This window comes from Vipera ursinii (genome assembly GCF_947247035.1).
Source record: "Vipera ursinii genome assembly, chromosome: 12".
In the NCBI taxonomy this organism is placed as follows: Eukaryota; Metazoa; Chordata; class Lepidosauria; order Squamata; family Viperidae; genus Vipera; species Vipera ursinii.
Genome location: NC_139525.1, coordinates 102,248 through 232,442, shown reverse-complemented (window position 1 = coordinate 232,442; position 130,195 = coordinate 102,248). Strand labels below are relative to the sequence as shown.

Below are 130,195 nucleotides of genomic sequence, written 5' to 3'. Positions count from 1 at the left end.
CTCTGGCCCTGATGACCTCTTGCCCACAGAAGCAGAAGGTGGGCAGCCCCGGAGCTTGTCTGGTCTAGAAAAGGACGGCAGCTCTTCCTTCATTGGGGGCCAAACTGTGGTGCCCACGAATCAGTTCAGCCTCGAAACAAAGGCTCACGTGAACTGCGCACAGCCTGTTTCATCAAATAACATTTTCCGAAGAAAAGCAAGAAGCGAACTTGTGAGCAAACGCCACCGACATTCGCGGCCAGGGCGAAGGAGCCGCTGGGCGGCAGACGCCCCGGGAAAAGCAGCCGCGGAGAGGAAGACCCGCTTCCTAAGCGGCTCCTTCGCCTCGGGAAACTCTGCTGGCGCTGCTGCGGGGCAGCGTCAGAGTGAGTCGGACCCCGCCGCGCGCGGGCTTTGCCTGCGGGTACATCGGAGCTTCGGCGGGGAGGAAGAGACCTGACCCGTCCCAGCCTCAGGAAGGAAACGCCTGCGCCGCACGTGCAGCATCCCAGCCGGCCCTCCAAGAAGCCAGGCCCCGGCCGAGACGCCCCCCCCTCCACTCACCCGAGGAAAGCGCCCTGGAGGAGCAGGAGCGGCACTCGCGTCCCGTGAGCCCGAGGCATCGTCGAGAGGCCAAAGGGGCTGAGGCCGGAGCGGGTGGACTGCGAGGTTCGCGGGGCAGCGCTCCAGTCCGGGGAGGCGTGCGGGCGTGTCCCGCTGCTGCTGTTCTTCCGGGCAGGGTTGGGCGGCGGCGGCGGCAACAGTGCCGAACCGAGGCGTCCGGACTTCGGCCAAGCCGGCCTTGCCGGAGCCCGAGATGCTTGGCTCACTTCTCCCCGCCTCCAGCGGGGAGGGCGCTGCCCACCCACGCGAAGGACAGCCCCGACGGTCTGCGTTTGGTCTCGCAGCCTCCCTTCGGGAGACGACGTCTCGTTTCTTGCGGGCGCTCGGCCTCGACGGCAGGCGAAGGGCAGGGGCAGAGCACCCCTTTCTGCCCGGCCCGAAGGGGACAAGGGCAAGGCTTGCTGAAGCCACTCGCAGTTTGGGCGTCCGCCTCCTTTCCGTCCTCCGGCGCGGACGCCCGGAAGACAAGGACACTAGCTGGCGGGACACCAACGAGGCTGTTGCGAAGCTCTTCGTTCACCTGCCCTCCCCCGACTCCCGGAGACAGCCGGCCTGAGGAAGGGGCTGAAGCGTCCCTCGCGGAGCGGATAGAACTTCCCGGGTTGGGAGTCTCTTCTTCCCTTTCCAGAGGCTCTCCACACATGTCCTTTGACCTGGTGGTGGACGGACCCTCTGAGCAGTGGCTCCCTTTTCACTGCCAAAACTGATTCCAGAACTTCCTTCACTGCATCACTTTCTGATGTGTCCTGTGTTCCACATTGGTTCCTTCAGGTTGTATACTGCTCAGCTTAGAGTTAACAAGCTGCAGTTAAAACAAAGAGTGTTATAACATATAAAGCTGGAAGGCTCTGCCTTGTCACTCACTCCTGGGGGTAAAATTTTCAGACCTCTCTGCTTCCAGATTCTTTCAAAATATAATAACATGGCATATTCTAGATATCTGGAGGGAGCCGATTTTCAGTCTGTTTCGTTTGGGATGGCTTGGCCATTGGCATGGATGGGCCAGTGCTTTGGCGGATTAAAACAATTGTGCCGGGAACATTGGCTAATTCTGCATGCCGTAATGTGGATTGTGATGCAGCTAATGTGTGAAGGTGTAACAGCCTTTCTAAACTGTGGAGGAGGAAGAGAGCCAGGCTCATCCTTGGAGAGGATCCCCCTAAGAAGATAAGTGCAAGGCAACTTTTTGAGGGAACTTGGAGTCTTCAGGATAACAGCCCCATCCCTGCTTAAGGTCTGCAGAAATGCCTTTACCAAAAGCAAAGGAAGGACAAAAGTCCCCATCCTGCTCAGTGGGCAGAAGGTGACTGGGCCATTGGGGAGTGGTTAGGACTGGATAGGGTTAGGGTTAGGTAAAAGGCACAACTGTCTGCTTGGAATTCAAAATCCTCCCCCCCCCAAAAAAAAAAACCTCTCTGGACCCCCCTTCTATTCTTTCAGTTCTCCAGGGAGGGAAGAAGTAAGAAGAGAAAATCACTCCCAAACCACAGGGGACTCTGAAGAGACGGGAGCATTTGCAGCAGCAGTTCAGGTGAATTCCAAAAAAGATTGCAGTGCTGTTTGTTCCCATTGCAAGGCTAAAATTAGCAGACGACAGCAGGACAATCGTTTGTCACTTGGGAGGTGGACCAGCAACTCCAGCTCAAGGTGACAATGCCAGTGGGCCACATGCAGCTCTGTGCCCCTCTCTGCCCTTCCAGTTCTGCAGTTTAGTAGACGAAATGCTTAATGCCGGGAAAAGGGGAATGGGACAACTGTCCAGTGGCACCTGCTGTGCCCTGCCCTGGCACCTCGGCTGGCTCTGCATCGCCTGGCCCGTCTGAGGAACAGCAACACCAGCAGCTCTGCTGTAACTGCACCTGGAGCGGAGGTGCATGAAAAGGCACCTCCGCTCCACCCACACTGGAGCCCTGGGGAGGTATGGGGCACTCCTGCCAACCTGTACACTCTCACACCCTTTGAGGGCTCCAGGTGGACTCCAGCATCCTTTGGGAAGTGGAAGTTCCTGGAAGTGGGCTGCTGGCGGAAACACCACTTGCCTTGGGACTAGCATTTTTATTTCACTGGAAATGGAAGTTATCACACTGAAGAAAATTGGGTTAAAAATGCTCAGAAATTGGATTTCTAAGAAAGGCTTTATCATGGATTACGGCCATCTAGACACGATTACCATGATTGGTCTTGGGCTGGTCAAATAACTCTTAAGCAGCCATTTTGTATGAATATGTTCACCTCTCAGGCCCAACCTGCTTTGCTGACTTGGATCCCTGGGTCCCTGGGGTTTGTCTGACTGCAGAGGTTCCTCTAGAAAAGGCAAAGGGGTTCCCTGGTGCTTAATTATTGCCCCCCTAGCCCTAGCAAGAGGAAGCAGGGGGAGGCAGAGATGCTTTGTCCAGCTGGGAACGCTTCCACCATTTCCTTCCTGTTAGCCAATGCCGTGGAGAAAAGCTCTTTCATTCTGAGGGATGGGGCACAATCCCAGAGCAGAAGAGGCCGCACTATGGGTGCCACCTGAGCAGAAAATGGGCCATCCAGTTTACCTCAGGGCAATGCTGCCGCTCCAGCTGCCCCCCCCCAATTCCTTCAGTGCCAGCGAAAGACACCAAAGGCCCTGAGTAACCACCCAGGCCAGTTCATACCCAATGCTGAGGACTGCCCGTAGCTGTCAGCAGAGTCAGGACCAGCGGCAGGAGCCTGCAGGGGTGGGAGAATGAGCCTCCGTTTGACCCAGGAAGGCAGCTCCAAAGCTTTTGCCTCCTCCTGGTGGGCAATCCTGCCACAGCGGAAATCTCTTCCTGCACCGCCCCTTTCCATTCAAATGGGGAAGTGGGAATATGGTCGCCAGCAGGCCCGTGGCTGCACTGAAGACCCCCTCCCCAGAGGAGGCAGAGGGGGGTCACGTTTCTTCTCAGAGCAAGCCCCCTTTGGGCACCTGCCGGACGGTGAAGGTAAGTATGGACATTATCCCACGACTCTCTGACCACTGCCAGCTGCTCCATTTGCCTCTTTGCCCAGCTTGCTGGCACCACATTGGTCTTCAGTTTGCAAGCACGACCCAGGCAGCCTGTGCAGGGCTCTGCTGATGAGGAGGAACCCGGAGTATGAAAAATCTGCTCTTTCTCCCACTGCGGAAGGTCATTCCTTGGTGGGAATAACACACCAGCATTGCATCAGAAGAGCAGTGCCTCTTGCCTCGCCTGCTCCTTGGAGCTCAACACAATCCAATGGCGCTCTGGCCACGTGAGGTCTTAAAAGCTCCGTGCCTATGGAGATTCTCAGCCATCCAAATCATGGTTGCTGCAAAGGAGCTTTTTCAACAGGCAACTGGATTTTGTTTTTCCTTGAAGATGATTCTCTTCTCAGAACTGAAGAAGCTTCTTGGATGAGAAGTGAAATGTCTTCAAGGCAAAATAAAGAAAGTCCAGTTGCCTCTTGAAAAAACACCCTTAGGTCTTAAAATCCCAGTTTGGAGAGGTGATCGTAGCCAACGTCAGGACACTTTTGCTCTGTCTTCCATTTCGGAGCTAAAAATGCTCAGGTGGCTTCAGTGGGAATTGCCTGCAGGCTCCAATGAGCCATAAACAATCAAGTGGGGCCTGAGCCAGGTGGGAAGAGGCTGCAGTCAAAGACATCAAGCAGCCGATGCTTCTGCCTGTCTGGAACTTGGCCAGAACTTCTCTGAATCTTCCATTCCACCCCACAGCTTCTCCTTGGTGCCCTATAGAGTTGGGACGGACCTGTGGTGTTTTTGCTGAAGCAAGGAAATTAAGCTGGTCGAGAAAGAGGGCCTGACGTCTGTCTTTCCACATGACCAGGAGTCTAGAGACTTTCCCGAGCAGCTCTGTTGGGCCTCAGCTCTTCCTTCCTTCCTTCCTTCCTTCCTTCCTTCCTTCCTTCCTTCCTTCCTTCCTTCCTTCCTTCCTTCCTTCCTCCCTCCCTCCCTCCCTCCCTCCCTCTAACAGTGATTGGCCCCAATCAAGTGGAGCCCTGCTCTGTAGAGAGTGCAGGCAAGCCCATTAGTGCTCATCTCCAGTCCAGGCAGATGTGACCTGCCTTCTTGCATCTTCTGCCTTGGGATTTTCTCGCTTGGATATGAGACCAAGTAAGGCAGAGTAGCAGCAAAGCCGCGAGAGAGAAAGCTTGGGAACTGGAGGAGGCAGCAAACCAAGTGGGAGCAGCCAAAGGGATGCTTGGGAAGGCCTACCTGCACCACTGCCAGTCTCCCTTGGCAACAACCTCTGGCCAAGAGGGCGTTGTCTAGAGGAGAAAGGGGGGCCTTTGACCACAAAGAGCAACCCTCTCCTGTTCAGCTGACTGCCAGAGGATTCTGCTGCAGCTTCACTTTCTCAGGCTAAACTTTCCAAGCTTCATAGTCCCAAAGGAGAACAGCTGGGCGATCATCACTAGAGGAGTCTTTCTGTTTTGCCGCCCTTGGGATTCAAGGAACTCCGTGTCCACCGTTCTGGCTGAATCCCCTGGCTGGCTGCTGACCAGCTGGGCTCCCTCCAGGGCTGGCTTCTGCCCGAGGTCGCAAAGCCTTGATGGCAGAGGCACCAACCTGCAGGGCCAGGGAGCTCCCCTCCTGGCTTGAGCTGACGACAAGGCGTGGGCAAGCTCCCTTCAGACCTCCAGGGGGGGGATAGAGGGCCGGGACCAGAGATCTCCCTGTGTCAGGGCTGCCAAGGCGGCAAAGAGGTTCTCTCAGCATTCAGATGGGAGACCTTTTCACCTGGCCCAAGACCTGACTGGAGAACTAGGATCTCCTTGATGCCAGATTGTCTCTCAGGCAATATGGCTTTTCCCCGAAAGGATCTTTCCATGCCAGGGTTTTGGTTTTGAATCCTGTGTTTGCTGAAAACCACATGGCTACCGGGGCAAGGGAAATGGAACACATGCAGCTCTGCTGCCTGCATACATAACATGCTAATAGTTGTTAATCACTGCTTCCTTGCCCGGTTCGTACAAGAAACCGAGCTACAAATTATGCAACCTTATTTTAGTTTCAGATGTTGTGTGAATCCAGCCACTGTAACTGGGTCACCAAATTGATTAGTTACAATCAATTATGACTGATTATAAGCAAAGAACTGGACAGAATGGAGGAAGGTCTGCAGTTCCAGGGAACTGTGGCACCCTCTCATCTTGGGTGGATGGAAGGAGGGAGTCTGCTCTTCTCTATTTTAAGTTTCACGTCAGCAGAGAAGTTGCCTTTCAAGGCTTCTTGGCAGTGGGAGTCTGAAGGCCTCCTAATTGCCATGGCAATTCGTAAGCCCCAAGGATGGAGGAACCAATGGCTGCTCTTGAAACAAGACCATCTTTCTCATTCCCCTTTCCCATTTTATCCCTGCCAAACGTGTGTAGTGGTGTACCAGACCCCTGGAAGATGCAAGTGCAAAGGTGTGTGTGTGTGTGTGTGTGTGTGTGTGTAATTTTTGTGCCATCTGGAGTCAAGAGGGAAAGGAGGGCATCTTAACAACCCATCCTTCCCCCAGGCCCTTTCTCCATTCCACTTTTCACCACCCTCAGCTTATTAGATAGATGGCTGTGACAGATGGTTTCAATTATAAGACAACCAAGTCCCCATCCAGACAGGAGCATGGGGAGTGGAGCCCTGCTCAAGGTGTAAATGTGCTGCTCCCTCAAGCAGCCTCCTCCTTCCACTGGCCTACAAGCTGCCCCCATTTTCTGTCGCTGAGGAAGAAACCAGAGCGGCTTTTAGTACCCCTGGCATCCTGGTAGCAGCTGCCTGGATTTTAGGCAAGAATTTTTCTTAGCTGTAGCTGTAGAGGCTACCTGGCCTCTTTTGCCAAGCGGCACTCCTCCTCCTTAAGCAACGGCCACTGCGAGGGTGAGTCTGGCTCCTGGGATCAGCAATGCAAGGGAGCCGGGAGCCTCACGACCACCTGCCAGAGACAGCCGTAAGCTGGCTGGGCCCTTGTGGGACTCAGAGAGGCTTTGCAGCCCCTGGGGAAATGGGCAGCTGGTCTCCCTCTATCCTTCTGGACTCGGGAAGAGCGCCTCTCATTGTGGGGAAAGTAGTGCTTCCTGGTGGCGTTTCGCTCTGTGGCTTTGGTTAGAGGGCTCTGCTCTGCTCTCAGCATCCTGCCCTCCTGCTCGCATGCAAGGTCTCCACTTCCTGTGAGGATATCTTCTCATCAGCTGTTTCTGCAACGTGTCTAGAATTAATTGGTGCCTCATAAGCAGCTCCCTTCTCCCCTTAGGATTTGGTCTTCCTCCAAGGATGGAACAGAAGAGAGAGAGAAGTCAGCACACAGAGCCACAGAGCTGAGGTACACTCAGTGCAGGGGGAGCACCTTGCCTCCTTTGTCTCTTGCTCTCCAGGGTGAGCACAGAGCGGGGTCCCTTCCGCTCCAGGGGAGGGGAGGTCGCCTGCCTACTGAATCAGAGTGCCCTGGGAAGGTCAGCGTGGACCGTCCCTAGTTCGGGGCCCAGCAACATTGGGGGGAGGGCCCCGATGAGAGGGGGCAGGTACAGCTGGAGCTCTCTTGGCTCGGCACTCCCTGCCCGCCTAAGAAGCAAGGGAGTCAAGGAAGGACACCAGCCTGTGGATCCCCACCCCCCAGCCTTGGGGCAGAGTGAGGCAGGGGCTGCTTGCTTCTCCCTCCCTCACCACAACCCACATGGAGACAGCTAGACTGCAGAAGAAAGCTTCTCATCAAAGACCCTTCAGACCTTCTACCCACCGGACTGGACCTCACAACCTAGGAGTCCCTGGAGCAGCAGCAACGGCAGTGCCCTATAAACAGCAGCTCGTTCTGCTCGACGGCTGCTGCTGCCCCCTGCCGGTCCCAGATCGGAAATCCGACCTCTACGAAGTGCTTGCGCCCGAGACAGATCGCCGAGAGGCGGGGTCCAGGGTCAACGGGAGAAGATGGGGATAGCGGGGTGAACGGGTTTTCCTGCGGGAGCAACCAGAGGCCCCCGGAGAGCAAGCGAACGCGCTGGGCTCGAAACTTTTGGGAGCAAGGACGGAAGGCAGGGAAGGGGAGGCAAGCAGGGCCGCGGCATCGTGCCCCCCCCCCGCTCCATTTGGAGCAAGCATTGAAACCGGAGACGCTGTTAATCCGGGAGAAGAAAAAATGCGGACAGAAGGCAGCTAAAGTCCAGCTGCCGCCTAACGGTCGTCCGGATAAGCACAGCCCGGATCTATAATCTACTTCTCCCACAGTCCGCTTTGGCGTGGACGGCTGTTGTGACCCCTGAACGTGCCTTTGCCGGCTCGAATTCTTGACAGCTCCCGGTCTCAGCCAGGCGGGGCCTTCCCATAGAACCGCCTTCCCCGGCCCCCGAAAGACCAGGGTTAGTCGCGGGAAATGCGCCACCGGGAGTTCCTGGCAGTCTGGACGGATCGAAGGCACCCAGGGAGCCTTTGGAAGAGACTTTTGGACCGACGAGGAGCAGGCAGATCGTCGTCCGCCCCCTGCCTCCGAGGCGACGACGACATCCGCTCCAGCTCCAGCACAGAGGGCTACCTGCATTTCCTTGGGATCCCCCCCCGCCCCCCCCTTCCCACCTGGCAGCTGGCACGGAGGTGTTCAGGGCCTTGCCCAGGCCAGGAAGGTCTTCCTGTGGCAGGAAGAGCCTTTCTGAGCCCTGACTTCCCGGGCTCCTCCAGACAGCTGTGTTGCTGAATGCACAGCAGTCCTGCCTAAGACCCTGGGCAGCTTTTCCATTAATGCTCGGTTCATTATTAGCTGATGTCTTAGCACAAACTGCTGGCATTTCAAAGGAGATTTTTTAAAAAAAAAACCTTTAAAATTAAGTCAGAAGAGTTAAAATTACTGGCTTATACTGTGTCCCCCCTCTGCATGAACAAGCTTGTGCCAGTGAAATGCCTTTGCTCGCTTCCCAGGATGAAGAGGGGGTTCCTGGCCCCGGTCACCCAGCTGGCTTCATTCCAGCTCTACATCAGTGCCTTAACTCAGGGGTCCCCAACCCCCGGGCCGTGGACCAGTACCGGGCCGAGGCATGCCAGCAACCGGTCTGCACAAGCAAGCAAAGCCCCATCCGTGGGATGCAGGCAGCACACAAAAACACGCACCCTCCGGTTAGCAGAAAAACCTCTCTGCACGGAACTGGTGCCTGGTGCCCAAAAGGTTGGGGACCTCTGCCTTAACTGCTTCCAAAGTAACCTCCCTTTTGCACTTTCCCTCATTTATTTTGCTCCCTTCACTTTGCTAGATTTGCTTGGTGCAAGTTAACTGCAAACAGAAGACAGAGTTGAATCTATAAATGCCACAGGAGCTGGGGACTCCCCCTAAATAGCGCAAACTCCAGCCTGTTGGGCCTTTGCCTGCTATGAAAGAGGCCCATTGCACAGTACAAATCACTTCAGATCTTGGTGGTCTCTGCAGAGAAGACTGGAAATATGGAGAGATGTTGCTAGAAAAAGATTAGCCATAGAAAGATCAAAGTGAAGCACAGTTGTCAGAATTTACAATCCTCCCCCCAAACGTTTGTGGAGAGCACCAGAAGAGCCCAAAGCTGGATATGGCTGCCCTTTCTGTTCCTACAGTGGTCAAAGGCATATTGCAAAGGGTGGCCCACAAGGCTGTTGGGAGCACATGAAGAGCAAACTGTGGCTTGTGCTGTGCTAAGAAATGCACATACTCACTGTCCAAAGGAGGGTTAAGAGAGAGGGGAGAGTCTAAGGGGTGGAGCAGATGAGGCGGGGGAGGCTGGCTCTTTAAGGGGGCTGGCTGCCAACCCAAGAGCCTTTTTCTTTGCTGGTGAACAGGACAGGAGAGTCACCAGAGGAAAGGAAGGAGAGAAGGCAACGGGGTACCACCGAAGGGTTCTTCTAGCTGAGCAGAGGTGGGAAAGGACCAAAGGTATCTTGACTTCATCCTGAAACCATGGGTAAGTTGGCAGATCGAAGGAAGCCTCTAATCCTTCTCACCTTGACTCATGCTCCGCTGGGGAGAACCTGTAATTAGGAAGCTGGGCTATTATCACCATATTGCCGTCCAACCCAGTGCTGGGTTGTAGGGATTTAATGCCCTTTGTTTTGGATACTAGGGATTTTAAATTTACTTAAACTTTAAAACTGCTGTTTTCGCGCCCAAAATGTCCCAAAGAAAGACTGGCAGTGACTGGCAAACCACTTAGGAAATTTCTCCTGAATCTCTGTCCAGGTTCAGCATTCGCTCCTGTGTGGTTCTCTGAGTTTGAGCCTGATCCCCTTTCAGGAAGGAGTTCTTTGTCACTGAGCAGGTGCCAAAATCTCCTTGGGGGTCCAGGAGCACCGCAGGAAAGGTTGGGGTCAGAGTGAGTTGCTCTCAGAGAGAAGGGAGGCTGGGTTCCAAGGTGAAGCTGCAGAATGGGGGGGGGGGGCAGGAAAGAGGCAGGGAACAGGGTTCTGGGTGGGGGAAGGGAGGCCAGAGAAGACATCCATGTGTGATGTGTGTCGATCCTGCCAAGCATTCACTGGCTAAGCTTTGTGGATCTTTTCATTTTAAGAGTTCATAGAAGGAGGTTGCCATGCTCTGCTAGACAAGAGTTCTTTCTGCAGGGACACCTGACTAATCTCAGGCATCATCATTGTTATCTTCATCATCACCTTCTTCCTCCTCCTGCCGGAATGTGCATCCCGGTGAACCCCTGCCTGGCCCTTATTCTCCGCCTCTCTCCTGCAGTCTGGCCAAATTAGTCCACATCCTCTGGCAAAGTCTCTGAGCTCCTTGGCCAGAGCAGACGCCACACGATGCCCCCCACTGGAGAGGCAGGTGGCAGGTCAAGCATCTTCCAGGCCTTTTAGGACACCTGGGAGAAGGCACTCTCAGCAACTCTCTGCTTCCGCTGTTCCCGTGGTTAGTGAGTGCAGCTTCTTAGTCCCCGACACACACACCCAGTTCCCAAGGTGCAAGGGATGCTTAGCTCTTCTCCTGCCCTTGCCAGGCTGCCTGTTGTGCTGCAAGGTGTAAAACAAAAAATCAGTACAATATTAAATCATGAATATATGGCTGTAAAAATAAAATGGACACATAAAATGACATTTTTCTGGTTTGGAACAAGCGCAGCTCCTGGGGAATTCCAAGCGGAGGGGAGGGGCCCCCATGCACAGCCACCGCCCAGAAGACAAGGAGTGATCCTTATGCTTGCCAGGCTCCTGCAGGTGGTTTACCTGCTCCTGGCATTTCATACCGTTCTTCCCCCCCCACACACACACACACCTATTTCCCCCCTGCACAGAATGTCTCCTCCTTCCTCCCCCAGTGCTTTCCCCATCAGTCCCAAAATAAAAACAAACCAAACAAGCGCTGGAAGGAGAAGAAATAAGAAGCAAAGATTACAGGTGCTCTCTGTAGGTCCAGGAATACCTTACAATTTTAGGTAATCTTCTACATCAGCAGAACACGAGGGGCGCATTGGACCCATTCTGCAATCTAGGATCATGGCCACTCACAGCAGTGCCTCCTCTCAATGGGGATTTAGCACGGAGCAGACAGTTGACTGAATAAAGTTCCTTCCAAATTGGAGAGAGGGCCTAAGGTGACCAGAGGAGGACAGGAGAGGCCATTCTACCACTCTGCTCCCCAGCGGAAGCCAAGGTCAGGATGGGCAAAGCACCAGTTCTCTGCTTGCTGAAAAATGCCTCCTTTCCTTCAACACTTAGGAGAAAGCTCTCATTCCTCCCCACCCCAAACTGCTCTTGGCCTCTGTCAAAATAGCTTTGGAAAAGCAGCTCCAAGCCCCCTCCCCAATCTCTGTCCCTATGGCACCCACACCTCTTCTTCCTCCTGCTGGTACCAGCCAGAGCTCCTCCGAACTCAATACAGCCCTATGTCGGGGTGGGGGGCACCATTGAGCTCAAGCCTTGGGGAGGGTCAACCTGGTTGTCTTCTTGTGTCCATTGTTCTGCCCTCAGCACAAGGCTGGGGATTGTGTTCACACAAGGGCCTCTTTCTGTCATCTTCTCCACCAACCTCCCCCCACACACACACCAAGAGCCATTATGTAAGCTTAGTGGGCCACCCCTGAGGCTGGTGGAAGGCAAGAGATGGGCCAAGAGACCACGCCTGGGGCCAGAGAGGCACCTCTTGTCTGCCATGCTGCAGCTGTGGCTCCCTCTAGGCCACCAACCTATCCAAAGTCCGGAAGAGAGCATGGGTCTCCCAGTTTGTGTCCTAACTAAAAGCAGGAAATTTATTTAATTTTATTTATTATTTATTTATTTATTAAAATATGTATATGTACATTTACAATGTATAAAATGTGAGGAATACAGGAATGATGAGAATAGAAAGACAGTGCTGGCAAAAAGGAAATGGGTCCCTGAAAGCCGGCCAGTCCTTCTCCCTCAGCCAAACCCACCTCACAGGGTTGTTGTTGTGGGGAATAGGAAGAGAAGGAAGGTATGTTAGATAGGTTCACTGTCTTGAGTAATTTGTAAAAAATAATGAAACAGGATATCAATCAATCAGTCCTTCGCCTTTACCTACATATTTTATTAATCCCAGTTTTTTGCTTGGATATTCAGTTTAGCCAGCAAGAGCAAAACAACAAAACTCCCAAAGAATCTGTAGCCCAGTGTGCTAGCCCCCAGAGTGGCCGAGCAGAAGCCCCCAGGCAGGCCAGGTGATCCAAAGCATGGGCTGCTGCGCCCCAAAGGGGACACCATCCACTCACAATCCCCCATGTGGGTGCAGGCCACCCATCTTTGCACATGGCTCCCCTGCTCATGGCTCAAGGCCCCAAAGCGAGTGCCCCAGTCAAGCCCTCAGCAGTCCCGCTGGGCTGATTCCCCTCGCCATCTTCTGCCTTGCCTTCAGGCCAGGTGGGGCCCCTCCTGGCCCCCTTGGGACCCTTCTGGAGGAAGCTTTGCCTAAAGACAGCCCCATCTCACACGTGAAGGTCACCTCTGTTGCCGGGGTTGCGGAGGTGTGGTGCTCAGAGGAGGGAGAGGCGGAGGACTTTTCCATGGGTGCTCAGGCTTCCTGCCTTAGAACTCAAGAGGCCAAGACACCCTTCCCGAAAGACAGCAGGAGAGGACTCAGCCGGACAACCCTGAACAAAGCAACCCAGGTCTCCGGCCAGGGGCTGCTTGTCCACTGGGCAGAGATGGGGCCCTGCTCTCCTGGCACTGGTGGGACAGGTGGGGAGAAGAGGCAGAAGGACAAGGACACAGCCTTCTCGGGCAGCAGGATGGTAATCATGAGCCTTTTTGGCCGCACCACGCCTGTCAGATGCTGGTCCCAGGTGGGAAACCTGCTGGGTTGAGGACTCGGGCACTTGTTCTACACCCCACTTGGGGAGAACGGGGGAAGGCTGGTCCCAAAGAAGGGCAAAGAAAAGAGGGCCCCATTGTTCTCTGCTGACCCCCCTTTCCTCCCCAGCCAGGGCAGAGAGGAGAGTGCAGAGCCTATCCAAGCCTGGAGGGGAGAACAAATCCCCCTTGTCCTCCTCTGTGCCACCCAGAGATCAGTACAGCTTGCGAGACTGACCCTTGGCCCAGCAGCTTCTGATGGGCCCATTCTTCAGGGCTGAGAAAAACACCCAGGGACAAAGAGGGAGTGGAGGAGGAGGAGGAGGAGGAGGAGGAGGAAGAAGAATGGGGAAAGAATGGGGGGGGGGTAGATGCTGAGAGCTGGCCAAGCGGGGGAGGGCTCCTCTCTCTTGGTCTCATGGTGGAAACCCAGCAACCGAATTGCCATTGGGAGCTAATATTGGGGGGGCCTTCTGCACTGCATAGAGGATTCTCAGGTTTACTGTTGTATTTTTTGTAATATAGATAATATTAGTGAAGTGCCTGAGCCAAAACCCCAGAGCCAAACCCATCCACCACCTTCCGGTCCTCTGGATCCAGCTGCACAGGCGAGGTCTCCAGGTAGCTGCCCTTCTCTCACTCTGCCCTTCTGAACCTCACGCCCTCCAGTCCAAAGCAACGTGCTCCTCCTTGGCTCTTTGGCCCCCACAAATACCAGCCTGGCCAGGAATTCTGTCCTGCTTCTCTAGGACAGGTTTTCTGCTTCCAGATGGAGCCTGGAGTTCCGAGCGAGCTCTCAGCTGGCCTCAGCAGGCAGACAAGAGCAACTCTTCGGAAGTCGAGGGCCAGTTTTTGGCCCAGGGCAGAGACCAAAACTCTTGGCCTTTGCCTGTGTCCATCACCAGTGGTCAGGCACTTCTCCCTGCCAATGAAAATGCTGGAGGGAGGGCCGAGCACGATCCATTTAAGAGGAAATGCAGAGTTCCGTGTCCTCAGGTAAATCCCAGGAGCCCTTCCAAGGTGTGGGCCAATCAGTCCAGTGCCCCAGGAATCGAGCCACGTCTTGGGTTCATGCCTATGTGACATCTCCGCTATGGTAGAAAGGCCAAGAGGGCACCATCTGAATAATGGGCCCACAGGGCGGCCTGGAGCCACTAGAAGAGGCAGCCGACAAACAGATGGAAAGTTAAATGAAACAGACACGTCAAGGTTTCGAGATTCTGACCAATCTAAAATTTAACCTCTTTGCCAGACAGGGAAAAAGTCAGTACTTGATTTAAATCTTGCTAAATGTCAGCCAACCTGCTAACTGTTCTTCACAACCAGAGGTGTTGCCCTTCCCTCCCCCCCCAAAAAAAACAATACACAACGGTGACATTGTTCGCAGAGCAAATTCTGCTTGGGGGAGTCCTCCTATTTCAGCAAGTGTTGCTTTTAAGATCAGCAGAGGTAGGAAGAAAACTAAAACATGTGCCTGAAACCAGATGAAACTAGAAGAAACATATCTGAAAGTGGATGCTCCCAAATAATCAGCAGTCCTATGCCCAAATGCCTGTCCCGGAAGAGGAGGGTGCCCCCCGCCAAAATGGTGCCAGTAGAGGTGCCCCCCAGGCCTCTGGCCCTAAGGCCTGTGGCTCTTTTCAAGAGAGGCTCCCTGCCTCTTCCTTGACCTCCCACCTGCAGGAAAAAATGGTGAGGCCAGTCACTGACCAGGAAGCAAATATGTGAAGGGGATGATGTGGCTTTTAGTGTGTGTGGCCATGGCTAAATTTCTGAGGTTAGTATCCCTTGATTGACGTTATAGCTGGCTTTTTTGAAAAAAACATTGTCAGCCTCTTTGAATGCCCCTTGGGAGAAAAGCAGGATGCAAAACTAAAAACTGGGCACTTTTTGTAAAACTGGGCAGTTTCTCTGTTAGTACATTCTGCTCTGTCTGCCCTTCCCCCCCCCCCAGTGCTTGATGTTCATATTGATCCAGGATCAGTTGCCCCACAGATTTGGATGCAGTCTCAGCTTCTTGACTTGATGCAACCTCTAAAAGTTCTCTCTTCTCTGCACAGGGCACAGCATTTCTCTAGCTGCCGCTACTACTGCAGCTGCTAGGACTAACAGGCACTCTGTCTCTCCCTCCCCTCTCTGCCCAGGTTTGTTAGAGTGCTGCGCCAGGTGCCTGGTGGGAGCCCCCTTTGCCTCCCTGGTAGCTACAGGGCTGTGTTTCTTGGGAGTAGCCCTGTTTTGCGGCTGTGGCCATGAAGCGCTCACAGGCACTGAGCACCTGATTGAGACCTACTTTTCCAAAAACTACCAGGACTACGAGTATCTGGTGGACGTGTAAGTACTCCCCTCTAGGGCTGCATTCTCTGGGCAGGGCAGGGGGTTAGCACAGCCGGTGCCCCCCCTCAGGCAGCCTCTGCCAGAGCAGAGACCCAGACGTTCTTCCAAGAGGGAAGTCAGGTGCCTGGGCCACCCTGGGCTGGGGGTTGGGGTTGGGTGTGATTTTCAAAAAAAGAATGATCTAAAATAGTATTTAAAATTCAAAATTTTGTTAAGCTCATTCAACTGAAAATATAATTGTACTCCACACACACAAAGTTGAAAAGTAACTTAAAGATGAATATTATACACTAATTTTTAATAAATTTTAACTCCTATTCATTAAACTTCATTCTTTCAAGAATCTTACAAATTTTAACAAATCTACTGTACAATAGTAGATAGCTGCAGTCTAGCTCTCCACAGGGAGCTTCCCCCCCTCCTTTAAGCACCCCTTTGCAGAGGCCCCTTCACGTCACCAGGGAGCGCGATCGGGAGACAGAGCCCCGTGCCCAGGGGAGATGGCCGCCGGCCGGGTGGCTGCAGATGCTGAGAGCGTCACTTGCACTTCTTGCGCCCAGCATCTTAGCTGCAGCCAATGGCGTAGCGTGGGTTGTCAGCACCCGGGGCAAGGCAAGTAATTTGCGCCCTCTAACCCGTGGATTTTAGCACTCAAGTCTGCACTGTCCCTCCCCCAGATAGTCCCTCGCTCTCTCTCCGCACCGCACCGCACGCCTGGCACCCCCCCTCCACAGTGGGTGGCGACCTGGCGGCTCGGATCGGATTCGCACAGCCAGCACTGCAGTGAGAGAGAGTGAGTGAGCCAGGCAGGGGCAGAGAGCTGCGAGTGTGAGCGCGCCCCCCCAGATGTTGCGCCCGGTGCGGCCGGCCCCCCATGCACCCCCCACGCTACGCCACTGGCTGCAGCTGCACAGAAGGGTTTACTCAGCCACCTCACCCAGCACCCATCTCCTCAAAAGCTGCTAGGAGTGTAGACAGGCCCGGGAATGAGGTCGGCCTGAGTGTCAGTCTAGCTTATCTGGCATGGCTGGGGCTGCCCATGGGCAATTGTGGCCAACCAAAGGAGGGAATGGCCTTTGCTCACTGATCCTGGACTGGTAAGGGTGGAGTGGGCATCAAAGCCACTGCTGGAGGTCTCCAGGGCAGCCAGGGTCCAACTGGCAAGGCAGAGCTCTATAGGGCAGCAGCCAGCCTTGCCGTGTATATATGTCTCTCTCTGTGTGTGTGTCTGTCTGTCTGTCTCTCTCTCTCTCTGTGTGTGTGTGTGTGTCTATGAAGCAGGCAGAGTCCCATGACTCAAAGCCAAGCTCTGCCAGGGATCTCCTGTCTGCAAAACAAGGCTCTCCCCGGCTTCAGGGCATGCCTTTGAGCAAAACTAGGCTGCTGCTTGGACCAAGTGCTCTGCAAAGCCTGGCTCCTGGGGAGGCCTACGGCAGGGCCCCTACCCTTCTCCCCCCTCTTGAACTTGGCCTTCCTTCGTAGGATCCACGATTTCCAATATGCCATTTACGGAATTGCTGGTTTCTTCTTCCTCTTCGGAGCCCTCCTCCTGGCCGAAGGCTTTTACACCACCGGCGCTGTCAGGCAGATCTTTGGCGACTACAAGACCACCATCTGTGGCAAGGGCCTCAGCGCTACGGTAACAGGGGGCCACAAGGGGAGGGGTTCCAGAGGACACCGTCAAGCTCACTCTTGGGAGCTGGTGTGTCACTGTTTGGGCAAATGGCTAGGACATCCTGACAAGGTGATTTATCCACAGTTTGCATCTTCTGGGGCAGGTTGGCTGGTCTGGGTATGGGCAGACAGCATGAGACTGCAACCCTGGTCAGCCCGGTGGCTGGTCCTGAGAGGGCTCCAGGCACAGGCGGAGCAGCTGCACTGAATAGACAGTGGCATCTCAGAGAGAAAACCGCACAGGATGGCAGCTCCCCCACCCCCACCCCTCCTTGCTGCCCCTCCTCATGCCTCCCCAGCCGTCCCATTGACTTCAGCCTCTGCCCACGCTAACTGGCTCGCTCATCTCACGGGCATCCCTGCAGGGGTCCCTTCCCTCCCCCCCCCATGCTCCCCTTTTTGCAAGGAATACCTGGAGGATTGAGCCACAGCTGCCTGGTGGGCATGGGGTCCTCACCATTAAGTGCTCCAGCTGGGGTACTTCAGTCATGCCAGCCATGTTGCAGAAGATGGGAGGGCAAAGATACCAAGCATTGATTGAGCGATGGGGAAGCCTCAAACGGGCACTTCTGGGCGATATTTGACCTACCAGCTGAAGTGCCTGTGGCATGGGGCAACTCTGCCATCAGAAGCCCTGGCCTTCCTCGAGGGGCCCCAAGCAAACCTCTTTCCAGGGGGAGGGACAAAGAACAGCCGCACAGGTGCAGGGACCTAGAGGGACTGGGGGCGGGGCGCTGCTGTGGACGTGTGGAGGGGCATTTGCCAAATGAATGAGGGAGCCAGGTTGGATATGAAGCACAGCCATAGGTGTTGCCTAGGAATGCCCATTTGCACTGGGAGACCCCCAGCAGCTTCCCCGGCTCAGACAAGGACAGAGCAAACCAAGTGCTGTTTTCTTTCAAGATCACTTCTTCACCTCTTGAGCAGATGTTCACTCTCAGGCACACACAATACGCCTTCTTGCACTCACCTAAATGTCACACACGTTTCACCTCCCCTCACAGACCCGCTCACCCCTCCAGCCTGGAAGCACACATAGGACAGCATGGGAAGGCTGGTTCCCTGGATGTTATCAGCAGGTTCCCGAGACACCCGTGCATACTGAGTGTGCCTTTCTTTGAGCATCTGCCCCAGCCGGAAAGGGGGGTTGGCACCCGGGGAGGGGGGCTCTCTGCACAATCAAGCACGAGCTCAGACACTTGCGCCTGTGGTCTCAAACCATCAGTAGTGTGTTCAAACAGTTTGGCCAGGGTGGGGGTTGCAGTTTGCAAGACAGAGACCTACCTTCTTCCTTTCAAAAAGTGTCTGAAGGGTGAAAGTTTGTGAACTGCAGCTGTGTTCAGTATAAAGCAGCCACTGGAGGGCAAAGTGGCAGGGATGAGGGAAGGGACCTGCTAGCGTTCCGTTTTTAAAAGTGCACAACTAAGGGGCCGTCTCTGCACTTAAAATGCACAGCTTTCTAAATTGCATGAGGTTAGCTCATAAATCAGATTATATGTGAGACCCAGTCACAACTCTGCTCCATGTTTTCAACTGCTATGGCACAGCAGACCTTCAGCCTTTTGAGAGAAGACTGCAGAGCATCGTAGCCACCAATTGTGCTGAGAGGCCCTGGGTGGGAGAGGAGAATAAGAGCTTTGAGCAGGGGGGCTGCAATCTCTGGCAGTCCCATTGGTGCCAGAGGGGTCTCTCCTTCCCTTTCCGGCAGAAAGAGGTGGGGAAGTCGTCTCAGACTGCAGATCTCCAGTCTCATGCTCATGGCCAAAGGTTAAGCTGACCAGCGATGACCCTGCCTGTTCTGACTGTTTCAGTTTGTGGGCATCACTTACGTCTTGGCCGTCCTTTGGCTTCTGGTCCTGGCCTGCTCTGCTGTCCCTGTCTATGTCTACTTCAGCACCTGGACCACCTGCAACTCCATTGCCAACCCCACCAAGACCTCAGCAAGTATTGGCAACCTGTGTGCTGATGCCAGAATGTATGGTGAGTAACAAAGGCAACTTTCTTCCTAAAAACAGGAGACTTCTAAACAAGATCAAACCATCTAGAGGCTGCACAGGCCTGGGTGCTTCTCTGGCTTTGGAGAGCAGATGGCCACTGATCCAAGTCTGCCCTGGGGAACCAGAAGTCCCTCCCTGCCAGAGGCATATAGGAAGGTTGCTCGGGCTGGGGGCCCTTCCTGAGGAATGGGGAGAAAGTTGCCTTTAGGGAATGGAATGGTTATTTCCACATCCAGTGGTTTGCTTAACTATGGCTTACAGAAACAGCTGCAACTGGCAAGTTTCATAGAACTCACTAAGCCAAAATCAAAGTACTGAATGTTTTAGTGGGTTGTTAAACCAGGATATGGTTAGGCCTGGCTGCTCTCTGCCCTCTCCCCTGGTTCTCAAGGCAGACAGAGGAGCTTGTTAGGGAGAAGCAGTCCAGGGGGCCCTGGCCAGGGTTTCAGGCCAGGGGCTTCCCGTGTCTGTCTAGTCCTCTGGCCTCCTGGGTGTGGGCTGCTCTGTGCTCAGGACCTCTCGTGCTCCACCCAGGTGTGCTGCCCTGGAACGCATCTCCGGGAAGAGTCTGTGGCCAAAGTCTCCTCTCCATCTGCAAGACTGCTGAGGTGAGTGTCTTCTGCTTTGCAAAGGAGTGGAGGATGGATTTTCCCAGCAAACCAAAAGAACCAGAGAGAAGGTTCCTTAAGGAAGAAAAAGGGTTTTTATTAATTAATTATTAATCAAATTTAGGCACTGTCCATCTCATTGTCTCTGGGTGGTGTAGAAGTTAAAAAAACCCCAATAAAGTCCACATAAAAATCTGTAGAAAAATAAACCAAGTTTAAAAGACCCTCAAGCCCCCCATCACTCAGGATTGGGCCTCATTCTTGGATTCCCTGCCAGTTGTCAAAGCCAGGTCTTCGCACTCTTCCAGAAAGCCAGCAGAGGGGGGGGGTCAACCTCACCTCTGGGGTCAAAAGTTCCCATTCTAGAGCAGGGAAGGAAGAAGAGAAATTTAGTGCATCAGCTGACGGCTGAAAGGGAGTAGAGGCCACATACTGATGTGATTCTGACAGAAAAGTGCAATCAGATGACTGCCCATCATTGTTTCTATCAGAGAATTCCTCACTGACCATTCTCACATTACAAAGATCCACTGGGACCTTCACATTTGCCATCCTCAAATCCTTCTTTGATAAGTTAATAATCAAAATCAAGTTATTACTAACTTGTAATTCATTAATTGGCAATTTGCTCTTTGTGGATAATCTATTGTGTTCAAGACAATCATCAGCAGATTGCTAAAAAAAAACCTGAGTTGAGTCACCAAACACAATTTTGTAGCTCAGTCAGCTACTGCCTTTTAGTAGAAACCATCAGTGTGAAAACAATCCATATTCCCTGAGGATGGACTCCAGCATGAGTCCAAAAGCTCGGAAGATTAAACCTCTGGTTCCTCTGACCAATCCAGATTGGTTCTTGTAACAATTCGTATTATTTATATGGATGGACAAAATGGATGTAAGATACCTTCTGGGCATTATTTTGGAGGTGACACTCATTTTTATACGTGAATGAGAAAAGACCCACCTGCAACTGTGAATATTCAACGTGATGGAAAAGATAATCCATTTGCCATCTCTAAGGCCAGCCTTGCTAGATCAGCGGAAGCCCCTTTGGTGCAGCAGTTGGTTGACCACCTTGAGAAAGGTGCTGCCTTCTTTGCCCACAAGCCCAACCTGTGCTTCCATGGACGACCCTGGCCAGACCTTCGACCTCTGGGTTCAGTCCTCCAAGGGCCTGGAAATCTCCTTGATCCCCCATCCTCCAGGGATCTGGAGCTTAGAGCTCTCTGTGTTATTTGCTTGCAGTTCCAGATGACCTTTCATCTCTTTATTGCCGCATTCGCGGGGGCTGCCGTTACTCTTGTGGCCCTGGTAAGTCCAGCCAAGGGTCCCCTCGATCTTTTCCCTTTGACCCCAGGGTTAGGGTTACGGAGTGTCGCTGTTATTGCTTTCAATCCAAACATTCAAAACAGCAACATTTTCAAATGACAGCAACGTTGAAAGGAGCTTCACAGTGGCAGCTGGGGCTGTTGCTGTCTCTTCTGCCAGGGAAGCGTGTGGGTCGGGGCTGGAGACCTCTAGGCAGGTGCAGAGGAAGCCCGAAGCACGAGGGCCACGAGGGGAGCTTGGGAGTGGGGGGGGGTTCCTTCCACAGGGCCTTTTAACCTCACCTCCTTCTTCCCACTTTCTGCCCTCCAGCTCACATTCATCATTGCTGCCACCTACAACTTTGCAGTCCTCAAACTGATGGGAAGAGGCACAAAGTTTTAAGCGTGAGCGAAAGAAGAGAGCCATTACCTTCACCAGATGCTCTTCCTCCTCTAACTACCAGGCTTTAACCCAACCAGGCAGTCACGCTGCACCGGGCCTCCTCCTCCTTCAATGCCACCTGACTGCCCTCCCCCCTTGTGCCAATGAAGCAGGCTGTATCCCAAGCATGGAGGAGAGTCACACTTCTTCGTGCTCTTATCTCCCTGTAGCTCTCTGGGCTCCCCTGGGGCCACCCAACCGGGGGCTCTCTGCCTCGTACCGGGAGAAATAGAGAGCTGTCTGCTCCAAAAGAAGAACGTGGTCTGGTCAGCCGGCTGAGCTGTCCGGAGAGAGAAGGAAGCAGGGGAGCCAGCAAAGGCTAGTTCACCAGCTTTCTCCTGAGGTGGCACCAGAGGCGGCGGAGAACAAAAGGTGCCTTAGGCCAACCGCCCGTCTCCCGGGCAAGAGGGCTTAGAGCCAGGATCTTCCCAGGAGGGAAAGAGAGCCCTGAGCCTCTGCCTTGTTGACAGGTGCCCTTGCCCAGAGCCCCAGCCTCCCTGAGAGCCCTGAGGAACCTGGGGAAGGGGTCCTTCTGTCCATCCTTTGAGGAGCAGGTAAAGCCAGGCTGGTTGGCTCCAGCCTCCTTGGGCCACACCAGCTGGGCAGAAGTCAGCCTTATCTTAGGAGCACCCATAACCAGAAGCTTGAGTGTCTAATGCTAGGAGCTCCTTCGTTAAGAGGAGGGCATTGTAACCCCCAGCTGGGTGCTTTCCCTTTTGCCACTTGCTGTGGAACCCGAAGTCTCTGACCATCACATTGGTGCTCTTCTCTCCCAGTGACTGCTGCTTCTTTCATAAGTGTGCTTCGTTAGGGATCATTTGCAGAATATAACCTATATTCATTTCCTTGTAATTACTCTTTCCAATTTCTGGCAAGCCGTAAACCATCCCAGTTATGTGGAGCCTCCTGTCTTGGTTACTTGGTCCAAATAGAGAGGTAAAAGAGAAACGCACTGAACATTTTGGACATGATTTCCATAAAACAAAACTGCTTTGGTTTTCTGTGGGAAAGGAGCGTCCCTGAACTTCACACAATTACATCAAGCGGAAAGAAGGGATAGACTGAAAGTGTCACCAATGCTCTCCCGGCACCTCCGGGTTGGAAGAGGGGCTTCTGGTCCACAGAAGCAAAGCCCTGGCCGGGGCCTCCCTGGGCAACCAGGCTCAGCTAGCCAGGGCTGGGCCCCAGCCTTGGGGGTCTGTGTCAGCAAGTGGGGAGAGAGGGCCAGGCAGGGGCCAGTTCCCTGGATGGCTAACAATCAGGGCAGCCCTGCTGAGTAGGCTCGGCCCAGGCCTGGGTGCACACGTGAACAGAGCCCACCTGGAAAGCGGAAGCAAACGCCAGGGGCAAATGAAGTTGTCTATACCTGACATTTCACATTGATTGAAATGCATATAACTGGGACTTGTGCCCTCCAAAATCCCTCAGTATAAACACTGGGGAACCAGCTAATAAGTTAAGTGTGTTTCTTTCTCCTTTTGAAATTCATTTTTTAACAAAGCATGACAAACTGTTTTTCGAGACTTACCTTGCAAGATGTATTTTGTAATATTCAAGGGAATAAACGTTTTGACTGTTCTGAAGAACCTTCTGCTCTCTTCCTGTCTGACTGCTTTCCCACCTTGCCTCACCAGATTCTCCTCGGCTCTTTTCCCTCTGTCAGGGAGGTGGGGGCAGGACTGCTTGGCAGGGCCCAGGCCTCTGAGCGGTGCTGGCAGCCTGGCCCTCCTTGCCGGGGTTCTCAGAACGCCATCCAGGCAGTTCAGGCTGAGGGTGTTTGTAATCCCCCATGGCTCTGAGAGCAAGGATCATGTTTTGATGCCTGGATTCTTCTTCCCAGACTGATAAAAAAGCACCACGAGGAGAGTTCTGTGCTGCAGAAACTGAAGTCAGCATTACAAGGTTCAGGACTCTTAAAATGGAGTGGGGGGAAGAGATATTGGATGTAATGCAATTTCTGGCTATTGAGCCAATCCTGGAGTTGAAACGCATGGCTTAAATGCTCAGCAACTGTAATGGAGGGTATGGGGCAACCTCTACCTACCCATCCATCCATATACACATAAGCAAAAATAAATAAATGCACTGGCTATGGTGCACATTTCTGTGAGCTAGACTTTGCTTCTTCACCAAACACAAGCATAATGTATGTTCCAGATGCTTAAAATAGGAAAACCAAGATGAAATCTCCTGTGATAAAATGTATGTGGGGGTGTGATTGTCTCTTCAAAAGCAGCAGGGTGAGGCTCCACTGGATGTTGCCTCATTGATCCTCTTGGGACTGCAGGCTTTCTGAGAAGAATTGTCTCCCTTGTTTCTCGCATTGTGGCCAGATGGCTGTTCCACACTCCCACCCACTCTTTCGAGAATGCCGGGCACCGCACAGAGCGGGTTGCCCTAGCCCTTCCCTTCTTCTGTACTCTGAAAGCCTGGTGGGTGTTCAGATTGGCTCAGAACTAGGAATGACCCAGAAACAAAGCTCCTTCTTCTGCTGCCCCACAGAGCGCTTCTCAAATATATGGGGAAGGGGAGGCCCTATCCCTATGCCCAGTGAAGTTATGGAAAATGAAAGTTACCTCTGTAACTGCAATTCCTGGTTTGCTTTGTAACTTTGAGCAGAGAGAAAAAGTCTCAATCAGCAAAGTCCACCAGGGGAGGGGGGCTTCCTTTCACCTGCCAGGGGAGCCACCCACAAGAGACACGGGTGGGCTTTCAGATCATAAATTGAAGCCCACACTAAGAGAGAGCCTCAAAAATCAAACAGGTATTCTGGCCCTTTTACAGATTAACCTGTTTTGCAGCATTTGTCAGATATAGGAAGTGGCTATACCAGCAGTAGGCAACCTTGGCTTTTATGACTCGTGGACTTCAATGAGTCATGCTGGCTCAGGAATTCTGGGAGTTGAAGTCCACCAGTCATAAAAGAGCCAAGGTTGCCTACCCCGGGTTATACTGATACAGGACTTAAATTGGGATGAGAGTGCAGAAAAAAGGGTGTTTGTATAGGTGCAGATTACAAGTGCCTTATCAATCAACAAACACAGTACATTTAAAACACATTGTATTTGTGGAGACCTTCTGAAATGGCCTGAAACCTTTGAACGTTGGCGAGTTCTCTGAGAATGAATTTATCTATTGATCTGGTTGGTTGGTTGGATGGATCGTTTGGTCTTCTGAAGGCCTGGTTTAACATCATCAGTTGAGCCACTCTGTAAAGCAGGTCAGAATTCCACCCCCTCCTTTAGTCAGTTTTGATGTTTCCACGAGACTCTGTAAGGAGGAGGGAGACCTGTAACTGCTAACAAATTCTGAGGGATTTGTTATGTGCTCTGAACATAACATCCCCACTGTTTTTTTAGTGGGCAAAACAGCATGAAAACTGGTGTCCTGTGGATATAATCACCTTCTTCTGCCCAAAATACATTTATCTGTTGCCTTCTTACACTGCTGACTCATGACTATTAGATTGTAGCAACCCCAGATCATCAGGGGGGAAACTGGAGGAGAAACTGTTGGGCCAGCAAGCACAAAATGTGAACAATAGCAGCTTTCCTGCCTGTTAAGGAGACAGGTGATCAGGGTGCTTTGTGATGCCATACAAGCAGGCGATCTAGCATAAGTTTTAGAAATCAGAGCCCACTTTTTCAGAACAGCAGGCAGGATGGGTTACACCAGAGGGCAAGGCGTGAGATGGTTGGGGCAAAGTAGGCTTTCGGATGAGATAATGAACTTGCCATTTTTAAGATGGTTTCTGAAATCCATCTTTATTAGCGTACTGGTTTGGTTTAGCTGTAACAGACTGACATGACGCTCTCTGGAGACAGCTTTGAAAAAAACATGCTTGTAACACTAAGAGTAAATTTTCCTTTGAAATGAATGAAAAAGTTACTGCATCTGGAACTGCATCTTAATCTATTAATCTTGTCACAAAAGATGCACAGAACACACGGGAGGCGTGGTTACACACAACTCTGTTCATGTGCTTGGCAGTTTTCCTTTCTTCATTCATAGTCACCAGAAAAGCTCTCTCTGTCACGTCACCTCTTAGAACACCCCGACAGATGCAGCTGAGCTTCTCTTATCATGGCTTTGGGCACAAAATTAGTTCAAGGGTTCTGCCACATCCCAACTGCCCCACTCCTGAAGCCACCTCTGCTGGACCCCAAAGACAGTGGGGGAATGGCCAGTGTGGCTCGTAGGAGAAGGTGGGTTGCCCGCAATTGTGAACATGGCAAGCTGAGCTCCGTGGGCCTATCGCAAGGTGCTCTCATGGGCTCAGTTCTTTGGCCAAAAGGCCCCAGAAGAAGCTTGCCTTTCTCCTATACCATTTTTCTAGGCGTCGGGAGGTCCTTGTTTCCAGAACAGCCCGAGGGGGACAGAGCTCTTCCAGCATTTGTTCAGCACAGAACCTGTATTTCTAAGTAACACGGCCTCCTTTGCTAAAGAGGCCAGGCATCTGCAACCTCAGAAAGCTAAGAATGGCATTGATCTTTGCTCTGCTCAGCGATTCAACATGGCCACATAAGTGGGCCACGCTTTGGATTCACTGAGCTTAAGTATACACACCTACATATAAACTAGCCAAGTTAACAGTCTCTGTCCCCAGATTCAGCTCAGAGCCATCTGCTTCCTCCAATGTCAAAGTGAGGTTTATCCCACACTTCCGGGTGAGGCACCTGCAGCAATCTCAAGGGGAATCATCAGGAGCAAAGGCAGAAGAGGTGGAAGAGATAGCATGGTGGTCTCCTGTTGCTTGGCACTAACAGTAGCCATAGAGATGGGCTGATTCTGCTCAGCTCCCCCCCCCATCAGCACAACGCACCTCGGCCACAAAGCTCCACATGACTCAGCCTGCTTGCCTCCAGGGACTGTGCAAAAGCTCCAGCAATTCTTGCTTTCCCTGGCCCTGCTCAGAGGTGAGGGATACAGGACAAAGGATCCTGGCCCTATGTCTCTACAATTCACAGGGCAGGCTGAGGAGAGAGAGGACAGGAAGTGCCCTCCGCAAGGGTCCAAGCTGATGCTGCATGATCATAAGGCTGCTACACTAGGGCAGTTTGACCAATAAGGGGCTCAGTGGGCTAAACAGAAAACCCAAGAACCCTGGGTCCCCATTGGGTTGTTGTCTAGCTCAGGAACTCCCCTTCCTCCCTCTGTAAACAGCAGCCAGTTCTAGTCTGGCACCTCTCAGCAGCACGAAGAGCTGGGCTTGGCACTGGGATGCAGACTGACCGTCTGGCCCAACACAGAGTGCTCCAGCTGCTCTTCCAAGGCCAACACCTGCCTCACTGCTTCCTCAAAAGCCACTGCCACATTTGTATCAACCTTGGCACTTGTCTCTAGGTAAGGGTAGTTGCCATGTGCCAGGCACCATGCCCGGGCCTCCTCTGCTGCCACCTGCCTCTCAGCTTTGTCCACCTTGTTGCCCAGCACCACAAAGGGGAAGTGCTCCGGATCTTTCACATTGGCGTAGCAGGCAAACTCTTTCTGCCAATGGCCCAGATTCTCGAAGCTCTGGCGGTCATCAACGCTGAAGGTCAAGAGGCAACAATCTGCACCACGGTAGAAGGGCGTCCGCAGGCTTTTGAAGCGCTCCTGTCCCGCCGTGTCCCAAATCTGCAGAGTCACAAGGCGTCCGTCCACTTCCAGGTCCTGGTTGAGGAACTCCACCCCAATAGTGTGGAAGGCCTGGGAGTCAAATTTGTGAGTGACATAGCGGTTCATGAGGGAGCTCTTGCCAACGCCCCCGTCTCCCAGGAGGAGGACTTTCAGCAGCAGAGACTTCCCGCTCATGGTGGTTCTGGCAGCAGCAAGCTTTGAAATGAGCAGAGCACAGGGTTAGCAGGCAGGTGCTAGGCCCGGCTCCCTGGTAGGTGGCAAGCAGGACATCTCCTGGCTCAGAGACCCACCTTTCTGGGGAACTTCCTACTTGGGAGCTGGGCCGGAAGAAGAGAAGGCAATGCTCCTGGCTGGCAGGGGCCCCAGTGCCAACTCCCAGGAGCCAAAGCCCCGCTGGCCTTAGGCCTTCCCCAGGCACGGCTGGCTGAGAAAGGGCTTCCGCCGGTCCCCGGATTTGATCTGGAAGCCAGGGAGAGCCACACTCGGGAGGACAGTCCCGCTGGACCTGGCGGGTGCCTGCAAACGGCCGGAGGCACCGCAATCCGCGTACCGATGTTAGCTACAAGCCAGGAGGCCCGCGCCCCAGAACCGCTGCGCCCTGGCCTTTCCGCCCCAGCCGCCTCGACGCCCCCCATCGGTTCCGCCCAGCTGTTGCCGCGGGCGCGTCCGGGCCTCGCGTCGGGCCCGGGGCGGGAGGGGAGCCGGAGGAGGTGGGCTGCACTGTGGCCGAGGGGCCGGAGGGGAGGGGGCGGCCAGCGCCAGCCGCCGCATCCTCCGCTCCACCCCAGGCAGCTCTGCCCGGCGGCAGCGGCCGACGACCAGCCCGGACCCGCCCGCGGGAAGCTGCAGGAACTCCGCCCCCGCCCGACCTCTTCCTCACCAGGAGGTCCCGGCTCGTCCCGGAGCCCCTGCCCCGAGCCCGCCGCTCCGTCTCCTCCGCCCGCCCGCCGAGCCAGCCCGCGACTGCGCGGCCGTCTACCGAACGCGGCATCCCCGTGCGCATGCGCGGGCGGCACGCGGCTCCCCGGCGCGCTCAGGCGAGCCTCTGGAAGGGCCGCGCCCGTCTCTCCTTCGCGCGGAAGCGCCTGGGCGACGTTGCCGGCGGGCGGAGTGCCAGAAGGGCCGCCCGCGACCCTGCCCGGCCGGCGGAATGGGGTGGGGCAGGGGGGAGGGTGCGAGGCCAAGTGCCACGGAACCATGGCCTCCTTCCAAGGCCCCGGGCGTGGCAGCTGCCTGCCTTGAGCGGGGCCCGGAGCCAGAACGAGGCTGACGGAGGCAAGTGGGTGCTTCGGCTGGGCCTGGACCGGGGCTAGGCAACCTCGGCTCTTTTATGACTCGTGGAATTCTGGGAGTTGAAGTCCACGAATCATAAAAGAGCCGAGGTTGCCTACCCTTGGCCTGGACCAACGTGTTGCGCGAACACCGAGCCGGGCCCAGCGCTTCGGAGGGCGGCTCCTTTATTCCAACGCAGCAGCCCCGCTGCTTCCAGCCGCGCTCAGCTCTGCAGGGAAGGAAGTTCAGGCCGGCGGCTGTGAGTGGCCCGGTGCATTAACGAAAGCGGTGTATGTAGCCTGCCATCTCACAGTTACGATTCGGAGCACGCAGCAAAGCCGTTCCCTCCCAGTCGGTCTTCGAGGGGGAAGAGGCGGGGTTGGTTCTGCTCTGGGGCGGCCGCCTGTGGCGTTCCGAAAAACGCTTGGCTGGCGGCACAAAAAAAAGGCAGGTGACGTCTCCTGCTTGTCGAGCTAGCCCGGGCCTGTCGGATCTGTGCTGCGTGCAGGGAGTGGCCTCCCACTCCTGACCTTCCACTGGGGAGCCAACCAGGAGGGAGGGAGGGAGGCCTTGCCCGCATCAGCCACATTTTTGTTAGCTGAAGCACACACCTGGAAAGCAAACAGCTACTGGCAGGGGAGGGCCTGTTGTTGCTGCCATGCAAAGGGGCACTTGGAAGCATTGAGATAGTGTAGCGTGAGGAATGGGGTCAGCAGGCTGCTGCATCTCACTAATGGCCACAGCAGACCCCGACAGCCTTGCAGAGCAGTTCAGCATGGTTCCTAAATGTACATGCTTTCTGAACATACGCTGATCATGGAGCTAAATTAACTAGATGGACTGGGTTCCTCCCACGTGCCACCACCCCCCAGCCCATCCTTAGAGTGATTAAATGAGTAAAATGCAGACCAGCTCCATGCTTTCTGGCAATGGCCATTCCCAAACCCCTTTTACCCCTTGTGATCTTTCCTAAGGAGCTGAGATCCCACTGAGAATCATTCTAATCTCCGCAGAATCAGCACAAGTGAATCAGTGCAGTGGAGTGCAGGAGGAAATGGGCTGTTTGTACCCAGGATGTGGAAATGGGGCTTTACTGAAGAGGCACCCAAAGTGCCCAAGTTCCTGAGATGCAGCAGTGAATCATTAAGGAGCAGGAAATCCAGTAACTTTTCTTCCCCAAGGTTTCAACCACAACTCTGGCTCCGGGAGTTGCCTGCAAGATTGCCCATGTCTATATGGAGGTTGAGGCTCCTCTGTGCCTTGTCAGGTTGAAGGCTTCTGGGAGGAGGCTTTGTGGTTTCCGAAGCAGAACATCTATATTCAGTCAGTTTTGTTCCATGTAGCATCAACCTTGTGAATCCTCAAGCTTCCTCTTTCTGCTATGTATTCAAAATGGACAGTGATTAATGTATACTAGTATGTATATATGTATGGATCTAGGTATATACATATGTATGTTTGTAGTGTGTATATGTATGGCTAAGGGTAGATATATACTTTCAAGGGCAGGCAACAGAATTTCATTTTTAATGTGTGCCAGTGTGCCAACAGTAAAAAATGATAATAAAGGTTATCTTATTTCTTCTGAAAGGACGGAGGGGGCCAGTTCTGGCCTTTTCAAGGCGGAGGGGAATGGCTCCATCTCCCTACTTGCCCCCCTGAGGCTGGGAGGGGGCCACGGAGGAGTGTAGCTGACAAGATTTTCTCTTGCTCAGAACTGCCCACCCTCTTTTCCCTTGCACTAAGTCAGGACACACATCTGAGTAGAACAGGGATTTTGGTTTGGGCATGCCCATCTGCATCCCCACCCTGTTGAGGGCAAGTCCCAGGGTGCGGTTCAACTGCTGCGCAGAGCGCTGGGTGATGCCTGGCTTCTCCTTGAACAAACCAGACCCAACACAATAGCCCTGACCACAGAGCCCTTCTCTCCCCCCCTCCCTGCAAGGATCTGCAGGGGTTGGCTCGGCTCTGCTCCGCTTAGGTAAAGCTGTGCACCTTTCTCAAGAGGCTGCAGGGCTACTGTCCACCTTTCCAGCAGATGCTCTTGTCCTAGGTGAAGCTTTCAGTGCAAGTTCCTGTAGTTTGCCTTCCCTCAAGCTGAGAAAGGCACACCCAAAACGGCCTTTCTTGCTAAAGCGCCGAGGGGAAGTTGCAGGTTTTGCTCCCTTCCTCTTCAAGCTTTTGACATCTCTGCAAATCCCTCCCTTTAGCAAGTGTGGTTAGCTCAGAAGTGGTGACTCCAAAATTTACCGCTGTATTGGAACTCAATTATTACTGTTTCCTCCTGGTTGTTAGTTATCTTTCATCACTGTAAATTGCCATCTGAATATCTTCTAAGGAAACAATTGAGGCCTCTTCAGAAGACCACAGCTCTTAAATTTAATAAATCTAAATTTAATTTAAATTTAAATTTAATAAATTTAATAAAATCAAATCAAATCAAGCTGAGTGTTTGTTGATTCTTTCCTCCTGGCTACAAAGGTGCCCACCTTCAAATATATTGGACCCCTGCTCTGGGCCCTTTACCAGCCAGAATATGAAAGGCCACCCCTGGAGGCCTTCAGGGTCACTGTCTTGCACATGGCAGACTACAAGCTAGTAGCTCTCTTTCCATTTCTAAAACCTCTCATCTCTGGCTGTCTCTTTAACCTAGCACTCCCTATTCAGGATTGGCTTAGACTCACATTTTACCTTCTCAAAGCCCTGAGCCTGGACCAGTGGCTACTTGCAGGGGGTTTCGCAGAACTGCAGTGCGATTGCCTTGGCCCGATCTCTCAGATGATCCTCTGACTTCCCCAAAAGAAATGTCTCTGCCAGGAAGAGGCAGAGATTCCAGACCCCGACTCTTACACCTTTCTGCCCCCATCAGACAGAACACCGGTTCCCCCCCCTTTCAAAAGCGCCACTCTTTCTCAACTCACAGCACAGGCCTGGGCCAAATGCCCTCAAAGTTTGGGGGCTCTGGGGAGGAATCATGAGAGACAGTCATGAGGTAATTCATTTTTAAAATTTTAATAGATTTTCCTTTCCATTTTTAGGAAATCAAAGCTGCAAAAACAATCACATTTTTACTAAATAGGATTTAACTGATGAAATCCCCCCCAAAAGAAAATTGTGTTGGGCAAACCCCAGAAATTTCCTGTAGATTTTTTCTTCTGTGATGGAAGCAGAGTGCGTGGCCAAGCCCAGAAAGGCAAGAGGGCGGGGAGGCAAAAAGGCCCAAAGAGGCAGCAGCCAGAGATGGGTTGCTGCAGCATTTCTTGAGATGTACATATATATATATATATGTATGTATGTATGTATGTATGTATGTTTTAAAAAAAGCTGAGAAAGAACATCAGAGCTTCATGCTGCTGGTCTATGATGACTTGGAAGACTCTTTTTCCTGTTCAATGGCTGAGGAAAGAAAAAGCACCTTGAGCATTAATAGTCACCTGCGGCCATCTCCCAGACCCCCTGCCCTTGGTCCCTAGGGGTTGAGGGGGAAAGCGAAGGCATTTTCTGGGTAGTATAAACTTATTGGCAAGGTCTGCTGGACCACCAACTGCACCCTAGTTCTGTTGTCTCCCAACTCCCACACTGGCCCAGTTCTGGAAGTGGGGCCCTTAAACTCTGGTTCTCCAGCTCCTTCCTGGGTAGAGCTCCATAAGTCCAGGTCTTGATGCTCAAGGAAGGAACCCAGTGGAGACCTATCCTTGCTTGGATTCCAAACTCACACCTCGGCCACCCAGATGCTTTGCCAAAGTCAGAACTACAGGGAAGGAAGCCCATCTCAGCAGGAGGATCCCATAACAAGCAGGAAAGAGTCCCTGCAAAGGCAGAGACCCTCTAAGGGCCACTCATCTGCCAGCTGCTCCTGGACTTCCAGAGACTGACTGGCCGATGCCCAGTTCCCACTGTAGTGGAGTTGGGCAGGGCTCAACTCTAGGCGGAGAAAGCACAGCCTGAGGCTACAGCTTTCCCAAGTTGCTGGTCCCCAAAAGTTAGGCTCCCCAAGTCTCCTTCCTGCCCTCTTTGCCCCATGCGAGTTTGCTCGAATGTTGCAGCTGCTGGAAGGCCCCGCCCCAAATACTTACTCTCCTTGGAAGGAAGCGTGTTCTTCTCTTCCGTATTCGTTTTCTTCAGCTTTTTCTTATCAAACTTCTCGACCTCCGAAAGATCCGGTTTGTCGCACATCTTGGCCAAACAGGAAGCTAAGCCTATACCTTCAGAACTGCAAAAAGCCACATGGTTCCTCGCGGGGCTTCCCGGAACAAGGGGCCGGCAGCCGCAGCCCCAAGCCAGGCCGAGAAGAGCCGCAGGCACGGGGGAGGAGCGGGGCCAGAGGGGGAAAGCAGGCCCAGGGGGCGCCGCCCCCGCCCCAGGCCAGGCTCCGGGAGAACCTTCAGCACAGGCACGCCCCTCTCGCCTTTGTCCGCCAGCCCGCCTCGCTCCCCGGCCTCTCCCAGCGCCTCTGCCGAGCCACTCGCGCGGGAAGCGCCGCTCGGCTTCACGCGGCCCACCCAGCAGTCCCTGGAGAGGCGCACACCCCCCCCCCCCATGAAGGGAAAGGGGAAAAGCGCCTCTCCGCCGCGGCTCCGGGTCCGCGGGCGTGCAGAGGGCGCCGCTCCCTAGCCCGCGAGTTACCTGCAAAGCTACCGCCGCCTCCGAGTTCTGCGCGCTCTGAGCCAGCGTGTCAGGGTGGTCCTTTATATCTGGCGGCCGGACCGCAGGGTACGTCGGGAAGTGTAGTTTCTTCTTCCTAAACGGGGAGGGCGCTGCACCGTGGAAGCCGACTCGCCCCTGGGGGCCCCGAGGCAGGCCGGAGGGCGCGCCCGGCGTGCGTTGAGAGTTGCACGGTCAGCCTTGCCGCTTCCTTCGCCTGGCGGTCCGTGGCGCGCTGCGTGACCCCCGGGTGCGCCGAGGGCCCCCGCCCTGCCTTTTCTCCAGGCCTCCCCGGGTTACTAGCAGGGCGCGGCGGGAGGCTACCGCGCCGCTGCCTCCGGGCCCCGCGTCCGCCCGGGGCGTCGCCCTCGCAAGGATCCAGCGGCCGGCATTCCAGGGAGCTGTTAATCGAGCTCCCGCAGGCTGCTCGCTGCGGATGATGGGAGCTGTAATTCAGGGGCCTTTCACAGTCGCCGATTCCGAGCGCGCACGCACTGGCGGCGGCGGGGGGGGGGAAGCGCCTCCCCGGATCCTCGGCGGGAGACCGGTTGGTTGCGCAGTTCTGATCCTATGGCGGAGAGCAGGCCTGGGGGGGCAGGGGGTACTGTAGGAAGAAGTGGCGGTTGCTGAAGGCTGCAACGTTGGGTGAAGGTGAAAGCGCTGCTCTTTGAGCCGACCCTTCGTTTATCCATATTTTGGATGTCGACGGCCGCAGCTGCCAGCCTCCCTCGGCCCGCCAGAAACCGGAAGGGAGAGTAGCAACCATCGCGCCGCCGCCCTGCACGCGACTGTTGTGCAAGCCCCGCCTCATCGCGGGTGGGCGGGCCGGCGAGTTCCGTTCCCCGAGCCGCAGAGGCAGGACCGAGCCTGCGGGCTTGGCACGTGCTCGGGTGCCTTTTTTTGTTTTTTAATAAGCGTAGTACAGTTCATGCTGGATATTTGAACCTACATTTATATATTTAAAACTAACCCAAAGTAATAAGATATTGCGGTAAGACAGTGCATAGCTATTCTATGATATTATGCTTGGAGGTTGCAAAAAATTTGCTAGTGAATTGTGGGGAGGCGTGTAGTTGTACTCACTTATTTTCTACGCCAATAAAAAATAAGTGTACACTTGTGTGTCTATATAAAAAAAGAAGTCTAAGAAAGTTTGGAGACCTTATAAAATAAAAGCATAGATGATGAAATATACATGCCAAAATTATCCAACATGTCCTTCTTGTGGGCTTTCAATCAGCAGACAGCGATTATAGTGGGAAACAAACAGGCCAGGAATAACCAGCTTATTCATAACAGCTACTTATTAAAGTATCAAAATTAATGTAAGCCGCTAAAATTCAGCTCAGGTGAAGATAGTTTATAAAAATAATATTAACTAAAAAATGAAACATGCCAATGCCCTTTCTCCAAAGGATCCAAGACAAGTTGGCTGATATATTTGATTACATGGTTCCAATAATTTAGCCCAAGCTTAATTCACAAATCAGCATTAGGTTACAAATAATGTACCCCAGTGTATTTATTGGGAATTAATTCTGCTGTGATGTCCGGCTTGTAACTTAAGGGTCCAACATGCAAGACCAGAAATCATTATTTCTCCTCCCCCTTCCCTGGGCCCTGCAGGAAAGTAAAAGATATTCTTTGCTGGCCCACTGTGTAATCCAGTTGGGGGCAAAGCAGAGCTTTCTGGAGCTCCAATGGAATCAAGTTAGTCCAGATGTGCCTGCAACCTTCAGATCTCTACAAAGTGTCCAAGTGAACCAAATCCCCCAACTCTTGAGTTTGCTCTGCACTTCTCTCTTTCCAGCCTGATACTGTTCAATTCTCCTGCACGCATGTGGGGCAATTCTCCTTTCCTTCTTGTTGCCATTGTCTCCATTTACACCATGTCTACATACACTGAAAGCCCTAGCCCCGCTTCGGAATCAGTCCTTAGCTTGTGACCTTGGACAAGAACTGGTAGATGGCAGTTGTGAATCCCCAGGTAAGGCTTGAGCGGAGAATGAGAAGAGAGCCGCCCCTGTACAGCAGCCGAGCTTTCCTTCCCCGGGCCTGCCAGACCTCAGCCATCGTGGCCAAGAGGCTGAGGGTTTCCTGCCTTCCCATTTGGGACTGCATATTGGCAATGAGAATGCCAAGGGGGTAGAGCAGCAGGCACACCAAAGTGCCACTAATGCTGCCCGACAGAAAGGCTGGGATTCCAACAGGCAAGCTCTGTGTGGAGAAGCTGCTACGGAGAGGCTCCTCCAAGGCAAAATAGAGGGAGCTCCCCAGCCCATTGCGGACCAGGATGAGCCCGAGGCCTCGGTAGAAGCCCAGGCTGAAGCTCTCCCCGAGGGGGCAGGAACAGAAGGTGGTCAGGATGTGACGTGTGGTGGGGAACCTCTGGACCTTCCTCCCATCCTGGAGCACATTCTGAACCCTCTCGAAGGGACAGAAAACCAAGGCTTCCAAGAAGCCAGAAAACAGCCCAGCTGTGGCTCTGCGGGACCAGGACCCGAATGGCTGATCTGAGAGGAAGCTGTAGAAGCTGTTGTAGGTGCCAAACATCAATGTTCCTTGCAGCGTCTTGACCATGAGTGGTGGAAAGACACCACGATAGATTTGGCAGAAACCTTCGTGGCACAGCTGATGCACTGCTTCAGTGATGGAGGAGGCATGCAGTTGCTGGCGGAAGATGGTCTTGTAAATGGGGAAGGTTGCCAGGGTGGAGAGACTGCTGGAGGCAGCGCCCACAAAGTAACTCCCGCAGCCCCTTTGCCTCTGACCCCTCTCTGTCTCTTCTTCCATCAATGCAGTGTCTGACTTGCTTCTTGGTCGTGAGGTCTCTGTGGGAATAGAGGAAGTGCACAGCCCTGGGTTCTGAATGGGTGAGTTGCTTTAAAGGGCAAGCGGGGAAAAGATTTAATCCTTCCTTCTGATTTTAATTTTAATTAAATTAATATTTAATCTTTAAATAAAAAGGAATCTGTCTCCTTATGACTGAAGTTGGGGCCACAGACATTTTGTCTGTGGACGCTTGACTTCTTAGATGTTCTCTACACACACATACGCTCTCCCTCTTTGCAACCTTTGCTAAGGCAACCTATTATTCACAAAGGGTGGCTTCTACTTCTTCAGTCTCTTTACACTCCAATAATTAGATGTTTCTCCTGGAGCCATCTTTCTGAAGCCATTCCAAGGTTTTCTACTAGCCCCTTTACGATATAAATCCAATTGGTTATATATCCCTGCTCACCAACCTCCTGTTTAAGCAGGAGTGATTCCGCCCTTTGTTAAGCAAAAGATAATATAGTTGTGTTCATTTCAGAAGCAGGAATGAGAAGCATGTGGACCCTTTTTGTTCAAAAAGAAAATAAAACAGCTTTACTAATTGCTCAACAGTCATAAAAATCATAAATGTCAAACTAACTGGATTCCAAGTGAGCAGGTGCACGCTCACAGCTTGGAGTGCTGTTCACATCTCCTGATCTTAGGGTAGAGATCTTTGCTACCAGACTAGTGTTGCACAGCATGATTTTTTTTCATTAAAGGTTGCCAATTTTGTGCCTGCAGCCTGTGGGGTTTTCACAATACACTGCTCTTACCAATTCCACTACTTTTGAAATTCCTCAAACTAAGTTTACTAGAGCAGTTCTTGCAGTCTCAAAATATATTAAGAATGTTGTCTTATGTTTGGGGATGAATTAGGATTCTGTGGATGCTAGAATCTAGTCCCTCCTGATCCATTTTTGACTAAAATTAGTTTTTTTCTCCATAGGTCTAGCCTCTGCGTTCCTTAGGGATCACTTCAAATCAACATGGTTTAATAAAGCAATTGAGAAAATCCATTCCTTGGAGAACTGCTGCTCCCCAGAAGGGCTCTCAGGCAACCAATGGAAGCCAATCTAAGCCCAGCCTCTCGTCCTACCTTTTGGGGAGTCTTCTGAAAGGATTGGCACCAGCCTGCAATTCCAGAGGGCGGAGCACAGGGCAACCCTAAAAATATCTGCATCTCTGTTGCTGTAATGAATCATTCAAATTGAGCTGCTCCCCGTCCCAGCAGTTCTCCTGGGCAGCAGGAGGGCGGGCTGGAGCTCTTGCACAAGGGCCTCTCCCTCTCCCATTGGGATTTGGTGGCGGGAGTGGGGGTGGGGAGAGAGATCCTCTGCAGTTCCCAATCTGATCTGGCCCATTTTTCAACTCCACCCTTCCTTGGCCAGCTTCTCCCCCATCCCTGGCCCAAAGGCTCCCACACTGCCAGTGCTAGGTTCTCAAGAGCCCCTAGCCTTGAGAGTGCCAAGACCACTCGTCCAGACCTGAGGCAAATTTTAACCCACTCCTTCTAAACATTAAACGCCCCAGGGGACTCTGCTCCACCCCCACCCAGAGCAGCCCAAGGCACTTTACCTTCTTCCGCACGTGTGTCTGTTCCTTTGCACAGAGATGCAGACCTGGCCGGCAACGCATCCTCTCTCTCTCTCTCTCTGCTGAAAGCTCCACCCCTGGAGCTTCCGGTGGGGCTTCCTACAGCCCTTTCTTAGCATCATGGAAGACTCACGTGGTGAACACAGCAGCCCCATCTCCAACTTCCCAAGGAGATGCCAGAGAACAGTGGAAAAGGCAATACTCTGAACGCCTGGGCCTGGAGGGCCACCAGGGCTGGAGGGGTAACCGAGCTTTTTAGAGGGGGCAGTAAGGAGCGCACCCCTTTACTGTGTTGACATTTCCTCACAGTTCTGCCTTGGTCAGTTGCAAGGGCTGATCTCACAACTCTAGTCAATGTGTTCTGCCTTGACAGCAATACTTCCTTCTTTTCAGCAAGAGGAGGGGGCTTTCTCTGGGGCAGGAATAGTTCCTTTGCCTGACTGTCAAGAGAATTGAACTTCATTCCAGTTGTATTTGCAAGTTCAGGGGAGCCTCCTTGAAATAAACTCTTTTGGGCAAACACCTGGAGCAAAGGAGGTACCTGTGGAGCAGTGAGAGGCATCTCCTGCTCAAAGAGCTGGTTCATCCCTTGAGGAAAAAATTGACCTGACACAGCAACAGCCCACCTGCTTCTGCCAGATATCCTCTGTGATCCGTTTGGGGACCCCTGAACACACCAAGAACCTTCTTTTAGGATAGTACAAGTCAGCAAGGCCCCCTAACTAGGCCAGCTTTTCTATACCTACACCCCTAGAACGCTTCTGATATATTCTCGCACCCCTTACAAGTTTGAAATAACGGCAACAAATTATGCATATACACTATAATTTTGAAATTTCTAAACCCACGTTTTTGCACCCCCTGGAATATCATCACACCCCCAGGGGATGAACCCCTGCTCTAGGTGGACCTAAATTCCTGCTCTCCAGTGCAAGAAGTGCTGAACTACCTTGGGGCAAAGGAGTGTGGCAGGCATTCAATTAGAGCACCCCAATCAACTGCCTCACCCCTCAAACTGGCAAAATCAGCACCATAAAGAGCAGGATGCTAGCCTCCCAAAGGTACACTGGCCTTACTGCTACAGGGGAGCAGAGCACCAGGCTTCCATGGGATGTTACGTTTGGGTTCCTGGATTATGCGCTTTCCAGATTGTGTGAAGGGTGAGGGCACCCAGCCCCAACTCTGCACATAAGAGACCCACATTTAGCCCTGTCCATTGTTTAGCAAGCTTCTCCAGCCATGTCACCCACTGTTTTTTGGCTACTTGCCCCTGCTAGGAGGCTGCAGAGAGAGAACGTAAGATGGAGGAGAAATACCCCCCTCCCCCGAGAGATGCCCTTCCATAAGCAGCCTTCCCTTGTGCACTGGCAGTCAGTCAATCAGAATAGAGCTGAAAGGGACCTTGGAGGTCTTCTAGTTCAACCCCCTGCTCAAGTAGACCTATCCCATATATATGTCCTTTGTGTGGCACAGCTACTCACTTGGAGGGATTCACGGCAAGTTGCTCCATATATGCTTCAGCAAAAAGATATGTGGGCAAACCATGGGGGCTATTACAACGAGTTGCCACCCCCTTGGCACCCTGAAAAGAGATCTCCATGGACTGAATTTGGAGGTTTTCAGTTAATAATAGCTGCTAATTCAATAGCTTGTATTGCATCAAAGAAGGCAGCGCAATGTGTTCGACTCCAACAGTCACAGACACTCATATAGTCCCTCACCCATATCAAGACCTATTCCTCCCCACTCTCCTTTATTGTTTTTAGTGGGGGAAAGGGCTGCGGCCCAAAGAATCTTGCCGGAATATGGTGTGTGTGGGAACAGCATCCAGAAAGCTCTTGATTTTTAAGGAAGAGTTTAATTCCTCCTGCTCTGAAGTTCTGAGTAACACAACCATCACATTGGTATCCTAGGGATGCAGCTGAAGCGAAGCAGAGGCAGCAGGAAGGGCCCAAATAAGAAGCAAAAGACAGACAGACAGACAGACAGACACACACACACACACACACACACGTAGATAAGATACACATATACACGCCAGAGCAACAGGCATACAATCCACAGAACTGCTGCCCAAAACCCAGCTGAAGGGCTGTGAGACCAGAGGCAGCATGCTTAGGCTACAAAGATCTCTGCTTTTCTGGGAGCCGTGTTTCTCCTCTCCTCAAACACTCTGAAAACCTTTGGGATGGGGATCATGGTCTGCTGCTTTTGCCTCTCAAAGGAACGCAGGCCCCATTGCTCTGAAATGATCTCCACTGCTGTCAGGTAGAAAAGCAGGTGCCAAAAAACATCCCTGAAAGCAACTGGGCAGAATGCCTCAGGATCACAAGCTGCATAAATCCTCTGGGAAGCCTTTAAAACGGGTGTCGAACTGCCAGCCTGCGGGTCAGACGCGTCATGAGGAAACCGCGCCCACCCCATTGCCGGCAATGGGGAAAAAGCTCTGAGATGTCACGTGATGTCACATGACGTCACGAGTTTGACATGTCTGCTTTAAAAGGAAGAGGTGGGGGACACTCCAACCCGCCCCTTAGGAAATGAACGACATAAAAGGGGTGGGGAGGAAGAGGCAGGTAAGTTCCAGTCAAGGCACACCCCAAATGTGGGCATTTTTTGGCACAGAAAGGCCTCTCTCTCCATACTCTTGAACCAAGTGACCATTTTAACTAAAATGCAATCCTAACCTTTTGCACAACTAGCTGCCAGCCCTCACAAGGACACACGATGGATGACCTGAAACGCTGGTTCTATTCTCCTCCAAGTGAAAACAGGTCAATAAGTTCACAAGAAACGTAATTTGCATAAAAGCACCCCAGTCAATGGACAGGCTGAGAATATGAACTATGATCTCTCCCCCCTCCCCCTCCAAACACTGAGAAGTAGAAAGGAAGAGTGTGGCAATCAAACAAGCAACATCTACTGAAGTTAAAACAAATTTTGGTTTTTCAAAAAGCCACCCAAGCAGCAGCATCTAGAGTTATAAAGGGACGTGACTGAAGAGGTAAGAGACAGATTCCCCGTTGTGAGTCCGCCTGATGGCTTCAGCCAGGATCATGGAGATATCAATCACCTGCAGAGAAAGAGAAAGCAACGAGTCAAGCCATCTGGAGCCTGCAAGCTGTCCAGACTCTCCTTTTCTTCGGCAGCCGCACCTGGATTTTAGGGCAGTGTTTCATTTTGTCCTCCTGGGGGATTGTGTTTGTGACTACAACTGCTTCAAAGCAGGCATGGTTGATTCGGGAAATGGCTGGCCCAGAAAAGATCCCATGAGTCAGGATGGCATAAACTTTGGTAGCACCAGCTGAAAGCAGCCTATGTGGAAAACAGACAGAAGGCAGCGTTTACTGGGTGAGCCGGCTGCTCATCTGTGAACAAAGCAAGCATTCTAATCTGCCATTAGTAAACAACAAACCTTCCCTACAGTCTTATTGTCTACAAAGTTAGCCTGTTATTGCTTTCAGCATATCTAATTTCATTCAAAGAAGCAGAGGTAGGAGGATGAATCAGCCAGGACAGAACTAGCCACCCACCCTCTTGACCCCAGATGGCTGCCTACATTCTGTTAGGATACTCACTTGTCTGCTGCGTGGCAGATGGTGCCACATGTGTCTGCCATGTCATCCACAAGGATGGCCACCCGGTCCTTCACATCTCCCACCAGCACCATGCGGTCTACCTCGCTGGCCTTCTTCCTCTCTTTATGAATAAGGGCAAAGTCCACATTCAGCCGATCAGCAATGGAAGTCACTCTGTGGAGAGACAGGTCCATACCAGCAATTTCCAGAAAGGGTGGTAATCCTGCCCCTTCTTATGCCTTCCGACTGCAGGGCAGCAACTCCCTGAATTCTTATCAGCACCGCCACCTCAAATCCATCCAAAAAGAGCAGGCTGGGCAAGGCTACCATGAACTCTGCCAGCAGCACATGCTGACATCACCAACATGCAAATACAGCACAATGGCCTGTCCTGCAATTCTCACAACAGAGCTCTTTTTTATATTTAGGAATGCCTAGACGTGCTTTTTTCTGTGCCAGGCACAACATTAGATGATCAGAAGAGCCCATTTGCTCCAATTCCAAGGTTTGAAGAAGCAGCAGAGCCAACAGCTGGCCAAAATAAAATTCATTTTTTGAAAGGGTTTCCCAGTCAAAGCATTTTATGAATGCAAACAGTCTCCTGCAGCTGCCTTTTTGGTCAGCTGGGATGTCCTCTGCTGACTGAGGTTCTAGCACTACAAAAAGTCAAGAGCCAGGAAAAACATCACACTGAAAGCCAACAAAAATACAGGTGTGTTTTGAATTTGGAGAATGAATGGGGACTTTGGCCACATCTCTTCAAGGTGGTCACTAATCAAGACCTCATCACAGCCATGATTTGAGACTGAAAACATTCAGCAAAACAGGCCCTCACCCCAATTGCTCTGGGTGTCTCACCTCTTGGCTCCCCCAGCATCGGGAGAGACAATGGTGCAGTTCTTCCACTCAACAATGTTCTCCTTGATCCACTTTAGGACGGCTGGCTCAGCATACAGGTTGTCCACGGGGATGTCGAAGAAGCCCTTGGGAAAGGGAGCAGCTCCTTAGCCCAAAGATCCCAGAGCACCCTTTTGGCTAAGCTTTGGGGCCATTGCCCGGAAGGCAGGAGAGAAGGCCCCCTTCTACATCCGGCTAGAGGCGTTAGCCCCCCAATCTGCCACAGCAGCCCAAGAGACCCCACGGAGCTTCCTCTCCAGGCAGCGAGGCATGCCAAGTTGCCAGCTGCCCGCCGAGGGGCACCCGCCCCACCGCAGCCCCAAACCTGGATCTGGGAGGCGTGCAGGTCCATGGTGATGATGTGGTCCGCGCCGGCAACCGACAGCATGTTGGCCACCAGCTTGGCGGAGATCGGGGCCCGGCTCTGCAAGAGAGGCAGCGGCGGGTCGGGTCAGGGGGAGCCGGCCAGGGCTAGGCAGGAGGAGGGCGCGGGGCGCGGGGCACCTTGTCCTTCTTGTCCTGGCGCGCGTAGGGGAAGCAGGGGATGACGGCCGTGACGCGGCTGGCCGAGGCGATCTTGCAGGCGTTGATCATGATCAGCAGCTCCATCAGGTTGTCGTTGATCTCCCCGCAGCCGCTCTGCACGATGTAGACGTCCTCACCGCGGACGCTCTCGCCGATCTCCACGCTGAGGGGGGCGTGGCATGAGGGCGTGGCGTGGCGCTCCTTCCCTCCCCCTTCTCCCCGCCCCCGCCCGCCCGCCCCCACGCATGCGCCGCTCCTCACGCGCACCAGGTCTCCTGGTTGGAGAACTTCTTGGTGACGACCTTGCCCAGCTCGAGGCCCAGCCGGTCGGCAATCTTCTGCGAGAGGTCCTGGTGCGAGCTGCCGCTGAAGATCTTGATGTTAGGCATCCTGGCCAGCAGCGGCGGCGGCGGGCAGCGCGACGCGGCGGAGGACGAGGCGCGCTCCGCGGGCCCGCCGCCTTCCTGCGGCACCAGCAGCAGCTCCGCCGCCTCCCTGCGGCGCTCCCGCCCGCCGCTCTCGGGATCCAGCAGCAGCAGCAGCGCCGAACGGCCTCCGCCTTCCGGGCGCCGGCTCCGCTTAGAGGGACGGTGCGACGCACGAGCGGGCTTCGAACGCGCAGGCGCCGACGGAAGAGCCGCGCGCGCTAGCCCGCCATCTTGGTGCCACGCCCCCTTTGTCACCTCACCGCTTCTCGCCTGGCAACGCGCACGCGCAGGGCAGGACCTGTCCAAAGGAAATTTCCCACGCGACAGGGGCGGAGGGATTAGGTTTACTCTTCCGCGTTTGCAGAACAGCAGCTGCTCGTTCCGTGTACAATACAGACGGCTGTAAAAAGGGGTGCCGCTCAAGCCCCGGGTGCGCCTGGGGAGACGGGCCTCGGGGGCGGGAGTCCCAAGGGCCGCCTTGGCCCTGCAGCAGCGATGTCGCTTGGGGGAGCGGAGTCCGGCCGAGTCGCTGCGCTCGGCCACCTTTGGAAGCGGCAGGCGGATCCCGCTCTCCCGAGCGACGAGAGGCTCCCGGGCCTCCGAGTCTCTTCCGGGGCCCCGGGCGGCGCTCGGCTGCGGTGACGGCGACAGTTCCCGACGCGCAGACGCGGCCGTTCCTGGCAGACGGAAGGCTCCGCTACTCGGTTCTGCCGGAGGGAGAAACAGCCTCCCGTTCAAATGCCGAGAGGGCTCTGGGGAGAATCTGCTCCTTCTGGCGGCGGGAGACAAGCCCTGCAGGATCTGGGGTCTCCCTTGGACGGAGCCTTTCACTGTTTCGGCCCTTGAGGCGAGGCGGTCTGACCCTCGGCAGGCCAGGAGAGGAGATGGGACGGGACTCACGTGGCAAACGCCGCCTGTCCATCCGCGGCAGGCAGCGCTGAGATCCCTAGCCGCGGCCTGGCTCTCCCGGCGGCTGGTAGCCCTATAACATCCAGGCACTTGGTCTAGGCTGGGCAGGCGCAGGGCTCCGGTGACAGACACTGATTTACTTGTTCATCAGTGTCTTCAAGGAACGTGTAAGAGTGTTCACAACAGAGGCCGCTGATTGGTGGCTCAGCTGCTCAGCTTCCTGCTCCCCTCGGTGGCAGGTTCGGGCAGTGGACTCCTCAGCAGCTCTCAGTAAGAACGTGTAGTTCCTCACAATCTCTTCAACTTTGGCCAAGAGCGCCTGGCGCTGAGACTCTGAGCGCACCACGTTCACCAGCCGCACAAAGGTCTCAATCAAGCTGCCCAGGACTTGGAAGCTGCTACTCACTGCCGACAGCATGCGGGTCGGGCTCTTGTTGACTGCAGCAACTCTGCGGCAGGACGCCCGGAAGTCCTTAAACTGAAGGGCTAACTCTTGCTTGTACTCAGTCAACTGAGGGAGATACGGCTTGCCTTCCTGGGCCTTGGGGCTCACGATGCACTGCCGCAGAATGGTCAAGAGTTCACTAGTGTCTAGCTGCACAGCTTGGAACCCATTGGGCCAGGCGTAGGTACGGCCCTTCAGGGCATGGATCTTGGCCAGGTTGCCCTCAAAGGAAGAGGTCCGTAGGTCTATCTCCTGCGTTTGGTTATCTGGAGTGCTGCAGGCGGTGGCATCCAGAACTTGGAGGGTTCTGCTGACAACTGGGATTGCCTGGTGGCTGATCTTCCCTTCTGGGAGAATCGGCATGGGAATGGCGTAAGAGAGCTCATCCTTTTCACTCCCATCATCAGCTATGTCGCACTTCCTGTAGTAGAAGCAGTACCGGAACGAGCAGCATCTCTCCCCATCTCCGTCCTCCTCTGGCAATTTGTGGGGGCTCGGATAGATGTCCTCCTGAAAAGGAAGCACAGCACCACCTTTCTGGCTCTTCTCAGTCACTTGAACACAAGAGGGGTCTGATGCTGTGGGGTGGGGGTCCTGCAATTTGCCTTTCAAGGCAGGGACTTGGGCCACGGCCTCCCTTTGCTTGCTCAGGTAATGGCTCAGATAGCCTGGAGAACTTGGAGACGTTTGCTCCATCTTTTCAACTTCGCTAACGCTGTAGCGCCGCATCAACTTCTTGTAGTGGGGTGCTCCTATGCACTCCCCAGGAGAGGCACACGTGGTCAGGCAGGACAGATCGTTTTCAGGGTCAGACCGGCAATCCCTAGATTCCAGACTGGTGGACCTGATCCGGCTGCCCTTGGGAGGGACTCTAGTGGAGGACTCTCTTGGCCCTTCTGCCTGCTGCAGCTCTCTGCCCCTGCTCTGCCTATCTAGGTCTGTTGACTGCCCAGGCAGGGGCCTGGTGCCACGGCTGAGCCGCTTGCAATCACAACTCCGCCTCTGTTCCCTGGACATCCCTGGCACAGTCTGCACAGGGCTGGTCCGGACCTGGCAGGTGCACTGCCCCGTAGCCGAGGGATCCAGACAGTCCGGAGACACGGGGTCTCTCCTGGGCTTTGGCTTCAGCAGCTCTTCTAGGAATTCAAGTTCGTATTGTCTCACTTTTTGCAGCTGAGCCTGCCGCTCATCGGTCTCTCTCTTGAGTCGCGTTGGGAAAGTGGCAGAAATAAGATTCTTGAACCGGAATGATGCTTTGGGCACTTTAGGTTTAGCTGGGAGATCTGAGTCTGGTGCTATAACAGCCAGTGCCTTTTCAGGCCTTTTTAAAAGCATAGAAGCAGAGGGCAGGCTTTCAGTCCAAGTACCTGCGGGGACCTTCCCCTTCAGAGTCTCCCCTCTGGGGCTACTGAAGGTCTGTGGGCTCCTACAAGGTGGGGGCCTCAGGGCACTGCGGCTGTTGGCACCCATTTCATGCTGTCCTTTTTCCTCCTGGCTAATGAGTGTCTCCCTCTGGCCAGGTGGCCTGGCACCCTCTTCCTGGCACAGGAGTTCCTCTGCCCCCAGCTGCCCTGCCCCCTCTGGCCTTCCCTTTGTCTGGCAACTCTGGGGTGTCTGCTTCTCCTCTTCTGCTGGTGGCAGGGGAGGGGGAACCACCTCCACAGGACTGCCCAGGGGTGCTGGGTTCTGCTGGCAGGCCTCACTGCTTGGCTGCTTCTGAGAACAAGGAAGGCTGGAGGGAAGCTGACCCATAAAGCAGGGCTGGGCAACAGACAGCTGCCTGGGGTCAGGATCCCAGGGCAGAGCGCTGCCTTCGGTTGGCAAGGGCACTGCTGTTGCTGCTGCTTCAGAAAGGGAGGCTTTGTGGCCGACTAGCTGCAGACTTGATGCGACGAGGACAGGAGCTGCTCTCTGGTCCTGCAGCCCACTCTCTGGGTGGCTGTTTCCCAGGCCAGGGACAGCCGTAGTGTGTGGGGCCGCAGCTGTACCACAGGGGAAGGAACCTTTGGGCTCAGGTACTGCCCCTTTGGCATTGGGCTCACTGAGTTGCTGAGAGGGTGAGGGCTGGGCACAGCCTTTCTCCTGTTCTTGCTTGCTTGTAGTGCAGGTAGCACTGGGGGTCTGGTCTGGATCTTGATGCTGAGGTGGCCCTTTGGCACCACCAGCCTGCATGCGGAAAGGAAGATCCTTGTGCACCAGAAGGCCTTCCTTGCTGAGGTGCTGAGTCAGGAAGAAGGCAGCGTTCTGGCGTTGCTGCACGGCTGTGGGGACATCGTGGATCTCAGAGGAGTTGGTTTCGTGGCTGGAGTCCATGGATGACTCTGGGGTGATGGCAGCCAGAACGATGAGGCCTGGAGGAGGAGAAGGCACGCTCTTTAGAATCGGGCAAAGGTGGGGAAAGTGCCTCTCCTGCCGGAGGCTCAAGCCCACCCTCAGCTACTGGTTGACTTTGGCCAGGGAGGGGAAAAGGAAGGGGAGAGTGCTGCAGATTTAAATGAATCCGTCGCTCTGCGTGTGTGTGTGTGTCACTGCTTCAAAGGCAAAGCTTTTCCTGTGCTGAGGGGGAAATGGGGGGGCTCTGCAAACAAGCGGTAGATGAGACAAGCCACGTATGCTGGCTATTGCTGGACCTCCTGTCTTTTTGGAGGCCCAAGTTCTGGCATAGGCTCAGGAGGAATTTTACAGGATTGTCTGGGCTGCTAGCCCAGCTGCCTCTAGATCAGGGGTGTCAAACTGCCGGCCTGCGGGCCGGATGCGTCACAAGGAAATCACGCCCACCCCATTGCCGGCAACGGGGAAAAAGCTCCGATAGGTTGCGCGACATCACATGACATTGCGAGTTTGACATGTCTGCTCTAGATGATGCACCTGAGCTGGTGGGGGTGGTATGGTGGTCTTAATAGCCCAAAGAGCCCTTTGCTGTGCTGGGTCCTAGCCTCTTCTCTGAGGATGGACTGCAGACAAGCTGCAGCCTCTTCTGTTTCTGAAATGGGGTTGGAGAGGCGTTCGGTCAGCCCAGTCTGGCTCCACTTGGAGCTCTTGGGAAGGCCAGCCACAGACTGCACCTCTGACTTGGGAGGGAGGGGGTCCTTCCAACCTCCCTTTCCACATACGGCTATGATGCTGCCACTGCCCCTCTCTTTGGACTAAGCTTGCAGGCTCTGGGAGGTGCTGCTGTTTTGCTGGGGGTGTTCTGATAGGAGCCACCTGGAAAGGGGGGGTACCTGCTGTCTGCTGTGGCTGAGGGTGTGGACCATCTTCTGAGGCTGCCAGAGCTTCCAAGGCCTGCAGAGTGGAGACCAGAGCGTCGTCCAGGTCCTGGGCACGATCTCGAACCGTCCGCATCGGCAGGCTGTCTATGAGTGTCACGGGAATCTCCTCGTACAGGAGGCCACAGAGCTGGCGTCCCGGCTCCTGCCCTTTTGCTATTGCAGCTGCCGCTGCGGCCACCCGACGTTTAGAGTCGTCCTCGTCAGAGCTGTTGTCTTGGAAGCCGGGAGGCGGTGCGGCGATGGCGGGGAGGAGGGATGTGGTTTCATCCTCCTCTTCATCACTCCCTGGAGGGGGGAGGGAGGTCAGGTCCACCACGTTGTCCTGCGTGGAGCCGGGATTGCCGCCTCGGTGAGGGGCCGGCTGCTGGCGCTTGACTTTGGCCTTGCAGGAATCACAGTAGAGCTGTGGGGGGGGCTGGCTGTCCTGCCGGCCGTCCAGGGTGTATGCCCTGGCTCTGTTGGCCCAGCGCTCTTGGTGTGGGCCGTGGGGCTCACAGTCCTGGGCGGCCCCATTGCAGTCTCGCCCGGAGCTCTCTGAGGTGGGATCTGATTTGGTCCGGGGCCGGGACTCCTCGAAGAGGATCAGGTTTTCATTGACGTCAGTCCTGATCCTGCGCTCCTTCTTGTGCTCCCGCAGGTGCAGGTAGCAAAAGCCGAGGAGCTCCGAGTCCAGGGGGTCTGTAGGGCTGCCCGCTCCGGGGCTGGGGAGAGAGCCTCCCAGGAGCCTGCTCTCCTTCTTAGCCAGGGGTCCTGCTGGTGCCGGAGGCTGATGACCGAGGAACGGGCTGCTGTCTGGAGCATAACACACAGTGGCTGTTAAAACATGTGGCTCCCCAGGAGGCGAATGGTGGACAGGCAGCCAAAGAATCCGGTGCCTGCCCACTTGGCTGGAGGACGAGCGGGGGACCCTGTGAGGTCGGCTGGGTCCCAGCAGCAGAAGAAATTGGGCAAGACGCTCTTGCCCCCCTCCCTACTTCCCACACTTTCAGCATAATTGCGGAATGAGCTCTGCTGTCAAATGGCTTCCCGTTTGAAAATCTCCCAAGCTGTGGTGGCCGATGTCCGGCCACTGTTCTCCCAAACTGATGGGGTTATGCGGCCAGAGGCAGGTTTCCTTCCTCTGCATTGCCCAGGCTCTCTCTCGACTGACCACCAAGAGACACAGAAAAGGATCCCTCGCTTGAGCAACAGCTGAGCTCAAGGCACGGGGCTAAACAGGCCAAGAGGGTGTGCTTCTTGCAGGGAAGGCCGTTGTCCTGGCAAGCCTACTCCTTCCCTTTGAGAGTTCCAGGCAAAGGCCCTTCTGGACTCCCTCAGGAGAGCCACAAGCGGAAGTGCAGAGTGACTGCTGGGGAACGGTCATGGCTCCCATGCAAGGCAGGGCTGTCTCCTGGCTCCTCTCCTGCCCTCGTCCTCCCAATGACTCTGTGCACCTCCCCCCCCCTCAGCCCCTGACTGAACAGCTGCAGGAGGAGGAGGAAAGAGTGTGTGTGCGCGCGTGCGTGCTGCTGCTGCTGCTACCACCTGCAGGCCTGTTGAGCAGAAAAGCTCTGCCCAACACACGGGTGCCTCCACACCAGCCTGGTAAGGGAATCCCCATGCTTGAGAGGTTCCACGTGGGATGCTACAGAGCCGCCTAGGGGAAAGGCCCATCCTTGGAACCCCCAAGTCGAGGGATATCATGAGAACCTGACCGAGGGGCACAAATCTCAAGAGGATGAAACGCACCTGCCTTGGTCAGTGGAAGCGGTGGTGGCTGACTGGTGGGTCGGGAAAGGAGCGTTCGCTTGGCGTCCACCAGAAGGCGGCAGTAGCCAGCAATGAGGCAGGTGAAGTTGGTGGCCTCCGGCCATTCCATTAGCAGCACCAGAGGCTGGGAAGGGAGGAGAAGCCAATGGGTCAGAAGCCTGTCTGGCTATGGCACAACCTTCTCAAGAGGGAAAGTTGATGTGCCTGGCCAGGAAAGGTCCATGAGCGCCCTGCTTGGGAGACCCGCCCTAGCTCACCTTCCAATTCCACCAGGATGGTAGCCAGTGGCAGCAGTTGGACCTACCTTAGCATCCAGGATGCTTGTTTCCACCCGGGCCACACCCTGGTTCTCCCTGAAGAGCTGGATCTTGCTGACTTTGCTGAACTCGGACAGCACGGTGGTGAGGTTTGTCTTCAGATCAATGACATGGCTAATGCCATGGCGAGGCCCCACCAGGAGGGTCGTGGCTGACTGTTTCTCATCCTGTGTGGGACGAGATGCCAGTCAGAGGCTGAAGGGCAGAGGCAGGCCTTAGGATCTGGCTGGGGACCTGTCACTGCTGTCTCCCCTCCCTCGCACGCCAGCGTTACTATACCAGTCCCACAGTGCTGAACAGGACGCCTGCAAAGGTTGGCAGCTCGTTCAGGATGCGCAGGTAGTGGAGCTTCGCTTGGGTGGTGGTGATCTGGAGAGAGACATTGCGTCCTCCGTGAGGATGCCAGGGGGCCAAGATCCCCATAAGAATTATTGTGCCGTGGCAACAATGCAGGGCAAGGGTGGATTTTCTGGAAATTGAACCTTCCTTGGCTTGACTACTGCAGTGGGTTCTGCCTGGGTTTTACTGTGGCAGCCAAGCTACAAACTGATGCAAACTAGTGCCGCAGTGAGACCGGCACTGGATCCCAGCTGTTTTCTGAGCACAAGATCAAATGCTGGCATTGACCCTTAGGCATTTAAACGGCTTGTGGTCAGAGCGCCTGAGGGACCATTCACTTGGTTGGGCAGGACACGCCCTCCCAAAGGCCAGCCTGCTTCTAGTGCAGAGGGGATGGCTTCTTTTTTTTTTATTGAAAAGTTTTATCATACATTTTATTTTTAACAATCCCCCCTACCCCTCCCTCCTTTCCCCTCCCCCCCGACTTCCCAGAGCTAAGTACAAGGTATAAAAAAAAAAAGAATCATAAACAACCATATGCTAACAACCGTAAATTCTAAAATCTATCACTCTCTAGCTCATATAGGATAACTACAAACACTATTAATATAAAATATATAAAATAAGAAAAAAGAAAAAGAGAAAAGAAGGGAAGACTTATTCAAATACTACATAAAACTTTTTAGTCCCATGTTTGTTCTGGATATACTCAATCCATTTGTCCCATATTTATTCTGGATATACTCAAACCATTCCTCTTAACAGTTTAATAGCCTCCTTAAACTTCACATCCTCTGGATTCAAAATCAAAGCCTTTTCTTTTTCCTTTATTTCATTCTCCAATTCTTTCCTCCTAGCTTCCACAGGGGATGGCTTCTTTTGCAGCACTGTGGGCCCATACTGGATTGTGGCCTCCCCTGTACTGGGTTTACAGCTGCTGATATGGAAAAGCATCTTTGTGGGGGCCTGGTCGGTCATCGGCCTGCCTTCTGTCAGCTTTAGCCCACTTGTGTGAAAGTTGTACCAGAAGCCAGGAAAGAATTTTCCCAGAAGAGCTGGTTTTGGACTTTCTAAGAAGTTTGCATCACGGCCCCTTCTCTGAATGGAGAGAAAGGTGTTAAGTAACAATCTCACGGGGAAGGCACCAAGCTAAAGACCAGGAAACGGTGCGTTCTAGTCCCCACCCCCACCCTTAGGCATGAAAGGGGGCTGGACGGGCCAGTTTCCCAATCAATGTCCCAGGGCTACTCTGGGGAAAATAGGAGGAGGAAAGGGTATCAGGTGTGCTAGCCACTTTGAGTTATCTGTAAAAATAATAAAGGCAGGGTAAAAATAAAACTGTTTTTTCTGCATTGGCTATTTTACACTTTATGCAGAATTGCCTATTAATCTTCCTATGCCATTTACCTCTATTTACAGAGGAAAGTCCAAGGGAAAGACTTTGTAAAAAAAGAAAGGCATTGTACAATGTTTCTCTAGGTAGATTATGCACATCTAATGGCATGTCTGAACACACCACCCACCTAATAATCAGGAATAAAAGCTCCCGTATCCTGCAACAGAGACTAATTTGTTTCCAGATCCAGCGTACCTTTCAGCAAGAAACTTTGGTTTTGATTTGATTACTATATGTTTAAGTTGCCCCTCCATCAGCCTGCACAGAGCAGCACAACTGTGGATGGAGGTCTCTCCAGGTGCCCTCTTCTGAGGGCGTGAGCCTTATTTCAAAGCATGCCAACTTGGCCAGGGATTTGGGGGGAGGAAGCAGCACCCCTTTGGAAGGGCTCTGTTTCAACTCAAGTAGGCTTTTCACTCACAGTCTGTTGGAGGAAACAACACTTGAGCCCGCTCTGGGCCGGAGGGGCCACACTCCCCCCCTCTCAGACAGCCATCGGAGTCCCGCAGGCCATCCGCCCTCCCTGCACTCTCGCCTTGCCTTGGTGCCCCAGGGCGGCTGGTTCTGATGGGCCTTCAGCTGCTGAGACAGGGCCTTCCGAAGGCTCTTGTCTTTGATGCCTTGCAAGAGCGAAGGGGGCAGAAACGGCTCCAAGCCCCATTCCTTCCTAGCAGGCAGGAGAGAGGGCTGGTGAGAAAGGCCAGGCGGATTTCCCTCTTTCCCCCTGCCCTCTAGAGGTCCCTGGGCTGATGGGGCAGAGGACCAGTCTCTCCGGCTTGCCTGCGGCATCTCCTGCCTTGGGGAGAGGGAGGCAGGAAGGGCAAATGGTCAACAAAGGGCCAGGGGAGGACTGTAGGGTCAGATCCTGTGTCCAGAGGAGGCTGAAGGCCTTGCCAGAAGGCTGGCTTAGTGTGGGTGTGAGACTCTGGACCCCCAGAAGGGGCGAGTGCATTGGGGGGGGGGGGAAAGCCGCTGTGGCTTTTGCTGCCGAACTTACTCCACATTTTTGAGAGAGACTTTCTGGCTTGGCCGTGTGGCTGAAACCGTGATGTAAATGTGCAGGGCAGTCAGGCCGAGCAACATTTCCGGCTTGGGCTCCATTCCAAATCGCTCCCTGATCACATCGTTGCGGCTCTGGGGAAAGAAAGTGAGCTGCTCAGAACAGCTGCTTCCCTGCATCCCCCCCCTCCAAGAAGGCCCGGCCCAGGTCTTTACAGCCCCTCTGGACGTGCTCTGGTGCAGCCCTGCTATGCTCCAGGGGCAGCTGGGAAGTGGCTGCAGAGCAGTCTGGAGCCAAGACAGAAAGAGGCCAGCCTCTGCTGCGAAGCAAGGGGGAACCTTGCACTGCTGGGAGGCTGGGAGGCCCTGCGCCTGGGGCTCTCCTCCCCCCCTTCACCTGGATGTACAGGTACTCAAAGGCTGCCGGGTCCCTTTGCAGCAGCTCCACAGGGTCTTTGGGAAAGAAGCTGATCCGGAAGAGGCATCGCATTCCTTGGTAGTGCGTCCTCTGTACCACCTGTGGAGAAGCAGACGGGAGGCAAATGTGGGCCCTATGTGGTAGACCTGGATGGGAATTGGCTCGCCTTTTCTAAGCAGAGCAGAGGGCCCAGGATGGTGTGTTCTCCTTCCCTAAAGGCTGCGCCAGCTTCAAGGCCCCTTCAGTGATCTGGTTCCTTCCCAGCCCAGACACTTGGCAAGGTCACCTGATAGAATCTTCTCAGGGCTAGAAGTCTTCCAGAGCAGGAAACCTCAGACAAACAGCTTTCAATTGCAATCTTTGCTTGAAAGCCTCCATGATGAAGTTTCCGTGACTCCAGAAGACTAGCTGTCCTTAATAGCTCTCGCAGCCAGGAAATTGCTCCATATTTCAAGGCTGAATCTCTCTCTCTGGAAAGCCCCCCTCCTTTTTCCTGGGACAGCTTTTTAAAGTTTTGGCAGCTGCTGTCATGTGTGCTTTTGGCCTTCTCTTAGGCTAAACGTACCCAGTTCTTTGTAGCATCTGGTCTTACTAGCTTTGTTTCTCTTCTCTGTTCTCCTTCCAATTCCTCAGCACCCGTCTTATATTTTGCGGCACAAAACGACACTGTATTCCAGATATGGTTTGACCAGTGGTGGCATCATCTCAGCATCCCGCCTCTGCTGACGTATCACATCACAGCACTGGCTTGCACTTAACAACATGGAGCTGTGAGCTGCTCTTCTGAGGTGTGAGCGTCCCCCCCCCCCTTTGTGTTATCTGCAGCTCCTCTCTACCCCCTTCCTCCAAGCCACACCAGGAGCAGAGCAGGCAAGCAGTCCTTCCAGTGGGAGCCGTGAGGAGGCCAAATTCCTGCAGCAGAGAGAATGGAGCGTCCACAGGGCTGGGGTTAGGCACAGGCGCTTACGTGGGCCAGGGGCTGTTTGTCCTGCAGAAGAAGGAACTTGTGGCTCTGTTCGGGGCTGGAGTATTCCAGGACCAGGGAGAAATGCTCGATCTGCCTGAGGGACAGCCGATCCTGGAGGGTCATCATCACATCCTGGCCAGAGAGGAAGAGAGAAAAGCTAATTGGCGGCGGCGGGGGGGGGGGGGACTTCAATGCTTAGAGATGTTCTCCCTCTCCCAGGAAGCCCCAGTGTAGTGTGGCTCCCCAGGGACAGGGGTCCAGCAGCTTAGCAGTTCTTAGAATTAAAGGAATGAGGCCAGGACCCAGGCAGGAGGAAACCACAGCTGGGAGGGGGGGAATTTCATCTCAGCTGGATCGTTCATAGGGAAAGGCTGTACCTCTATTGTGACTCTCCCCACATCAGGACTAGCCTAGCGGGTTTCCTGGCTCCTCTGGCACTCCCTTACCTTGACGGTGGTTCGGCCGTCAAAGGTGAAAGACTTTATCTGCCCGTTCTCAAGGAAAACCTTCAGCACGTTTGGAATCAGGAGAAGCGCTTCCTTCTTCAGCATGTCCTTGGGGAACAGGAGGGAGGGAGCCCGTCCACCCACGGAGCAGGGCAGGGCAGAGAGAAGGGGGAGGGGGAAGAGGAGAGCGCATCAGCCACACGTGGGTTTTAAGAATCAACCACTGGGGGGAATGGACTCTGCGGTAGGAGATCGTGGGGGACTGGTCAAATGTGCACCCCTGCCACCCCTGATCTCCAGGGCTGCTCTCCGCTGGGCTGGCAGGCCAGGTGGAGGCTGGAGGCCCCCAATGGGTAGAGGCTCGAAGCAGGAACATGCATGGTCTCGGTCTCTGTTGGGAGTTGCTGTGGGGCGTGTGTGGAGGTGTCAGCTGCCTCCTGACTGGCCAGAAAAGGTTGTAACCATAACCCTTGCCTGCTTTTCACACAGACTGGAATGTAAACTGAAATGGTTGCCTCCAGATCCTGGTGAACTTTGACAGATGTCCCCAGAAACAACCTGGCCCCCTTTTCTTCCATATCAAATTGAGATACATGGACCCTCTCAACTGTTTCAAAGGCCTTTTCCACCCCACATCCGTTTCTGGGAATCGGCACACAATGCAGGTTCTCTCCACTGGCCTCAGCTGTGCTTCCTAGATCAGTTGGAAAGGCGGCCCCCGCAGAGCTCTTCCCCTTGCCGAGTTGGAGGTTGGAGGAGATGAATTGAGCGACACGGAATCCCCTGGGGGGCACTCACGGGATCAGTCTCGCCAATGGTGACGTGTTCTGAAAAGCGAACTTTCACTGGATTGGACCTCAGTTTTGCCTTTTTAGCTGCACTGATAAAGGCTGATTTGGGGGACTGTAAAGAGAAGACACATCAGATGAGTTCCGCCCAACCCGACCAGGCCTGCAAACCAAGAAAGCTTCCTTGGGCTGGACACTCCCCCCACCAGCCCGGGTTCTGATGGCCCAAAGGCTTTGCCTCTGCTGCTTGAGGCCACCACCTCCCCTGGAGAGCCAAGGGTGGATCTGGCCACGCTGCTCCCCAAAGGACGACAGCGGGGGGCCTGCGTGGCTCTCTTCCTCTGAGCTGCAGCCGACAGAAGAAGGAAGGTGCTGGTTGCCCAGAGCCTTCTCAAAGCGGCCTCCATCGCTACAGGCATGAACAACTGTTCAGCGGTACTGCCACCTGGGCTCTGGGAGGGAGCAAGGCTGCTTCCCTGCTGCTCTGCTGGTGGTCTGGAAAACAAATGCCAGCAGTTGTATTCTCCCCCCCCTTCTCCCAAGAAGACAGGAGAAAACCCAGGCTCAGAAGGTCCTAGGGATGCTGCAATGGGTGGTTATGTGGCTCTCTATTACCTACAGTTTACCAACGGAGGAAAAAAAGAGTGCTGTCTCTAGGCCACAGAGCAGCAGCTTCACCTTCTGCCTGGCATTCGTGAAAGTGTGAAGCCAAGGCCTAGCCCTTCCAGGGGCACAACCGTCATAGTAGCCAAGATTGGCTGCTGCTGCTGCCAATCTTTGAAAAGAGGCAAATTTCACTTTGATGCCCTGGCCATTTTTTGGCTGGGGGCAACACATTCAGACAGCCAGAGCCATCCAGCCTTCCTTCCAGCCCTGTGTCGTGTTTGCACAACAAGGCAAGGGGGGCTGAATGGGATAAAAAAGGCTGCCGTCCAGCCCATTGTAGGGACCAGCCATTTCTTCGCATGTGATTTGAACAAGATTCACTGGCGTAAACATGGTGCCCTTCCCATCCCAAAGTTTGGCTCCCACCTGATGAGTCTGTAGCACAGTAAGGACCAGGGACTCCTTGGCGCCTCTGCAACGAGAAGGGAGAAGCAGCTGCTTTCAGGAGAATTCTGCGGAGCATCGCAGCAAGAGACGGAGTCGGCCTTTCCCTGCCCCCAGTGGAGTCATTCCCTGGGTCGGCCTTTCCCTTTTGCAAGCCAGGTTTTTATTTTACTCCCACCCCAATCATGGATTCACTTATAATGCCTTGGCCTTCAATCACAGAGGGTGGGAGCAGATTGCAGTTCTCCCTGCCCCAGAGATTATGCAGAACATCTCAGCAGTCAGCTGTGGGAAGAGCTCTGGGTGGGCTTAAGGCAGCACCTTTGGGAGCAGCCCAGGCTTTCCAAAGCTGGCCTTGCAGCCCTGGTGGGTCCCTGAATCTTCCTCCCTTTCCATTCTGGCATCCCGCTCTTACCTGACAAGTTCTATAACTCTCTCTCTGGGGGCGTCACTTACATCTTCGTGGTTTATGGCCAAAATTTGGTCACCTGCCAACAGCTTATCCTCAGACGGCCCTCCTGCCAAAGAAAGGGTAGTGAGCCACTGGTGGTGGTGGGGAATGGGGACATAGCAGCCCCCATGTGGCTTTTGATGTCTCCATCATGTGCTGCTGCCCCTCAGGCACCACCTGGCTGTGCTCCCTCGCAGCTGGAACCTCTGGCATTGGGAACCATCGGGGGAGGGAGGGGGCTTGACCCAAGCACTCTGCAGTTCAAAGTAGCTGTTTTGACCTTGAAACAATGTCACTCGAGAATGATCAGAATTGCCTCTTCTGAAATTTTGTACATTCCCACTTTGTCCTGTTGCCCCTTATGGCTTTGGGGAAGGGGGAGGGGGTCCTGATGTAGCTGTCCCCCAGTAAACAGAGCCCCCTCTGCCCAACTTCTCATACTTGCGACCTTCACTGGCCCCGCTCCTTGGGGCATTTCCCACCGCACCTGAGGTCACTGAGCGAACTACCACCGGTCTCTCACTTCCGGCCACAAAGCCGAATCCATAGACGGGGTGACGCTGGACTTTCACCTGTCGGAGGACCTCTGCAGGCAACTGGTCACATTCCATATCATCCCAGCAGCGCTCTGCCTGCGTCACATGCCTGAGCATGCGGAGACACAAAACGACAGAGATGAGGGTGGGGGCTGCTTGCGCCCTCTTCTTTGGATAAGCCTGTGCTCTTCTTCACAGCCTGGGGGATCACCCAGGCTTGTAGGGGGCACCACTGCACCAGTGGAGGGGTCAACCCCAGAGTTGACATTGCCTCTCTCCCAGACTGAACCGTCTCTCTCCGAGGCAAAGGCTTGCTCTGTCTCCTGGCACTTTGGCACGCCAGAGGACTAAGCTCTGCAGAGGAGCCCTGAGAGCGCAGGGAGGAAAGGCACTCCCAGATGAGGGCTTCCCTCCTACACCGAAGCAAGGTTGCTCTCCTGTAGTGGATTTACACAAGCAGCTCCAACAGAAAACGCAAGGGAGGAAGAATCCAAGCAGGATTCACCCTTCAAGACACTCAGGCAGTGGAACAGGTCCTGCCCTCCTCTCACACCTAATTTCTTGGGGTGCCAATACTCAGTACATCCAACGCTCTAGAGCATCTTATACCAAGAAGACATTTCTGTTGCCTGACATGACTGCTCAGGAGACAGAGGTAGTCCTGGCTCCTTGGTCTTTAGGAAGGACAGACTGAGGTGTTTTTTCTCCTCTGCAGCAATTGCCACCACCAGTGAAAGACTGAGATCCCAAAGTGCTCTCTCCTTCCTTCCTTCCTTCCTTCCCCTTCCTTCATGAGGGAAGTCAGGGGACTCTTGCAAACTTAGGGCTTTGGGATGCTTGTGGCCACCAGCTAGACAGCTGTTCTGAGCAAGCAGGCTGGCTTGCTTGCCTTGCCTCTCTCAGCCCGGTTCTGACCTCTAGCATGGAAGGATTCCTTGCTTTTCCCCCTAATCTTCACTTTAAGGAGGATCTCATTCACTCTGCTCTTCCTTTTTAAACATACCAGCAGCATTTGGGCAAAGGAGCTGCTGCTGCTTCCCAGAGATCTTTGGATGAGCCCAAACTCCCCCCGCCCCAACCTGCAAGCACACAGGAGTGAAAGGTGTGTCCTTCCTTTGGTCCTTCCTGAGTACGATGAAAGAAGAATAACATACATTACACTGATTAAGATATTGTGAACAGTTTGCATAATTAGTATATATTAGCCGGCATCGACTTCCCTCCGCCCTGTGCGTTCCCACAGAGAGGGCCTCCTCAGGGTGCCACCGGTCAGAGAATGTCGACTGGTGGCCCCCAGGGGGAGATCCTTCTTTGTGGGCGCCCCGGAGCTATGGAATCAGCTACCGGTTGAGCTCCGGACGGCGCCCGACCTTCGCTCCTTTCGCCGCGAGCTAAAAACATACAGTACTTTTTTGAACAAGCTGGCCTGGCCTGATGAAGGGATTGGGGGGGGTTGTTATGGTTATTTTATTGGGTTTTAAGATGTATTTTAGTATGTGGGCATTTATTTAATCTTGTTTTAACTTTTATAATCTGTATTTTTATTCTTGCCCTGTTCACCGCCCTGAGTCCTTCGGGAGAAGGGCGGTATAGAAATAGTATTAAATAAATAAATAAATAAATATATCATTAGAGTTCTGTGCAAATCAAATGTTCCTATAGCCAGGAACAAAGCTGGATGGAGACAGTAGCAAGTCGTGATTTTTCCTGGATCTCTCAGATCTCTGCTACAGAAAAATCAAGGTAAAACATTCCTTAAAACGATCCTTGCAGTGGGTGCCAGCCCTGCTGTCAGTTTGGGGACAAATCACAAGGAATCTTCCTGGGATGTTACACTTCAGACACATCGCTAAGAGACAGCAGGACGTGGCCACCAAATGCCAGGCCAAGGAGAATGAAGCGAAGCGACTTCTTGCTAAGGCTACCTGTTGGCAGCTCAGTCCCTGGGGGAAGGCGCTAGGTCGGAATGCTTCCAGGACTGTTTTCTGCCCCAGCCGGAGGAAGGCTGCACTGAAGCTTCCCGGGACCAGCACAGGCAGTCCCTGCAAGAAGCAGAGCAAAATGTCCCACTCCAGATAAATAGGGTTTAAGTGTCACCACAGCTGGCACAGATGTGCTCTGGGTATGCATGCCTGTGGGAGATGGGTTTGTAGCCCTGTTCAGAGATTGTCATTTCCCTCAGTAGTCCTTGAGAGGTGCTGAAGAGGAATTATTTTCACCCGGTGACTTCTGGCTTCTTGGATTCTCTTTGACAGCCCAAGCCAGGTGAAATTCTTGTTGTGAAACGCTGCCCTTATTCAGATCTAACGGCCCTTCCTGACCATACGCCCTGTTGCCAACAGGAGGCGCAGGAAGGGAGAAAGTGAGCCACGTGGACTGGGCACCAGAACTCCACTGAAACCCTTTTCTGATTTGATGGACACCACAGACTGCTCCAGTCAGTTGCCTGAGCTAAATATAGGACCACTCGGAGGCTCCAACTGGTACAGAATGCAGCCGTGAGAGTTGTGTTGGGAGTCTCCCGATACTGCCATGTTACACCCCTGCTCTGCAAGCTGCACTGGCTCCCAGTTGTCTTCCGGGTGAGATTCAAGGTGCTGGTAATGACCTACAAAGCCCTTCATGGCATGGGTCCGGAATACCTCAGGCAGCACCTGCGGCCGGCATCAACTTCCCTCCGCCCAGTGCGCTCCCACAGAGAGGGCCTCCTCAGGGTGCCACCGGTCAAAGAATGTCGACTGGTGGCCCCCAGGGAGAGGGCGTTCTCTGTGGGCGCACCGGATTTATGGAACCATCTTCCGGTTGAGCTACGGATGGCGCCCGACCTTCGCTCCTTCCGGCGCGATCTAAAGACCTACCTGTTCGAACAAGCCGGCCTGGCCTGATGGGTGATGGGTTTGGATTTTATTGTTTTTTATGCATTTTAACTTATTGTTATAGTTTTTGGGCATCTTGTTTAATCTCTTTTAACTTTTGTATTCTTGTTTTTAACATGTATTGCCCTGTTCACCGCCCTGAGTCCTTCAGGAGAAGGGCGGTATACAAATAAAATTATTATTATTATTATTATTATTATTATTTACCCAACCCAGAAGGTCGGGAGCCTAATTTTAATCTCCCTTCAGAAGTTTGTCTCCGGATCAACCAATTTCACGGAACTGGTCCTCAGGTGGGCTGTTTCCTAGGAGGGAAACCTCATGGAAAAAAGCATTGCTGGAAGACCAGCCAAAAATACATCAGAAGGCATTATCCGGAAAGGAAAAGGGAAATCCCCCACAGGGCCAGCTGGAGATGCCTGTTAGAGGCACTCTGAGTTTTCCACTGCCTTGCTTGGACTAAGCAGACCTACAAGATGCTGTGGACCCTCCTTATTCAGTGGCAGAACAAGGTTATAGAGCGGAAGATAAAAACCAGGAATTAAGAGCATGGAGCTTCTGTTTGGCTCAAGAACAGGCCCACCAAGTGACAGTCTCAACTGTTCCAGGCAAAGAAGCACATTTCCTCCCTGCCTTTCCTGTAAGACTTTCACACAAAAAATCCATTCAGATCTGCATGCCCGGTCTCTGGCTTTGTTTTCTCCCTGGTGCCTAGTTTTTGCTGCCTAGCTTTTGGTTGGATACAGTGATTCTGCTCCTCCTCATAAAGCTGGGAGGGGTGAGACTGCTTCAGAGGGTCCACCTTGAGGCGGGCACAACCAAGCCCTCCATTCATAGCAGGAGACCCCAAAGCAAGTGCTTGCTAGGAATGCCCCACTTCTCCTCCCCCACAAGGAAGCTGCCTGAGACTGGAGCCCCCCAGCAGCCTCCTCTGCTCACAAGGTACTCACTGTCGGCATCCAGCAGCCAAGAGCAGGGACAGCTTGCTCCGGCCTGCTCAGTGCTCACTGCCGCTGCTGCTGCTGCTGCTTCCTCCACCTGGCGCTGGTGATGGTGGCGCCTGTGGAAAGAGCGAGGGAGGCTCTGAGCTCTCAAGCCTTCGAAATCCAGCCCCATCTGTGATCGGAATCTTAAAAAGCCGCCTGGCTCAGCCTCAGAGTTTGGCGGGGGCCAAAGAGCGAGCAAGGAAGAAACTCTGGCAAGTGCCAAGCAGCTGCTTGCTGGCCGGTTCACAGGTCCTTTCATAGCAGAACTGCACCAGGGAAGTGGCTTCCTTCCCTCTCCCCAGGCCCCACTCTAGAAAACCCCAGGATCTACTGTGGAAGGACCGAGACTTGAAGAGCTTAGAAGAGAAGCAGACTAAAATGGAGGAAATTCAGCTCCCAAGGAGAGAGATCAAACAGCCAAGCAAAGAGGGCAAGAAAACTGATATATGCCCTGTGGCTTGGCGAGTTTGGCATCAGAGGGTGAGAGGCAGTTTGTTTAAAGAGGCCCTGCACTTTGGAGGACAAGGATGCTGGGCATAAAAGACTTAGAGGCAGGCAGATGAGTAGGACTGCTGCTTTCTCAGCAATACCTTGTGCAGGCCACCCAACATGTTGAATAAAATAGGCTTTCTTAAAGTTAATCTTGGATTAATGACTCTCTATAGTTTTATGGTTGTTATTTCTCTGATGCACATAGTAAAATTGCTTTAGGGCTGATATTTTTCCTATTGGATAGACCAGGAGGGAGAGCAACAGCTCCAGGGAGTCCTTCCCCCGTGGAAGACTCAGAAGTAGCCTTTGACAGGAGCCGTCGAGAGGAGTTGGGCTTGGATTGTAGATTGTGAGGACAGGAGATATTCCTGGTCACTGGAATGATAATTTTAATAAACAGAGTGCGTGATTCCTGTCAGGGCTCTCTTGGCAGAGGGTGCCGAGATGCTTAACTTTTGAGAAAGAAAACCCGTCAGACTAAAGCCTGTTTGGCTTGCTTGGGGAAAGTGTCGACAGCTAAAACACATTTTTCCTGTGCTTTCCGAATTGCCTGATTTGAACTGACCTCAGCAGGAGGTGCGGCGAGGTTCAGTCTGTGGTGGAGAGGAGCGAGGGGAGAGCACCTTTCAACAGGGGCCGGGCAGCAAATTAAGCCTGTCCCAAGTCCATCCCAGGGGACCTGATATGTCTTTGCCTGCAGCTTCCAAATCCCCGGTCCCCATACAGAATCACCTTACAGGGGATTTAAAAATGTAATAAAAATAAATATAGATGCTAGGACTTGGGGAAAGGGTAGTTCTGGTTAAGTGGGCCAAGGTGGTACGGCAGATGAAGCTTCCTAAATTCAGTCAAATAGGACTTAGCCAAGGCAGTGGGAGTGGGGGTGAGGTGGGTTTATCCAAATTAAAACATATTGTGTACTATCCAGTCCCTCTCCAGAAAACAGCCCAGATTTGCAAGCCAGGCTCTTTCTCTGCAATCTGTTTCGGGGTCATTGCTCTGCTCTTTTGGGGAGAGCACCTTTCCGGGCTGAGGGGTGTTGCCTGCATTTTAGAAGTCTACTTTCCATACGCAGAGAAGGAGCAAATCCCAAAGTCCTGTTTTTAGTTAACCCAAGAGGCACATTGCCCACAAACATCAGAAGCCACTGGCCATTTTTCCCACTGGGCCAAAGAATAGCTGGCTGGGGGGGGGGGGTGGCACCACCATGATTTTTTCTCTCCCCACTTTGAGGGTTTCAAATAGATATTTCTCCTCCTGAGATGCAGAGAGAAATGACACAGGCAAAGGTTCCATGGCCTTCACTGTTTCCAGCTATTTTCTCTGAGACTTGAACAGGCTTTGATTACTTCCTCCACGTGTGGAAAATATTATTCTGGCTCTCATCGACATACAGAATTCCTCGTGGTGCCTCTAGCCTCAGTGAATAGTCACAGCAAAGGATCTGCTTTCATATTTAGTGGAATCCCTCATCTCTCTTCCCCTCCACCACACGCACAATGCCTCTGTCTCTGTGCCTGCTTTGCTTTCCAGCCCCTTGGCCACACGCACGTGGCCCTTCTTCCTGTTGCTGCTGCTCCTTCTGAGCAACCTCGCTCTGCTATTTCATAGCCCCTTCTCAGCAACAGCACCAGAAAAAGGAGACTGGGAATCACCTGGGAATATCAGCCCCCAGACGGGCATCCCAAGCCCAAGGCAGCGTCAACCCTGGCTGGCCAGAGGAGAGGCTACCCCCCAAAAGCAGACCTTCCTCTGGCAAAGGCAACCAGGGAAGATCGTGTGGAGAGGGCGGCCACATCTCCCTTTGCTCCTTGCTTGCTCACCCGCCTTCCTCCATCATGATCCACAAGCTGATGTGTCACAGTCTTTAGGAAGGACAGGCTGTGGAGGATGTGGAGCAACAAGTTCCCAGGTTGGGATGGATGGCAACAACTGAAGTTACCAAGAGCTAAGCAGAATTGGCAGGCAGCTACTCTGTTTCTACTAGGGATGACTGTGCGGGAAGGGGCCCTCAGCCACAATTTTTCCTTTAAAATTCCCTTCTGGCTTAAGGCAACATGGGAATCCAAGCAAGTGTCGCTTAATATAGCAAAGCACGACTTAACATGAAGCCAGATTCAGTGAAGATACAGGTGAAACTTGAAAAATTAGAATATCGTGCAAAAGTTCATTTATTTCAGTAATGCAGCTTAAAAGGGGAAACTAATATATGAGATAGACTCATTACATGCAAAGCAAGATAGTTCAAGCCGTGATTTGTCATAATTGTGATGATTATGGTGTACAGCTCATGAAAACCCCAAATCCACAATCTCAGTAAATTAGAATATTGCGAAAAGGTGCAATATTCTAGGCTCAAAGTGTCCCACTCTAATCAGCTAATTAAGCCATAACACCTGCAAAGGGTTCCTGAGCCTTTAAATGGTCTCTCAGTCTGGTTCAGTAGGAATCACAATCATGGGGAAGACTGCTGACCTGACAGTTGTGCAGAAAACCATCATTGACAACCTCCATAAGGAGGGAAAGCCTCAAAAGGTAATTGCAAAAGACGCTGGATGTTCCCAAAGTTCTGTATCAAAGCACATTAATAGAAAGTTATGTGGAAGGGAAAAGTGTGGAAGAAAAAGGTGAAGAAGCAGCAGGGATGACTGCAGCCTGGAGAGGATTGTCAGGAAAAGGCCATTCAAAAGTGTTGGGGACTTTCACAAGGAGTGGACTGAGGCTGGAGTCAGTGCATCAAGAGCCACCACACACAGACGGATCCTGGACATGGGCTTCAAATGTCGTATTCCTTTTGTCAAGCCGCTCCTGAACAACAAACAATGTCAGAAGCGTCTTACCTGGGCTAAAGAAAACCAGACCTGGTCTGTTGCTCAGTGGTCCAAAGTCCTCTTTTCTGATGAGAGCAACTTTTGCATCTCATTTGGGACCCAGAGTCTGGAGGAAGAATGGAGAGGCACACACTGCAAGATGCTTGAAGTCCAGTGTGAAGTTTCCACAGTCTGTGTTGATTTGGGGAGCCATGTCATCTGCTGGTGTTGGTCCACTGTGCTTCATTAAGTCCAGGGTCAATGCAGCCGTCTACCAGGAGATTTTGGAGCACTTCATGCTTCCTTCCACAGACGACCTTTATGGGGATGCTGACTTCATTTTCCAGCAGGACTTGACACCTGCCCACACTGCCAAAAGCACCAAAACCTGGTTCAATGACCGTGGGATTACTGTGCTTGATTGGCCAGCAAACTCGCCTGACCTGAACCCCATAGAGAATCTATGGGGCATTGCCAAGAGAAAGATGAGAGACATGAGACCGAACAATGCAGAAGAGCTGAAGGCCGCTATTGAAGCATCCTGGTCTTCCATAATACCTCAGCAGTGCCACAGGCTGATAGCTTCCATGCCACGCCTCATTGAGGCAGTAATTGCTGCAAAAGGGGCCCAAACCAAGTACTGAGTACATATGCATGCTCATACTTTTCAGAGGTCTGATATTGTTCTACGTACACTCCTTGTTTTATTGATTGCATGTAATATTCTAATTTTCTGAGATTGTGGATTTGGGGTTTTCATGAGCTGTACACCATAATCATCACAATTATGACAAATCACGGCTTGAACTATCTTGCTTTGCATATAATGAGTCTATCTCATATATTAGTTTCCCCTTTTAAGTTGCGTTACTGAAATAAATGAACTTTTGCACAATATTCTAATTTTTCGAGTTTCACCTGTATGTATATGTTACAATTCTCATAATACAGAATAAAACTAAATGCAGATTCAAAGAAATGGTGAGAGACAACACAAATTATTCCTTTTATAAACATATAACAATTTCAAGTTATTATAGCTTTTAAATCAATTAAAAGGTGTATTTATAATGCTGGCATTTTATGATCCTCTATGCTTAATTTGCCTCAAAGACTGTGATCGTCTTTATAACTACATCAGGGTGGGGAGATGGGTTTGATGCCCTTTTCTTGGGATGAAGAGAAGCAACATTTCATTTTACAAGGCTGTCAACCTTGGGGTTTGATTTACATGCCCAAGCCTTCCTGGGGTTCCGCAGGGGATTCTGCCTAAGGAACACATGAAGAATTGTAGAATCTTCTGCATCCCTTGTGTGGGTTCTAAAAAAAAGGGAATTGTCTGTGAGAGACTTGATCTTTTTTTGCTGGAAAATAGGGATTCTCCTCTACTGCTGCAGTGTTGTTGCAGATCTGGGCTAGATACTGCCAACCCTCTAGCTCCCTGTAAAAGACTGCAGGTGCCCAAATTCTGTGCCAGAGAAACTAGAGGATGGGCAGGAGGGTCAGGGGGGTTAGCAAAATCCCTGTCTCTACAGCAGAAAAATCTGGGGAGACAGCTCAGAGCAAGGGGAGACTCATAAGCCTCTTGTGAGGCTACCAAACTATTTATTAATGCAGAGGCAGCTGCATTTACAGTCAAATGCTTGGACTGAATACTGTAAGAAGCTGACTCCTTGTATCAGCCTTGGCATGATGGTGTCACATGCCCTATGGCCCTGATTCCCACTTGGTTGTTCAGCACAGACAGTTTTCTGTAGGCAGTTGCTATTTGGAACAGAAAGGCAGAAGAGCTCCCATAAGTTGACACTAGCCAGGTTGTTGACTGCTTGGAGTTCCACAGGGTAACTTCACTTACTGAAGCTTGTCCTCCCCCTCTTCTGGATCTGGCAGTTGACTGGCAGCATGAGGGAAGGAGTTGCCTGCCTATTTTTGGCAAGCAACCTGTATCAGAGGTAATGGCAGGAGAGTACCAGTCAATTCCTTCACAGCCTGAAATAGCTGGGAAGACTCTGGCCAGTGATGCTTCATGCTGTCTTCCAGAAAATTGTGGCTGATGCACAAAGCCTTTTGCAGGGGATGCAGATTCCTACACTGGAGCTCGCCTTATTGCCAGCATGTGGATTCTTGCCTTATCTACAGAGCTGGAGCAGTTCTTCCACTTCTTTCTAGCCACTGTTCCATTTCCTGTTTTTATTTATTCCACTTATTCTATGTGCATTTAAAAAAATGCTTTAGTTCACTAGCTAACAAGGTTGCCTGGAAACAGACTATTCAGTGTGACAAATTCTTGACTGTTAGCAAAATTCAGTTGCTTGAAAATCAGTTATCAATCCAGAACAATTAGAAAATTCTGGCAAAATATTTACTCTGTCGTTCTGGAGATTTTCATCCTATGGATAAAGAAATGCATCCCTATCTATAGCTTTCAATGCTATTGACACCTAAATGTAATTTTCTATCCTTAACCCTCAGGCATTTTTCTTTTATTTATTCTCCCATGCAAGGCAGTCAAGTCTCTTCCTTCTGCCCTTTCCTTAAAAGCAGCCAGTGCTCCAAGACAAGCACAGATTCTTCCACTTCTTTGTTCTCCAGATTCAATCACTGGCGAAGACCAATTTTATCTGCACAATACTGAATGAATGAAAGAATGAATGAATATATGCACTCAGGTCTACATTTAGAGCCATAGTTTCTACCAGTAAATACACAGTGTGAAAGAGAACATACATCTTTCATTGGAGGGAGTCTCCGACAAGAATGCTGAGTAAAGAATAAATGCTATGGGGATGGTGAAGGGCAATTTGGGTTATTTTTCACAAATATCACCAGGATTTCCTCTTACAATTGATACAGAGATAGTCTAGTTCCTTCTAGAAGAGCCAAATTGGGACAGTCATCATGATAAATGGAGGGTGGTTTTGATGATGGGTAGTTTGCTTTACTGTAATGCACAAATCTTAATAAACCATCTTTACCACAGATGGTTTTGACAAAGATTAAATGATTTCTGGTTTGTCATAAGTGTTTCTGCAGTCTGGGGACCTGAGGCCCCTTTTCCTCCTCCTACAGCAGGGCCAATAGAACTGTGAGAAGACTCTCCAAGTACTATCATGCCTATCTTTTCATTTAATTGGCCTCTGCTGTGTGCCCTGCAGTTTCATTTTAACACATATTTTAAAGGTTTAAACAGGGAGTCATGAAGACCCTGGTAGAAGTGTTCTTTGAAGTGTTTCATGAGTCAGAACCATGACATGAACATCCCATTAGATAGTGAGGAGCAGAAACAATAAAAAGGGAGTAGGAATTATACTGCATTTCCAAAGTACCCAGATCTGTTAAGCAGCCAAAGTAAATGAGGTTGGCAAACCTGATGAATGAATATAAATTATTTGAATAAAAATGACTGGAAAGAGGAATACATACGATATTGTTAAAAGTGTGGGTGGTATTTTCTCAAAGAAAATCACAGACTTTTCCAAGAGGTATGAAATAGTGGGATGAGGCATTTTACTTTCTAGAGCTCTGTTGGCAGAACAACCTGGGGCCTGTCTTTTCACATATTTCTTGCTGGGGTGGGTAGCCCTCTGTCCTTCCTGGAGGGGCTTTGAGGGAACACCTGAAGCCAGATCAGAGGTCTAGAGGGGGGTCCTCCCAATTCAAGGAAACTAGGAAGCAGCAGGAACAGGAAAGCAGGGAAGAGGCCACGTTCCTGATTTTAAGGGAAACTGAACTCAGCAATCAAGTAACATGGCTTGGATTCCAAGAGAGACAATTTTAATAAAATCAGGGTAATTATGACATGATGCCATACGATAAAAAATAGCTTAAGATGGGCAATAAAATTACAAATAGTTCCCATGAGGCAAAGAAGAGGCAAATTTGACTACACAAAAAGTTTGGTGAAGCTCTGAAGAAAAGGAAGACAAAATGAGGAGCTCGAAAGAGGCCTGCAAAGAAGAGCCCAGAGGGACAGACTGGATGTTCAGAGGAAGCATCAGCAAGGATAAAACCCCAAAGGAGAAAGCGCTCTCTCTCCCTCTCTCTCTCTCATCTCTCTCTCTAATCTCTCTCTCTCTCTCAAAAAAAAGAGTAAAGCAGTAAACCATAGAGCTGCTTCATGGAGATGGAGAAATGATAACAAGGAACAAAGGAAAGAGAGAAGTTATATTTTGACTATTTCCTTAAATAAGAATATGTTTCACCAGGTAATCACGAAAAGCAGAAAGGGATAAGGTTGTGGATTGAGCCTTCAATAGACCTGGTGAAGAAGCAGATCTTTGCTTTGTGTGCAGATGTTCCACACCAAATAGGTCACACTCTAAATCCTGAAGGAACTTACTGACGGTTGGCTGAATCTTTCTGAAAAATCCCAGAAAATCAGTGAAGAATCAAATAACTAGTATCAAATGTTGATTCTCTCTTCAGAAAGAAGGAAGAAGAAAAATTGGGGAACTATGGACCAGTCAGTCTGACCTTGGTACCCTGGAACATTTCTTAGGAAATCATAAGGCAACCAAGCGTTGAACATCTGAACATGCTGGGGTGATTACCAGATGTCTACAAAGGTTTGCCATGAAGAATCTTCAGGTACCTGGTTTGCCAACAGTTCATGGGGAAAAGATCTTGGAACAGTAGGAAATTATTTGCTGAATTCCCTCTAGGGGCGGGAATAAATTTGACTGACCAGGACCAGGACTAACTACTGTTTCCTGATAATAGACCACCTGCCTCCCAAAGAGGTGTGGTGCAGAAGGACCTGTCTTTCCTTCCCAAGGGCAGAATTCAAGCTCCAAGTTATGCTCTAAAATCCTAGAGAAGGGCCGTAAGCTAAGCCAGGCTTCTGCAGTGCAGCAGCCTGTAGGCAGATTTCTCCACATCAGCCATTCTGGCTAGAAATGGGCCATGTCTGGCAAGCACTCTCCACTGCCATCACTTTCCTCACCATTTATTTCCCATTGCACAAGCCATCCTGTGTAGTCCTAAGAAGATAGTGAGCATCTCTCAGAAGAAGCCCACAAGTGTGGAATGATGCTGGGCAATGACCCAAACCACATCCTTGTGATGTCAATACCATCCCCCCCTTATTTGCACAGTTGACACAATCTCTCCCCATCCTATTTTCATGTTGCCCCCCTTCTCATTGTTGCATTCTGCCTAGTAGACATCCTGTAAGGGAAATCCAGACATCCTGGCCTTCTGTATCTTCCTCTCTGGCACTGAGGGCGGCCTCCACATCACTCTAATTTCTGAATTCCACCTGCAAGTCCTTTCTCACTGATTAGCAGGACTGCAGTCCAAGGGCATTCTACTGAGCCCCCCCCCCCCCCCCCCCGGAGAAGAGAGAAGAGAGTTTCCAGCAAAGGCCGTTCCCTGTGGCCTCCTTGCCAAGCCAGTAGCCAGTAGCCTCTCAACAAAGGCCCAGCTTGTGGGCTGGGCTCAGGACTAATCAGAGAAACCAGCAGGAGGAGGAGGAGGAGGAGGAGGAGGAGGAGGAGGAGGAGGAGGAGGAGGAGGAGGAGGAGGAGATCGTGGTGCCCCAAGGCTCTCTTCTGCCTTCACCTCTTTCTGCTACTGTCTGAATTCTTAGCTGCCTCCCAAATGGAGCTTTTTATCATGATCCAAAGACTCAAGCTTAGATGTTGCTTGGTCTTCTATCTTTCTAGCCACTGCAGAGGGTTATTAGCTTCTTCAGAGCCTAACCAGTGGAACAGCTTGCCTTCAGAAATCGTGGGCGCTCCATCACTAGAGATTTTTAAAAGAGACTAGACAGTTGCTTGTCTGAGATGGTATAAGTTCTCCTGCTTGAGCAGGGGGCTGGCTGGACTAGAAGACCTCCAAGATCTCTTCCAGCTCTATTTTATTCTATTTATTTGCCTCGGCCAAGGACACTGCCCTCTCACAGCCTTCTGCCTGCCAGGGAAAAGGGGCCTGTGAGGAGCTAGGTAGGAGATGGCTGGGCTTCGCTGCCTTGCTCTTCTCTGGAAGAAGGGAGTGTCCAGCTGCAAAAGCCAATCCTGGGAAAAAGAGCCTGAATGGTAAACTGGTGTGAGGCAAACAGAAACATGGGCTTTCCAATGCCTCCCCCCACCACAATGTTATGCTACGGATGATAGGTGTGGGAGTTCAGTATTGAGAAGGACTACTTTTGTGTGTGTGTATGTACGTATGTACGTATGTATGTAGAGCTACAACTATGTCAGAATTTGGAATATATATCCAAAATAGCCTAATTTAAATACCAAACTAGGGATTTTAGCCATCTTTTGACAGCCAAAAAATACCTTTATTAGTTATGCGATCATACATTTTTGCAGTTGTTCTTAACATACCAAAAGGCCATTAAGTTCATTGGGAGGGGTGCAAAGGAGGAAGCCATTGATCAACAGGGTTAAATGGGTTAAAATATGATTTCATTCTGTTGCTTCAAACCCCCTTTTTCATGCATGGGCCGGCACGCGCTTGTCTCTCCCCTCCCCTCCCCCTCCCTCCCAGCAGTGCCCACTAAAAAGCACTAAAGAGATCCCTCTTCCGTGGCCTACATCTCCGGGAAAAGATCGCTACTCCCCACCAGTTTCCAGATCACAGAGAGGAAGGGGGGACTCAGGCCTCTCCCGGGCCAGCCCTCGATCTCCAAGAGACGCAAGGACACAAGGGCAAGACTTTCGCTTGCCTGCGGGATGGCCGCTCCTTTCTCAGGGCGAGGAGAGACCCGGGGGTCCGCAAAGGACGCGTCTGACTTCCCCGGACCTCTCCAAAGCCCCGGGTTAACGGGGAGAGGACCCGCGACTTTGCTTAAGAAGCGAAGGAAGAACGCGGCGCCGGAGGGCAGGCTGGGCCGGCGAGCGGAGGGGAGACCCACCTGCTACACTGGGCTGGAAGAAAAGAAGGCCCGCGGTAAATCTCACTGCTGCCCGCCTTCCCGGCAGCCCGCTTCTGCTGCCGCTCGATGCGCTCGCTTGAACGCTGTTTCAAGGAGAAAAGCCCTGTTTCTCTTTCGGTCGGAAGGGCTCTGGAGACCGCGGCGCTCTGGCCGGGAGAGAGAGGGGCCAGGCCCGCTCGGAGAGCAGGCGGGGCCCCAGCAGCTCCGATCAGCCGGCATCCCCGTGTCCCCAGAGAGACCGATCCCCGGCGCACCAGCGTGTTCTTGCCCGGCCCGGGTTAGCGCGAGGGCTGCCCGGGATCCGAGGCCCCCGTAAGGTGCAGCGGCCTGCCGGGGCGAGGCGTCCATCATGCGCTTCATTCCTCCGCAAAATCTTCTCGCCGCCTGCGCTTCACGGAACGGCGCGGCCACGGAGAGCTGTGCGGAGAGCTCGCGGCGGCCTGCGGGAGGGCTTCCCGGGGACTGACCGCAGTCGGAGGGGCAGGGCCGCCCGCAAAGGGGGCGTGGTGCGGCGGCGGCTCCCTCGAGCCCAAGCATCGCACCGCGACGCCCGCCCTCTCCCCCGAAGGCCCCAAGCAGCCCTCCTCCGCGAGGACTGGCAGAGGTACGGAGAGAGAGAGAGGGAACCTCGGGGCCTACCTGGCACTCGCTCCCGCCGCTGCGGCTCTACTGGGACGGCGGAGAGGTTGCGACAGGGCGTTGGATGCCCGCCTTTGGCCGCTCCATGCTCGGCCTTCGCTCGCGGCGGCGGCGCTTCGGACAGGACGGCGATGGCGGGGGGGGGGGCGAGGCTTCCCGGAACGCCAGCGGGCCTAGGCGGCCAGGGCGGCGGGTGGACGGACACGCGCGGGGAGGGAGGGGAGCGCGCGGGAGACGGCGGCGTCAAGAGCCCCCCCCGGCTCTTCCTCGAGGCGCTTCGCACCAGCCGAATCCCCTGCCCCGAATGCCACCGCCGCCTCCGCTTCCCGTCTTGCTCGGGACGCTCGCTCTTCGCTGCCCAGTTCCGGTGGGGCAGAATTTAAAATCTGCCCCCGGGGAGAGCGCCGAAGGGGAACGGGAGCGGCAAGATCCCTTCCAGGAGGCCCTGGCGATAAAGAGGGCCCTTCGCCTCTACTTCGCCTGTCAGGTGGCAGCGAGCTAACGTCACCGGCAGAAAAGCCATCCAACCTCTGGCCCTGTGGATGGCGCCTCTGCTGTGCAGGGGCTTTGCGGCGCAGCGGTGGCGGCAGCAGCAGGAGCCCTGCCTGAAGGGTTGTTTTCCTCCCCCCCCCCCCCCCAGAAAAGGGTTTTGGCGCGACATTCTAAAAAAGCGGCATTGTAGATTTTAAGTTCAGCCTTGATGGGAAAATGCGCATCTCCCGTGCTCCCCGGCCCCTCTTCCTGGGTTTCAGATTGAGGCTTTGGGCTTCGTGATCAAGAGTGGGGCTGAGGGGAAGCCACCCTTAATTTCAATAGCCAAGTTGGGGGGGAGGGGAAGAGAGAGGGAGGGAGGGTGCTGGTTGGGGAACATGCCCCAAGTATGTGGGTGGTCGCTGCTGAGGGGTGCCCGTTTCCAGGTTCTGGAGCAGACACAGACCTCCTCTTCAATCAGTCCAACCAGTGTCCCAAGAGAAAACTGGGTAAGAAAAATTTTCCTTGGAAAAATGGGTGCTTGGACCTGGAGCTGAGCAAATATTTGCTGAAGGATTAGTCCTCTGCCTTAGTTTCCTGTTGTCACCATCTCTGAGAAGCTCCTTTTGGTCCAGGATGTAACACACAGAATAGGATTTAGGTGCTGGATGGATTTGGGAGCCTAATCCTGCTATAGTGCAAAGGCATGTCCTTCTCTCTCCATCTCATTCAGCAGGGCCAATCCAAGTTCTCACTGTCCTGACAATGCTTCTTGGTGCTGTGCTGAATAACTTTTCTTATTGAAAAGTTTTAAAAAATACAATTTTCCTTTAAGAAACCCCCCTTCCCCCTCCCTCCTCCCCTCCCTCCCTCCCCCCTATCTCCCCCCCTCCCCCTCTCCCTCCTCCCTCCCCTGCCTCCCCCCCTCTACTTCCCCTCCTCCCCCCCTCCCCCCCCTCCGACTTCCCAGAGCAAAATACAAGGTATATATCTAAAAAGCAATCATAAACAATCATATACTAACAATTATAAACTCTAAAATCCATCACTCTCTAGCTTATATAAAGTAAACCAATCCTTAACAATACTAAATATATATAAAAAACTAAAATAAAAGAAAACTAGCATCATTCCCATCTATGTTCTTCCACATTTCCCTATTACCTAAACATATTCTCATTTACACATCACAAACACCTATCCCTATTAACCTCTCTAGCCAAAATAGACTATAATAGATAGTTCTTACACAAATTAACCCGCATTAACCCACAAAACTTTCTTCCTCTTCCTCTGTAATAAATTGTCCATTAATTCCAAATTAAAGATTCTGTTACCATACATATCATCCCAAAACTTTTAAAAACACAACTACCACTTGTCTATAAGTATATTGTGGAAGTTCCATAGATTTCTGCTGGTCTTATTTTTTTGTCTTTTTTGAGCGTTTTAAGGCAGCACGCGTCACCCTCTGTTCTCTAATATCATCCAAAAGAGTTGCAGCTTGAACTCCTCCTGTACCCTTCTCGTCTATCAGTCCATCTTCATCCTCTTGATGTTCTCCTTCTCCAGATCCCTCTGCAGCTTCCAGAAGTGTTGATGGGGTTACATTTAAAACATTGTTGTAAAAGTCATGCGCTTGCTTCACATTACCCAAACAGTACCTTTTGCCATCATACATGAAGCTCAGCCCAGCTGGGATCTCCCATCTGAACCTTATATCCCTTTGCTTGAGCTCTTGCACAAGAAAAATAAAATCCTTCCTTCTCTTTAAAATCTTTGGAGGAATTTCTTTTAGAACCAAAACTTCTTGACCAGCAATCACAACTTTGGTATCATAGGCAGCTTGTATAACTTCATCTCTAACTTCCCTTTTTACAAAATAAACCACCACATCTCTAGGCAACTTTCTCTGTTTAGCAATCCACGAATTCACACGAAACACTTTGTCCATACCTTGTTTTATTTCAGATGCTGGATGATTCAATACCCCCTCAAAAGCCTCAGAAACCAGCTGCTTTAAATCTTCCTTAATATTCTCTTTTAGGCCTCTAATTCTCACAGCAAACTGCATCTGGTAAAATTGGGCCAGACTCTGTTCACTATCCATTTTGTCTTTTAAATCTTCAATTTCCAAAACTTTTGCTTCTAATATAGCATTCTTTTGAGTCAAGTCTTGCACTTGGTCATCCAGCACCTCCACACATTTAGCAACTTTATGCACTGAGGACAAAATGTCTGCCTTCATCTCTCTAAGTTTCTGTTCCATCCTTTCTTCCATTCTCTGCTCCAATTTCTCCAATTTCTCCTCCATCTGTGCAAATTTAGCACCCATTGACTCCAGAATTAACTGGGTATGTCTTTCAAGATCCTTCGAAGTCAATACATCAGGAGAATGCAACGCCTGCAGTAATGATTGTTGTTGCACCGGAGAATTTCCAGCACTCCGAAAAGTTCTAGGGGGAGGTTTAGCCGCCATCTTTTACTTACAATTGTGACGCACTTTCACTTTAAGTTTTAAGCAAAGTCCATCAAGCTTGAGAGTAAAATAAAATAATCTTCTTCATCTCTTCATCTTTCCCTCTTGTACTGCTCTGCCTGCTCTTTTCCTTTCATAGTCTCTCCTTCAAGCAGGGATGGTCGCAGACGCCTGGCTCTGCTCCATAAAGTCCGGAGCAGAGACGCTAGCCAGCTGGGAGCAGCCCAGGCTACGGGGGAGTTCAATCCTTCAGCCGCCCAAGCTCCAAGCTCAGGCGGCCCCGGAGAACTCAACCCCCACCTGGGGGCTCACCCCCTCCTCTTCTCCCGAGGAGGGGGCTTCAAATTCGCCCGAACAGCTGATCGGCGCTGTTTCGGGCGAAAAATCACACAGCTGAGCTGCGGGCAGCCCGGGAAGGCTGTCTCCGGCGCCACGGAGCCACCGGAAGATCCCTGAATAACTTTTCTTGTGGCTGCAGGGATTTGACATGCATTTCCAAAAGAGGTAGGGCACCAATTTGTCACATTCCCCTCCATGCCCTGCCTCAAAGTTGGTCAACATTAACGATGTCCTCCTGCTGACTTAACTTCACCCTGCTTTTTACTGTCTTCATCTGTTTTTATCTGGCCCGAGTTTGTCTCCTTGGGCTCCTCTGATTAAACGAACACTATCATTTAAGTAGAACCAACAGGAAGTAGGGCTTAATTGGTTACTGGGAGATGACAGATGTCTTGCAAGTTGTCCCACTCCATTGAAGAGGCCATGAACAAGCTCTCATTTGCCCACATCATCTCCCTCTGCTGCAAACCACATGAGCAGGAGCTTCTTCTCCTGTGTGCTTTTCAAGTTGCATGTTTGCTTATAACTTGGGCCCTCCTGATGGAAACATTGTTGTGCTAAATGCTGACTTTATGTCGTGGAAGACTGTGCTTATTCTTCACCAAACCCCAGTTCCATTGTTGGATTAGAGAGGCCAGCTTCTCTTGGAACAAGCCTGAGCTTGTTTAGTTCCCTGATCCATTGCAAACAGCCCAGGAAGCAGGTAGGCATCCATGTAAAGGAAGCCCCTGCTGTGCTGGCCAGGGCAGAGCTTCTGCAAAGGATGGAAGCGGGCACAAACAAAAAAGAGCAGGAGTTTTATTATCTATAAATGGCACAAAGGTCAGAGCAGTCAGCAGCTCAGACATTATGATCCCACTTTGCATCTGTTGTCCCCCACATGCTGATCCCAATGTTGGAGGAATGGAAACACCCCCCCCCCCCAAGGAAGCAACAATTAATGAAAGTGGAGAAGCCAGAGGCCTCCTAGAAATATTTCTGTGTCAGAATTCAAGAGGATAGGGCAGCCAGACCTCAAGGTATCCTGATGCTGGCACGAAGGCCTGTTGGTCACTTCAGTAGTTCTTTGGAACAGGTGGTAGGATCTTCTTCTTCTCTCAATTACCTCACTAGAAAATCTCCCCTGGGCCTCTGAGCGGCTGATTCTTCTTTCTCTTCATGCAAAGTTGATAAAATCCAATTCTCGTTTCATCCTCAAAGTGACTTCCAGTGTAGCCTGTTCAGACAGAAAACGGGCTCTCCCATTGGTGGTGTCCACTGGATGAGGTAGATGCAAAAGGAGCCGCCTGGAAAACAGACCATTCCAAGCTGAAATTGAGGAAGGCATGAAGAGTGGGGAGACTGCTATATCCAAAATGGACTCACCCTGCTCCCCCAGTATTTGCAGCAAGCAGCAGAAAGGTAAACGCCAGAAGAGGGGATCAGAGAGAGGAGGCATATAAAGCTCAGAGACTTTCCCAATAAGAAATTCCTATGGCCACTGTTCCATATGCTTGTAGCATGTCAGACCTATCACAGCCTGCTCCTGCTTGCTCCTCACAGCCGAGGCATCTCAAATATTATTGGAATGTTACTTTCTAAAGGCAATATAAGAATATTCTCACAAAAATAAATTATTCAGCTTACTTCTGGGGACTCCGAAAATCAAGGAGCTTTTCTTGTATATCAAGGGTAATGTCTGAAGCTTTTGTGTCTGGCAGTTTAATTTTAATCTGAAATTGGAAAAACAAAAAGTGAGGAAAAGAGATTAAGTATGTTAAATGAATCCTTTGTGCATCCAGTCTTATTTTCAATAGGAAGGGATACATGCTAGATGTGTTACGCTGTTGCTTTTCTGTTTCAAACAACAGAACAATGTTAGAGGTTCTGGAATCATTGTACAACCTCTGTCAAAGCTGGGGGCATCCTTTGACAAGGAAAAGGGAGGCTTATGGATATCCTATATTTATGCACAGCAGTACATCTCAGATATATGAAATGTTAGGTTAGATGCTTTATAATATAATGTGTGCAGAGAAAGAAAAGTTGCCAATTTTGAAATTCACAACTCCAATAATGTTGTGTAGCTTTTGGTGTGAAAAGGCTGGAAGGACCGCCCAGAGAAACATTGCCAAGAGGAACTACCACTTTGTTTCTTACCAGCATGTCCTCGCAGCAGGCAGTGGAGGGGTCCTTTCTGCTCATGCCTAGGAACAGATCCTCAGCCCTCACCTGCTGCTTGAACACAATCTCATATCTGTAAAGAACTGGGAGTCAGGTGGCTGGAGTTTCAGTGCATGCTTCAGAGAGCATCCTTTCTCAGATCGTCTAGACTAGAGGATGTTTCTTCCTCACACAGAGAAATTATAGCAACTCTGAAACCAATAGAAAAAGCTGGCAGAGCAGCAAATCAGTGGGAAATTCTGTTCTAGTTGGGTCTGCCCCCCACCCCAGCCCCGGTTTTGATCGAGCTGAGGCCCGCTGACTTTCTTTCCCCGGGTTCGTTCAGGGGGGTCATCGACTGAGGGGGCGCAGAGGGAGCCCTTCGCAGGACGGCCGTTTCTCCACCTGCGGCGCGGGGACCCCGAGGGGAAGGGGCCGCCAGGACGTACTCCGGCTGGTCCCGGGGGTCCCACGAAGCGTCGCCCGTGCTCCCTTCGGCCACCTCCTCGGCGCTCCAGATGGCCTTGCCTTCCTCGGGCGGCAGCGGGACGGCTGCGGGAAGAGACGGGGCTCTGAGCGGCGCTTCCGCGGCCTCCGGGAGCCGACGGGCTGGCTGAGGACAAGCGGGCCCTCGCTCCCTTCCTCCCGCCCCCGCCGATTCACCCGAGGCACCGCCGGCCTTCGGGGGGCCGATACTTCCCGGCCCGGAGCGGTCGCCCGCGGGGCCCAGCGCCTGCGGAGAGAAGGCGGCGGGTTCAGGAAGACAGGCCGGGACGCCCCATCGCCCGCCACGGCCCCCGCCCCGTCACGGCCCCCACCGCGTCCGCGCTGTCGCCGTTCCCGGAGCCCGAGGAGAGCAGCTCGGCCAGCGCCAGCAGCGAGTCTGCCGAAAGGGGAGCGGGCGCCGCCATGGACCCTCTCTTCCCCCGCGTCCCTCCCGGGTTGCCAGGCAACGGCGCGGCTTCCGGCGCGCTGCGTGATCGTCATCGGAGCGCGCGCGGCGGCGAGGCTGCTCGGGCAGGGTCGCGCCATGAGTCAGTTCGGCCTCGGTGCGGGCGGCGGCGGCGGCGGCGGCGGCTTCAACTTCGGGACGCCCAAGACGGCAGGAGGCAGCGGCACCAGCGCGGCCCCCGCGGGCTTCTCCTTCTCCTCGGCCATCTCGGCGGGCGGGGGCACAGGCGGGTCTTTCGGCTTCGGCTCCCCGGCCCCGAATGCTGGGAGCGCCGCGCCCGCCGCCGGGCTCTTCTCCTTCGTGACGCCCGCCGCCTCCACGCAGGCCTCCGCATTCAGCTTCGGGATGCCCCCGGCCTCGTGCGCGGCGGCTTCTCCCGCGGCGGGCGTTTTCACGCTGGGGTGAGAGGGGCTCCTTCGTCCGGGCGTTGGCGGGTCGTGGCCCTTGAGCGGGACGGCGGTGCCCTCGCCGGGGAAGCCATCCCAGCGCCCCTTCTTTATCCTCCAGGGGCAACGCGCCCAAGCTGAGCTTGGGGGGCTCGGGCGCCACGACGGCCCCCGCCGCGACCGGCGGTTTCGGGCTGGGTAGTAGCGGCGGACTGGCCGGCTCCGGCGCGAGCAGCAGCGTGCCGGGCACCCAGGCGGCGGCGGCGGGGGCAGCGGCGACACCCGCGGGGTTCGTGTTTGGCTCAGCCACGACGACGCCACAACCAGCTCCACCTGCCGCCGCCGCCGCGGGAGGCTTCAGCTTTGGCGGGGCGGCCCAGACGGGGGCTCCGAATTTCAGCCTCGGCTCGCTGGGCAGCGCCCCGGCTCAAACGGCGCCTACCGGCCCGACCTTCGGAGTTGCTCCGGCCTCCACCAACGCCGCTGTGAGCACAGCAGCTACATCGCAGGCAGCCCCAGCCTTCAGCCTCGGGACAGCGTCTACCGGTGAGAGGTCCGGGAGGGTCGAGCCTTGAACCGGGTTGTGCAAGACTAGTGGCTTGCTGCCTGTGCGAGGCCTGCTGGTGTGTCTCCATATGAGGCCATGGGAAAGGGAAGTGCCTGGGTGGGGGCTGATAAGACTGATCTTGAAGAGGCCCCTTTGTTTCAAAAGGAAGAAACACGGCACTGCATGGTGGCCCTCCTGGAAACATGCGGGGACATTGAGGCAGGAATGCCCCTTTGCTTCCTGTCTTCTCTTCTTGTTGCAGGTTCTGGCTTTGGAGTGTTGGCTCCAGCAGCTGTCACTTCCACCACCACCACAGCCTTGTCCTTTGGGGCTAAACCTGGAGGTATGTTTTGGGCTTGGGTACTGAAGAACTGTGCTGGAGCTTGCTCACCTGGCTAAATCGCCTGCTTCATTGCTGCTTTTAAAAAATATCCTGATTAGATACTATTTCCTATCGTTTAACCCAGGGGTCTTCAAAATTGTCCCTTTTATGACGTGTGGACTTCAACTCCCAAAATTCCTCAGCCAGCATTCCTGGCTGAGGAATTCTGAGAGTTGAAGTCCACAAGTCATAAAAGGGCCAAGTCTGAAGACCCCTGGGTTAACCCCTTTCAGCATCATAGTCTGCATGTTGTCCTGCTGTTTTTATGATCTTGCCTGTTTTTGTTCTTTATGCTTCGTAGAATCCCTTGGGCGTCTTGGAATTCCGCCCCCTGCCCAGGGCACACAGTTTGCTTCAGTTTTTTTCTTGAAAACCTCCCCTGATGGAACACGTTCAGGTGCTATGGAAAATAAATCTTTGCCCTGTGGCAGATTTTCAAGTATTGGAAGGCTGTTGCCTTCTTTGAGTTAAATATACTGAGTTCTTTCAATTGCTGTATTTCAGGTTTAGCCTCAAAGTCTTTTACTATTTTTGTTGCTTTTCCCTATGCTGTATCTAGTTCCCCAGAATGCTGCTTGTATTTTGGTGAACTATTCCAGGTGTGCTCTGCCCAGTGCACCACAGAGTGGTGATCTTTTCCTGGAATAATTTATTTGGCAAATGTGTGTCTGAAAAATCATTTTTTCTTACATGCACTTTTCCAACAATTCTCATTTCTCAATTTCAACAGTTCTTTTATAAGCCTTCTTTTTTTGTGTGTATGTGTCCGTGTCCCATATCAAAGATTCCCCTATTTGGAATCTTTCACTGTAGCACCATAGTAATTCAATCAGAATAGAACAGGAAGGGACCTTGGAGGTCTTCTAGTCCAGCCCCCTGCTCAAGCAGGAGACTATACCATTTCAGACAAGCGACTGTCCAGTCTCTTCTTAAAAATCTCCAGTGATGAAGCACCTACAACTTCTGACGGCAAGCTGTTCCACTGGTTAATTGTGCTAGATTCCCTTGTAACAACTGAAGAGGAAGTTGAAGAATGTCTGCTGTGTTTGGTTTATTGGTAAAATTGCACTCATTTTGTCCATGTCTCTAGATAGATAGCATGAAATAGTGTTTGGCCTAAGAGACCACAGAAAATTGTGCCTGTCTAGAAGCCGTTTGTTTTGTTCTCACCCAGGGAACATTGAAACTTCAGCAGGTGTCTTCTGCTTATCCTTTTCCACAGGTACCACTGCCACTTCGGGGGCACCTGCCACTATAGGTTCTTCTCTCCTCGGCTTATCAGGACCCACACCATTTGCATGTGTAGCAGGCTCCTCAGCTCCAGCTGCCTGCACTGCCATTAGCCTTTCAGGTAAGATGGCTGAGGGGGCAGGACCAGGTCTCTTTACAGCCTTTGCTCAACCGAGACCATAGGATGGTTAGACGTTTGGATGGTTTGGGAACTTTATCTCCCTTCGGGTCAGAATTTTGTATACTTTGCCTGTTTTTCTCTGACACAAATGATTGTAGCATTTTTCAATGTGTAATTCAGCTTTTTTAAAAAAAAATTCTTGGCCACTTAGGAACATTTGTCACTTTCTTCTGCAGTGGGTACCTCCTCGACAGGGGCAGCTCCTGTTGGGACCTTGGGATTTGGCTCAAAAATGCCTGGAGTGACCACAACAGCAACTGCTACCCTCCCCACAGCTGGTGAGGATCTGCTGAAGGAAAGAGGTGTCCTTTTGTATACTGAGGCTCTTTAAAATGGCCTTTTGGCAGGTTTGACCATCTGGTTTGCACTCCTTTGGGGGCATATTGTGTATATGCTCACGGCTTCCTTTTCAAGTCAGTTTACAAAAAGAAACCAGGTTCAGGGTGAAATCATCAATAGGAGAGAAGGGCTGCTGCTGGTGCTGCAGGGCAAAACCAGTCTTGGCTCCTCAGCCCTGGGTGGTGCTGAGTCCAGGGCCCCCAGAGCAGAGCCTTCCCTGCTCTTCTGCCCAAAGGACACGTAGGGGCTAGAGGCCCAGGCAAAGCAGGATCAAGAATGGGAAACATCCCTGGGCCCATAGTGGCTTTTAGGCTTGGTGGTGGGAATCAAAGTTTTGCCTTTCCTAGAGGCACACCCTGCTGTTGGTTACAACTGTGTGCCCACTTCAGCGGCCGCTGCCCTCCACAGTCTGATGTCAGGAACTTTCTCTCCAGGGGCTGTTTCTGTACCTGCTGCAGGATTCCTTTTGAACCTGAAACCCCTTGCCACAACAGGCGTGGCTGCTTCCACCTCCACTGCAACCACCACAACTGGCATGTAAGTTGTTTGGAGAGAGCTCCCGTTGTGATGGGAGCACCAGGTACCCTGCAAACAGACTGATGGTGGGCTGGGATTTTCCATCTTCTGTCCAGGACTCCCCCTGTGATGACTTATGCCCAGCTGGAGAGCCTGATTAACAAATGGAGCCTGGAACTGGAGGACCAGGAGAAGCACTTCCTTCAGCAGGCCACCCAGGTCAATGCCTGGGACAGGACATTGGTTGAAAATGGAGAAAAGGTAGAGGGGGGGCTGCCTACCTCTGGTGTTCAAAAAGGCAGATTCTGTCAAAGAAACAACATCTCTGTTTCTCTGTCAACGCAGATCACAACCTTACACAGAGAAGTAGAGAAAGTGAAGCTGGATCAAAAGAGGTAAGGGACTGGGCCTTAGACTAGAATTGGCTTTGGTTCCCCTGCTTCTTAGGAGCAAAGGGGAGGGCTGTCCCTAATGGCTACTTTAGGAGAAAGGGGATACAATCTGCAAGAGGCCAAGCAGCAGGGTTTTGGGCCCCATGAAGCTCTCTTTTGTCCAAGCCCTTTGAAGCATGCAAGATTTCCAATCTCTTGAGGCCAGCTTTGCCTGGCACTGGCCTTCGATCTAGCGAATGCCTCAGGTAGCACAGAAGCAAGTGTTGTCCCCGTTGCTTGCTCTTGGAGTCAAGCAGCATCAAGAACCATGTGACTGTGCCCTACTTCTGGCCTGCAGATTTTGTGAGGGGTATCAGAAATCTGAGTCAGTGTGCAGCCTCTGTGTGGATGTGTAAGTGTGCACACTTGTTAATGGCATCCTTACCGGGAATTCTGAATGGCCTGAACAGCCTATGCAGCACTCTCCCCTTCTAAAGCACTTTAGTATGCTGTTCCTTCCCTTCCCTTCCTCCCTTCCCTTCTAGGTTGGATCAAGAGCTGGACTTCATTTTGTCTCAGCAAAAGGAGCTGGAAGACTTGTTGATCCCATTGGAGGAATCTGTGAAGGAGCAGAGTGGAACGATCTACTTGCAACATGCAGATGAGGAGCGGGAAAAGACGTGAGCATCCCTGAAGGCGGGCTCTCTCGCCTCTCCTGGAGGGACCAGTTGGCTGGCATCGTGCCCTCGCCTTGGTCTCTTTTGAATGACAGTAGGAATCCAGTCCGGGTTGGTCACTGGAACCAGAGGTAGTCTTGTGCTGGAGCCCATCCTCTGGAAATTTCTCTCTCCTGGAATACATGCTTTGGGATACTTTATGCTTCGTATTTATACGGTGCCTTCCTATTGACTGACTGGTGTGTTGATGGCCGGCAATTGGCTTGTGCTGCCAAATCCTCAGCTCCTCAGTGCTTGATAAGCTTATGCTAAATCAGCACTCCTGTTGACTAAACAAGGGGCTCAAAAAGGGGCCCGTTTTTCAGGCTTCATTCATTTCCCTGGCTATCTTTGTACCTGCATGGCTGATAGTCTTAGTAGTGGGAATGTTGAAGGCTTCAGCAAAGCGGGCGTTGGTGTTGACATCCTGAAGCTAAAGGCCCTTTTGCTCCAGGTTGAATGTCATGGTCCCTCCAGCTGGGTCTCTTCTGTTGCTTCTCACCCCCTTGCCCGTTCTGTGGGAGGCAGAGGCACTGTTACGCAGCTCTTTGCCTCCGTGTGTCCTTAACCATTTGCTCTTGTGCTGCAGATACAAGCTGGCAGAGAATATTGATGCCCAGCTGAAGCGCATGGCCCAAGACCTGAAAGATATCATTGAGCACCTGAACACCTCTGGAGGCCCTGCTGACAATAGTGACCCCGTGAGTACGAGGGGGCCCCTTCAATTTTGTGCTTTGAATCATTAGTTCTGCTGGAGCTAACATTTTGGCTGCCCCCTTGCTGAGGAACCTGATGTAAATGGGGAGGAAGAAGCTCCTGTCCTTGGGTTGCCATGGAGGCAGGAGAGCCATTTCCTCACCAAAACTTGTGTTTTCTCTCCCCTCCCTTGCAGCTTCAGCAAATCTGCAAAATTCTGAATGCACACATGGATTCTTTGCAGTGGATTGATCAGAACTCAGGTATTTGGTTCTGAATTCCTAGGGAGCAGCAGTCCACCTATTTATAGCCAGGTGTAGTGTCATGGCCCTGGAGGTGTTTGAGCCCAGGATTAACCCCCCCCCACCCCCACTCCTTCAGTCTGATCTGGCAGCTGTGCCTTTCTGGTCTTCCTCTTTTACCTCTTGGGGTGCCCATATTTCTGCTAATGAGAGAGGGCACTTTTCAATCACTTGCCTCCTTTCTGCCTGTGGGGCCACAAGAGCAAGTTTGTATCTGTAGGGTGGCAGAACACCGCCACCACCCCAAGCTAGCTGCCATTCTCCATTTATCCACAGCATTGCTGCAGAGGAAAGTGGAGGAGATGACCAAGGTCTGCGAGAGCCGCCGCAAGGAGCAGGAGCGCAGCTTCCGCATCACCTTCGACTAACGCGCTGCCTGGTGCGCCTCTGCGTCTCCCCCCCCCGCTTCTTTTTCTAGCCCTCAATAAAGAATTTCTTTCCAAACGCGTCTCCTTTGCTGAGCCTTCGCCGGCCAACCGCCAGGGGGCCTCGTAGTACGTGGGATTGGGGGCGGGGCCTGGGGCGCGAGCCAAGCCAATAGGGGTGCTCCCGGCAGTCCGCGCGGCACCCCGGCAGTCCCTGGCCGCGATGAGGCGGTGAGGCGGGCGGAGGGGAGGGGGAGGGGGAGAGGGGAGGGGGCGGGGGGGGAGGGGGCGGTCCGGGAGCTGCCGGTCCCTCGTCTCGTCCGCAGGTGCGGAGCCCGCGACGGGGAGGAGGCGGCGGCGGCGTCGGAGCTGGAGACGGAGGGCGAGAGGCAGCTGAAGCGGCTGCTGCGCCTCCAGCTGGACACGGCGGCCTCGCTCGAGCAGTGAGTGGCCGCGGGAGGGGCTCGCCCGGGACCCCCCCCCCGGCCTCGGGCGCGGCGTGACGGGCCTTCTCGCGCAGGTGCGTGGCCAAGCGGCACCGCTTCGCGCCGGCGACCGTGTACCGGCCCTTCGGGGAGGAGGCCGCCGGCGCCCGCACCTTGCCGGAGTTCCGGGCCCTGCAGGAGAGCAGCGGGGAAGCGGCCTCTCTGCAGGAGCTGGGCCTTTCCGACGCCGAGATCCGCCTCTGGAGGCAGCGGGCCCAGAAGGTAGCCGGCCGGGGGCTGCGGGGAGGCCTTCCGCCGCCTTCGGGGCTGACTGCCTGGTTCGCCTGCGGCGCTGCCTGGCCGAGGTTTCTCTCCTCTGCAGCAGCTGCGCGCCAGAAACCCTTCTCGGCCAGCCCCCACCCCACCCCCGGTGCCCCTTCAAGGAACCACTCGCCCCCCCCAGCCCCCAGCCCGGCCGAGAGGAAGGCAGTTGCCCTGCTCTCTCCCGCTGCCCTTCTGCAGGAGCGGCGTCTCCCCACCCCTCTTGTCTGCTTCAGAGCCCTGGGCTTGGGGCCGCCCCGGAGGCTGCTCGGGAAAGGGTCCGAGCCATCCAGGAGAAGATGGCAGAGCGCCAGCGCATCCTCTCCCTGCCGCAGCACTTTGCAGGCAGCAAGTCCCTCAGCAGGCGTGAGATGGAGATCGAGAGGGCTCTTTTCCGTGGAACAGACCACCATTCCTTTCTGCGGATGTTGTATCGCCAAGGTATGGTGCCTGTCTGGGCCGAGGGCTGCCCCACGTTGTGCGGGGCTCGTTATTCTGTTTCCAGGCTCTGGTCAGGAATTGTCTTTGCTTCTTGAGGTTCAGATGAAGCTCAGCCCAAGGTTGCCCCTGAGACGGGCCCAATGGCTCAGCTGGATGCGGTTTATCGGGAGCTCCTGAGCGAACCACTGCCCAGCCTGAGGCCACTGGAACCACCGGAGTCTCCCCAGAAGGCACCTGAATCGTCTTGCTCTACTGCCTTCACCAGCCTTGGAGCAGCTCCATCAGCCGTGGAGCCTGTGGTGGTGACAGAGCCTGTAACGTGTGTGCCAGAAGAGGAGATTCTCCGGAGCCGCCTTTCCAAGGAAGAAATCCGCAGGATCCCCAGATTTTCCTCCTATAGCTCAGGGGAGCCAAGCAAGGTACTCGCCAGGCAGGCTGGGCTGGGCTGAGATGCTTTGCTCTTCTCTGGGAGAGTCCTGCCTGGCCTCTCGTGTCACGGTGTTCAGCTCAGCGCCTGGGCCATTGAGCAGCTTCCCCACAGAGGGAGAGGGTTTGCCTCTGAAGTACAGAACCAGGCAAAACAGCAGCCCCTCCCTGCCAGTTGTCTGGGATGATGGGGAGGCTTGGGGAACCTTCAGGGGAGAAGAACATAGTGACCCTCAGCCTGGATAGTCCTGTGCAGTGAAAGGAGGGGCCTCTTGTCCCTCTTCCCTCTTAGCAGGCCGGTACTGCAAACAGCTTCTGTGCTGGGGAGATGGCGGGGGCTACGGCAGATACCCAGCCTGCTATGAACGAACCTTTATGAATGAACCTTTATTGTCAGAGTACAACCGTGTATACATTGAGGTTAGCCGAGCCTCCCTTCGTGCTCCCACCCCCCAACTCACAGTGACAACAAACCTCCATCTTATTACACCATGTGAACTAATTGCACCACGCACCAGCCTCGCAACTCAATTCTGCATAAAGTTTATAAAAATTATTTCCTGCTCCATTTCCTCTGGGGGTTAGGTGCTGTATGTGAAAAATCTGTGTCGCAACGCTACAGTGAATGACCTGCTGCCCTTGTTCTCCCGCTTCCAAGAGAAAGACAGCCCCCCTCTTCATTTGCGCCTGCTGAGCGGGCGCATGAGAGGCCAGGCCTTCCTCACCTTTCCCAGTAAGTAGCTGGCCTCTCCGGGAGGGCTCGGCCGGGTTGGAATCTTCCCCCCCCCCACTAAGTCGTCTTCTCTGGCCAGCTGTGTCCCAGGCCCAGGATGCTTTGGAGCTGCTCAACGGGTTTCTCCTGCTAGGGAAGCCACTCATCCTTGAGTTTGGGCGGAGTGAGAGGCCGGCTTCCATCCCTGCACTACAGGAGACCAACAGCTAGTCAGACAAATCCCAGACTGTTCGGGTAGCTTGATGGCTTTCCCTGCAGATGGAGGAGACTGGAAGAAGTCTTGCAGGAGCTGTTGCTGCTGGGGCTCCTATGCGCCCCTTTGCTTTCACATACAGAGGGAGCTGACTGCATGTGGGGAGCAGGGAATAAAAGTGGGCTTGCCAAGCTACAAGAGTCATTTTGTTACACCACCATTGCGTGAGAGGCTCTGTTGACCATTTCTCACTCAGTTTGCATAAAATGCATGAATGCTCACGATTCCTCTGGCTGTGTTGTTTGGGTCCTCTCAGAACATTCTGGGGCACCATCTTCAGTCAGAATAAGCAAGTGTTGCTAAGGGATGGTGGGGTTACTTAGCGTTTGCTAAGGTCGTCTTTCTCTCTTACGGGCTGGAAAAAGTCCCTTTCCTTGGCCTTGAGCTGCTAAAGAGTCATCAGATGGATACTTAAAGCAGTTTGTGCTAACTGGGAGCCAAAGAAGCTTGCTTTGTTTCAGGTAGAGCCGGGGCCTTCAGCATACAAGATGGGTTCTTGGCCCCCAGTTTTGCAGCAGATTGACCCTTTGGAGAGAGGGGTGGGAGCCCAAGGCCCTCCAAGAAACAGCCTCCAGTTAGGGGTTAGAGCTCTGCTTCCCACCTCTCTGGGCTAGGGAGCAGAAGGAGAGGAGCGTCATTCACCCTTTGCAGCCTAAGCATCCTGCCAGCCAGGGTGAAGGAGGCCCATTGGGGGGGGAGTGGCAGGGAAGCCCATTAACTGGCCCAGAGCAGGGCTAGACAAAGGAGGCTGGGCTGTTTTGGGCTCTTTTTGAAGCCACACCCCCAGACTGGTCTATTCTTCAGAGGGGAAACCCTGAACTGCTCACAATTGCCCTTGATTCCCTCCTCCATCATCTGGGGCAAAGGTGGCGGGGGGGGGGGGGCGGGGGGGCCGGGGCATAGCAGGGAATGTGAGACTAGATGATAGGTGTTTCGACCCTTTTCCTCTGTAATAAAGTGGGGAACTTCGGAGCTGGCTGGAGTGGCTTTGTGCTTTTAATGAATTCTCACCTGGTTAAAGGAAGAAAGTAGCAGCCACTGGTGTGTTAAAGCTTGCTTAGCCAATGCTGCCCTTTCTCCACTGCCTCTGATATCGTCTTGCTCCAGTTGTTTCCCCCTTTGCATGGACAGGAGCCCTGCAGAAGCAGGTTCTTAGGAGGGGTCTCCCAATTCCACCATCTGTGTCTGCTCCAGAATTACCTCTCCTGGTTGCTTTTTTCTCTGGGTCATGGAAATCTGGTGGCCCCACCTTGGTTATTAAAAGAGTGCAGCAGGGTGTCGCATTTGCTGCTTGGATTGCCCTCATTCTACGGGGCAGCAGTAGGGAAAAAAATCACAGGTTCAGCAAGAAATGTATTGGAGGGAGTAGAGCAAGGGATTGGAGGCCTGCCCTTACCTGTCCCACCTCTTGCAGAATCTGTTGGACGTGGCTGCCCAAACTGCATTCTGCCCTCCTTAAAGTGGTCACAGGGTGAATTGTTTCAAGGAGCACTCAGGTGGGTGTAGAGAGAGAAAAAGTCCCTTTTAAGTTCTTTCACCTTAGGAACCATTTCCCCCTGGGGGGGTGGGGAGATGGCAAGAATGCTTTCGTCATCTATTATCAGGAAAATAGCTTTATTGGTTTGCAAAGGTTAATAGCGGCAACGCAACAATGCATTAATCAAGTTTTTTTTCCTAAACTGCCCTCCAAGCTTTGCCTGCGTAAGCTGTGGAAACATAAATCCACTGGACACCCAGCTGTTCCGAAAGGAGCTCATCTGTGGCCCCCCACTCCCCAGGGTGGATCAAAACAAGGCAGGGGAAACAGTTTCCACCCAAAGCCCAACTCTTGTCTCTTCCTGCAAGGAAAAACACATCGCCCACAGCTTAGCTTGCTCCTTTGCCCAAGGATGCTGACCCTTCCTCCATCACTGGCATGACTGGGAGACAACAATTTCTTTTAATAGGGAATTGCCCTTGTCATGATTGATAACTACATATCCATCCATCCACCCATCAATTCACAGGAAAAGTCTTTCATATAGAATGTCTCCTAGCTCTGGAGTTCCATCCTGGCATTTTACTCTTCTGGGACATCCTTTGGCCACATCCAGTTTTCTAGATGGCTGCTCTGAAGCCTTGCAAGGAGCGGCCGCATACTGACCCTCCAACCAGTCTTGCACTTTCAAATTTAGACTGGGCCAACTAGGCTGTAGCAGCTAGAAAAGACCTGTTGAGTTCACCGTTCCCAGCCCCCTCCCCCAACCCCGCTATTCTCAGTTCCGCTGGCCCTTCAAAAGAGGACCTTGCCAGGATGAATCCACTCCATTCATTTGGCTACTGTTTGTCTTGTCTCCCCGGCTCTTCAATCGTGAAGGGATTGGTTGATCTCCTCCTGAGCGGAGCTATTCTTTTCCCACTTGTGTTTGTATGGCCTCTTCTGTGTCCTCAGCACAGCCTCTGGAAGCTCACTGCCTGCTTGTTCTGGGAATCATAGCTTTGCTGCACTTTTTTCTCTTAAGCCAAGCCTTTGCTGGAGCTTGGATTCCCATCTAGTTCAGTATCATCCTCTTAGGGTTTTTCAGCTTCTTCACGCCTCGCTCTAGATACCCGTCTCACACTTTATATGGAAGAGTCTTGCATCAAGTCTCTGTCTTCCCTTGGACCCATTTGCCAACTCACTTTCGCCTGCTGCCTTCCCTCCCGGTCCCCCCTTTTCTCTACCCAAAGCATTAGCTCTTCTGAGAACACACGTACTTTTTAAAATCCCTGTTCCAGGACATTGCTAAATAGACCAACAGGCAAACATGCTGGTGCCAGTATATTGCTCTGGAGCAGGAGGTATAATAAGAGGTCAGCCCTGGGCCCGTTTTGCTGGCCTCCAAACAATTCTTTGGGATGGGCCAGAAGTACTTCAGGATCATCCCAATCTTGTTTCCTTGGCTCCCAGGTTAGAAGGAATTGGTCCTGGTGTTGGAGGTGCTTCTTTCCCAGTGGCCCAGACACAGTTAAGCCCCTCTGTCCCGCCTCTGTCCTTTTCCTTTATTCCTTTATAGCAGGGCTGGAAGAGAAGAGGCCGCCTAGCCCAACCCCTGCTTGAGCAGATCTTCATTGGCCAGTGAAACCACTGAGCTCTTCCAAGGCCAAAGGCTTCTCAAGCGTGGAGTACTTGAAGCGGGTGGGTGGGTGGAGTGGCCCTTTGATCCCAGAGCAGGCGTGCCCATGGAGTTATTTCATCTGCCAAGACCAGCATGTACCCACCCGCAGAGCAGGCACAGTTCGGCCTCTTCAAAGCCAGAGGCTAAATACACACTGTTGAGACCTAAATAATAGTGGGCTGTGGGCAACTTGTCATCCTTTTGGAAATCTGCAGAAGGCAGGGCAAGGGATGGGGGTCTCAACTTCTCTCAGAGGATGCTTCAGTTGCCCTAGGGACATCCCCAAGCATCCTTGGTCTGTTCTGCCATCAACCCCCTTGTTATGAGCTCCAGCAGATTGGGGTGGTTTCTTTTTTATTACCTTACCAAGGTCTCTCCCAGAAATGGTGACTGTTTCCCCACAGCACTGAATGATGTCCTCCCAGTCTGGTTTCCCACTCTGAGGCTGGATCCCATGGAACGGGAGATGGGATGACGGCAGGATTTGAGAGGTGCTTAATAGAGGCCTGGTGGGCATCCGTGACTCCTCCAGATTGATTCCTCCTGTGCCATGCAGTCATTGGGCACTTTGCTTGGTCTAGCAGGAAGGTCTTCAGAGGAAACACAGCCCCACTGGCCTCAAAGACACTGCAGCCACCGGACTGTTGACAGACAATACAACATCTCCGGCAGTGCCAAGTTGCATCGGGAAGAGTCAGGGCTGGAGTGCTGAGGATGAAAGGAGGGTTGTGGGAAGAATAAGCCTCTCTCTCTCTCTGCTTACCTGCTCAGTGCATCCAGTAAGCCAGTTTTTGTGGGTGGCCAGCCACTGCTACACATAGCCAGTCTGGCCGTATGCACTGGCCTTTGGAGGTGTGATAGCTGGCAGGGAGCTCCTGTCAGTCGTGGCCCGAGAATGATGAGGACTATAGCGGGTTGCTTGCGAGTCACGAGATGGGCAGGAGGCACAGAGGATGGCGCCGCCAATGAAGGAGATCAAAGAAGATAGGATACCCAAATATAAGGCTTCCCCAATCTCATATTTCATGCTGTCGGGCACAAGAGGGTTGTAGAAGTCACGGAGGATCACATGGAAATTCCACACAAGAGGGATGAAGCTGAGCAGTGCCCCCAGGGCGAAAGTGACTCCTCCCAGAACCGCCACTCTGTCCTTTGCTGGGGAGCTCTGAGAGAAGATGGTGCATCTCATCCCCGCCACAGAGAGAATGGCAGCCAGTGAGCCTACGGCAACGGAGGTGGCCATCATGGCTTGGGCCACCCGGAGGTCAGTGGGCAGGCTGAGCAGAGAGCTGTAGATGTCACATTGCACAATGCCTGTGCTGTGGGTTGCACACTCCATCCAGAGTCCTTTTGAAAAGCCAACAGCTGTGACGATGCTGGAGCCGATGTAGGAGCTGATCCGCCAGCTGGGCAGCAGAGTAGCGATCAGGGTGCCCAGCAAGCCCAGCAGCCCCAAAATGTAGCCTGCCAACTGGAGTCTGACTGAGACCATTCTTGCTCTCCTTGGCTATTGTGCGTTGGTGCCTTCTTGCTCTCTGCACCCTTCTTCTCAAGTGCAGGCTGGAGCAAATGTTTAGAAGACCGGGAGCTTGAAAGGAAACCATCCTGGATTAATTATTAGCTTCTGAAAAAAATGCCAAGTGCCCTTTGTCCATCCCCTTATCTGTAGAAATTACGTCCTAAAACGTAAAAGAAAGAACTATCTGTGATGATCATTAGGGCAAAGGGAGGAACATCTGTTTTCACTAGTTTAACAAAAATTCTGAGAGGCTCCTTAATGAGAAGCGACTGCTCATTTCTCAGAGGAAGAAGCCCGTAATGGTTGTGGTCCCATTTTGATGAGAAGGTGACCCTCAGCCTGTCTATGAGTTGCATGATATACAGAAGAGCATATACTCATCTGAATGAGATGGGTAAAGCTTTGCTATGTATTTTTAACACACACAGAAAAATAAACTTTGTCCTGATTTTTAAAAATCCCTTGCAAAAAGAGAAGTGTGGAGTTACTTGCTCCCACCTGCAAGTGTGGGGGAGAGGGGAGGGGAGGGGGGAACCAGCACCCGCAGCCCCTGGCCCTGAGGCATTTTTCCTCTTCAGTTCAGCCTAGCAGATAATCCCTCTCCTTGCAAGGTGTGCTTAACCTCTTCAGGACAGCCAGACCAGAGTTTTGGTGGGAAGAGTGAGAGGATGGGAGGGGGCTTTGCCGGCTCAACACACCCCTTGTCCCCTGCTTATCCTAGCAGAAGGAAGGCTTTCCCTTTTCAATTGCCCAGCCTTCTGGAGGAAATGGGATTTGGCTTCCATGCTCTGCATGCACTGATTGGCAGCAGGGTTATTGGTGTGTGTGTGTGTGTGTAAGTTTCCCACAAATGCCCAGATTTATTCTCTTGCGTTTTGGTGCAAAAGAGCCAAGGGGTGGGGTGGGGGGGTAGTGGCAGCACAGCAGTGTTTTCTGCTGCCCTCCCGGCTTTCCACAGTACAGACAGAAGGCAATGTTTGTAGCTCAGAGTTGAACTGTGAGGTCCTTGGTGCTCTCTGAGCTTGGTTGTTTTCTTGCAGACGTTCATGACGCAACTAGGGAACAACATCAGTGCATAATGACGTTTACCTAGTTTGGTAATGAAACATCTGCAAGAAAACAAACTTCGAGCACTAAGATCCCCCTCTTCCCCCCACTCCCCTAGTCTTGGAAGGCAACTGAAACGCAATCTTAGCATCTCGGGACGGTGATAAGCAGCTGCCCTATCTGGCCGCTTCTTTTAACTTCCGTGATACACAGGAAAGTAGTAATTCAGGACAATATAACCACGATGCTGGAAACAAAGGCCAAGCCTTCGAGGAGACGAATCGCGTGAGGCCTGGGCTCTCAGCAGATGCACTCGTGGATTGCCCCCACAGGTCCTTCGGGAGCCCAGTTTTAGCCTGGCTCGCCTGCGCAAGGGTGGTAGGCTGTTGGTCAGCCGGGTAATTATGGCCGTAAGCCAGCGCCACCAGGGAGCTAGGACTCGAGGAAGGAGAAAGGAAGTTGCTGACAGCCCAAGTTTTGGCCGAGCCACCTGCAGGCTCCTCTTCCACTACTCGACCAGGCTTCCAGGCGGGCAGGGGCTCCAGGTGTGCCCGGAAGGTTCTGCTTGGGGGTGTCAAGGTGGGTCCCTCAACTCTCATAAGGCTCCCAGGGGGATTGCCCCAATTGTGCCAAGGCTGGAAGACAGCATCCCCTCCCCTGGCCTCGGGCAGTCTTTGCCCGGCTGGAGCAAAGAATGAGGGCAGTTCGGTCCCAGCTGGCATGAGCTCCAGGCCGCCCACCTAGTCCTGGCAGGACTTCCCAAGCTCTGGGTTAGTGGGTGGGGGAGAACGGCTCCTCCAGGGCAACTAGCCCCCCACCAAGAGGCACGAGCAGCTGCTTCAACTGGAAGGCCTCCTCCCTTCTTCTTCCTGGCGTGGCCTGGAGGCTCCTCTTTTACTGATTGGAGGCGCAGCGAAACAGCTGGATGGGCCACGGGGGGGGCGGGAGCGTTTGGGGGAGGCTGTCTACGGAACGGGGTTTCGCCTTCCCTTTTCAGCAGCGTCCTGAGACCCTGGCCCAGAAAAAGAGAAATCCCCCGCGTCGGCCACCGGAGAGGCTCCGGCCGCCCCTGGACCACGCTTCCCAGAAGCCCAAGCGAGAAGGAAAGGCATCCGTTAGCCCACCCATCGGCTTTCCCCTTTGGAGCACGGATGGGCGTCCGGTCTGGCTCCAGCTCGCTGGACCTACGATTAGATAACGCAGCGAAGGGCCGCGGGGTGCGTGCGAGCTCCGCCTCCAGGGCGCGGCTGGCTGGGGCGCGCGGCCAGTCCCGCCCCTTGGCGCCTCCGACTGGCCGCGGCTGCCGGCTGATCTGGTGAGTTTCTGCAGGGCTTCTCGCCGCGAAAAGCCAGCGAGCGAACCGAGGTCTCGGATGGTGGTCGCGGAGCAGGGATCGTCTCGGAGAGTTTAACGGAGGGCGGGGCAGAGTGGCTGCCTCGGCTTTGCGTCTCTCGCCCCGAGCACAGGCGGCCTTTCCATTGTCTCGGCGAACCGGGTGAGGGGCGCGCTCCGACAGGCCCGATACCCGTCGGTGCTCCCGATGCCTGGAGGTGACGCGCATGACGTCAGCAGCATCCTGTTCTCGCTGCATCCCGTACGGCTCCTCGCTGTTGCTATGGCAACCTCTTCCCCGACGGCAGAGGTAAGGGATCGGAGTCCTCACGGCCTTCGTGCGCTCGAGGAAGGGCTCTCCCTTTGGAAAATGCGGGAGGCGTGTGTGTGGCACGGTTGCCGTGGCCGGCTCGCCTGGTGCTTGCTCCCACTGCAGAGTTGGGGACCAGACCCCCGCTGCCATCCCCGTTCCTTCTGCCTCGGCAAAACTCCTCGCTCAGCGCTGGCACCTGCCGGCCAAACTACGGGGGGAGGGGAGAGTGCCTGAGAGGTTGGAGCGGGGCGTTTGGCTCAGCAGTTGCGAGGTTTGTAACTGAAAGGCAGATCCTATTTGGACTGTGGGATTGCCACTCCCCTCCTTGCGCAAAAACCCTGCATTGTGCAATGTTGGGGGGGGGAGGGATTGCCGCTTCTCTTCCCTCATCTGATGTAGAACTCCGTGTATGCAGAGACAGGAGCCTTCAGGGCCCCCTCCTTCCTCCCAGCAAATCTGTCCATGTTCCTGGCACGTATGCTGCCAACACGAATCCTCAGTGTCTGGAGATGTTTTTCCATTATTGTCTGTGCTGGTATTGTCTGGAGGAAGAAGGGCAGCTTTGGTATTGGCCTGGGCAACTGGGTCTCAAGCACCTTCAAGGATGGTGGAAGGGAAGAGGAACCTGAGAATTAATGGGAGGTTTTTTAACTGGTTTGCTCTCTTCCTAACAGTTGGCTGAGACCCGTAACTGATAGAGTGAAGACCTAACATGGCAAGTAGGTGAATTCTTTGCTGGAGAGAAGCATGTTTTCCACCCATCCTGGGGAGAAGGGGCTGAAAGCCCTGCCCTAGGCCACCGAGGGCTGGCTGGGTTTCTTCTACATTCTTGAATTAGTTTTCAAATGCAAGGAGAGAAAGGGGAGGAGGACTGCTCTTAGGCTGTCCCAAGGGGAGGGAGTGTCTTGAGGGTGTTTTGGCCAGTGCTGCAACTGTCCTAACCTGAGGTTACCTTTGCAGGAGGGGCCTATTCGCCCTCACCCATGGCTTGTCTTCTCTAAGGACAGGCTAGGTAGCCCTTCCAAATGCCACAGCCCACCACTGAGGCTGATGGATGTTTAGCTGTTCCAGTTTTAAGGTAGTGCTTTCACTTTTTGCATCAAGGTGGTTGATGACATGACCAAGTGAATTGGGCCACCAGCCCACACGAGCCCAGTCCTGCCCATCACGGGTTAAGAGAATAAGTAGTACCTGCTTCTTCTGCCACTGGAAATTTAGGTGGGAGGGGAGGTGATGATCTTGCTCTGCAATGAAGCAGCAAGGCCTCCACCACAGAAGAAGAATGGGAGCTGCCAGAGATGAAGAGAGCCACAGATGGTGGCAGACGTTTCGATCATTTCCTGGCCTGTTAAGGCGGCCATGTTGGTGCCTGTCTTCCAGCCTTCCTCACAGCCCCGAAGGCCCATTCCGTCCTGAAGCGCTTTCCACGGGCCAATGGCTTTCTGGAAGAATTTCGCCAGGGCACCATTGAGCGCGAGTGCGTGGAAGAGGTCTGTAGCTATGAGGAAGTCAAGGAGGTCTTTGAGAACAAGGAGAAGACGGTAGGTGGGTCTGGGAGGGAACAACAGGGGTATCCCTTGTCTTTCACCCACGTACTCCCTTGCACCAAGTTTCCCCACTCTGCTCCCAAGTTGTGGATAAGAATCCATCTGGATGAGGGCTTCAGCTACTACAGAGGGAAATAGCATGTTAATTTCAATTGCTCAATAGAACATTCATTCCATTTGTTCCAACTGTCTGAAAAGGCTTATTATTCACTGCTCAAGAAATAAGATATAAGAATCCTTGGCTCCTTGGTGTAAAAAGAGTGAGGAGTGGACAGGTGGGCAAGAGGATGAATTTTGCAGGAGGAGAGCAAAATGGGCTGATAGTTGGGGGATTCGAAAACAAAAAAGCTATGCACCAGGTAAAACCTAAAGAAAAAGTCAGAGGACTAAAGTACATTGGGTAGTCTTGTTTTGGTGATTTCTCCAGGCATCAGGAACCATTTGTACTGCCTCCTAGTGATGGGACTAAGTGATTGCATATGAGTCTGTCTCTCTGTCTCTCTCTCTCTCTCTCTGTGTGTGTGTGTGTGTGTGTGTTGCTTGGCTCATGACACATGGCCCAAATCCTTAGGCACTCTTGATCTAATCCCTTTCAGGGACTACGGCGGGAGTGTGGATGGTTGCTTACTGGTGTCTCCCATTCTTGGCAGATGGAGTTCTGGAAGGGTTATGCCTACTCTGTCAAAGATGCCTCCAACGGGACAGACCGCTCCGATGCCATGTACGTCATGGTGCCACTGCTAGGCGTGGCATTGCTCATTGTTATTGGTCTCTTCATCATCTGGCGCTGCCAGCTGCAAAAAGTCATGCACCACCGGCCCTCCTACCCCCAAAATAGGGGCCTGGCCAGTCGAGCAGCTCGCAGCTTGCCCAGGGTAAGGGTGCACCGTGAGGCTCCTCCCAGCCAGAGCGAAGCCCACTACCAGCGGGACCCAAGCAGCCGAGGGGCTGTTGATGGTGAGTGGGGGCAGGGGTTGTCCAGTCAGCTGGCCAGGACACTTGTTGAGCCTGACCACATGGCTCCCCCCTTGTCTAGACTGTGTAGTGCCACTCCTCCCCCCTCCTATGAAGAAGTGACTGGGCAGCCTGACTGTAGTGGCAGCAGCGGCACAGAGGAGCCCAACGTGTCCTACAGCGACCCACCCCCCAAATATGAGGAGATTATGAATCCACTTCACACTCTTGGGAAGTAGCAGCCCCAGAGCTTCTTGGTCAGGTGATGCCGTCACAGAAAAGCCTTATCCTCCACCCTCATCAAGTGCTCCATGGGTAGCCGGTACCATCCACCCCCCCTTACTCCTTCTGCTGGGCTGTTGCAGGACTTTCAACTGGAGCGGTTCTGGTTGCAGGGATGGGGTGGAAAGCCCAGCTGAACTGTGCCCAGGGGCCCTTTACAGGAAGATGGTTGAGCCGCTGCCCTTTACAGGAAGGAGGCTGAGCCCCACTGCTGCAAGGAGAGGCTGCTGCAGAGGAGCATTCAGCGCCTTGAAATCCACCCTTTGGGCAAGAGCTTGGTTGGGCACTGATGGTGGATCGGGCAGGGTGGGGGCTTTGCCACTCTTCCTACCTTCCTGGGATGGTGCTGATGAGGAGGAGGGCAGATACGGCTTTTTGGTATGTATCTGACCCAGGAAAATGTCAGTCCTTCTTTTCTTTCTACCCAGCACTGCTTTGTTCAGCCAAAGGAGGGGAAGAAAGCCCACCTCTGTGTTTGCTGTCCCTGTGGAATGCTGCCTTTGTCTGTGGATTGAGCCTTGACACAAGGCCTTCTTCTCCAAAGAGAAGTAGCCCAAAGCCAAAGTGAATTGTTGTATTCACAAAGCCAACGCATTGACGAATGTCATTTTCTGATGCACCTGTTCCACTGGAAGGGGGCATGTCTGTGTCTGTGCCTGTAATTTCTGTGTGCACATGAAGGTCAGAGGAGAAGGACTGAGACTCTCCTTCCCCCCCCCCCCAGCCCCCAGAAACACAGCAAGGCATTGTCTGGCTCTCCAGGCTTAGCCTACTGGCCCAATCTGCGTCTCCCTCTCCCTGAGGCTGTCCAGAGGTAGAACCCACAGAGCCACATGCTGCCAAAGGGGATTCTAGATGGGCATCTGTGCAGGGAGCCGCTCCTGTTGCAGCAGCACTTCCTCCTCTGGTGGGATTCGGGCCCAGCCCCCAGGCCAGCTGCACTGGATGTTCTGCCCCAACAGTCGACTTTCCCCTTTGCCCCCTTCTTTGGATGTTTTTCCTGCTGAATGGAGGGGGGGGCATCCTGCTCCTCCTGCCCTCAGTGCCCTGCATCTCCCCCCACCATGCAGCCCCCTTCCTTTCCCTGGAATTCCCTGAAGATGTCTCCTTGCCAGAAGGAACCGCTGCTCGATGTTTTCACTCCCCTGGACAAAGCACGTACACTCTCTCTCACACAGACACTTCTTTCTCAATGGTGCTAATGCATAGCCAGGTATTCTCCTTGTGTGACACTGTAGGCTGCTTTACTGTATTTATATTTTTTGTTTAAACTGAAAAAACGTCATTTCTCTTGGGTAGTAGATTGTTTCTTGCACTATCAAAACCAGGTCATGGTCAGCCATGAATTGAGATGTGGACAGTGGCAAAAGGTAAAAAAAGACACAGAACATTGTAAGTGCAGTCACTCTCTTTCTGCCGTCACTGCCTGCCTTGCAGGGAGATTTTACCCCTCTCTTAAGAAAAAAAGCTGCCTTCTACGCTGGTATCAACCACCCTGAGCCCAGGGAGACTGGTGGCCGTGGCAAGTTGACCATGAGAACCTGGAGCAGGCAGATGGTCTCGGGGTCATCAGTGGAGAGAGATTGGCATCTTCCATGCTGCTAGTGACGCCTCGGGGGACCTTTCCTGAGGCTCCGATCTGCATACCAGCCAAACAGCTCTCCCTCCAGAAGTATCTGGGAAAAGGAGGAAACTGCCCAGGCTGTGCCCAGAGGCGATGGGCAAAGGACTTTGTGAGAGTTGGTGACTGCATGGTTTTGCCTGCAGAAATGGTTTGCACCAGGGATAGGTTTAAAGGCCACGTCTACTTGTCACATTCTGCTCCAATTGCTGCAGTCTAGGTCTGAGTTAGCCTTCTGGTGGCACTCCATGAGCTGGATTGTGTGACACATGTTGACGAGCAGGTTTTTGTGTGTGTGTGCTGAGGTTGCACTTTTCCAGCTTTTGGTGGGAGCCAGGCTGGAGAGGTTCTTCCCGTGAGATGGACATATGAAGGGAGCAATCAGGCTGCTATGCTGACCTCTTCCTGAGGTTAGGCACCGGTGCCAAGGCAACTAAGCGGCTTTTGGGCACCTTGGCCTGGAAGATGCTCCAGAGGAGCGGGAGGTGGGCCAGAGAGGAGCCCTTGGGCGCGGCAGGCAGGGCAACCCGGGGTGGCGCAGCTCCCAGGGTGGGAGGAAGCGCCAGGCTCTGCGGATGGGAACCACCGCCGGCTCCCTTTCGGGTCAACACACGAGAGGCCACCCGGAGCCTCCAGGCACCAGTTCGGCATCACAGGCCGGCCGGGCCAGCTGACTCGGACTTGGCACCTTCGGCCGAGTGCACAGACACTCTGCGGGCCACAGCTGGGGGCAGGTCGCACCAGGCCAATCGCGGGCCAAGGCCGCTGACCTCGGCTGCAGGGCGGCCGGCGGGCCCTGAAGTTGGGCCCAAGGGAAAAGGACGTGCCCGGGCATTTTTGTCTTCCTCGCCTTTCCCGCCTCCTGCAGTTTCTTTGTAGGATTTCTTGCCTGGTGCAAAATCTTTCCAGGGCCCTGGCGAACGGACCTTCCTGCGTGCTGCAGAAAGACGCTGTGAGTAGGCGTGGGTGACCACGCTCACGTGCAAGACTCAGCCCCATTCTTTGGGCGCTGGTGGTCTCCCCCGGTTCCAGGATCCTCTGGTGGCTATGTTTGCAGGGCTGTACAAAGGGAAGAGCTATTTAATATGGAGGCTTTGCCGGGACTGGCTGCTGAGAATCCTCGTCTGGAGTGCCGGGCCCGTTCGTGCCCGCGACCCGGGGGGAGGCCTTTCTTCTGGTGACTGAATGGCATCGCAGGATCTCTTTTGCAGGGGGCGGGAGCAAAATCCCAAGAGGCGCTCTCCTTCCTCCCAAGAGTTTGAATTGCTGGATGGCAAGGAAAAGCCTTGGGCAGTCGCTCCCATCACAGAAGGCAGGAGAGCGGGCTATGTGGTCTGCACAGCTGGACAAAGCCGATCAAAAGCCGGCTCCTGTTTGTCCCCAGCCGGCTGCAGGTGGCAGTCGAAGATGCCTTCCTCCTCTTTCCAGATGTAGGTCCCTCGAAAGCCCTTGCTGGCTGGTAAAGCAGGGATCTTATGGGATGGTGGTAGTTGGTGGAGGGTATTCACAGTTTCTATGTATTGCCACATGCCAGACTGTCCTGACTGTTCATAGAAAGGCACAAAAGCTACTCAACTCTTAAATCTGTTAAGTGATACCTGTGGCCCCAATCCCATTACTGGCAATTACAGATCAACACTTCCTTGTTAACAGGCTTGTGCCTCTAGGGAGGGGCTGCTCCAAAGTGAAGGAGAGAAATAAGCATCTCACCCAGACACTCTAGTAGAGGAGACCTTGAGGACCCCCTTGTGGGATGAGCGGTTGTGCTCGAAGGAGACAGCCTGAAGATACTGAGATTCAAGGGCCGAAAGCCTTTACAGGCTAAAGCCACATAGATTATTGGAAGCCAATGAATGTTTAGAAAACCAGTTAGATGGCTGTAACAGCTTGCATGTGCTAGTAGGTGGGCTGCCCGGTTGTGGGTTTTTGCGATCTGTGTAAAGCAGACTGGCATAGCCCAGCTTTGGGGAACGCACAAAATTTTCCTGGCTGGCCTCCACCTGGAAGTCTAGCAATAGTTGTGAATCCAGGACCTGCATAATTTCCTTTGAGGAAGTGCAAACCTGTCCAAAATTGGAACAGAGAGCCAGATGATTTTGGGTTTTACCTGTTGGATGACCTCTGCCAGTAATCACATGTGGTCATCTAAACTATGGAAGAGAGGATTGGATCCTGCATCTCCTCTGAGGGAGCAACCCCAGCTGACCTTCCTCACTGGCTGGAGAGAGCAGACCTGCTGCAGAGCGATGCTCCTGGCCCTTGTGGTGGGACCAGACTGCCATGATTGAAGGTACCAAATGTTGCAAAGAGGGTCAAAAGATTATTGTGCAAAAATACTCACTTAAGTAAAGAACCAAGGACAACAAAGGCAATGTAGCATCTTATCTTGGCATACACAACTACAGGGATCTCTGGGCTTTTTGCCAAGGGAATGCAGAAGAACTTGAAACTCTCAAAGTTATGGGCTGTATACCCTCTGAAATAATACATGGGACATGCAAAAGCAGTATAAATGATAATACAACCATTACTATAAGAATGTGGATCTGATAAGGACATGGGGTAAGTTTATTGTGGGCTGGCCTGGTAACTCTTCTTTCTGGTCTTCTAAAGAGGCTCCTAGCCTGTCCCGGCTGCCTTATAAACTGTCCTTTATTGTGCCCATATGTGGACTCTCTGCACACCACAGGAACAGCAACAATTCAGCTTGTCTCCTCTGCCTAATATGCATTTAAGAGTCATATATGCAAAGACACAGTATTATTTGCCCCACACAGAGCTGAGCAGATCACACTCATATCCAGGTCCTGATTTCTTTGCATTTTCCATCCTATCTCCAGGATTGCAATCTGACTGAAAGAAATCTAGGTAAATTGCCTCCTCCAGGTCACTCAGTAGCTGGCATTCCTCCACTTTATCCACCCATTATCTGGAAAGGGAAGCTGGAGGCAAGGTAGAAGTTGGACCCACAATGAATCCAATGGGGGCATACAATTGCTTCCTTTAAGGCAACTGATGTGTCTTCCTCCCAAAATCTATCCAGTCACCCCACCCACAGTTAATTTGTTGAATTGACCCATGGGTCCCCCAAGACCATGGGGAAGTGAGCATTGATAGAACTCACTCGCAAGAGCCCTAGGAAGGTTTCCTTGTGTGGGGCTGATGGGATCATCTTCCCTCCCCTCCCTCCTAGAAATGAAGTCTCTCTTTTTCCAACCTTCTGGGGCACAGCAGTAGCTCCAGAGCTGGGGATGGGGGCAGGGAAAGGAACAGAAGGGGTTTTCCAAGACATTAGCCATGCCTGGTGCCCTTGCTATGGGTTGAATTCAGAGAGGGTGCTTTGTCATCTCCACCCTTGGGAGAATAGAGGTGGCTTGCTGGGGATGGAGAATAAGAGAAGAATGTGGAACCCCAGCTCTCCAAAAGTGTGCAAGTGTTTGATGTGCATATAAGTGAAATGCTTCCTGGCTTGAGGTCCTCTTTTCCAGTCTTTGGGATGCATGAGACAATCACACTGGATGGAGCAAGGAAGCCACTGTGCCACATGCTCATTGAACCAGCCCCAAACGCCAGGGGCTGGTTTTCCTGACCCTTGGCAGCCAAAGTGGGCAAAATCTACCAATTGCATGTTCAGGTAGCTCAGATATAGTGTCCTTGAAGTGAGTGATACCTGCTGGTGCCCAATTCCTTTAGGCTCAATAGAGATTGTGGTGATGAGTTACGTGTGTGCACACAAGCAAGCAAAAGATGCCTGTGGAGATGTGTCATGTTTAATTCTAAGCCAATCATTTTGCTTGTGCTGTACCTTCCAGGGAGGGGCAGGCCAATGTTCTCTGACCGATGCTGAGTCCTGCTGGCCTAGTGCAGCCTCTCACAGTGCCAGGGAGCCACGTGGAGCTGTTGACTGAGGTCCCTGTTACTCTCCCGGAGGTTCTGTGTGAGGAAGCCCTGCCCATTTACAGGACAGACCTTTGATGTCACTGCAGAAGTGCCCAGGTCCCCTTCCTTTGCATCTTTTGCCCAACAGGCATTTGCGGATACAATCTGGGAAGAGGGAATTTCCAGCAAGGCCCCTCAGGTGACAGTGGAGAGGATCAGGCAGAGGCAGGGCAGAAAAAGGAAAAAGAATGCCCTGCTGGGAGAAGGAATTTCATCTGTAAGCTGATGGTTCCCTATAGTCACCAAAGGCAGCACAGGCTGCCTGGGGGGGGGGCAGTGGGTCAGTAAGGCAAAGTAAGTCTCGGGGTCATTTATGGCCTCCCCTTCTAGCTGGCTAAGCTAGCATTGGCGTCTCCCCTTTCGGATAGCCTAGAACAGTGATGGTGAACCTTTTAGAGACCGAGTGCTCAAACTGCAATCCAAAACCCACTTACGTATCATTGGGTGCCTGGTGGGCGTGGCCCATTGGGTGGGCGTGGCCCATTGGGTGGGTGTGGCTGCAGTGGTAATGGCAGACTGGGTGGGACTAAAAAGTTCAATCAAGCAATCCAACTTTGTGAGATCTTTTTTTTCCCCGTGAGAAATTGAAATTGATTGATTGATTGAACTTTTTTTTTTGCACACGGCGCCAGAGTCCTAAAGCGAAAAAGTTTTATAAAACCCAGCTGAAGCCCTAGGACTAGGGCAATGGCGCGCATACTCACAGAGAGGGCTCTGCGTGCCACCTGTGGCACGCATGCCATAGGTTTGCCACCACGGGCCTAGAAGGTTCCAGTCACAAAAAGGGGACTTCTTTTGGCTGAAGTTTAGAAACTGGCATGAGAAGAGGAGGCTGTCCTTAGGGGATCTTTATAATCAGAAGCTGGATGGCCTCTCGCTGCTGTTGACTTCCTGCACTTTCTAGGGGGATAACCCGGAGCAGGGACTTCCAAGGGACACCTGGCGTTGCTCCTGAGTTGTCACAGCGGACAGTCTGTCTCAGCTGGTTTGAAGTGCACTCAGTTCACTGGGAATGTTAAAAGGCAAAACATGCAAGGAGGGGACCAGTGTTGGCATCTTTCTCTATTTTTGCAAATCCTCCCACTTCTTTGAGAAGGCCTCTTTCCTTCATGGCTGAGCTTGTGGGAAGATCTGCCTGTCCTCCCTCCGGGCCAGCAGGAGCTTGCTCAGCTTCCACCTCTGCCTCTGTCTGGCCTTCTGCCCCCGTGCCCCAGGTCCCCAGCTTCCTTTGGAGAGAGCAGGATCTACTCCTTCAGGAATGTCCTTCAAGTGCTGCGCTTCCTGGGACTCCAACTGTTCCAGTTGCTGTGGGGACCCGGGAGGGTCCAAATCAGGTATGCCCAACCACCCTGTGGAACTCTGCATGTTGCGCACTGAGAAGTGGGTCATGTTTTCCAGGGGGTGCAGCCATATCCCCAAGGTTGACCAGACTTGCCAGGACCTCTTTCTCCGGCCTGTTCCTCCCATCATTTATGACTCTCGCCTGCCAGCTTTTTCGGTTTGGACTAGCCTGCTCCCCCTCCTGCACGCAGCAAATAGCGTGTCTTCACCTCCTCCCTTTCGTCCCTGGGAGGTGAACTTGGTCTACGATGGATCCCTGGAGGGGCCTGGCATCCTGGAGAGTGGGTCAATGATGGAGCAGTAAGGGAGAGGACCACCAAAGTGGATCTTCCCTTGTGAAGCACTGAGATGCTGCAAGAGCCTTGTTCCCTCGGCCTGAGGTGCGCAGCAATGGCCGGGTCGCTTTCTCCTCTTCCTCTCCCCTGTTTGAAATGGCAACCAGCCATTGGGAGGGGGGGCACTGAGTGTTCCTGGTCTCTCTCTGGCCAGAAGGGTAGGAAGGGAGGGTAAAGGCTGCCCTTCCAGCCTTTGGTTTCTTTTTTTCTTAATGTTTCTGTTGTAAGCCATTGGCAGGTTTTATCTTTATTACTATTGTTCTTCCCTGTACGGCTCCTCTTGGGCTGTAGAGGGAGAAAATGCCTTCCCTCCTTCTTTCATAGTCTTTCCTGGGGGATGGGGGTGTGTGGAGGTGATGGCATTGGGTTGTCCTCCCTTCCACTCTTCTCCACTCAGCGATGATAGTAGGGAGGTGCTGTGCATTTAAGAGCATGATAACATTGGAGTTCTGTTTTTTAGATGGCTCTGCACATATCCCTGCTGGCCTCTTTTCACATTCTCCCCACTGTTGGTTCTTGTGGAGATAGTAGAAAGTAGTGAAGATCAACTTGATGGAGATCTACAGACTCCATTACCAAGGCTGGGGAGTCCATAGCAGATTGAAAACACATGGAAGTGGCTCAGACAGAAACCTCCCTGGGCTACAGGAACATAAGAAGGCCGAGGAAGACTGTGCTTATAGCCACTCTCCATAAACAATAGTTTTAGCCTTCCTGTTGAGCTGATTTCTGGATCTACTCTACCTGGTGGGGCTACAGCATGGTTTCAGTGTCTAATTTGTATATAATTTTGGAACTTTTTGTTCATGATAGCTGCAGCAAGATTATTATATGCGCAAAAATGGAAAGATTCAGCACTGCCCATTACAGAAGAATGGTGAAGATGACAGAACTTGCTGCGATGACTAAATTGACTTCTTTGATCAGAGAAAAAACAATATCTACATTTATTACTGTCTGGAAACCTCATAGACTTTTTGTGAGAAACAGAAAAAAATGAACTCATGATATATGGTTTGGATGATTAAATCAGATATATTGTAGAAAGAAGATACGTTGTAACCATAGAGTAAAATTTCTAATTGTTCTTATAACTTCCCACCCAGTAAGTGTAAAAGAAGATTGTAAGCTACTTCTTTGTGTCTTTTTTTTTGTTTTACTGTTGCACTTCTGTGGCATTGATAGCAATCATGGTAGGGCCAGTGATCTGGCCCAGCTCTGTTAGCAACCTTTGGCTGCTTCCAGCATTGTGTAACTCCTCTCTGGTTAGCACCAGCCTCCTCTGCAGTCATTTTGGTTATGCTGCTCGGCATTTGTGATAGCAGGAGAAGAGCAATCATACCAACCTCGCTAGAAGGGCTGAAGGCCTGGGTCTTGTAATGCAATTTCCTGCCCAACCCACAGACGGCGCTTCCTCCTGCGGAAAGTTCTACGGGATGCTGTAGCAGCATGGATGGGACTTGCATGTCAAGGCTGGACAAGAAGATCAGCCCAAGATTCCTGGAGCAAGGCTTGCACTAGCTTTGCCAGCCCTGCCAGCCCGCTCCACCCCCAGCCAGTTTTGTTATGGAGAGAGGCTAAGAGGTCTTCTTCCCACTTGCAGGTTGTGCGGGGGATGTCTTGCACTGCTTCCCCTTAGCTTCCCACCCAGTAAGTGATTAGAGTGATGTCCCTCTCCAACCTTGCTTCAAAGACAGAGCAGAGACCTGCTTTGCAAGCTGAACAAATCGTGGGGTGTAATTTTGTGCCATCCCACAGGGGGAGAAAGGAATGGTAAACCAAAATCTCTGAATGCGCCTGGTTGTTGCTTGTTGCATTCTTCCTGGAGAAATCTTTCGGTTGTTGTCCCGCCCTTTCCTCTACCACTCACTTCCCACCACCCGCTTCTCCAGGGAAAGAATTGTTGTGTCTTTGCTAAGTGTGTTTTGCATTCTAGGTGCACTAGGGAGCCTTGGTTGATGGTGTGGCAGCTGCTGCCTCTTGAGCCTTGCCTGCTGCCATTTTTCTTTCAGATCTTCTGATTTTCAAGCTGGAAAGTCATGTTCCTCCCCAAATTCCCCTTCCTAAGACTTCCAAGTCACATTTCTAATTTGGAAGAAGAATGGTTTTGCAAAGCTGTGAGTGCTGCCAGTGGTTAATAGCACAGATTCTGCATTTGCTCCCTTCTTAGAGAGTATCTTTTGTAGGCAGAAGGTTTCAAGTTCAGCCTTGGCAACTCTCCAGTTTGAGAGGGGATTGTTTGCCAGGTGGTGGGAAGGCTGTCTTACGGCCTGCAGTCAGGCAAACACAGGTGGAAGAGATGAAGACGCAGTTCGCCTGTTGAATTTGCATCGGAGAGAATTTGATTGATTGACATACATTGGCCTTTCCAACACGTTTTGACTTTCTTGCCTGCTGGCTCAGCAGAAAGGCCCCACTTCTAAAGAAAAAAGCAGCAAACCTGCTGGCTCGAAGCGATCTGTGTTGGTGCTGGAGGTAACCTTGGCAAGCAGCCGAGTCCCTGAGCAGCAGAAAGTAGTAGAGAAGGCGAGCTCCTTTGGGCTCAGCTCCCACACCAAGTGAGCCAGAGGAAGGGCTCAGCAGCAGGTACCGTTGAGCAGCAGGGGGTCCTTCCAAACCAGGGGCAGGAGAGGGGTGTTGAAGGGCATCTTGGTTCGGCATTGGCAGCAGGGGTGAAATTCCTACAAAAAGAGGTTCGAACAAATGCAGTCTGGGTAGGCAACGCCTGGGTCTTTCTTTGGCTCTTCTTTTCTCTCAGGCTGCATGAGTGGGTCACCGAGCACCGTCCCAGCCTTCAAAGGACCTCCTAGTTCTTTGGAACACCTGACAACCCTTTGAAGCAGCAAGTCAGCCGCCCAACTGATGCCCAGCGAGAGGGTGCTCAGCACAGACTGCAGGATCACAGCTGCTGCTCCTCCAGGCCTGCCCACCTCCAATGCAGTGACCTGCTTCTGACACGGCCGTGGCACCCGACTAGTGAGTAGCAGGGGAAGGACTGGCTAAGCCTACTTAGCTGGTTGAAGGGTTAGGTTGGGGGTCTGGAGGAACAAACCTACATGGTGCTGAGGATAGTGACCAATAGCCTTCCTGCAGCTTCTTTCCCTGGCAAAGAAAACTCTTATTTCACACTTGCAGTCATTGAAAGGCTAAACTAAGGCCACTTTGGAAATGCTTTGCCATTAAACAGGAACAAAAACTGACATGTGTGCAAACGTGCAGGATGGCAGTGGAGGGGGAAGGCTGCTTTGGTTGCCAGTCTCAAGTGTGGTAGAGATAATGGATGTCAGAGAATTTAGAAATAAAGCACTGGTCAATTAAAAGAACTAATGTCAATAGTAAGTTGCACTGGGCATAGTTCTGAGATCCCACTTCTCTCCTATTGTTCCAACGGCCTCTCTTTTTCTTCAACTGACTTTTTAAACTGCTCCGGAATGACAGCAACTGTCTGTTACACACAGCCAGGCAGCTCTTTCCCTGGCACAGCAAAATCAGTACAGATAAGCTGGCTTCTCCTTTTAACCAGTTTGCTTGCTTGCTGCTGAGCCTCGGGGCTGCCTGGCCTGTGTACCCTTCTTTAACTCTCCCTCTGACCTCCCACCTCCCCCGCCCCAGGCGTCTGAATTCAGAGGGCAGAAAGGGAGCAGCGTCTGTGTGTTCTTGCAGATGGTCAGCCAGGGTAATTACTAAAAAAAAGGAGAAGAAGCCAGGATAGTTAACTTCTGAATTGCCTACCACGCTTGGCACTTCTTCTGAGCTACCTGTCCAAACGGAGGGAAGCAGTCGGAGTTTCAGGTGGGGAGGTTTTGAAAGGCTGTAAAGAAGAGCTTGGGAGCCCATCTTCAATGAGGTGAGGTGATACAGTAGAGGTAGCTGTTTCCCCTTTTCAGGAGACCTAGTTCAGTCAGGGATGTGGCTTTTGCTCATAATTGGGGGGTGGGTCTCCCCGACTCAGCTCTGCAGTGCAAGAATACGTCAAGACCTTGAGTATTTTTGCTTTGATTCATGATTATTTTATTGATAGTTCTTTTCTCTCCCACTCTAGATACAAGTACTGCTACTACTTTTGCTTTTATTATGACTACTGCTAAATTTGCTGAAAGCAATTACAAAACAAACAACCCAAGTTAGTGAGGGCTAAAACAGATATCAAAATGTCCACCTAATAGACTGTGGCAGCTGCTTCCTGCAACTGGTTTGTTGAGGTCAGTTGGAAGCTCCGTGGTGCCTTTTGGCTCATGAGCTGTTCCTCCGGCAGAGTTAGGTGATGCTCCTCCTGTGAAGCTGGAAGGTTGGGGGCTGCCTCTCTCTCCAGGCTGGTTCCTCCCATGTTGCCCTGCTGAGTCTGCTGAGGACAGGCCACGGAAGCCTCTCACAGTTGTTGTTAGGCAGGAGCTTGATGCTGATGAGGTTGTCATGGTTCTGATAGCAAAGATGAAAGCCTTTGGGAGAAGCCTTGAACAACAACGTAGGGAAAGGGGAGTTAGAGCAAAGGGAGGCCTGGGGGTGCAGCAGCAGCAAAGGAAAGGAGGATGGGAGGAAAGTCTCTCAGCAGCTACATCAGTCAAATTCAAACAAATTTTTGAATGTGAATATGGGCTGTTTTGCTTTGCCAACTTCAATAGTCCAATTTGTTTATTAACATGTAACTATTTAGATCAGAGGTCCCCAACCTTTGGGGCACCAGGGACTGGTTCCATAGAGAGAGTTTTTTCCATGGGCCGGAAAAATTGAGGGAACAGGGAATTTCAGGTCTGCACCGTGGTAGGTGCCACGTGATTAGCATCCAGTCCACAATTCTTTTCCTACATCTTTCCTTGCCAGAGCTCTCACTGAATTTACGGGGCTGTCACTTATTAAACCAACTCCCAGCTATTGGCTGCAGGGCTCCTGAGTGTTTGGAAATTTACACACAACCCTACTTTTCCTAGGACCAGAACTGATTCCTCCTCCTGGTCCTGGGCAGAAAGCAAGTGATGCCAGGAGGAAAAGGGCAGGCTGGTGGGTCCCTGGAGATGTGTGGGGACAGGACTTCCATAGAGACACCTGGGAAAAGTGGTCAGGCTGACAGGAGGAAAGGGCAGCCTATCCTGAGATGTCTCAAATTATCCTCCACCCAACATGAGAAAATGCATTTTTGAAAGCCCCAATGCAGTGACTTTGCTAAAGGAAAGTCGGACAGCAGCCTTGGCAAGATGGACTTGCCTGAGCTGATAAGCCACTCCTCTGCCAAGCAAAGATGCCATATTTCAGTGGATATCAGGAAAATTGCTTAAGATACCAGTTCCTCCAGATTACCAACAATATGCCCCCTCTCATGTACAACAAAGTCATCTTTGGATAAAGTCATAGTGAAGCACCCAACCCAGAAGCAAACATTTATCAGGTTCTTGCATGTCCAGCCAGGCTTTATTTTCCCTGTTTTCTGGAGCAGAATAAAGTTGGTGGCTTCCACACATGGAGGATGATGGCAAAGAACAATGGTGCCAACCACCAGCGAACGGCCTCTGTAAAAACCAAAGGTGACCTGGAGCAGACCAAGCTCAGCAACCATGATAGCAGGTAACTCAGGGTTTTGGAAAGGCTGCAAGACCCTCCATTTGCCAGATGGGCATCTGGTTAGATTAAGACAATGGCATTCTGCACATTTGAATGCACAGTGTCCATTTTGGTATGTGTTTGTGTGTGGGGGGGGACATGGAGTGCTGTGGTGTGCTGCAAACCCTGCTCCTTTTGTGCACATTTCTTGTTGCAGCCACATATAAAAGGTGTGCAGTTGAAGACTTTAATGCTGCTTCTGTCATTCAGATGGAATTCACTAACTGGCTGTCTTCTACTGTTAGGAAAAGGGGACCTATTGGCCCTATCTAGAGGGAACTCAGGTTGGAGAAGCTGCCCTGATGCCCAGGAAACTCACGTGACCCATGATACGGCATTTCATCAGAAAGAGCCTGCATCTTTTCCTGGTCTCTCCTCCCCTTGAACTGAAGTCTTCTCTTGCCTCATCAAAGCGAGGCTGATAGAAGCAGGACCTGGTTTGGCCAATAAACAGATCACTGGGTCCCAGAAACCTGGTTTGTAAGGCACAAACCTATGGATTCCCACTAGACTTCATTTCTCTGCTGGGCCCACATTGATGCCTCTGGGAAAGGCAGAAGCTCTTGAGGTTTTCCAGTCAGAGGCCTGTGAGACAGCAGCTCAGGGTTTGGCGAGTTACTGAGGCCTTGTTTTCATGGAAAGAGAGGAGTGGTCTTGCTGAATGTGGTGGGCAATGGTGGCCCGTTGCTTAGCTTCATAAGCCAAGGAGGACCACTTGCTGTTTGGTCTCTCTACAGGCTTCCCTCCGTTGATGATGACGATGCCTCCTCGGAACTGCAACGTGTGGCTGCCTTGGAGGATGCAGGCCACCCCAAAAAAGGAGCCCTCTCCAGGTGGGCTTCACGTGGCTTTGGCCAGCTAGGATCTGCTGGGTGGGAAAGGCAAGGTGAATGGAGCTTTCTGAAGCAGACAATGGGCGCAAGCCATTTTAGTGGCATTGGATAACAGCAGGGATTTCTTCCTTGCCCTGAAACCCAGCAGACTTTTGCCAGAGTTGTCAGGGATTCCTTCTGCATCCCTTCCTAGGCAATAGGAGGAGGTCAGTGTGTCCTTTGTTGGAAACTTTGGGCTGCAATCACTTTAAGAGTAATTCTGTAGTTTGCCTAATAAGACTGATGCAATCATGGTTCCTGGGTTCAACATATGAGGATGTGATGATGTTTCAGCAGGAGGAGTAACAACATTTGGGGGACTATAAAGGTCAGGAAGTATTCTGTTTGGACTTTACTGCTTTCCTTCTCCAGTCCTAACCAGGCAGGAGAAATAAACAACGGCCAGTTTGTTTCTCTGAAGCTTTCTGTGCCACATCTTCAACTCCAAACCAAGCAATTAACCAACCAACCTTCCTCCCTTCCCCCACCCCTTGCTAGGATAGCTCGGCTGGTGATGGCTGTCCGAGGATGGGCAAAGAAAGGTAAGAAAGAAGAGGAGAGGCCGGACTCCTTCCTGGAGCGCTTTCGAGGACCAGATGTGAAGGCTTTAGCATCAGAGTTGGCAACAGCAGGTGGAGATGGCCTTGCAGGCCAGGGGAAGAAGAAGTGAGTCTGCCTAGCTCCCTGGTGAGAGGGGGAGCTGTCTCTTCTGGGGTTGCCGAGGGGAATGAAGGAGTTCTTTTCTAAGGGGTGTCTCAAGAAAGAGACCGAAGAGGGCTGCCTTGACCTTGGGTCAGGGATGGTGGGAGAGGAGCCCAATAGTTAATGCCAGAAAACAGCTGCTGGGCATTCTATGGTGGGGAGGTGAGCACCTGAAGAAAATGAGAGGAACATGAGAGAAGGAAAGAATGCAGCCCATCTACTATTGTGAAGGTGGCTACTTGAACACCCTTGGTCCCCCTGGTAAGGGAATGGTTATGTTGCACTGAATACATTTGAGGAATGTTGCCTGGACCTCTTATGCAGATAACGGAAAGTTTGAGCTAACCTTTTGGCATTTGGCAAAATGGCAGAACATCTCTTGGGGCCAGTCCTAGCAGCCGGCATCTCCAGCTCTGCTTAGTCCCTCAGGGGAGCCTCATCTCACAGGGCAGCTGCCATCTACCAACTCCTATCATTAAACACTGCCCAGCAGGCCCCGGCTGCCAGGTTTTGTCAGGGCACTGGCTTTATCTGGATGGCATGCTCAGGGCTTCTTTTTCTGGGCAGCCAGGGAGGTCTTGAAATGCCACAGAAGCAGAATACAGAATAGCAGATTTGGAAGGCACCTTGGAGGTCTTCTAATCTAACCCCCTGCTCAAGCAAGAAACCCTCTGCCATTTCAGACAAGTGGCTATCCAGTCTCTTCATGAAAACCTCCAGTGTTAGAGCATCCACAACTTCTGGAGGCAAGTCGTTCTACTGGTTAATTGTTGTTACTGTTAGGAAGTTTCTTCTTAATTACAAGTTGCTTCCCTCCTTGATTGTTTTTCATCGATTGCTTCTTGTCCTGCCTTCAGATGCTTTGGAGAATAGGTTGAACCCCCCCCCCACTTCTTTGTGGCAGCCCCTTAGATATTGGAACACTGCTATCATGTCCTTCTTTTCATTAAACTAGCATACCCAAGACCGATTGTAGGGCAGTGAGTCATAATCAGCCCCAGAGTCCTCTCATTATCTGTCCAGGAGGTGGTAGACAATTCAGCCAGAGACTGGCGCTGTCTCTTTTTTCCCCTGGGCTAACCAAGGATGTGCTTTACTGAAGCCAAGGCAGCGGAAGCTGAACAGCAGTGTGGCAGTGGCTGTGCTTCGGCTTCCTCTAGTCACCCCCCCTCCACACCCACACACTCAGCCCTCCCACCCTGGGGGCCCTATCCAAATTGGAACCGGATTCTTCCTCTCATCACCCCTGCCCTCCCAGTGCAGCTCAGCTCCTTTAAAAGAAGGTTTTGACTGTGTTTCCAGGAAGAAATGGAAAGTCCTTGTGGTGGACCCTGCTGGGAAGTGGTACTACCGCTGGCTCCTGGTTATTGCAGTGCCAGTCCTGTACAATTGGTGCGTGCTGGTTGCCAGGTGAGTGGGGTATGTGGTTGTCTGGGCCCCTGTTTGTTTCACTCCTGCAGGGCCTGCCAGCCGAGCAATCAAGCAGGCTCCAGCAACTGCAGAGTGGAAGAAAAGATGCCTACATATGCCCTTTCCCAAGCAATATTCTGTCCCAAATGTGACCATCCACCACTGGAGACCTGAGCTGGCACACTCAGGCCGTCTCCTTTCTTACCTGCCATGGTAGCCCTCTTCCACTGGCTGCAGAGGAAGAGAATGCAGGGGCAGAGCTACTTTCAGACGTGTCAGTCATCAGAAGGAATGTTTTGCTGGAGGACAGCTGTCATCTTATGATGCATGGAGACACAACATCTGTCCCTGGAAATTGTGCTGGTTGTCTTTCCTCTCCTGCCCCCCCCCCAAAAAAAAAAATCAAGGAAGCTCCTGTTCAAGGCAAGGGAGGGTCAGCCAGTTCCCTGCACAGAACATCCAATTGCTCGGTCCCACCACTATGGATCCACTCTTAACGAACTGATTTCCAGCCTTTAACTAATCTTTCCTTCCTAGCAGTTTTCCTGCAAGCGCAGGGCCCATTTTTTTCAGATCAACTGAATGTTGATACATTTGATCATGACAGAAATTGACTGGCCAGCCTGTAGCCAGAACCTGATGTTGTGGAGTGAGAGGGATCGGCCCAAAGTCACCCAGATGGCTTTCACATCTAAGGAGGGACTAAAACTCACAGTTTCCTGGTTTATAGCCCGATGCCTTCACCATTAGACTAACTGGCTCTTATTTTCAGCTTTCAATGAAGGTGCACAAAATACCCCTTGAAGAAGGTCCACCCTATGGCAACCATTCGCCTGTCTTTTCTTTGGACAGCCCTGCCCGGTGGCCCCATGGTCTCTGTGCCCTGCTTGTCATGGGCTCTTTAAGGGCTTCCTGAGCAGCATCTCAGCTCTGGTCTCTTTGCAGAGCCTGTTTCAATGAGCTCCAGAGAAGGTACTTGCTCTGTTGGCTGCTCCTGGACTACCTGGCAGACAGCATTTACATCTTGGACATTGTCATCCGGATGAATACAGGTGAAGTAGAAGAGGTGGGATCTGGACTGGGAAGGGTTTGCGCTCTTTCTGTAGTTGAGGGAAAGATGCCTGTCTCTCCAACAGGCAGAGAATGATCCTGAGAAAGTAGATCTCCTTTCCTGGAGTTCTGGGGGGAAAAAACAGTGAAAGATTTATCAAGCATTATTACTAACAATGATCAAACTAGGCAGTAGCGGCCATCATAGAAATGATTCTGCCCTGCTAGCCAGCTGAATTAAACTGGGGCACTTGTAGCTTTCAATATCTTGTCTCCCCACCCTTCATTACTGTGAGAATGGAAAATGTGTGATCCAGAGTAGCTCTTTCACTGATCACAGGCAGACTGTGGACCCTGGCTATAAGGAACAGTAGCACAGAATGATGTACATAGTACGTATTTGAACTGGTCTTTGTGTTTTTCTTGGTAGGTTTTCTTGAGCAGGGATTACTTGTTAAAGACTTCAAGAAACTGCGTGCTAAATACATTGCCACTTTGCAGTTCAAGCTGGACATCTTATCCATTCTGCCTACTGACTTGGCATATTTTGTGGTTGGCATCCATCGGCCTGAGTTACGCTTCAATCGGCTACTCCATTTCCCTCGCATGTTTGAATTCTTTGATCGGACTGAAACGAGAACCAGTTACCCAAACATCTTCAGGATCTGCAATCTGGTGATGTACATTTTGGTCATCATCCACTGGAATGCATGCATTTACTATGCCATCTCCAAGGCCATTGGCTTTGGAGAAGACACCTGGGTTTATCCAAATATCTCAGATCCAGAGTATGGATATTTGACAAGGGAGTATGTCTATTGTCTCTACTGGTCCACACTGACCTTGACTACCATCGGTGAGACTCCTCCCCCTGTGCGTGATGAGGAATACCTCTTTGTCATCTTTGACTTCCTAATTGGAGTTCTCATCTTTGCTACTATTGTGGGAAATGTGGGGTCCATGATCTCCAACATGAATGCCACCAGGGCAGAATTCCAGGCCAAGATTGATGCTGTCAAACACTATATGCATTTCCGCAAAGTAAGCAAGGAAATGGAAGCTAAGGTGATCAGGTGGTTTGACTACCTTTGGACCAACAAGAAAACTGTGGATGAATGGGAAGTGCTCAAAAATCTTCCTGACAAACTGAGGGCTGAAATAGCTATCAATGTCCACCTTGAGACACTGAAGAAAGTGCGGATATTCCAGGACTGTGAGGCTGGACTCTTGGTGGAATTGGTGCTCAAGCTTCGCCCTCAGGTTTTCAGTCCAGGTGATTATATTTGCCGGAAAGGAGATATTGGTAAAGAAATGTATATCATTAAAGAAGGAAAGTTGGCTGTGGTGGCAGATGATGGTATTACTCAGTATGCCTTATTGACCGCAGGGTGCTGTTTTGGGGAAATCAGCATTCTCAACATCAAAGGAAGCAAAATGGGGAACAGGCGAACAGCAAATATTAGGAGCATTGGTTACTCTGACCTCTTCTGCCTGTCCAAAGAAGACCTCATGGAGGCGGTGACTGAGTACCCAGATGCCAAGAGGCTCCTGGAGGAGCGTGGCCGAGAGATCCTCACTAAAGAGGGGCTGTTGGATGAAGCAGCGGCGGCGGAAAGCATGGAGGTGATGGATGTGGGCCAGAAGCTGGACAGGTTGGAGACCAGCCTGGAGACGCTGAACACTCGATTCTCCCGACTCTTGGCTGAATATGATGCCACTCAGATGAAGCTCAAGCAGCGCCTGACTTCTCTGGAAATCAAACTGAAGGAAGAGAAGCAGGAGGAGCTTTTCCCTGAGGGTTTTATCAGCCCACTGGAGGAAGAGGGAAAAACTGACCTTTGAAGTCTTGCTTCCTACCCTTTCCTGCTCATTTATTTTACTTACTTTGTCTGCATGTTACTTATTCCACCAAAGTGGCTCTCTTCTGATTATCTGACCACAAGATCCATTTCCAGACTGCTGCTCTTTACACACCTCTCTCCTCTTAGAGTGACCTTACAATTCTCCCAATGGTTTTCTTCTTTCACCAATTAATTTACTTAGATAATGGAGTCTTCCTTTTTCTTAACTTCCATTTCTTTTCCTAGCCCCCCTTGAGATGAGACTATGCAGGATCTTAGATGTTCATTCTGAAAAACAGTTGTGAAATGGAAAGTAGATCGGGCTGTCTTGCTCTTACTTTGGCCTCTACTCTGGTGACAATAATCCTCCTTATTGAAACATCATTTCACAATTGGTGACTAACAGCCGATAAAAAATTCCCAAGTCTTCCTGTTCTGGAGGCAATTTCCAATGGAATTCTATTGCCTATATTATTTCACAGGCAGAAGGAAGGAAAGCATGTACACATACTTCATGTGAGTGTAGTGTATCAGGACATAGAATCGTCTCTTTAAGTGAAGTCTGCATAGTTCAGAATTGCAGAGAGAAGCATGTGCCTAAATATCCTTGAATTCTTCTTCTCAGTTTTTGCTGCCTGGATCTTTTTCTATTTCTTCTTAACAGTGAAGCTTCCTGCTATCTATTCTCTTTGTTTTTGAAGATAATGAAATTTCTTCTGGGGTAACGCTGCCAAAAAAATGCAGCACATCCTGGCAGGAGTAGGTGTTTAAGGATTATCTTCCCGTATCTCAGGCAGTCAGGAAAGGCCTGGTTCAGAATCTTTCCTGGGCCAGCCATCCTTCCTCATACTTAAATCCAGCTTGAAGAGGACCTGAAATTAATTGGGAATAGTTGTCCAATGAGAATAAATATTGGTTGGTTGAAGCCTACAGCTGCCCACCAGATCCCCATGATTATAGCCCTGTCCTCTTTTAAACCAGGGGTCCTTCCAACATCATGGATGGGAAAATTGTGTGTTTTGCAGGAATCGTGAATTGGGTCCATGTAGTGGAGTTGTCTGTAAGGGCTTTTGCACAATGCTTCGTTACCTGATCAGATTCAGTCCTTGGCCCTAACAATAATAGGAAAATCAGCACTTTGGCTAAGGAGGAGAAACAAGTGTTTGCACCCTTGTGTAACACTTGCTTGGTCTACTTGAGGTGATGCAGAAATGAGCTGCTGTCCTGCTTTAGAAGCTGGTAATGAAGAAGAAATTCTCCCATGCAGCTTTATAAAGAGCAGCTGGATTCCCCCATCCCCAGAGCTAACTAGAATTGGAAGCAGATCAGGCCAGCTGGAAGTCATGCAGGTTCCTGAGAAAAAGGCACAGGTGAAAGCAATGTGCCCAAAGTCATTTTACATATTGCATTATTTTTAGTATATTTTGAAAGATGTCTGCCTTGATATAAGAGAGTTACAGGGTTCCATGTCATACTTTTTAAAAAATAAAGTACTCATTGTCAATGATATGGCTGATTTATTTTCTTGCTGACTTTCCCTCTCTTGTAAGTGGAAAATGGGGCAGTGAAATTGCTGAAGCTGGTCTTTCTAAAGCTTTATTTACCCAGCAAATGGCTCAGAAGAGCAAGAGAATTCTAGAGATGTCAGAAATTGGCTTGTCCACAAAAGGAACTGTAGGCCACAAGGGGGTGCTGTTGGCCTATAAATAAAGACAGGATTTCTAAGAGAATAACATCTCTCTCTGTCCCCCCCCCCAAACACACACTCTCTCTCACACATACACACACTGCAGTTTGATCAGGAGCAAACTTGCAATAATCTCCTGCTTTTTCCGGAGAGTTGAACCCATTCTGTAGATAGATTTTCTCTAATGATGGTAACTTGCCTGATTACACATACTTCAGGTGTGATTCTTCCATCTGGTCAACTTCATACCATACGAGGATGTTCTGAGGCCACATGTTTACAGAAGTTTCAGAAGTATGAGCGTCACAGATTTGCAGGATAGACCATCCAGAGGCTTGCCAAGCCTTTCAGCAGGCTCAGGGCCTCTTTTAAAGCAACCCATTCTCATTTGCCCATGGCAAGGGACAAACTCCACTGAGTACAGGCAAGAGTTGCTATTAAAGGGTGCTGATTTAGGCATCGAAGCATAAGTACTTCCCTGCACTAATTGGATCTGCAGATAATTGACCAGTGACCCTCTTTAAAGTGAGCTTCTACTTCTGGGTAAGGAGGATGCAGAGGTCCATCTGAAGGAGCATGCTGAGGGATCTGCTCATTTTTTTTAGAAGACAAAATCACCCAGATTCATCCCTAGTTAGTTGCCAATGTGGTTGCTGGGCTGGTGGAGGCACCTGGGGCAGGTTCTTGCCCAGTTATCTGGGAATAGTTTGACTCTGTTGCTCTCTAGGACAGGATTCTAGGGAGTATGAACACAAGCAACTGTGTTTTAGATCCATGCCCCTTCTGTCCTGTGAAAGTTTCCTGGGAGGTGACATGCAGGTGGGTTCTAGCAGTGATTCATGCTTCCTTGCTTGTGCGCCTGCTCACGGTCACTAATGCCCTAGTCATCTTCTGTTTTGACTATTGCAACATTCTCTACATGGAGCTGCCCTTGAAAAGTGTACAGAAGCTTCAATTGGTCCAAAAGTGGTTGTGTGCAGGCTAGATGGGTACATGTGTCACTGGTGGGAGCTGCCTTGACTGCTAATTTGCTTCTGGGGCCAATTCAAGGTGCTGGTTGTCATCTTTAAAGCCCTACATGGCTTGGGACCAGGTTATCCGAGGGACTGTCCTTTGCTAGTCACATCTACCTGACCCACCAGAGCGGGGAGGGAGGGAATACTATGGAGCCTCTCCCGTAAGGAGGTCCATTGAGCAGGACCAAGAAGTAGGACCTTCCTCCCTATGGAACATCATCCTCATGGAGATTAGACTGGCCCCCACTTTGATGCTCTTTCAGAATGCCCCAGAAGATCTGGTTTTGCCAAAAGGCCTGGGGAGCTCAGGGTGGGATGGAGCCCATCAGGTGACTTATCTCATTGATCATTGTGGGGGGAATTATTTATTCACATTTATTTATTGGATTTATGTGCCACCCATCTTGGTTGGAGGTGACTTTGCTTTTTTATTGTTTTTACATTGGGTTTTATCTTTGTAAGCTGCCCAGAGACATTAACAGTGAGCTGAGCAACAATATCAATTTTCTTAAATAACTATCTGTGAAGCTATCTTCTCTCAGCCCATTGAGATCATTCTTGTTCTGTGTTACTTCCTGGTTTAATGGGAATTTTCACTTCAGTCAACAGCCACAGTGGGAGACATCTACACCACAAGACTCAGCAGAGAAGGGAGAGGGGCAACAGGAGCTATTTCTGCTTCAGGATGGCAGAAGAACAATAGAGGCTTCAGCTGGGGGGGGGGGTGCTGTGCTACAAGCATTTGTAACATCTACTTTGTTGCTTCTGCTGCTATTGTAATTCCTTCCCATTTGCCTTGGGGATGAAATGTGAATGTTACGTTTTTACTGCTCAGTCCCTCATGACAGAATAATGCCAAGACAGTGAACAAATCAGGCTATCCATTTGCACTAAAGATAGTTTTAAAAACAAACAAAACCTCACCCAGGAGGAAGTTATTTCAGCACTCTGGACAGCAACTGCAGGCCGCAGCTGCGGGAAGGCTCAATCCCAGAGGGAAAAGGGCCGCTCCAGGCAGAGGAAGGCTCCAAACTGTCACAAAATAAAGCACAATAAAGAAAATGAAATAAGATGCTTGACTCAGTCTGTTGACCCACCTGGGCTTGTTTTAACTTTTGTGAAGGCCAGGGTCACCAGAGAATCAGGCAGCAGATTTGGGAGGGAACATAAAATGAACTATTGCATTCCAGGGTTAATCAAAGCGTGGGGCTCATGGGAACATGAACTGATTGCAGGGGGGGGGAGTATTTTTCATCCAGTTTCTCAATGAAGAACCTTAATAGAAACTTTTCAAAGCATCTGAATATTACTTTTCTGAAGCTCTTGATATTAAATCTTGATGCTGGAAGAGGCTAGAAAAACTGCATCTCAAATCTCAATACCTTTAAACCAAGAGCACTCTTCATGGCTTTCATGATGATTTCTTTACCCTCGGCAGAGGTGGGAATACAAATTGCTCTCAGTAGGATGTATGGCCAGTCCATGTCCAAGTCTAGCCTTGAAGGCCAAAGGAGCAGAAAATCCACCAATTTATCACACACGCTAAAATAAGGCAAATGGGAATTAACATCTTCAAAGCAATTCTCATCCAGGATAACTGAAACCTCTTTAGATGTTGAAGATTTGGAGGCTGGGGGAGAAGGTTGAAATTCTGAGGATCTATAACATACCCTCCCTTCCTGCCTGTGGCTCAACTGTTTCATTAATATAGCTGATGTCTTGGGTTTTTGAGTGTGGTGCAAACTCAGCCTGTTCAGTCACAGCCAGATGCCAGGGCAGCCGAGCAGAAGTGCTGAGTCCCAAGAGGAATCAACCAGGGGCCCAGTCTGCAGCAGCCCTTTCTGGCTTTGCTCACCCAAGGGCCGTCCTCTTGGGGATTTAACAGCCTGGCTTTATCTGCCTTCCTCTAGAGCAATCATGGCAAGCCTTTCAGAAACTGAGTGCCCAAACTGTGACCCAAAACCCACTTATATATCATTGGGTGCCAAGTGGGCATGGCCCACTGGAGGAAAATTCCACTTAGTGTTAGGTCACCATGAACTCATACAGCAAAATGGACATCACCAACAAACTCAGAGTGCTTGGGTATGGTTAGGAGGGCACTTACCATGTTAGGCTGCCCTATCTATGTTTCCTGGTAAAATACATGGGAAAATCCCATTGGAGGAAAATTCCACTTAGGGTTAGGGTTAGGTCACCATGAACTCATACAGGAAAATGGACTTCGCCTTTTTTTTTTTTTTGCACACAGTGGCGGAGGCCTAAAGCGAAAAGGTTGTATAAAACCCAGCTGAAGGTCTAGGATTGGGGCGACGATGTGCGTGACAACAGAGAGGGCTCTGCGTGCCACCGATGTCATGCATGCCATAGGTTCGCCTTCACAGCTCTAGAGCCTCCACCAATGGCTGCTCTGTTCTGCCAAATTCCATCCCATCTGCTTGTGGCCTCTTGTATGGGGGAAGCAAGCCCAATCATGCTTTCCTTCCAGACTGGAAGCACCTGTCCCAGTACGCAAGGATGGCTTTGTTATGGGCACAGGATGGCCTGGACCTGATCTCAAGTTTTCACACTCAGTGTTTTAGTTTTATATACTAATGTATATTAGCCATTTCTATAACAAATCTATTCAGCAAAACCCAAAGTTTCATATTTTTCAATATCATCCAGAAGTTTGCCAGTTTGGATCTTAATATTTTGGGTAAAGTTGTAATGTTTTTCATGCAATAGTGGAAGAGAAGGCTGCACTTTTTTCAAATTTGCAGTTTGGAGGCAAAGTTGAAAACAGTTCAGGTATATTGTAGTATAGGCTAAATCTACTAATAGTTATTGGCCATGGGAAAACTCCATATTCAGAGGCTATCTCTGGTTAAGAATGCGGTCCAAGGGAGATTATTGTTCTCAGGCCCCGCCTATTTGCTGCTGCTGCTTGCAACTGAAGAAGGGTCTTTTGCCGACTCTTAAGGATTCCCTGCAGTCCCTCGCAAGAAGCACATGGCAGAGGAAGGGGCAGGCAGATGAATGAGAGAGTAAATGAAAGTGGCTAGATTTTGAGTCCAGATAAATGCCGTTTTGACTAGGTGGGCTGAACGACCACCCATATCTCCATAAAAATGGAGGATGGTGGAGCCAACGTCTGCCATCCCAGCTGTCTGCTCTCCACCCTTGCCGGTGCTCCCGGGGTGTTTCAGCTCCCACCAAGAAGGCTTGCAAACAGCTCGGGCCTTCCCGTTTCCTCGAGGGCAAGGCCGCTGCAGTCCAACACAGGAGGGTGACCGGAGGAACGGATGTCGCCCAATCCGAGCCCCTGCTTTCCTCTGGACTGGTCCGGAAGGCCAGGATGACCCTCTCCCCAGGTCTCACTTTGAGGGTGGGCAACCAAATTTCATTTTTGATGTGTGCCGTTGTGCCCACAGTAAAAAAATGACAATAAAGATTATCTTGTCTTGTCTTGTCTTGTCTTGTCTTGTCTTGTCTTGTCTTGTCTGATTCTGATTCTGATTCTTATCTTAATCTCTCCGTGCAGTCAGGAAGGAGCAGGAGGGGAGGCTCTGCATCGCTGCTCGAGGAAGCCAGTCCCGTGAGAGCCACAATGCTGAGTGACAGAGAAAATAGGGTTCCCGCCACCTGGTGGACCTAAAGAACACCTAGCCCAGCAATCCCAGGTTGTTGGATCTGTCCCCCACCCCTTCAGACATCTCTTATTCTGGTTTGAATTGGAGATCTCCTTTTGCCAGACTCCACTGGCCTAGCATTGCTGTAGGACCCAACATTGACTTCCACAAGTGCCAGTTGACCCATCTGTGTGTGCTAGGCTGCCATGATTAACAACCTCTTTCATCTGCCCAAGGCCAGAAGGCCAGCAGACTCATTGGGGCAAAGGCTCCTGTCCACCCACAGAAGGGCGATGTGGACAGACTCTTCCACCATGTCTGTGGGCACTTTCTGGCATGGAATGGGGACAGACATACCTGGGAGGATTCCCAAGTGCAGAGAAACAAACAATGGTGTCCTGAAGGGGAAAAACTGCTCTCCACAGCTGGGCTCTTCCTCTCATCAAAGGCAGCCAAAGGGCTCATTGGCCTTGGACTTAAATCTGCAGCCAAGAGGGTCTCCCCACTTTCCCCCCAAGTTTTTGGCCAGCTTCTCCATTCTTCTGTACTTGCTAATTTTTGAAATGTAGAAATCTGTAGACTGGTGTTTAGCTGTTATCACCATCAGCTGTTAATATTTAAAATATAACTAGTTGTGAAATGTACTCTATCACTTTCACAATTAATTACACTTGATAATAACTGTCTTTTGTGTCTGGAATGCCCAAGACACATCAAGATGTGTCCTCTGGGAGTTTTTCTGCTAAGGCTTCTCCTCCTCTCATTTATCCCTCCTTGGCCTTCGAGGGATAATCAGTCCAGCATGTTTATGAGGGAGATGCAGGCACAAGTGCCTGGAATGTTTTCTCTGATCCCTTGCAGAAAAGCCAGTCTTTGAGAATTGGCCCACCCTTAAGGGTCATCTTAGGAAAGAATGCTCCACCTGAATTTGAGAACTAGAGGTTTGCTAATTCAAAGAAAGATTGGGATATCTTCTCTGAATGGTTCTTCTTTCTGTTGACAGTACTATGAAGATTCTCAATCATATAGGTTATGGCTGTCCCAAAGGTGCTTTTCAAAAGCAACTGGACTTTCTTGGTTTTTGTCCTTGAAAATGTTTCACTTCTCATCCAGGACTGAAGAAGCTTCTTGGAGAAGTGAAACATTTTCAAGGATAAAACCAAGAAAATTCAGTTGACTTTTAAAAAGCACCTTTGGGTTGAAAGTACGGTTCCTTCAGTCCCTCCTGCTGCTCTGGGACATGCCGAGGATCTTTTCTGCTCAGAAAACCTGTACTCTGACCTTGGTTCCTGGAACCTGGCAGTCATGCCTCTCTGGCACTCTAAGACACGGATGGACCATCTATCATAAAATGTGATGTTTTGCTGTTTTCTTGGATTTCCACCAGGAGTTCCCAACAAAGGCCCTTACTTTGCAGGTTGGATGCAAAGGGTGTTAGAATGCCTGGTCAAAAGAATCTTCTACTGCTAGCAGTGTTTGCTGAGCAAGCTGAAGTGCAATTTTTACCAAGTTCTAGCAGAGCTGGGTAGACAGAAAGCCGCTTGAATTTTGCTAGTAGAGCCAGCCTTTGAGGAATAGGGTTATCTACAATCTTAGCCTGTTTGATTCTGCTTCTGGATTCTGTACAACTAAGTTATACATTTGAAAAAAAAGATGAGCAGCCTCAAACAACAAGAACAACCAAACCCTCAGGCACAATGGCTGAATCTCCAGCTCACACAGCAGATGGCATGCCAAGTGAGGCTTGGATACCTGAAAAGTGAATGCCAGGGCTACTGGCTGCCATGGTGCATCACTGATGCTAAAACTCTCAAGTCAGTGGCATTCTGGTGGACTTCAAATTCTTGTTTTAAGCATAAATAATAATAACCTTTGTAGCCTGTCTTGCAGCCACCAACCAGGTTATTGCAATTATCAGAACTGAATCAAGGGATGGGCCCCCTCTTGATTCCTGAAGAACAAAAGTGGATGAAGTTGGCAAGGATGGCATTTTGTTTTACTTCTACTGTAGTTAGCTAATTGGTTAATTATTTTGTTCATTTCAAGATTTCTGTCTTCCTAAAAGACCTCGCTGTTTTAGTAAAAAAACTGGTGAGAGGGGAAAGACTGGAAAATTCACCCTATATCATTTTCTCAGTTACAAGTAGTCCTCATTTTGTGACCACCTCATTTAGTGACTGTTCACAATTACAATAGTGATGAAAAAGTAAGTTTGCAACCAAGCCTCACATTTACAAACTTTGCTCATCTTTAAAGTAAAGTTGAAGTAAGATAATAAGTACAATCATGGTTATACTTTGCAACTCCTTCACTTAATGGTTCAAGTTGTGGTTACTAATAAAGGACTACGCACGTCTTCCTGCCTCCACTCTGACTCCACCAAACATTCCCGGAGTGGGAAGGCCTGCAAGGGAGTCCTGTAAACACCTGGAATCATCCCTGAATGCACATGACAAGGAGCAGAGAAATGGGGATGGAGGAGGGCTGCCTTTCCTTATCCTGGCAACAAATGTTTCCAGTCACAGAGAGTGAAAATAGTGCTTGGCTCTCCACCATCTGCTTTGATTAATGGAGAGCTCAATCTGTGCCCAATACCCAGTCATGCCCTCTGATCTGTGAGCACTACAGAGATGCCGGGACAAGTAACACGGCAGAACAAAGCAAAAACAAGCTTTCTAGCTAGTTTTTGCAGACCAACGCCTCATGTGCCACCATTTGACTTCATGTTTTAGTAGACAGGTCCTTTGCTCAGTTTGTAAATTTTCTGAAAATGACACAATTTTTCCAGAAGTCCCCAGGTTTTGTGCCTATTGTGAATGGAAAGGTGACGTCAGTTGAAATCTGTCCTCCCTTAGCCATGAATTTGCTCTTGGCAGCCCTGTGTCTTTTGGGGGAAAAGAGAAATGTATCCCTCCCAGTGACTTTACTTGATAGTGAAAGGAACAGCTATTCCTATTTGTTTGTTTATTTATTTATTTATTTAACAATATTTATAATCCACTCCAATCCAAAGGGCCTCTGGGGAACAAACAAGATAGAAACAATAAAGGAGAACAGGACAATAGTATAAACAATAATATCAGCAATGGCCATTCATGATCAATCTGGGCCAAAGGCACATTGGGGTAATATGCATGCCATGCCCCTACTTTAATTTCACATTTGGCAGATTTTCCAAGCATCATTATAGCAGCTATAACCTTTTCTTAACCACCAAGGCAACAGCCACCTGAAGCTTTTTTTCCCTTTTCCATTCAATCATGTCCAGTTCTCAGAGACTGCCTGGAAAAGTCCCTAAAATTTTCTTGGCAAGGTATTTCAGAAGAGATTTGCCATTGCCTCTTTCCTAGGGCTGAGAGAGAGTGACTGGCCTAAGGTCACTCAGCTGGTTTGTGTCCAAGGTGCACTAGAACTCAGGGTCCCACAGTTTCTACCTAAATGCCCTTAACCGCTATACCAAACTGGCTCTCATGCTCTGAAGTTAAAGATGTTAAAAGTAGATTGCTGGTAGCGTCTTGCTGCCAAAATGACAATGAGGTTAAATGCTAAATCTACTTTTTGGCTGTCCATCCCAGACTGAGGCATGGCAGTTCAGTTTCACCTTGCCTATACAATGACAGTTGCCTGACTTTGGGGGGGGGGGGCGGTGTTGGAAAGGCTTTGAAGTGGGAGGCAAACAGGTCCAGGAGTCCCCACTACTTTGGAAGTCCTCCAGAAAAAGCAGGCCCTGCCTTCTCCAGCTTGCTGCTCTCCTGGCTTCTGTGGAGGGGCTTAGAGTCTGCCCAATGATGCTTGCATGACTCCCACCTCCCTTTTGCCTTCTGCTGCCCTCTCTTCTGCTTTGCTCTTGGCACCTGGTTCCTCCTTTTCTCCCCTGGAGACCTTCTCAGCCATCACATCTTTTCCTCTTTTCTTCTCTTGCTTCCTCATCCCCATTTTGCCAGTTGCACAAATAGTCTTTGTTTCTGAGTTTCCTTGTTACTTAAAAATAGGCTATGTTTCTCCTTCCATCTAATTCAACCAGTGCTTGCTCTAGTCTTTCATTTGAGTCAGAGTTTGGGGCATGTCTGGAATTATGTTTTTTCTTGCTCATGTCTTTTTCTCAAGAAAAATGTCCCTTAATGGGCCTAGTTGTATGATAGCCAGGATCACCAGTTCATCTCTATGATTCAGTTCCCTGGGGATAACTGGAACCTCCTGAGGACCTCTGGCCACCCTCTTGGATATTATTATTGCAGGAGGAGCAGCAGCAGCGGCATTCCAAATGATCAAGTCTCGTGGAGGCTTACAGTATAAAATCACAATAACATATATCTGCAGTAAGAATGTTAACATGAAGACAATAACATATACGTGGGCAAGAAATCAAACTCCTTACATCATAATACAATGCAATCCTAACAAACCAGAAACAAAAGTAACAGATCACACCATAAGGTAACAGTGGTAAACAGTGATCTCTTGATGGGCTTCTAGAGAACTTTGAAACTTGCTAACTTGTAAGAACTTCTTCATTTTTAAGGGGGGGGGGCATTCCAGAGCATTGATGCCTCCTGCCCCAACAAGCAGCCTTTCAAGATGAGTGCCTCTCAGGCAGATAATTACACACAAAAAGTCTGATCAGAAAGAGATTTGAACCAACAATCCCTATTTATTTTTTTTCTAAACATTCACTATTATATTTACAACCCAATGAGACGTTTCATGAAAAGGAAAAAATGGTGCATGTCTACTGAGTTTGGGATATTTTGTACAGTTGTCTTGAAGCTGGTAAAAAAAATCTCTAAGGAACCATTTGTTTGCATTTAGGAAATCCAGGTTGTAGTGATTAACAGCAGATTCAATAGATAACAAACCCAACAAAAAATTTGAACCAACTAAATAAATAAACTGAAAACAAAATGTTAAGCTGCAAAATCTAGTGAATCTGAATCTCATTAATATTTGGGAAATAAAATTAGAAAATATACTTCTTAGGAACTGAAGAATGAAACTGTGACAAGTCATCCCACTACCTTCATGGCTTAAATCTTCCCCACTGATAATTAACCTTTCTATGGGTGCAGCTGCCCCAATTCCTCACCCCACACCTAATACAGCATCATTTGGGCTTCTTGAGCACTGAGAGATGGTGGGCAAAGTCTCTCTTGAATAAGCCAGCATAGCTGATCCCACAGCAAAGCTATCATATCTTGAATGCAGAACTCTGGACAATGCCAAAATGGTAGCCAGGTAATACGAAAGCTCCCTAATGCTTTGCTGAATGTTGAGTAGCAAGCCGTTGGTCGAAGTTTGACAAAGCTTTTTGAGATATGATACCTAATTTTTCTCATGATTGGTTTGAGAATGTATTTTCTTTGTCAGCCATTGCTCTGCTTTCTTCATTATCAGACGGACTTCTAAACAAGTGAGGAAAGGACTATTTTAAAGCCTTTTACAACTTTGTCCTGGCGCTCTCAAACTAGACTTCCTTTTTGCACTATCTACTAGCTGTAACAGAGGATGTGACTTGTGTGTTAGATGCTTTTTCCAGCCCAGCAGCAAATCTGTGGTTCCTTTGTCTTTATCCTACTATGCACATCTTGTTGCTCTCTCACAAAAGGCAAAGAAGGTTGCAGTCTGCTTTTCTTCCTGGGTTTGGATGACCACAGAACATCAGAAGCAACTAAGGCTTTTTGCTTGAATCCATTGACAAACCAGTCGCTGGTAGGTCCCAAAGGTGTTTTTCAAAAGGCAGCTGGACTTTCTTAGACTTTACCACTTGCCTTTTGAAAAGCATCTCTGGGACAATGAAAGACTGAGACTCTCCATAGACACTTGCTGGTATGTTCACACTCCAACTATTGCAATGTGGGCAACCCTTAAAGAGTGTCCAGCAACTGCCTCTGGCCAGGAATGCAGAAGGGCAGACAGGAAGGCCCAGGACCCAAGCAGCAGGATGAGCCCAGCTCCAGTGCGGTTGGCTGGTCAGAGGAGCTGCCCTTGGAACCTTGCACGGGGGCACTTCCCCCCCCCTTATTACCTTTTGGGGTGGAGAGGAGCCAGGATCTTATACATCAGGTCTTCCTTGTGTTTAAATGCTTATGGTTGGAATGCTTCAATATTTAATATTTCTTACTTTTAAGCATATTTCCACGATAGTTTTCATGTAGGTTTGCAAGCTTCCCAGAAGTTGTCTAAGCAACCCCACCCCCCTGCAGCTCTCTCCCAATGATCCAGCCCCAGATTCTCCAGGTGAAGAGTTCGACTGCCAGGAACAGGAAAAGGCTTCGCAGGTGAAGCAGATGCTCAGGTAAGTTCTGGGGGCTTCTTCTTGTAGCCTCCCCCCAAAGAGGCTTTGGGGAACCAAGCCGGAGAGACAGAAGGGCAAGACTTAGGACAGCAAGTGCTCGATGTACAATTAAGAGGGCTGAGAGTGAAGGGGTGTCTTTTAAAATGGACTTTTAGTTCAGGGTTCAGATGGAAATTTTTCAACATTTGCCTACACAAAACAGAACAATTTAAGATCGAACTGTTGTGACAATAATGGAAAATGAAAATTGTATATTTTATGCCTATAAGTTCAAAACTTAATATCAACCCCCAAGCCTTCTCAAGAAAATCATTCCATGAACAACAGAAAGGCTGACAGATGCCAAAGAACGAGAGACAAGCAGCGGGTTCCCCAGCCGTCAAATGGAGGGTGGGCCAGGGAGAAGTCCTCTTCTTGCCCAAAGCCTGGAAAAGCCGTTTGGTCACCCTTTATATTTTCATCCTTCTATTTTGTACTTAGTCTCCTTTTTACTCGTTCATTGGTGATGATTATTTTTAGGCATATCAGAAATTCCACTATTCTCTTACCATGTCTTTCTTGTTTATTATTTTTAATTTGGTTTTTGTATTGTGTTCTGCCCGATCTTTACCAAATTAACATTTTTTAAAAATTGCAACTACTGTTAAGTGCAGCTCGTTTCTATTTGTACACCTTCCGTCTTCACAAGTAGCCCAGTCACAGCAGCCTCCATCATGCTGTCCCTCATCGTGAAACAGTACTCATCTTTAAACACGGAAACTCTGCAATGTGCAGGAGCATTCAACTGCACACCCTTGTCCTGCTGTGGGGATGTGGGTGCCCCACAGATATTAAACAACTCCCTTTCCCCCAGCTGAACACAGCAGTTGACTCTGGAATGAACACGAGTTCCCGTTCAAAATATTGACCCAGAGGCCAAGCCGCGGAACATGTGTACAGGTTTCTCTCCTTTCTGCTTGATCACTTCCAAATCAAGGCTGGTTTCTCCTGCTTTTCCTGCTGGCTGGAGGGCCAGAAGATGGGAAAGTGCCTGCCCTCCTTTAAACGGAAAGGTGGATCAGCCCCTTTCTCTTATCTTCAAAAGGAAGCAGTTCAGACTTGCAGACGATTTGCTCATTTTCACAGGAGGAGGAGATGCTTCCAATAAGCCCAAGTGCTTCTAGTGTACTTGCAATATTTAAAAAAACTGTAAATGCACATTTATCACATATGTATATTGATGATGAAATAAAATTGAAAAGCATACGTTGGTCCGTTCATTCCACAAATGCATTCTCAAGAAACCATGGTGCACTATGCTTTAACGTGCACATCTGTCCATGCACATGGCTTAATGAAGGAAATAGAAAAATAATTTCTCTGAAGGAACAGAGAAATGCTGCATCAGCCAATTAAGCTTATGTAATATTTACAAAATTTCAAAATCCAATTTAGATAACAACAGATAATAAAATCTGCTATATAGGTACTGCTATATGACCACAAACAAATAATTCTGAACCATAGATCCAGTGAAGAATTCAGAAAAATATCCCATGGAGTACAAAGTCTGTCATGATAAAATTGCAAAGTTCCTGAAAGAGACAACCATTCAGAATTGACACCTGCTGTTCCTGTTATATCCTAGCAGTTTTTCTGACCACGTGCAAGTACTGAGTCCAGGACCAGCCCGGACTCTGTGAGTGGCTGTCCTAGATCTGTCTGCTACCCAAAGTTACCCGTTCTGCTCTCATCACAATTTCCGAATGGCCAAGTTGCTCCAAGGGGACCTAACTTGTTTTCCCTAACCCCAGGCGCTCCAATGAGAAAGCCCCCCACCCCACCCCCCCACCAGCTACCCAGAGGCCTTGGGCATCAGGAGCTCCTCGGCATGCCTCACACAGGATGAGCAAGGCAGGATGGAGTGGAGTAGGCAAGATTGGGGTAGAGAGACATCAGACTCCTAGGGACGACCCCTGCCCCAAACAGTAAATTTAATACATCCAATAACATTCTTGATTTTCTTTTCTTTCTTTCTTTTTAAAAATCACAGTTTGGTTCACATAGGAGAGGAAGGAAATCAGCTGAATAATATTAATCATAATAAAAGGTAAAAATGATTATAGTATCAGCAAGGGGACCAAAGCACCCCCCCTGAGCTCCTCTGTCCAGAATTGCATGGACATACGGAGGGTGCGCAGCTACTTTCAATCCTTGGGGATCATATCCTTGATGGCTGACTCCCGGTTGACATACGTTGCCCAGTACACCATGTTGAAAATGGCAAACAAGACTGGAAAGACAATGCGAGACATTTTGTCTACCTTGCTGACACTGTTGTAGGTCTTCCTGTTCTCCAGAGGCTTCTCTTCCAATCGGGGCAACTTGATGGGGGGCCCCACCACAGCAGCAGGTGTGGCTGTGGGAACAG

The 130,195-nt window shown here is 51.6% G+C and overlaps 13 protein-coding genes and 1 long non-coding RNA gene across 21 annotated transcripts in view; 6 read left to right on the top strand and 8 right to left on the bottom strand.

Annotated features, from left to right (window-relative positions):
- The first annotated feature begins 9,360 nt into the window (after positions 1–9,360).
- Positions 9,361–23,024, top strand: PLP1 (proteolipid protein 1). Of its 2 annotated transcripts, none has more exons than XM_083372144.1 (7): positions 9,361–9,483; positions 14,974–15,160; positions 16,646–16,802; positions 18,649–18,817; positions 19,369–19,442; positions 20,688–20,753; positions 21,081–23,024. In XM_083372144.1, the coding sequence occupies exons 1-7, from the start codon at positions 9,480–9,482 to the stop codon at positions 21,150–21,152; spliced, it is 729 nt and encodes a 242-aa protein (XP_083228270.1). In that variant the 5' UTR covers positions 9,361–9,479; the 3' UTR covers positions 21,153–23,024. The 2 variants fall into 2 exon arrangements, with proteins under 2 accessions (XP_083228270.1, XP_083228269.1); XM_083372143.1 differs by having other exon boundaries at positions 16,646–16,907.
- Positions 23,025–24,641: 1,617 nt separating this feature from the next.
- RAB9B (RAB9B, member RAS oncogene family) lies at positions 24,642–27,776 on the bottom strand. 2 transcript variants are annotated; one of them, XM_083372139.1, is made up of 2 exons: positions 27,691–27,776; positions 24,642–27,005 (listed from the first exon to the last, which is right to left on the bottom strand). In XM_083372139.1, the coding sequence occupies exon 2, from the start codon at positions 26,982–26,984 to the stop codon at positions 26,379–26,381; it is 606 nt and encodes a 201-aa protein (XP_083228265.1). In that variant the 5' UTR covers positions 26,985–27,005; positions 27,691–27,776; the 3' UTR covers positions 24,642–26,378. The 2 variants fall into 2 exon arrangements, with proteins under 2 accessions (XP_083228265.1, XP_083228264.1); XM_083372138.1 differs by lacking the exon at positions 27,691–27,776 and adding an exon at positions 27,101–27,547.
- A 3,302-nt stretch (positions 27,777–31,078) lies between these two features.
- SLC25A53 (solute carrier family 25 member 53) lies at positions 31,079–35,775 on the bottom strand. The gene is made up of 3 exons (XM_083372141.1): positions 32,709–35,775; positions 32,159–32,295; positions 31,079–31,478 (listed from the first exon to the last, which is right to left on the bottom strand). Exon 1 carries the CDS (start codon positions 35,517–35,519, stop codon positions 34,662–34,664), a length of 858 nt encoding a protein of 285 aa, XP_083228267.1. The 5' UTR covers positions 35,520–35,775; the 3' UTR covers positions 31,079–31,478; positions 32,159–32,295; positions 32,709–34,661.
- Positions 34,577–37,591, top strand: LOC310646010. The gene is made up of 3 exons (XR_014493627.1): positions 34,577–34,713; positions 35,528–35,599; positions 36,490–37,591. It is a non-coding gene; the product is annotated as an uncharacterized lncRNA (long non-coding RNA).
- Positions 37,592–38,974: 1,383 nt separating this feature from the next.
- PRPS1 (phosphoribosyl pyrophosphate synthetase 1) lies at positions 38,975–42,721 on the bottom strand. Of its 2 annotated transcripts, XM_083372106.1 has the most exons (7): positions 42,404–42,721; positions 42,116–42,299; positions 41,937–42,035; positions 41,573–41,697; positions 40,715–40,888; positions 40,292–40,451; positions 38,975–40,209 (listed from the first exon to the last, which is right to left on the bottom strand). In XM_083372106.1, exons 1-7 carry the CDS (start codon positions 42,523–42,525, stop codon positions 40,117–40,119), a joined length of 957 nt encoding a protein of 318 aa, XP_083228232.1. In that variant the 5' UTR covers positions 42,526–42,721; the 3' UTR covers positions 38,975–40,116. The 2 variants fall into 2 exon arrangements, with proteins under 2 accessions (XP_083228232.1, XP_083228233.1); XM_083372107.1 differs by lacking the exon at positions 42,116–42,299 and having other exon boundaries at positions 42,404–42,641.
- Positions 42,722–43,377: 656 nt separating this feature from the next.
- On the bottom strand, positions 43,378–54,742 carry FRMPD3 (FERM and PDZ domain containing 3). The gene is made up of 11 exons (XM_083372166.1): positions 54,620–54,742; positions 53,822–53,929; positions 53,376–53,507; positions 52,388–52,507; positions 51,989–52,125; positions 51,532–51,658; positions 49,536–49,625; positions 49,244–49,423; positions 48,919–49,063; positions 47,143–47,982; positions 43,378–46,269 (listed from the first exon to the last, which is right to left on the bottom strand). The coding sequence occupies exons 2-11, from the start codon at positions 53,924–53,926 to the stop codon at positions 43,610–43,612; spliced, it is 4,536 nt and encodes a 1,511-aa protein (XP_083228292.1). The 5' UTR covers positions 53,927–53,929; positions 54,620–54,742; the 3' UTR covers positions 43,378–43,609.
- On the bottom strand, positions 54,030–70,884 carry LOC310646002 (FERM and PDZ domain-containing protein 3-like). 2 transcript variants are annotated; one of them, XM_083372158.1, is made up of 6 exons: positions 70,670–70,884; positions 60,473–60,582; positions 56,598–56,755; positions 56,075–56,177; positions 55,642–55,687; positions 54,030–55,104 (listed from the first exon to the last, which is right to left on the bottom strand). In XM_083372158.1, exons 3-6 carry the CDS (start codon positions 56,719–56,721, stop codon positions 55,039–55,041), a joined length of 339 nt encoding a protein of 112 aa, XP_083228284.1. In that variant the 5' UTR covers positions 56,722–56,755; positions 60,473–60,582; positions 70,670–70,884; the 3' UTR covers positions 54,030–55,038. The 2 variants fall into 2 exon arrangements, with proteins under 2 accessions (XP_083228284.1, XP_083228283.1); XM_083372157.1 differs by lacking the exon at positions 54,030–55,104 and having other exon boundaries at positions 55,269–55,687.
- A 4,311-nt stretch (positions 70,885–75,195) lies between these two features.
- DNAAF6 (dynein axonemal assembly factor 6) lies at positions 75,196–77,720 on the bottom strand. The gene is made up of 5 exons (XM_083372146.1): positions 77,579–77,720; positions 77,210–77,493; positions 76,758–76,854; positions 76,245–76,330; positions 75,196–75,904 (listed from the first exon to the last, which is right to left on the bottom strand). Exons 1-5 carry the CDS (start codon positions 77,669–77,671, stop codon positions 75,775–75,777), a joined length of 690 nt encoding a protein of 229 aa, XP_083228272.1. The 5' UTR covers positions 77,672–77,720; the 3' UTR covers positions 75,196–75,774.
- A 27-nt stretch (positions 77,721–77,747) lies between these two features.
- On the top strand, positions 77,748–83,822 carry NUP62CL (nucleoporin 62 C-terminal like). 2 transcript variants are annotated; one of them, XM_083372099.1, is made up of 13 exons: positions 77,748–78,113; positions 78,220–78,644; positions 78,908–78,988; positions 79,329–79,424; positions 80,250–80,378; positions 80,615–80,716; positions 81,212–81,314; positions 81,410–81,554; positions 81,639–81,688; positions 82,210–82,344; positions 82,970–83,081; positions 83,273–83,339; positions 83,655–83,822. In XM_083372099.1, the coding sequence occupies exons 1-13, from the start codon at positions 77,791–77,793 to the stop codon at positions 83,744–83,746; spliced, it is 1,860 nt and encodes a 619-aa protein (XP_083228225.1). In that variant the 5' UTR covers positions 77,748–77,790; the 3' UTR covers positions 83,747–83,822. The 2 variants fall into 2 exon arrangements, with proteins under 2 accessions (XP_083228225.1, XP_083228226.1); XM_083372100.1 differs by lacking the exon at positions 79,329–79,424 and having other exon boundaries at positions 77,749–78,113.
- Positions 83,823–83,930: 108 nt separating this feature from the next.
- RBM41 (RNA binding motif protein 41) lies at positions 83,931–86,474 on the top strand. 3 transcript variants are annotated; one of them, XM_083372116.1, is made up of 7 exons: positions 83,931–83,974; positions 84,070–84,186; positions 84,264–84,450; positions 84,726–84,930; positions 85,027–85,349; positions 85,942–86,089; positions 86,223–86,474. In XM_083372116.1, exons 1-7 carry the CDS (start codon positions 83,967–83,969, stop codon positions 86,297–86,299), a joined length of 1,065 nt encoding a protein of 354 aa, XP_083228242.1. In that variant the 5' UTR covers positions 83,931–83,966; the 3' UTR covers positions 86,300–86,474. The 3 variants fall into 3 exon arrangements, with proteins under 3 accessions (XP_083228242.1, XP_083228241.1, XP_083228240.1); XM_083372115.1 differs by having other exon boundaries at positions 83,952–83,974; positions 85,033–85,349; positions 86,169–86,474; XM_083372114.1 differs by having other exon boundaries at positions 83,952–83,974; positions 86,169–86,474.
- Positions 86,475–90,290: 3,816 nt separating this feature from the next.
- Positions 90,291–90,971, bottom strand: CLDN2 (claudin 2; the record flags this gene model as incomplete). Its single annotated transcript, XM_083372147.1, has 1 exon — positions 90,291–90,971. The coding sequence occupies one exon, from the start codon at positions 90,969–90,971 to the stop codon at positions 90,291–90,293; it is 681 nt and encodes a 226-aa protein (XP_083228273.1).
- Positions 90,972–95,078: 4,107 nt separating this feature from the next.
- On the top strand, positions 95,079–96,430 carry PRRG3 (proline rich and Gla domain 3; the record flags this gene model as incomplete). Its single annotated transcript, XM_083372164.1, has 2 exons — positions 95,079–95,231; positions 95,888–96,430. Coding segments are annotated over 2 exons (696 nt in total), but the record flags the coding sequence as incomplete, so codon positions are not given.
- Positions 96,431–109,173: 12,743 nt separating this feature from the next.
- Positions 109,174–115,180, top strand: CNGA2 (cyclic nucleotide gated channel subunit alpha 2; the record flags this gene model as incomplete). The annotated part of the gene is made up of 6 exons (XM_083371851.1): positions 109,174–109,268; positions 110,042–110,137; positions 110,675–110,842; positions 112,181–112,288; positions 113,234–113,340; positions 113,769–115,180. 6 exons carry the CDS (start codon positions 109,174–109,176, stop codon positions 115,178–115,180), a joined length of 1,986 nt encoding a protein of 661 aa, XP_083227977.1.
- Positions 115,181–129,971: 14,791 nt separating this feature from the next.
- Positions 129,972–130,195, bottom strand: part of LOC310646069 (gamma-aminobutyric acid receptor subunit alpha-3-like) — a gene marked incomplete at both ends in the record, with an annotated part of 14,688 nt that continues 14,464 nt past the window's right edge. The window contains one exon of the mRNA XM_083372265.1: positions 129,972–130,195. This exon is cut by the window's right edge and continues 118 nt beyond it. Coding sequence (XP_083228391.1) covers positions 129,972–130,195 — 224 coding nt within the window.

Excerpts from the sequence above, each read along its gene's own strand:
- SLC25A53 (XM_083372141.1), bottom strand. The coding sequence starts at position 35,519 with ATGGAAGAAGAGACAGAGAGGGGTCAGAGGCAAAGGGGCTGCGGGAGT.
- NUP62CL (XM_083372099.1), top strand. The coding sequence starts at position 77,791 with ATGAGTCAGTTCGGCCTCGGTGCGGGCGGCGGCGGCGGCGGCGGCGGC. Across the intron at positions 78,989-79,328 it reads CTTTGGGGCTAAACCTGGAG|AATCCCTTGGGCGTCTTGGA; the intron begins GTATGTTTTGGG and ends TATGCTTCGTAG. Across the intron at positions 79,425-80,249 it reads CCCTGATGGAACACGTTCAG|GTACCACTGCCACTTCGGGG; the intron begins GTGCTATGGAAA and ends CCTTTTCCACAG.
- LOC310646002 (XM_083372157.1), bottom strand. The coding sequence starts at position 56,721 with ATGGAATGTGACCAGTTGCCTGCAGAGGTCCTCCGACAGGTGAAAGTC. Across the intron at positions 56,178-56,597 it reads AGTTCGCTCAGTGACCTCAG|GAGGGCCGTCTGAGGATAAG; the intron begins GTGCGGTGGGAA and ends TTTCTTTGGCAG. Across the intron at positions 55,688-56,074 it reads AGAGTTATAGAACTTGTCAG|AGGCGCCAAGGAGTCCCTGG; the intron begins GTAAGAGCGGGA and ends TTCTCGTTGCAG.
- RAB9B (XM_083372138.1), bottom strand. The coding sequence starts at position 27,445 with ATGGGGGGCGTCGAGGCGGCTGGGGCGGAAAGGCCAGGGCGCAGCGGT. Across the intron at positions 27,006-27,100 it reads GTAGGAAGTTCCCCAGAAAG|CTTGCTGCTGCCAGAACCAC; the intron begins GTGGGTCTCTGA and ends CTCATTTCAAAG.
- RBM41 (XM_083372114.1), top strand. Across the intron at positions 84,187-84,263 it reads ACGGCGGCCTCGCTCGAGCA|GTGCGTGGCCAAGCGGCACC; the intron begins GTGAGTGGCCGC and ends CTTCTCGCGCAG. Across the intron at positions 84,931-85,026 it reads GCGGATGTTGTATCGCCAAG|GTTCAGATGAAGCTCAGCCC; the intron begins GTATGGTGCCTG and ends TTGCTTCTTGAG.
- PLP1 (XM_083372143.1), top strand. Across the intron at positions 16,908-18,648 it reads GGCTAGGACATCCTGACAAG|TTTGTGGGCATCACTTACGT; the intron begins GTGATTTATCCA and ends TGACTGTTTCAG. Across the intron at positions 18,818-19,368 it reads TGCTGATGCCAGAATGTATG|GTGTGCTGCCCTGGAACGCA; the intron begins GTGAGTAACAAA and ends TGCTCCACCCAG.
- FRMPD3 (XM_083372166.1), bottom strand. The coding sequence starts at position 53,926 with ATGCTGAAGAAGGAAGCGCTTCTCCTGATTCCAAACGTGCTGAAGGTT. Across the intron at positions 51,659-51,988 it reads GTCTCTCTCAAAAATGTGGA|GAAGGAATGGGGCTTGGAGC; the intron begins GTAAGTTCGGCA and ends CCTGCCTGCTAG. Across the intron at positions 49,064-49,243 it reads CAAGCATCCTGGATGCTAAG|CCTCTGGTGCTGCTAATGGA; the intron begins GTAGGTCCAACT and ends CTCCCTTCCCAG.
- DNAAF6 (XM_083372146.1), bottom strand. The coding sequence starts at position 77,671 with ATGGCGGCGCCCGCTCCCCTTTCGGCAGACTCGCTGCTGGCGCTGGCC. Across the intron at positions 77,494-77,578 it reads ACGGCGACAGCGCGGACGCG|GCGCTGGGCCCCGCGGGCGA; the intron begins GTGGGGGCCGTG and ends TTCTCTCCGCAG. Across the intron at positions 76,855-77,209 it reads GACCCCCGGGACCAGCCGGA|ATATGAGATTGTGTTCAAGC; the intron begins GTACGTCCTGGC and ends AGTTCTTTACAG.
- PRPS1 (XM_083372106.1), bottom strand. The coding sequence starts at position 42,525 with ATGCCTAACATCAAGATCTTCAGCGGCAGCTCGCACCAGGACCTCTCG. Across the intron at positions 42,036-42,115 it reads GCCAGGACAAGAAGGACAAG|AGCCGGGCCCCGATCTCCGC; the intron begins GTGCCCCGCGCC and ends CCTCTCTTGCAG. Across the intron at positions 40,452-40,714 it reads ATCTGCCACGCAGCAGACAA|GCTGCTTTCAGCTGGTGCTA; the intron begins GTGAGTATCCTA and ends TTTTCCACATAG.